Below are 119,946 nucleotides of genomic sequence, written 5' to 3' on the forward strand. Positions count from 1 at the left end.
GACTCTTTCTTTTTGTAATAGTATGTTCCAGATTAAAATCTGTCCTTACCAGTTTAACAAGTGTCTTTGTTCATCTTAACGGTTCCCTAACACTTTATTTGTGAAACTTGAATTTCATGAAATTTTCACATCATAAAATAGTATTCTCCCTTTGACTTTTTAAAAACCCTTTAAAATTATTTAAAAGAAATTCCTCAGCTTGTGAACCATACAACAACAGGAGAGGCAGGTTTGGCACACGGGCTGTAGTTTGCACACACGCTGCCCCCCACCCTAGAAGAATGAGCTATACGCGGGATGACTGGTGCACGTTCCAGGCGAGGAGCTTGTGGGTGCTGTCGGCCAGCGACGTCTGACTTGCCATCCCTAAGGGCTGGGTGAGTCTGGTGGGGCTTCGGAAGGTAGAAGAGCATAAGCTATGGCCCTCCATGTCTAACTGCTAAGCCCTGCTTCCTGAGGTTCTCTGCAATGCAAATCCAGCATCAGAAACTAGACACCGTGGCTGGGCTGCTTGAATGCTGTGTTAGCACTTGGATACCTGGCCTGCTGGCGCTCTGGAAATAACCCCTCCTATTTTTAACACCCTTGCCTAGTCAGATGGTCTCCGGTTTCTCCCAAAGAAAATCCCGCAGCCCAGAGAAACAAGCTGGAATTTAGAACCTCTAAGTCTCGAGGGTAAAGAGGACCCCTTTCCCCTCCTTGTCCACACACAAGTCCTCAGCATACCCAGGGACATGCTTTCCTCTCTCCTCAGGGTTGTTGAGGCCTCTGAGCTGTAGTCGGGAATCCTAGCCATTGCTATGCACCGCACAAGGAAAAAAGGACATTTTCAAAGAGCTTTTATTTCAAACCGTGGTCAGAAAATACCCAGTTAAAAATGCTTCTCAGGCCTCCTAGAAGCCAAAGACAGGATCTCACCCGAAAGGGTGCATCTTTTCACTGAGAACGGAAGTGGCGGGGCTGGCTTTTTACCCAGGAGCACGCCCAGAGCTGGTGACGAGCACAGGGCGCCCCTACAAGGCTAACAGAGGACAACGGGGGCCAGTTTATTATCAGAGACAGCTGGCACAGGGGGACCGCTTTGAGCTCTGGTGGAAGGTCAGGCTTCTGCAACACCTGTGCACCTGCTGGCCCTGCCTCTCCTTCCCACAGCGGGCAGGTCTGGATCAGGTCCACCTGCTCAGTTCACAGAGGAGCTTGGCACAGCCCAGGGAAGAGCTCGGAGAGGGGACGCAGCTGCAGCTGCGGAGGGGCAGGTGGGGACACGGGAAATGTGAAGCGCCCACCTCCTTTCTAGAATGTTCTGGGCTCTGGGCTCGGATTCCTGATGGGAAGGTCCTGAGAGTCGCTGGAGCGCCCCCCGGAGGGCTAGTGCTCCGGCTCCGCGTCCATGCATGACTCCCAGGGGTTCTGGGGCATCCGAGGCAGGGAGAAGAGCAGGAGGGCCAGGCCGCCCAGGAAGAGGAGCACGAAGGCGGCGCAGGCACAGGCGAAGGACCAGGAGTAATAGTACTCGATCCAGACGGTGTCCTCGCTATCGATCATGCGCTTCACCGACTGTCGCATGACCTCCACCGAGACGAAGATGCAGAGACCTAGGGCGGGGCCCGGACGCTCAGGCCCTCCCCTTGAGCCGTGTGCTCCGGGGAAACTGGCTCGAGAGTGAGGGCGGCGATGGGAACCTGCCCAAGTGACCCCTCTGCCTGCCCACCGCGCAGCTCGCTCTGCTCCAGGTAGACTGAGTTTCTTTCTTTCTTTTGTTCATACGTTTGGATGAATTTAAAATCTGTTAGTAACTGGCATTGCTCTCAATAACTTGCGGATGAAATCTTGGTGAGAAATGGACGAACTGCCAACCCCCCACCCCACCCCCTTCAAGACCCACCGCGAGTTGAGGAGACCCTGGACCTAGTTTGCTCCTGGGTGAGCCTGGGAATCTGTCTCTGGACTCACATCACAGGTCGGAGTGAGGATGGGGCTGCAGCCTCCCTCCCTCCGGGACATGGGCCCCCCCCCGGCCGGGTGCACGGGCAGGAGCTCTCATCTACCTGCGAAGGCGTAGAACATGGACGCTGGCCTCAGCAGGTAATCCCGCTTCTTCCCGAAGGACAGGAACACGCAGATGGTTCCCATGATGACGAAGCCCAGGCTGAAGATGGCGATGGCAGCGGCGGAGATGCTGTACTCTGCAACACACACAGGGGCGGAGGTGGCGCCGGCCCCTCGGCAGCCGCCTCATCTGGTCCCTGGACCTCAGCTCATGGCTTGTTGTGCCGCCAACCAGGTGAGTTTGTGTAATAATATCACATATAATTTTCATTGCACATGTGGGAAGACTGAGGGTCCGAGTGGGGTCATCACTCAGTCAAAGGCGCACAAGGGTAATGATCTAATTTCAACTCCCGGGTTGTACTACACTGCAAGTCTCCCTCCACCCCCACCCCGCTGCGGGCAGAGGCCTCGGAAGGGGCAGGGGGCCTGTGGCTTGACAGCTTGCCAGAGCAGAAAACTTCCTCTGAGTGACAGGGCAGAAATCAGCAGGCACTTGGGCTGAGGGCAGTGGGTCCTGGGGCTGACAAACAGCCTCTGGATGTGTAGATTGTTCCAGAGCATGGCATGTGTGATTAAGTGTGCACGTGTCTACAGGTGTAAGATTTGCCAGAGTGTGTGTGTTAGTGTTGTCCTGGCATATAAGGATCTGTCAGAGTGAATGTGTGTGATGTATGTGTGCATGTGCATGCCACGTACAGCTGTCGGCACAGGTGCAAATGTGAGTCTGCACTTTGGACCCTGATGTGTCTCCCCATGCCTCCGGCTCTCCGGATTCTTGGGAAGTGATTGATTTTGAAGGAAGGGATCAGACAGCTCCCCACAGACCAACCCACCAGCCCTGAAAAGCACCACAGGGACTGAGTACTTGTTCCATTTCCCTAGCTCTGCTGGAAGAGGCATTCATTCCTTCTGCAATTCAGGAGCCCATCAGGAACTGGCTCTTTTACCGCCTCTGGCCAGTCCTGATGAATGGAGGCTCAGGACGGTGGAGAAGGAGCACTTCTCTCTCCTGAGTGCAGAGGTGGCAGGGCTCTTTTCATAGAGGTGGCAGGGGAGGTCGGGCTTTTGTGCCAAATGACTTTCTGGCTCAGCGGCGCATGCCAGCTGTCACTTCTCCCTGCTCTCCCTGCTTCCCGCCACAGGCTCACCTTTCTGAGTGGTGAATTCGAAGATCTCCGAGCTCTCGCCTGGGTTAAAATGCCTGAAGTAGGAACAGTTTTTCTCTGCAAAGGAGGGAAACAGCCTATTAGTCAAGAGAAAAGGGCCTGCAGCCAAGGCCGAGGCTCAGCCAAGAGAGGGTGGGTAGGATCCCACTGGGGTGGGCATGAAGGGACCTGGTGGCAAGTCGTCTTCTCTCCAAACCCTCACGCTGGGCTGAGAGAAACATCTTCCTCTGACCCTTAGATGGAAATTTCAGTAGATTAAGGGAGTTGCATAGGGGCTGGGAGATCATCAGGGAGCCAAGACCGACTGAGTCAAAGGTGTAGACAGCACTGTGGGTACTGAGCCCATTAGGCAGATGAGGGAACCAAGGCCCAGGGCTCAAGTCCTTCCTCATGGGCTAGAGGATAAATACATGGTCAAAACAAAGGGCTAACAACAAAGGGGTCTGGTTCTGTCCTCCAGGGGATGTTGGACAATGTCTGGAGACATTCTGGTGTCACAACTAGGCAAGGTTGCTATGGGTGTCTAGTGGGTAAAGGCCAGGATGCTGCTAAACATCCCTTTATACACAGGACAGCCCTCTACAACATAGAACTATCCAGCCCCAAAGTGTCAGTAGGGCTGAGGTTGAGAAATCCTAGATTACGCCACACTGACTCACTGGGTGTGAGTCAAGCAAGTAGTGTTTTCTAAAAGCTTCCAGGAGAGTCTGATGCTCAGCCCGGTTGGAAAGCCCTGCTCCAGGCCCCTTAAAATGCCCCACAAGGTGCTTTTCTGAGTGAGCCACCTGGATGAATTTGGGTGAAGCTAGAAAATCCATTCAAGGGCCAAATGTCAACACCTGTGGCTCTAGAGGCAGCTCAGACAAGACCTCCCCCCGGTGAGTTTCTTGATCCACCTGATAAGGATGAGAACAGCCATAGAAGATCTGTGGACATTAAGACCAAAAGTCTGGATTTGATGGGGGATAGGGAAGAGGTTGAGGAAGGTCTCAGAACAAAGAAATTCATGCTGATTTTAAATATAATTTCAGGCATAACTTCTCTTCCATTCCCTCCCCCCTTCCTCTCCCTTATACCTATGCACACTATAAAATCAAAGGATAGTCTTAGTGCATATTTAATATATAGTAGTTTAATAGTCTTTACTCCTGATTTAGGAAGTAGATGAATGAGTTGTGTGTCTTGAAGAAAACTAAATGAGGTTATTATTTAATCATGTGAGGCCCTTGATGGTGTACTTTTCCCTGTGGATCCAGCACTGTCCACAGAAAACACCTCTCTGTGATTGGGCCCTGGGTTATGCATTCATGTTTTTTTACCTTCGGGCTCCATCTCCATGTTCGCAAGGCGGTTGCTGCCTCCTGTCTTTTCGAGACCCCCCCCCCCTCCCGAGGTGCCGCCTTCATTTGGAGGCGGGCTCCCTTCTGTGGGGCTCACCCTGTCTTACAGCCCTGACGCCTGTGGCCTCCCACTCTTCCCACCTCCCGTCAGGGTTATGGCCGCTCCGCTCCCTCCCTCGGGGGCGGAAGGAAATGACCCCCAAGGCCAAGCCTGGCTTAGCAGCAGCCAGTGTTCCAAGAGCAAACCGCCTTCTCTTTGAGCTTCTATATTTAAATCACTTTCACTTTCCTTTTGAGCCAGTTACCCGGGGTGTCTGACAGAGGTAGGTGGTGATGTCGGAACCGAAGCCACTCATTTCTTTCTCACTGCTTCCGGGGCTATTTTAAAAAGCATAATGCAAAAACCCTCTTGTCGTTGTTAGATTATGAGTAATAGATTCTCCAGAATCACGGCTTCAAAATGGCTTGTGTTGTGCCTTAAGTCAACACGTGTCTCCCTCTGGACAAAGGAACATTTCTGTTTCATTCTTCAAGGGGCCCATTCCAGTTGTCATTGAAAAAACCACCTGAAAAGAATGATCTGAATTCCAGTGTATTTCACAGTCAGCGGCCTCTGACTGCTCACAGCGCTTGAGGTGAAGCCTTCGATGTGGAAGGCTGTCAGCTGAGGCCCACAGAAAGCCTGGCCAAGGCCCAGCCGTCTGGCCGCTTTGGGTTGCTGAGACCCCTCTTGCACAGGTCATATTTGGGTCATCAGCCCCACCAAATAAACCCCAGGCTCCTTTCTGGACCAACCGTGGCTACCCCTGGGTGCCTGCACAAAAGCTTTCTTAGCTCGCATCACAGAGAGAAGCTATGTGCCTGGGAAGTCAGCCTGTGGATTTAGGGGGCAGTTTCCCCTCAGTGGCCCAGGAACAGTGTTTCTGTCCCTCCCCTTCCCTATGAAAGGCTCTCACACAGGGGGGATGGGGCACTCTTGGGGCTGGGTTCCCATTGAGGACATCTGGAAGTCTCAGCTTCCCACTGAAGTGGCTGAACTTAGGGTGTGAAGATAGACAGACCAACCCTGTCCCCTCTCTTGGACTTAGCACATGAAGGAAGGCCAGTGCCTTTTGCCCTGAACCTGGGAGAGACATCCGCTCAGGGTCTCACAGCTGCCCATTGGAGACCTCAGGCTCCTTCATGGTCTCTGATGGCCCCAGCAAGGGTGGCGGCATGTCAGACCCAGAGCTCAGCCCAGACACTTTCAGCATCAACAAGATGCTCATTTAAGCCTGACTTGTGGTGACACAGTGGATAAAGCATCAACTTGGAACGCTGAGGTTGCTGATTCGAAATCCTGGGCTTGCCTGGTCAAGGCACATATGGGAGTTGATGCTTTCTACTCCCCCTCCCTCTTTCTCTCCCTCCTTTCTGAAAAAAAAAGAAAAAAAAAAGAGATGCTCATTTAGGACCAATGAAGCCAGGTATCTGGCATTGTCACTCAGGAATTGCCCAGGGTTCTGTTGTGATGGGCAGGCCTGTCCCTGCCTCACTGGGTGTTAGCTGAGTAAACTGAGCATCAAAGGAACTTGAAAAGGAGGGACATATGAGATAAGCCATGTGTGGGCCACTTAGTCACAGGTAGGCGATCTGGAGGAGAGTGGCAGTGACATTCTGTGCAGACTCTGCAGACTCTGAGCCTCCTTGACTCTGCCTCTCTGGTGCCTTCCACACCCCTGCCTGGCCTCCATCACCCTTTCACAGAGCTCGGGGCTCTCAGCTTTGCCTTGATGGGCTCCAGCCCCTCCTGGGCAGAAGAAGCAAGTGCTTTGGATTAAGTGAGCAGAGATGCCAATGCAAGGCTGATGATCTGGGACCATAATTAGTAACTCAGGTTCCCCCAGGTCCCTTTGTCTCTGCAAATGGCTCCTGGTAATTTTTACATTAGTATTTCTATTTTTCTGTATTTCAGAAATATTTACCATGAACAATCAGAGGGCTCAGTGATCTAAAACTTTCAGTGGGTTATTTCTTAAAAAATATGGTGAACTCAGCAGTTGGGCTTGACAGGGGTTGGAGTATTCTGGCTAACCAAATATTCTCGTTAAGGGAGTGACTATCTACAAAGATCCACATCAACTGTGCCAATTTCAAAAAGCGAGAACAGAAGGCACATTGAACTCCAAACCGACCTTGGATTCATACAGCTTTCTCTGATAGTGGGAACAACTTGTGCAATTAGGGGGTATTTCTGGGTTACCACTGAGAATGTTTCAGTGTGCCTAGTGCTGGTGGGTGCAGACTTTAATATATTAAAAAGTACCTTGTTGATATGCACAAAATCAAGGGAACTAGTGCTTTAGGAGAGTTGGAAGAAATATTTCACCCACTTCTTAACTTGCACCATTATCAGGGTTGTCTTCACTCTTTTTTTTTTTTTTTTTTAAGATTTTATTTATTCATTTTAGAGAGGAGAGAAAGAGAGAGAAGGGAGGAGGAGCAGGAAGCATCAACTCCCATATGTTCCTTGACCAGGGAAACCAGGGCCCTGAACCAGCAACCTCAGAGTTCCAGGTCGATGCTTTATCCACTGTGCAACCACAGGTCAGGCACCCTCACTCTTTTTGTAAAAGTTTTGATGCTTTCAACAATGGCTTCTCTGTGCTCCCTCTCCCTTCACCCCTCCGAGGGAAGATTTTTATAAAATGGGTTGGAGGCCCTGGCCAGTTAGCTCAGTGGCAGAGCGTAGGCCTGGCGTGCAGGAGTCCCGGGTTCGATTCCCGGCCAGGGCACACAGGAGAGGCGCCCATCTGCTTCTCCACCCCTCCCCCTCTCCTTCCCCTCTGTCTCTCTCTTCCCCTCCCACAGCCAAGGCTCCATTGGAGCAAAAGTTTGCCCGGGCGCTGAGGATGGCTCTGTGGCCTCTGCCTCAGGTGCTAGAATGGCTTTGATTGAGACAGAGCGATGCCCGGGGTGGGCAGAGCATCACCCCCTGGTGGGCATGCTGGGTGGATCCTGGTCGGGCGCATGCAGGAGTCTGTCTGACTGCCTCTCCGTTTCCAACTTCAGAAAAATGCAAAAAAAAGAAAAAAAAATGGGTTGGAGAAATCCCCAAGAGCCTACCTGCAAGCTTCAGAGCATTGCCATCCTATGGAAGAGAAGTGTAGTTATGGCCTGGGTCTCCGTGGTACATGTGGATGGGAAAGGGGACCCCTGTAATTCTTGGGGTCAGTAGCATCAGGTGTTTTCATATGGCCCCGGTCCCTGTACCAAGTACCAAAAGAGACACTGTGCCACCCAGCCCAAGGAAAGGGCTTACTCCTCTGGGGATTCACTTGAGCTTTCAGACAGCTTCTGACAACAGGGGAAGCCCTCCTCACCCCTCGAGGCATTGGAATTGACCTCAGATGTTGATCTTGTGCACAACAGCCCTTTTAAAACTCTGAGGTCAATGGCAAACCAAATTAGGCAGTTTGTGTCTTCAGAGCCTCCAGCATTCTGTGACTGAATGGGACCTCGGAAAGTCTCCTCTTTGCACCAGCTCCTGGTCCACATTATGTCCGAGGTTGGCCGCGTACGTATTTTCTTGGGTCAGCAGCTTTTAGGAGCTGTATCTATCTGTATCGTGAAGGATCGAGGGGACTCTGGGTCTGAGACTTGGGTATTGAACCTCTACCTGTTCATGACTTAGCCTTGAGAAAGCTGCTCTGAACCTCAGTTTCCTCACACATAGAATGAGAATCGCAGGTGAAATGAAAGCCTCTTCACCGGGCTGTTGTAAAGTAGTATAACGGAGCCACCGAGAAGGTGACTTTTAGGGGTACAAGCCTGACTATTCTGCATTGGTAATTGTGTGAGTTCGGTCAAATTAATCACCTTCTCTGTGCCTCGTTTTCCTTATCTAAGATGGGATGATGATAATAGTATGGATCTCATAGAGGATTTTGTGAGGATTAGATAAGTTAGTATTGATATATATATGTATATATCATCCCACTGCCTCTGGCCTCCATGGTTTTTGGAAAAAATTAGCTCTTTTTCGTACTAAGAATTCCTTGTATGTGACTAGTCACTACTTGCTCTCACAAGAGACACATACTCTGTCTTTATCTTTTTACTTACCTATCTTTTGATTGTGATGTGTCTAGATTTTGATTTATCCTACTTGGAGCTTATTAAACATTGTGGGTTTCTAGATTAATGTTTTCCATCAAATTTGGAAAATTTTTGGTCATTGTTTTTCATATACAGTATTCTTCCTGCTCCTCTCTCTCTTCTTCTGGCAGTACCATTATGTATATATTGGTCCTTTACATTCTGTCCCACAGGTATCCCAGGCTCTGTTCATGGTCCTTCATTTTTTTCTCTGTTTCTCAAGCTAGCTAATCTCAAATGACCTATCTTTAAGTTCATGGATTTGTTCTTCTGCCTGCTCAGGTGTGCTGTTGAGCCCCTTTGGTGAAGTTTTTCTTTCCAGTTATTGTACTTCTCAACTCAAAAATTTCTAATAGGTCCCTTTAAAACAATTTCCCCCTCTTTTTTGATGTTCTCCATTTTATGAGCCATCATTCTTATCTTTAATTCTTTAGACATGGTTTCTTTTAGTTCTTTGAATATAGCTAAAATAGGTAATTTAAAGTCTTGATCTAGTAAGTCCAATATATGGGCTTCCTCAAGGATCTATTATTGATTGCTTTCCCTTTCCTTATATATGGGTCATGCATTTTTAGTTCTTTGCATGTTTTGTAATTTTTTTTTTGAAGTGAGAAGCAGGGAGGCGGAGAGACAGACTCCCTTAATAACCTGACTGGCATCCACCTGGCGTGCCCACTAGGGGGTGATGCTCGGCTCCTCTGGGGTGTTGCTCCACAGCAACGGGAGCCATTCTAGTACCTGAGGCAGAGGCCATGGAGCCATCCTCAGAGCCTGGGCCAACTTTGCTCCAATGGAGCCTTGGCTGCAGGAGGGGAAGAGAGAGACAGAGAAGAAGGAGAGGAGGGAGGTTGGAGAAGCAGATGGGTGGTTCTCCTGTGTACCCTGGCTGGGAATCGAACCCGAGACTTCCACATGCCAAGTCGACACTCTACCACTGAGCCAGCCGGCCAGGGCCATGTTTTATAATTTTTAAAATTTAAATTTAAAACTGGAAAATGCAAAGAGCATAATGTAGCACCTCTGGAAATCAGATTCCCACCCTTACCCAGGGTTTGTTCCTGTTGCTGTTTGTTACTATTGTTTGTTTAGTGACTTTCTAAATTGATTTTGTAAAGTCTCTATTCTTTGTAACGTGTGGCTACTGAAATTTCTGCTCAGTTAGTTTGGTGGTCAGCTCACAGAGATTTCCTAAAATTCTAGGAACTACGACATCTCCCCATGTTTACTGAGGGGTTTTGTGCTAAGCAGAGAGGGAAGTGCTCAGCTGAGCATTGTATACGTCTGTCTTAGCCTTCACTTTCTGCTTGCACACAGCCTCAAGATACATCAGCAGCAAGAGCTTCGGGCCTTCTCAGGTCTTTACATAACATGGTGCATGTGCATGGTCTTCTAAACTCCAAGGAATGTATCAGAACTTTCAAAGCAACCTATGGACATCTCATTCTCTAGCTTTTTGGTTAGCCTATTGTTTGCCCAAGCTGTTTTCTGTTGCCTGAGGCAGCTATAATATTAAATAATTGTTTCTAATTGTTTTTAACAACACCCCCTGGGAAACATAGTATTCCCACTGGATGAACTCAGAGTCAGGTCAAATAAAGACAGCCTTGCAAGTGGGTGCTTCCAGGGAACCAGCAGACAGATCAAATAATGACAGTTCCATTTGAAGGAGATCCAACCCAATCTTGTCTCCTTTGGTGGCTACCAGACTGCTGGTTTTCACTGTGACTGCAGGCTGTGGGTTTTCAAGGCTATGACAATTGGGGGGAACAAGAATAGGGGAAGTTAAAGCACCACAAAGCTCACTGTGCGTACTGAGCTTCATCCATTTTTCCTGAGTGAGCAGTTGCTGGATTGGGCAAGACTGGTTAATTTCCAGAGTTCTGAAAAGTTTATTTTGATCACTTTGGGCAGGGTTCACATTGTTTTTATGAAGAGGAGTTTGGAGGCTCTCAATCTGTCTTTTTTTTTTTTTTTTTTTCTGGTGGCACCCAAAGTTAATGTGTATCAATCACTTAGAACTATGTTTGGGAGATAGTGTTCTATTTGTGTTTGCTGTTCTTCTTACTATTGTTATTCATAATGAATAAGATTACAGGTGTGAACTCTATTCCTCCCTCCAGAAAAGAGTCATCCTATAGAGCTCAGGAAAGGTGGTGGGAAGGAGATGTTCACATGCAGAGAAAGGAGAAGGGAGAATGCAGGAATACACGTCGGAAGCTTCTTGCGGGCAAGACTGTGCTCACAGTATGACTCACTCTGGATCAGAGTGAGAAGGCATTGAGACACACTGGCCAGGTTCAAGGCCAAGCCCTGTCTGCTGGTCCCCAGCGGCTGGTTCAGCCACCTGCCGCCAGTCTGTCTCTTCCTTGTATAGACTAAGCTCACCTCCCTGCTCATCTCCTCTGTAAACTCGTCAGACTTTAAAAGGCAGATGTCTCCAAGGACAGGTGGACAGGACCATAACAGTGCATTCCCGGGAAATCTGCCCTGCCCTGCCCTGCCTCGCCCTGCCCTGCCCTGCCCAGGGGAGTTGGTTGGGTGGTGCATCTGTTTACCAGTGTGCTCAGCAGTGGCTGAGGGATACAGGCATCTGGGCTATGTAATACCCTTCAAGCACATGTTCATGCCATTTAAAGCTCAGCCTTGGGACTCGGTGTTTCCAAGACAGCTGGGTATTTACGAGTCTTCCGCGTATCCAGCGGGGATGAGCGAGGTGGAAGCCCGTGGGAGGGGAACGAAGAGGAAGCAGGGAGTTAGGAGGAACAGGGTTTGGGCAGCTTTGTCCCCTCCACACACTGCAAGATTTTGGGGGATCTTGTCACTGACATCCTTGAAGGTGAGGTTTCAATGAACACCCCTTCTGATAACAGTGGGAATAATTCTAAAAACCAGGTTGGACGCCTCACTCACCCTGGTCCACTGCCACCTTGGTGTGACATTTGTAAGCACTGGAAGGGACTCTGTGTTGCTGAGTCCAGCACCACAGGAGGAAGCAGAGGCTATACTGGGCTTTGTCATCCCCACCACAGGGTCATTAGGAGGGTCATGGGTGATGCATGATGAGAGCCCTGACCTCTGCTTCTCCAAACGGGTTTCTTTCCTGAGCACATGCCCTGCTTGTTATCAATGCCGAAGGCTGTTCGTCTGCAGAGGAGACGCATCACCCTAGCACCAGCTGTCCTTTACAAGGAGCTCACCTTCGATGTGTGGTTTGGCCACAAGGTAGGAAGTCAGGGAATGCCTTTAAGTTGCAGTGGAAGGAAATGACAGAGTGCTTGCCCACTCCGAGGGGTCTGAGCTCAGGGAGGGTGTGCCGGAGGGCTGACGATTCTCACTCAAAGGCGAGCGGCTCATCGACAACCACCTCCTGCTGCCCAGACAGGCGCGCAGCCCTGTGCAGTCCCTCCTGGCCCTGCGCCCGGGATGGAGGCACATTTGGTTTCATGCTCTACTGTTACCACCTTGAAATTCTTAGATGATGACAAGGAGCCCTGCACTTTCCTTTAGCATGGGGTCCTGTAAATTCTGTAGCTGATCCTGTCCACTCCCTGGCGGCCGGGAAAAGAACATGCTAACCCCACAGGTCCCCCTGGCCTGAGGACATAGGCCACCAGCCTGTCCTTGCAGGGAGAGGCTGAGCTGGGCAAGCCCAGATGAGTGACCACTGGTGGGGCCAGAAGACCCTCATCTGGCAGGCCCATGGTTTCTATCCTGAGTTTCTAACCCCCATGTGTCCAACCCTCTGCTCTGGGTGAACAGCCCCAAGCAAGACAGAAATGATGAGACAAATGCCCTCATTTTACAACTGCCCATGGCTGCCAGCGCCACCTCTAGCAATTCAGACCCTTTCCTATGGACACAGACGGCTGTTCTGAGCCACTTCTCCAGAGGGGACAAGGAAGGGCAGGAAGCGGGGACGGAGGACAGAGAGAGGGTACGTTACCCCCAGGCAGGGTGATGGGTCCGCAGCTCTTGTCCTTGCTGTCGCTCATGACAAGACTCTTGGTGCAGATCCGCCAGAGGCCGAAGTGGGCTGCCTCGCAGATGGCACTGTGGCGCTCCACCTGGGGGCTCAGCACCGCCCAGTGGTCGGTCACCACGGCGACTGTGGCCAGCACGATGCCCACCAGGATGCAGAAGAGGGTCAGGCGGACCTTCAGCGTGCTGGTCTGGGACATGGTGGTCGTGGAGGAGTGGCGCTCTGAGCAGTGTCTGGCGGCACTGTCTCCCCGGGCAGGTGGCAGCCGGGCGGGGGCGGCGGCAGCAGTTTGGCATGGTGCGGGCGGTGGAAGCTAAGTTTAGTGTGCTCGGCCGAGCCAGAGTGGGCTGGCCTTGGGGCTGAGGGACGCTGGATGGGGCTGCGCAGCTGCCCACACGTGACAGGGGCCTGAGGGAGGCTTCTATTAATGCACATGGACAGGCACTGTCCCTGAGGATGACTTCTTCTCAGGTTTCAGGGCGTCTCTTATCCCCACTTGGAGCCAGAAATGCCTCAGGGAGGGGCAAGGAGAGAAGGCCCTGGATGGCGCTGGGACCTGGACCGAGCAGCTGCCCATGATCCCTGCGTTGGGCGTGGGTGAGGGATGCTCTGGGTGTGGGCTGAAGGTCACTGCTGAGCAGGGCAGGAGACCCCGGGGGGCTCACGTGGCTCAGCCTGCGGTTCGCACCCTGGGCAGGTTGGTTTCCAGAATGGGGTCAGTGGGTCCTGTCGTAGAAGTCTGGAGGGCCCAAGATCAGGCCGAGGGACACCTTGGGGATCCCCCATCCAGGACCCACTGCCGCCCAGTGTGAGAATGTTATTTACGATTCAATTCTCCTGTTCCTCCATTTGGGTCCAGAAGAAAAACCCCATTTGGGGTAAGATTTACCACCTTTCTGACCCTTGTAAAGCAGAGAAGCTTCTGGAGAGGACGGAGCGTCCTGCTGGGCCTGACTGGGGTTCTGTTTCCGTTTCACCTCTTTCATGGCAGGAAGACAGATTTTTATTTTTTAGTTACGTTTTTAGTTACCCAATAAACGTATTTAAGTAAAGAAGAACAAAGGTCAGTTGATTTTCGGGTGACTATTAGGAGGCTAATGGGTGAGTGGTCCTAGCAGAGGACAGGTGCAAATTTGGGACCACCTGCCTGCCACGTGCTCACCAGGCTTGTCTCCACGCCTGACACTCCTCCTGGGTCCTGTGTGTCCCCTTCCTCAGTTCACCAGGTGTCTCCCTGTGGGTGTACCTGAGGCTGAGGCATGGCCAGGAATAGACCCCTGAGCTGGGCAGAGCTTTGAAATGCTGGCATGGGGTTGGCCCTGCTGCTGGAAGGAGTCCCAGCCCGGTGTCACAGACCACTGAGAGCAGGGACAGTCCTAGCCAGTGCTCGTCTTCAGCGAGTGCTCACTCTATGCCAGGCGCTCTGCTAAGCCTCCCACGTCACTGTGGTTCATCTTCGCCCCAGTCCAGGGGTGAGTGTGGCGGTCCCTCCCACTTTACAGAGAAGGACACAGAGGCTCAGAGGCATGAAGTATTTCCCCATGTATAAGACTCACCCTGTATCGAAAAATTGGGGGTCTAAAAACTGGGTGCGTCTTATACAGTGGTTGTAGATTTTTTTACTTGCATTTCCCGCTTTTTCACGCTTGTTTTTGTGCTCATTGTTGAAGACAGTGATTCGTCATCAGACACAGAGGAAGACAAGCTAATGGATGGGAGTTTTGACAATGATGAGGAGTTGTATGAATTTTATGATGAATAAAACTTGAGTTCAATAACTTTATGTAATACATTTTTTTTTCAAATTTTGGGCCCCAAAATTAAGATGCGTCTTATACATGAGAGTGTCTCTTATACATGGGGAAATACGGTAACATGTCCAAGGTCACATAGCAGGTAAACAAAACAATGAAGCTAGGCATCCGAACCTGGGCCCAAACTCTTAACCAATATTTGGAGATGGGAGGAAACTGTTGTGATTTCAGAGAGAAAATGTAGCTTTTTCTTGTACCGGTCTAAGTTCTCAGCTCGGGCTGAAACAGATTAACAAGAGAAAAGCATAAATATTTATTTCGTATACATTTTATTTGACGGGGGAAACTTGACACAAGCAATGACCCAAAGAAACGGTTCAATAGGAACATTTAAATGCCAGGCGCGAGAAGAGTGGAAAGTCGTAGAAAAATATGATGAGAAAGAGGGCCTGAGCGAAGTGCAGTGGCGGATGGGGGCACAGCGAGGTCTATCGTTGAGACTCCTCTTGGCGTCCTGGAGACAGGGCTGCTCCTCCCTCCGGGTGCAGGGAAGGCACGTCTCACGTGAGCGTCTTAGGACCCGCTTCGGGGGAAGGTTGGAAAGGTTTCCCCACACCTGCTGTCTCTCAGATTCCTTCAGTGTAAAAGATTCAGTGCGCCAAGTTGCTGCATTCTGGTGCAGCATGTTGTGAACCCTGACGTGACTGATAAAAGGAACCTGCAGCCTAGTGACAAACTAGGGCCACCTGGTGAACAGCAGAAGGAGGACCGGACAAGGCAGAACCATCCAGGAAACCAGCCCCAGAGTGGAGCTGACACTCTGCATCTCCAACCACAGGTGGGGTGGGGGGCGGTTACAGCCGAACTCGCAGGTTACAAACCTGTTTTCCCCAACCAGAGATTCTCTCTCAACTTCCTCGTCTCTGCTCCCTGTTCTCCCCACACCTGCCCGCCGTGTTCCCAGTCGGGCCAACCCATCGCGGCTCGCTGTTGCCTGCCACAACTGTAGCTCAGAGAGTGACTATCTTGTGTCAGGTGGTCGCTCTTCTCCATGGAGAACTCCTAGAAGCTGAGGACTCCTGCCAGCCCCAGCCCCTCCGCACCGCCCTGTGGGCCCAGATTCAGGAGCCAAGAAACTTGGCGTCTCAGGGGACGCTGTGTAGCCTGAGGCAGACCCACTGTGTGCCAGGCACGCCAGCCAGCCGCAGTTGGGAGTGAGAAGAAGGTCCGGTACTTTAAGAGACTATCCAGAAAGAGGCTATTTTAACTTTAGTTATGGTGTCATTTGAAGAAATGAAAATGTATGTTGAATTTGCTGATGTGGTGGAGGTGGGCATTGTAAGCTCCCCAGCACAGGGGGCCTCTGCAGGTGTCAGAAAGTGCCCTAAGGGGGCACCTAGCGTGGGCTGCAGCCATGCGGCAGGCCCCTCAGAGAGCCAGGCTGCGCCTCCCTCAGTGGGGGCGGGTTTGTGCCGCATGCAGGGGTCCTGAGTCCTCCAGTCCAGCCAGCAAGAGCATTAAAGATTGATGGCCTCTGCCCTTTGAAGTCGTCTGTGTGTAAACCTACCACGAGACTGGCAGCACCGGGGACTGCTGGCAAGTCTTCTCTCTCTTCCCTGTTTACTAAAAGCCCCTTGAAATAGAACTTTTTTTGCTCAGGGAGGCCACTGTCAAACAGCCTGCTTGGCCCCCCGGTGCTCGGCCAGGAAGGGGGCCCTGTGGATGCTGGTGTTTCCTGGGAGCTGGGGCTGGGCGCTGCCAGCACCCTCCCACAGGGCTACCCTTCCCCGGGCCTTAGGAAAGACAGCTTCGTAGGGAGTGGGAGCCAGCCTGCCAGGGACAGCCAGCAGCCAGGCCAGACCCCTGCCCTGCTGAGCTCCAGCTGTTTGGCTCCCAGTGGGCATTAGTCTCTCTGGGCTGCCTTTCCTGCTCTATAAAGCGGGGGCGGTGGCGCTGACTGGGAGCTGCTGTAGAATGAGGGAGAATGCGTTTAGCAGTTTAGCCCACGGTAGGTGCCATGGGCCAAATTATGCCCCTCCTCCCAAATTCCTATGTTGAAGACCAAACCCCAATGTAATGGTATTTGGAGATGGGGCCTTTGATGGGTAATTAAGTTTAGATGAGGTCATGAGGGTGAGGCCCTTGTGCTGGGATTCGTATCCTTAAAAGAAGAAACACCAGAGAGCTTGCTGTCTCTTTTTCTCTGCCATTTGAGGACTCCACAGAAGGTGAGAGCCAGAAAGAGGACTCTTACCAGAACCCAACTGTGCTGGCACCCTAATCTGGACTTCCAGCCTCCAGAGCTGTGAGGAAATACATTTCGGGTGTTAAGGTCACCCAGACACTGGTAGTTTGTTGTGGTAGCCCAGCTGACTAACGTAGGAAGCAACCGATCCAGGATGGCTATTGTTGTTGTTGTTATTATTATTTATAGACTAGATGGATCAGCTTTCTGTAATGGGCCATAAGCTTCCGGAGGGTAGACATGGTTAGACTACATTATATACTCATTCTGAATCCCCTCAAAGAAACCCCTGGATTTGAGCACAGGGTAGGATCTTCATAAATGTTTGTTGAATGACTGATGAATGGATGGATAGATGGACAGGTAGACTGAAAGAAGAAGGAGCTCACATAATTCACTCCACTCGGTGATCTAAAGGATAGTTCTCTGTGGCTCAGGGCACAGGGACAGAAGACACAGCAGCTAGAGCAGCCCTGGGACAGCTTGGACTAATAGCTTATTTGCCTCCAGGTGCTGAGGGACACCCCAGGAGGGCACCATTGCCACCTCTGTGATCAAGTTCAAAAAGAAGCAGCCTCCTGGTATAGGACATTTTCTACAGTCTTCAGTAGATATGCCACACTCAGCTCATCAGGAGGTGTCTGTATTTTTCTCATTCAAATGAACCCATTTTCATGTGTCTCAAATGCTGCTCTTTTCCCAAGAAGGACCAGACATAATGAGGGGAGGGAAAACATCTCCCAGGATGGGCCTCATTCAGAATTGGGACCAGAGCACACCGGGATCGGGACCAAATAAACATTTTTTGGCATTGTGCTGATCTATAGTAGTTTTGAAATCAGGCTTAATTAGTCTAAGAAATGTCCTTGGGTGTTTGATCTTAAGATATTATAAAGAAACCAGGTGTTACCCATTGGTCCAACCTCTTTACGCCACTTTGCCTGCCTCCTGCACTGTTCAGCTGTTACCCTCGGTTGCATTGGTCTCTCCTCCAGCTCCACCCTGTGCCTCTGCGCAGGGGACCCGAAAATCTTCCATCTTTAAAGCCGGTGAGCACATCACTCTGACCTCTGCTCTCAGCATCGCATCTTCATCTGGACTCCTGCCTCCCTTTCTTGTTATGTCAACCCTTTTGGTTACATTGATAATCCAGGAAAATCTCCCCATCTTAACACCCTGAATTTAATCATATCCCCAGGGCCCCTTTTGCCATGTACGGTGACACATTCATAGGTTCTAGGGATTAGGACCTGGACATTTTGGGGCCATTATTCTGCCTTCCCCAGGCATTGATTTATAACTTGCTTGATTTTCTCCAGCATCACCTGTAGCTCAGGTGATGTTGAAAGAGGGCTGGGGCTCTTACAGGAGGGAAAGGCTAGAAGGAGAAGGGGCCATGAGATTGAGGGCATCGGCAAAGGTGAGTTTAACTGATGACTTGCCACGTCTGGGCTGGTTAGGATGGCCCTGCAACTAGGAAGGGAAATCTATTGGGAGAAAATGGAGAGGTCAAGGCCCTGAAGGGCTTGATGAGGCTGGAGAACAGGTGTAGTGGTGGTAAGGGGGTGGAGGAATTGGGAACATTGGAAGCTGTGGTCAGAGAGGAGCTCGATAGCTCTGAAGATTATGGGGGGCAGGGACAGTCAGGTGGTGATGACAAGATCTAAGTTGGAGATGAAGGTCAATGAAGTTGAGAAGACCAGATGTCCAGTGAAGGGGAGCTCAGATAGTCAAGGGAGGTAAGAAGGTCAGATGGCCCGTGGAGGTGAGAAGGCAGGAGAGGCGTGAGGCCTGGGAGTTGGAGCAGTTGGCCCCACAGATGTTAGTATGGTTCAGTGACGGTGGCAGGACTTGGAGCACAAAGGCAGGTTTTGAGCCAGACGTGAAGTCTCTGATGAACATGAAGGAGTGGCCAGGAAAGAGCTGGGGAGACGACAGTGATGGAGAGAGTTCTGGACGGTCTACCCAGGCCCTTGGAGAAGGCTTTCCCCGGGAGGGTGGAGGAATAGTGCTTTGGAGGTATCAGCGCCCCCACCATTCCCCTCTCTGCAATGTTAAGTCCAAGGACATGAGTTCATTACCTTCTCTGATCACGGACTTCTGTCCCTGAGGTTGCACCAGCAGTTTTCTTGGAAGCTGCAAGTTTAAAAATTTCTGTTTTAGGTGCATCTGCTCCATCTCCTCGGATTCTCGGGTCCCTGAGCAGCTCTTCCTTCCCCCGGGCCCTCTCCTGCCCCTCATCTCCAGGGCTGGCCAGCCAGGGGTGGTATATTAGGACTGAGTGTAAGAAGCTGAAGTCACAGGACCAGTTCTGAGCTCCCTGTGGGGAGACTCCTGTCAGCCTCCCATCTCCCCTCCCCCAGGTCTCTCCTCTGCCAGCTCCACACTAGGGACCCAGAACAGACAACTGCCCTCTGCAGCCCTGCCCCCAGGGTACCTGAGAGTGGTCAGGGCTGGCTTTCTGCAGCCTGTGCCACCTGTGTGGAATGGGGAACACCCCCATGGGATGCTGGGGTTGCAGGGCCTGCGAAGAAAAGCAGCAGCCATGCGGCCTTCTTGACCAGCACTCCATCTAGGGGCCCTGAGGGCAGAGATGAGTGGGCTCAGCCAGGGAAACACCGGGAGGACCTCTCTAGAGAAGGGGGGCACTGTGCAGTACCTGGATCAGCGGGGTGACAGGTTTCTCCAGACCAAAGTGCTGGGGCACGGCACCCTGGGGGCCAGGCTCTCAGAGCACCCCTGCAGGGGCTGTTCAGGAACAACCCATTTTGGCAAACTCCTTGAGAGCTGTGAGTCAACAAACACCCCTGAAAGCTCGCTCCGATGCCATTCTCCTGTCTGGGATATTTCTGAATGTTTCCTTGTTGAAGTTGAAGTTAAATTCATCTCCCTACAACCCTGGGAGGTAAGTGTTACCTTCCTCATTTGACTGAGGGCTCCCAGAGAGGTTGGGCACCTTGCCCAGTGCTGCCTGCAGGTGACTGGAGGATTCGAACCCAGTCTTTCCTGCCCACTCACTGCAGCCACTGGGATGTGCGCGGGGGAGGAGGCCACAGAGCGGTGAGTCCCGGTGTCAAGCCGGGCCGGGCTTCTGGACTTGTTCTCCTGCTGCCCGTTTGGAATTCCATCCACATTATGCTCCCAAACCCAGAGACAAAGGCAATGCTGACCCCAACCCAGTACAGGTGGCCATTTTTCTATTTCCTTCTTCAACCCCCAACTTCTGTTTCCAAAACTGTTGGCTCAAAAGAGGCAGGACTTGGAAGTTGTTGCAGGGAAAGGAAACCCTAGGAATAAATAAATAGGGGTTTCTTGGTATGTCCACAGCCTAAGATGCAAATACCAAAAAGCCTCCGTGTGGTCTTGCCCATGTGACCTCACCTTTGGCGCCTCAGTTTCCCTCGGTATAAAGTCAGTCTAGCGCATGGTTTCTCAGCCTGACATTTTAGACCAGATCACTCTTGGGGGTGGGGATGGGACTGTCCCCCCGTTGCAGGATGTTTAGCAGCATTCTTGTCCTCCACCTAGTAGATGCCAGGAGCAGCTGCCTTTCAGGTTGTGGTAACCAAAAATGTCTCCAGATATTGGCAAATGGCCCCTGGGGAGCAGAATGGCCCCCAATTGAGACCCACTGGGATAGTGGTATCTCCCTTTCATGGCTATTATAAAAATCCCCCCAACATATTTCCTTCCCCCTTTTATTCTTTCTCCCATCTCCCCTCACCTCCCACATGGCCACTTTCTCCTTGGGATGCTTGCTCTTCTGTGATGAGAACAATGAATGAGATGATTCCTAAGGCACCTGCCATTCTTGCTGGTCGTGTTGTCCAGTGATTCTGTGGTTCTTGTTTGGGTCACAACACTAGCTCAAGCCTGCTCCCCCAACTTAGGAAGAAAGCAGCATGGACCCCTTTTACAGATGGTCCCTATGGGGCGGGGACAAGGCCAGACATCACATTGGAGCTGGGGCGGGGCTCGCGCTGCACAGGGGTAGATGCAGTCCCAGACAGAGGTGTCAGTTACAAGGGGGCACTCCCAAATGATTTGGGGGAGGGGCAGCAGAGGGAGATCTGGAAAGATACAGACTGGCCAGCTGTTCCCCAAACTGTTTTCCTTGCCTTCTGGGCTAAACTGCATTTCCCAGCTTCCCTGGCTCTTATCGGCAAATGGCCAATAATGTTACTGAGTTCTGGCCAATGGTACATGGGCAGAAGAGAGAGTCACAATGTCCTGCTCCATTAAAACCTCCTACAAGACTCTCTACTCACAAGACCATCTACCCTCTCTCTTCTCCACCTGCCTACTGGGTGTCAGTGCCAGGGACAGCTTTAGAAGCCCATGTGGACGATGGCAGAGCCTCCAGAGTGTGGGCCTCTGAATCTCTGAATGACTGTGCAGAGCAGAGCACCCCTACCCGCCCAGTCAATTGAACTTTATGAGTGAGACATAGACTTCTATTGTGTTAAGGTTGTTGGTTATGTCGTTAGCTTATTCTATGTAATACAAGCAAAGGCAGAATGGGGGTGCTGGGCTGGTAGGGGACCCTGAGCGGCATCTTGGTTGGGGAGCCAGAACACCCACTTCCGTGTCAGTTCTATGGGTCTAATTCTGCAAATGATGGAGACAGAGTTTCCAGGTAAATGAAACGTGTGACCACATGAGTCCCACATTGGTGACCGTATGTTACCAACACCTGCAGACTGCCGTGGGAGTCCAGGACGGCTGCAAGGTGTGTGCTAAGCCAGTTTCTTCTGGGCTAAGGATAAACGGGCACAAAAGTTCTGGCACAGGGTGCCAATGCTGGGTGGCACTGGCTCTAGGCTGGTGGACCATCAGTCCAGAGCTTGGCAGAGGGTCAGTTGGGTAGGGCCTAAGATTCCCTGGCCCTGGGACCTGGTGGCTCAGCACGTCTGAGATGTCAGTTCCCCCAGGTGCCAATCTCAGGCAGAAAGTGAGAGGGTTGAAAAGCCAGAGCTAAAAGTTCAGAGAATTTGGGAGTGGTTCTTGCAGCCAGTAGGCCAGGGACATGGGGACACAGGGCCCTCTGCCTCCCTTTTCTGGATCCACGGTTGGAAAGCCTTCTGTGAAGCTCAAGAGTGTGGTGCCTCTCCGATCCAGGACGGCTCTTAGGAAGAAGACTCAGGGTGTGAGTCCTAAGAGAAATGAGGTATAATTGGATGGGAAGGTGCCCTAGGCTGTAGCTTGGGTAGCAATAGGGACACTGATCATCCTTCTCATGCCTCCAAAAGAATAGGATTGATACCCAGCCAGTGCCCACCTACAAGGCTGACTCTGGTGGGAACATTGTGACTGATGGGGACTGATCAGAGGGGTGTCTCTGGTCCCTCTCGCTGTCCCTTACCTCACTCCTCCTGGTGGCCTGGGACTGGGTACTCTGTCCCACTCGGCCTCTGGTCAGGGCCACAGTCTCCCATCCAGCTTTAGCAGTAATAAAGCTCAATTTGGAATTCAGGCTCTTCTATTTCTTAATGATCTCAGAACTTGGATGGGACAGGAGGCTGGTGAGTGGTCTTAGGAACCCCCCACGGCAGCTTGGGGCCTCCCTCTCAGGCTCTGCGGCCTGCCTTGTCACTGCCCAGACTACATATTCTGGCCCATCTGTGCAAAGGTGCCAGGCCGGCACCAACCAGAAGTCTAAAACCAGCTGGTGGTTCTGGGAGGCGGTCAGTGACCCGGATGAAAGCCAGAAAAGACACAGAATCCATCCTCCCTCCCTCTTTTCGGGAGAGCACAGCACCCCCCAGACTCAGGGACACCGTGACCCTAAGTACCCACAGAGGCTTAAGGGAAGCTCTACCTCTCCCCCCACATCTGGAAGAGAACATTTTAAAAATCTTTTTATTTAATTAAAAAAAGACAGAACTAACAACCCAAAACCAGTAGTAGGTACAGGATTCACAGGTGCTTAACTGGTGAAACACGGGCTGGCTGGAGGGGGCGGCGTGGAGGTGGCACAGACCTCGGGCACAAGGTCGCAGACGGACAGGGCAGAGGCCAGCTCCATCCGCTCCCCTCCCCAGCCAGCCTCGGCCAGGTCCACGAGGAGGAGGTCGTGAACCCCAGCGACGGTCCTTCCCGGAGCCTGGGTGGGGGTGGAGAAAGGCTGTGAAGACCGGGGCTCGGAGCTGTTCTGCTCCCTGCTCTTTGTTGCTTCTTTCTACTCTCTCGGTCCCTAGAGTGGGCTCTGTGTTCTCTGCCTGGGATGGGGCAAGAGGTAGGATTCGTTGGAACACAACTTTCTCCATGAAATGACAGAAACTTCCAGGGGAGCGTGGAGGGGTGGGGGCCACTGATGTGGAAAAAACAGCCAAGCTGCCTTTTTTGTGGAAGCAGCAGAAGAACCTTGGGGCCTCGCTGGGTGACGCATACCCAGATTTCACCCCCTTCCTTCTGGCCTGGGAAGATGGTGTCATGGCATGGAGCGTGTGAGGATGGCCAGGGCTAGGCGTGGGGTAGCTGGGGTTGGCCCACAGCAGGGGCAGCCACGAGCCCTGTCACTCCAGCCTTCACTGCTGCCCATGATCGGACAAGCCACACACAAAGCCAACCTCTTTGCTTACTCTTTAAAAAAAAAAAAAAATAAAAGCCAACCTCAGTGGGAAGGGAGGGTTCCAAGCCAGCCACTGCGCTTCTGCTCCTGGTCCATCGGAGGTGGGAGGCGGACACGTGGAGACTTCCTCTCTGGGGACAAAAGGAGATGGCAGTGACCTTGGCCGAGTCCACCCAGGGGGTCTGCGAGCAGGTGGCTGAGGTAAGAATCTGCTGGTCACTTCTAAGTACAGCAGCTACCGAGCGCACAGGTGACGGCTCCAGGTCGGAGTGAGTCCCAAGTCTCCAAAAGTAAGAAAGGATATGTCTTTAGAAAGCGTGTGTTTTATATAAAAACAGGTAAGCTCCATGTTCCACAAAGCTTTTCTTCAGAACCCGGACATGCTTCCATGTTCTCTGCTGGCTTTGGGAGTGGAAGGGGAGGGGGATGATGGCTGGGAAAACCTTAAACAGGGAGCCCGCCTCCTTGGTCCCCGGGTGAGATGCCCTCTTGTGAGGAGACCACAGCCTGGCCGTCACCGGTTCCTGCTGAGCCCTTTCAGGTGGTGGGTGGATTATAACAGGAGTTGGGGAAGGCGTTCTGCTATTTTTTTTTAAGATGAGGAAATGCATGTCACTTGCTCTCCTGGCATTTATTTGCAATAAATCATGATTGATAAACACCTAGGAAATGGACATTTGTTCTTCGATTTTTTTTTTTTTTGTCACTGTTCACCCTTAAATCTCCTTTTCTGGCCTAGAAGTTCAGGTTTCTGTTCCCAAAAACCAGAGTGGGTGGCATATCTGCGGGGAACTCTCCCCTGGGGAGGGACAGAGCAGCTCCTGGGGGGTGGGGTGGGGACACAGCAAGAGGTCACAGGGCCACCTTTCCTCTAACCTGTGGAACCTTCCAGATTCTCAAGTACGGTCAGTGTGTCCAGCCCTTTCTGAGTGGGGCAGAAACTTCTAGAAGCACACGGGAAAGCCAGCAACGGACTCTGGCCTTTACCTCACACCCAGGTAAGCAAAGGCCTCCGGCTTTGGCTTCTGCCACAGGCCCCGGTCTCCTCGGGTGGAGGGAGTTGGCCCCAGGACAGCACAAAGGCCAAAGCACCAGTCGGTCACAGGGCTTTCTCCTCAGGATCATGGTTATTTCAACAACAGGCCACTGTCAGACAGAAAGACAGACAGACAGACGGATAGACAGGAAGGAAGGGGCAAGCATTGGCTTCCATGTTTCCAGCTCTCGGCCCGGGAACTTCGGGCTAAAACGCAGCTGACCGGTGTCCTAAGGCCCCCGTGTGCCTGGCTGGTGGCCTCTCCATGGCCCCACACCCAGAGCCTGAAGGTCCATTCTTCCAGAAGTATTTGTTTCTGAGAGGAGAAAATGGCTCGATTTTGCTTTCTCGGGTTGGTGAAGGCTGGGCAGCCTCAGGAGAGTGTTTGGGCCTCCTGGGAGATTTCGGAACCCAGGGCATTCAAAAACCCTTTTTGGAGGTCAAGTCAGCCTTCTGCCTCTGATTCCAGTCTCCTGGCACTTTGCTCCAAGCCAGCCCGCGACACATCTGGACACCAGGGAAGGTTGGATTTGGCTTCAGTCCATGGCGGGTCCATCTTAAGGGTTCAATGCCCTCATGTGGGATCCAAACAGCCGTTCTGGGGAGAGGCTGGTGCTAGAAGGGGGTGCTCACACGGGGGTTGTCCGCCGGTTCAGCATGCTGATGTGCAAGCCTTCCTTCAGGTCCTGCTGGAAGAAGTCGTGCACCTGCAGGAAGCTGGCCTCCTGGCCCGGGCTGTAGCTGGCCGCGGTGGTCACCTTGAGCGGCTCCCGGGACAGTGTGTACATGGACAGCTCGCCCATGGGGATGGCTCCGGCAATCTTCAAGCCTACCGGGGATGCATCCCTGGAGGGCGAGGCCTCGGTGGACCTGGAGCTGGACCGAGAACGCCGTCGCCGGTACCTGTAGCTGGGCATCCTGGCATAGGGGGACGAGGAGGGAGCCTTCAGGAACTCCCGTTTGGTCTTAAATCTCAGCTCTTTATTTTTCTCAATGTAAATGTTCACGGCCAGGACGCCCACAGTCTCAGCCACAATGAATGACAGGGCTCCAAAGTAAAAAGACCAGCCGTAGTTGTAATGGTTTTTTTTGTCTTCGTCACGCTTGTCGCTGGGGTCGCCTGTGTTGCTGGAAATGTAGACGATGATGCCAATGATGTTACTGAGGCCTGAAAAGGAAGGGGGAGAGGGGACATGTGGGAAGAGGCAGAGGTTAGTCCCACAGGGACAGATGGGCAGAGGAGCAGGTGGTGGGCACTCCCTACTTTGATAGGCATTGCTTTATTATGGTTGCTAAGTTGTCTTTTAACTATTTTTTTTTAAATGAGTAACAAAGTACAAAGTTCAGATGAGGTATACAACAGAACACAGGTGCTTAGCTACCCAGGTCCTCCTGAAAGGTTATTACAGCCTTTCTTATATTGTTCTTATATCCAGTCTCTCTCTCTCTCTCTCTCTCTCTCTCTCTCTCTCTCTCTCTCTCTCTCACACACACACACACACACACACACCCCATGCTACTGATACATAGACATCTCCCTCACACGTATATTTATTGCCCTGGAAGGAAACAAAAGCTGGAGTTGTGTATTGTAGAAGAAGGCTCACAGGACCTGGAGCAGGAGCCCTGCTTCTACCATGACATTTTGAGTTGGTTGCTTACCTGCTTTCTCTCAGTTCCAGGATGTATACAAACACTGTCTTCCCTCTCCAAGAGAAACCGTGAGGAGAAGATGAGTTGGGGATGAGGATGGCCTAGGGCCGTGATGGCGAACCTTTTTATAGAAACCGCCCACTTTTGCAGTGCTGGTCAACCTGGTCCCTCCCGCCCACTAGTGGGCGTTCCAGCTGCTGTCTCTTAGCCAGGAAAGTGGGACAGTCAGGATGGGCAGGGGGGTCTGCCCTGCTCTCTGAGCGCCTTGCTCACCTGCCCCAGGCATCCTGGGCTTCTCCGCTGCTTCTGCACCTGGCCAGCCCCAGGCCCCCTCACCTGTACCAGCCAACTCCTTCAGGTCTTGGAGTCCGTGAGTCCCTCTGGCTACCTCTCTGACCCCCCAGCTTAGCCAGGCACCCCTGGTACAGGCTTGTGAGGGAACAGTAGTGCCCTTTGTGGCACTCTGCACACCTGGACTTATTATTTTTATTGAAGTTAAATTCATGTGACATAAAATTAACCCTTTAATTATACAATCCAATGGCATTTAGTCCATTCACAATGTTGTGTCACTACCACCTCTACCTAGCTCCAGAACATTCTGTCACCCCAAAAGGTGACCCATACCCATTAAGCCATTTGCGCCCCGCTCCCTACCCAAGCCGCCACACACCTGGACTTTTGGAGTTAATCCCAGGCAGAGACTGAATGGTCCACCCCTCCCCCACCAGGATGTTTGCTCCTTGGAGCGGGGACCAGAGTGGGCAGCTCACCTGCAGCCACAAAGAGGATGCCGGCGCTGAGGACGATGTTGTTCTTGCGACTGTAGAACCTCCCGGCGCCGATGCAGAGCCCGCCGAGCAGGAGCAGGATGGTGCTGAGGATGGGGAAGACGCTGGAGGCACGCACGATACCTGGCCAGGCGGGAGACAGAGCAGGGAGGGTGGGGAGGCCGGCCACCAGCTCTTAGGCACGGCCAGGGCGCCAGACAGGGGCCCTGGAGACCAAGGCGTGGCCCCTGACTCTGAATATTCCCATCAGGCCCTGGAGGCCACTGTGCTTTGGGAGCTGGGGCACGGAGGGGGCAGCTGGGCTAGATGTGAGTGACAGCCTGCCTGCCTTGCTGGTTATACCTGGTGGGCTGACGCCACATCCGCCCACCTCTCTCAGGCTCTCCTTGGGGTGAGCCTGTGTCTTCTGTCTCACACCAGAGTGGTGGGGTGAAGCCGTGTGGGGGAGGTGGTGTGAGTCACACTCTGACAGCCAGAAGGGAGGAGAGCCCCTCAGTGGCACCAGGGAGGCCACACCGACAGCCATAAAACACTGTTCTGCCTCCGATATTTGGATGACACCTCATGGGCACGATCTCCATGAAGTCCCCAGAAGGCTGGGAAGCCACGTCCTTATAAAGCATCTCTAATGGGTGGCTTTGGGACTAGGTAGATTGGGGTGCAGTCCTGCTCTGTGACATGCTGGCTGGTGACTGTGTGGCCTTGTTCAAGTCACTTTGCCTCTCTAAAACTGAGTTTCCCCATTTGTGGGACACAGTTCATAACAGTACCCACATCTTATGGTTGGTTTTATATGAATAAAGGGCTTTGCACAGGGTCTGGCCAGAGCACAGAGCATGACCTTCCTAAGTGACAGCTTTTATCTCTATTGTCATCATCATCACTGTCATCGCCCCCACTGACAGCTCAGGACATCCTGAAGTCACAGGGAAGGAGGCAGATGGACAGAGGGGCACATGCGGACCGTGGTGTCTAACAGATAGATTTGCAACCCCTGACTCTGCCACTGTCCCCTCTTTCATAACCTGGGAGAGCAGTAATTCCTACCTGTAAGGGCTTGAATCGTGGCCCCCAAAAGACAGGTCCAGAGTCCTAACCACTACTACCTGTGAATGGGAGCTTATCTGGTAAAAAGGCCTTTGCAGATAGGGTTGTATTAAGGATATTGAGATGACACTGTCCTAGATTAGGTGGGCCCTAAATCCCATGACACATGCCCTTACAGGAAGAGGAGAAGGCATAAGCAGAAGAGACACACAGGGGAGAAGCTGTGGGAAGACGGAGGCAGAAGAAGGATGCCCCTCCTGTGAAGGTTGTCATGGGAATTTGAGGGAATGGGGTTTATAAAACACTTAGTAGGGGCTCAGGGCTGTGGATCCCCCCTGACTTAGCATCTAGCTGGGAGGAAGGGCAGGAGGAAGGGATGGGGGACATGAAGGAACCCCGGGCTCAGCCTTCTCGACATGCCTGCATGTCTTCCAGCCCAGCAGAAATCTCGCTACTGGACTCTTAGTGGCCCCGGCAGGGGACAGTGAGTCAGGGAGCACTGGCAGGCGCCAACCTCCTGAGCCAGCTGAGCCAGTTCGTGAGGTTTCAGCCTCTGAAGACAGCGTTTGTCTCTTCTTCTGTAAGCCCATCAGTGTGTCCCCTGCTCCACAGAGAGGGGTTTGTTTGGGAACTAAATGAAGCCCTTCTCTCCGCCACCTCTTCTTCCTCCTTCTGCTTTCTTGCAGCCGCAGGCTCTGGGAGGAGGTTTCCGGTGGGTTCTGAAATGTGCCTCTGAGCTGTGCCGGGCAGAAAAGCCCAGGTCAGGGATCCCTGGGTGCCCGCATCCTGCTTGGAGGGTGAAGCCCTGGGCCTCTAAGGTCACTGAAGTCAGATCTGCCTCAGAGCCATGCATCCCACCCAGGTAAGTCATGCGAGCACCTGTCCTTTGCCACATGACCTCCCTCCGGAGCCCTGGATATGCAGATGCCAGGCGGGGCCGCTGTGGATGGTGGTGCAGGCTGGGTTTGCAGAGCTGAGGGACGAGTGGGGCTGATGTCCAGCCCATGGCCCGTGGTTAGATCAAGCCCTGGTGTACTTCCTCCTAATTCATCCTAAGGTACACCCAGCAGTCCTGACACCAGCACTCAAGGCTTAACTCAGAAGTCATCTACCTAACTGGAAATGTGGAACTAGAAAAGGGGTGCCAGGCTCTGGGCAAGAGGCTCAGGAGCCCCTGGCGCATCACCAGAGCCCAGAGGCCATCAGGAAGCCCTGCGACAGCGACCTAAGTCAATGCAAGCTCCATTTCTCTGGTAGGCTTCAGCATGTGCAGCTGGGGGTGGACTTTGATCTTGAGCTGTCAAAGACAGGGTGTGAGGGGCATACCCTTGGACCTGCTGATGCTGTACCCGGTCCCAACAGCTTCTCCCGTGGGCAGTCCACTGTGGGGGCTTCCGTGACTTTCTCTAACAGGTTTCTGCTAGCATTTCAGCATCAGGAAGGTGGAGTTTTGTTCACTGCTCATCCCACAGGACTAAGTAGCCTGGCACATAGTAGGCTCACAGTAACTTTCTGTTAAATATGTGAATAAATGAATTTCCATGAACTCATGTCTCCCACACACATCGGCCCCCACAGCTCTCCCTCTCTTGGGCTTTTACATACTTTTAGGATCAAACAGTCTGGACAAAGACCAGAGGACTGAACACTGGGGACCAGGGTGTCCTAGGAAATGCAGGCTGGATGCCTGCAGTGACCGTGACCCTGGCCTGTCCCGGAACCTTGCCTTCTCCCTCTGGCTCTCAGCTCAGAGGGACCTGCACTCTGCTGCTCAGTGTCAGGGTCTCTTCTCCCCGTCTCTGCAGCCTGAGTGGAAACAGCCTCCTTGTTGGAGAATCGACTCTGCCTTCTACCCCAAGTCGACCCGAAGCCAGAGATCACAGGCCCCCAAACAGTCACCCATTCTCTTCCTGGAGAGTTTCTGGGCTTGTTAATAACCCCGGCTGGTCTCCCTACACACTATACTTGAGGAGAACATTCCCTTCCCAAAGGCTTTCATTGCTGTTGCGCTGTCACCACCCTTTTATTTGGGAAAATCGCTGCTGGACCCTCGCAGGGCACTGTTGGTGAGGTCTAAGGACAGCAGGAGCCAGAGGATGGGTGGTGAGTGTGCAGCACACTCACTTCTGCCCCTTGGACCTCCATGCCGTCTCTCTTCATCCTGCTCTGGGTCCTGGCGCTGACGCCATGGAGGAGGCATCGGGCTACCTTGACTCTGGCTTTGGGAGGAGAGTGCCGGCGAGACAGCTCTTTCCCGGCTTCCCTCCTGTGGCTGCACATGAGGTGGCCGCACTCCTGCACAAAGGCCACACGGCTCCTGCCCTACCCTCCTGGCTCCCCTCCTCCGGGCTCCCATACCTGCCTCCCTCACCTGTCCGGGCCCAGGCATGGACGGGCTCCCTGGTGTGCTCACCAGCCCTTGCAAGTTTTCCTTAACCTCACCCACATCTTTGTCAACAATCCTGCATGGACACCCTTCATTCATCCTGCCTGAGCATGCCCTCTGCTTCCTGCTGGGACCTCAGAAGGCCACAGAATCTGACCTCTGGGCTGATGTGTCATGAGGCCAATCTAGAAAAAGATGCTATAGCTCTGGGGACCCAGAGGGGGACAGGTGCATGGGGGTAAAGTGGAAGAACCAGCTCGTAACCCATAACCTCAGCAAGTTCAAGTGGAAAGTGGGAAGGGCATGGTTTGTTTCTCCAAAGCCTCCCCGTCCAGGTTCAGTGTGGGACGGGGGGCGACTGCATGCAGAGCCTTAGGAACCACCGGACTGCCCCGGGTGGGGCAGGGAAGGGCAGCGTCTGAATCGGTGATTTTCAGCTGAGCCATGTCCGCTGGGCTAAGCACCAGGGGCCACCCTACAAGGCACCAGGCCACACACTGGACACTCTGAAGGGTGACTTTTATAGCAGTCTAAGCAACTACTGTGCAGCTAACAAGTGTATGCGGCAGCCCTATGGAATAGCATTTGCTTGGTTCAGTGTCGGCCCCCCCAGAAACAGAGAGAGAGGACATATGGGAGGAAGAGGAGAGGGTGAGGGAGGAGGGATGGGAGGGAGATCTGGCCAAATGGTTTCAGGTCCCGGGCCTGGCCAGAGCGGCCTGACACTGACAGGGGCGCCCCGGGAACCACATGCTGTTCTGTTTCACCAGATGATTCAGAGAACCAAAATCCCCTTGGGGGTCGGGGCGGGGGAAACCAAGCCCCAAGCAGGTGCGGAGTAAATTGTGTTCCCTCTGAGGATCTGGTGTGATTCTCCATGGATGAACCAGCCCCAGCCCCTGGGGGAGCTGCTGTGAGCAGCTCTGCGGTGTCCAGGCTGATGCGCAAGGGACAGGGACTTGGGGTGGTGCTGCTTTTCCCATTTCCGGGCTCCTTCCTGGGCTGTGGCTCCCCCTTTCCTCCCGAGGAGGCCCAGGGGTGAGATCTGGATTCAGGGTGTGGAGCTGGTTAGTCCTTGGGGTTCAGGATGTGCTGTGACTAGCTTCTTTCTGGGGCCAGCCCAGCCATAGGACCCAAGCAGGGCAGGGCAGGGGCTCCAGGGGCAGCTCGGGGCAGACACGGTGGCTCTACGAGTTGGAGATGGAAGCACTTAAGGCCCACATACCAGAGGCTGCTCTTGCCACCTTCCTCACCTTCTCTCACAAGCTGGCTGCCTGGCACCCCAGCAGGCTGTCTGAGGGTGTAACTTAGTTTGATTTTCTTTGAGAGTAGAATGCTGGGTGTGTGTGGGGAGGAGTGGAGAAGGCAGTGTGCTTGGGGTGCTGTGGTCCTCCAGGGGTGCTTGGCTGGGCAACCCTATGTCTTCAACGTCCTGGACCCAGGCCCAGCTGCGGCAACCAGCTCCTCTGAAGCCAGCCACACGCGGCAGCCCGGGGGAGGGGGGCTGCCCACACGCTCATCATTGTCCCCAGGCCTCGTCTGCCCCCCCCCCACCGGGCATGGGCCTATCAGCCAAGTCATTCTGCTGGGATACTCAGCATGTCATGGCAATGTTGAACAAAATGCCACTCTCTGAATCAGAAAGGGAGTGACGAGAGCATCCAGAGAAAGGCACCCGCTCCGCCCTCACGGAGCCCTCCGGTCCCCCGCCCGCCACCTGCCACTGGTTTCCCCTCTGCACACAAAGGAAGCAAGGGACTCTGGACACTCACGAAGGAGATACTCCGAGCTGTCGTGGTCATAGTCATTGTCCTCTGGGAAGTGATTGATCCGGAAGCAGTGCCCTTTATAGATCCCTGGAGGGAACAAGAGGAAAAGACGCTGTACTGATCCAGGGGTTCACTCGCCCATTCATTCCGGACCCAGTGACTGCGTGTGCACCAGGCTCCTGGCACGGAGAGAGAAGGCAGGCTCAGGCAGCCCCAGCCTGGTGGGGGGATGGGCACAACAACGGGAAAGTGCCCGAGGTGACCATGTCATTTATGATCCCTGTCTGATTTTTCACTCGTGAGAATGAAAGGACATGCCATCAGTTACTATCCGGGGAGAAGAGACCTCAAGCAGAGCTGTCCTGGGCAAGCAGGACACGCAGTCCCCCAACTTAAGGGGACTAAGGGGACTGCAGCGCCGTGTCTTAAAAAAAATGACAAAGAGTTGGCCGCTGGGAACTGGGTGAAGGGGGCCTGTAGGCAGAGAAGGAAGCCGTGCAGGACAGGGTGAGGGGCAGAGCTCGTCGAATTTGGGGAGAGGTGGGAAGTTCAGGGAGGCTGGAGCTTGAAGACCTGTGCAGGGGAAGGGGCACACAGTTATGCCGAGTCCCTTCTAAGGTACTCCCCGAATCTGCACACAGCTGGTCACAAGATTCCAATCTCATCCACTGTGTGGAGCAAGAGAAACTTCCAGAAAGGTCGAGGCATCTCTGGCCTGGTTTCCCCTCCCCACTGTGACAAGTACCTTCACTGGGTGGGGGGCAGGACACCCTGGGCAGTTTAATATCTGCAGGAGGACAAGCCAGTCCTCTCTTCCAGACTCTTCCACCCGGCTCTCCCAGCCCCTGCTCCCTGCAGTCTGGGAACGCCCAGGACAGAACTGGACACGGGTGGAGAGAGGTGCGCACCAGGCATCGGGCCCTGCCCTGCCAGCCAACCCCTCACACCTGGGTCAGCTTCCCTGCTCCTGCAAGGTGCTCATCTTGAAGCCTGGCCCAGCCAGGCTGGGACTGTTCCCAGCTGGGCCCGATTCTTGACCTGCAGCTGCTGCAAGCACCCCGCTGGCCCGCGGCGACCCAGCCTGAGCCCACGCCCTGTGGTAGGCAGAGCCTGCACCAGACCAGCATCCGTCTCCTGGTACTTCCAGTCGAGTGGCCGTGAGGACCTCGGGGCTCACTGCTCTGCCATCCTTCACCAATTAGTAGGATTCCCAGCGGCTTCCTGGTGCTTTCCCCGTGGCCTGCTGCCTCCAGAGAGCTCGGGTGCTGGGTATGGACTCCTGCTTCCCGAAGGCCCACGGGTCTCAGGCCTCTGGGGCCGTTCGTGGGCGGACTGGCCTTGGTTAGGGACAGTGAGGGACAGATGAGGGTCTCAAAGGTGATGTCTTGAGCACTACACGCTTTGACCGTGTTCTCTGCACCAACAACTTAGTTATACCTCAGTCTCCTCATCTGAAGAATGGAGATAACCACAGACTCTGTCTCCTAAGGATTTCACAGGAGATAATACAGGAAAGGCACTTAGATGACTCTCGGCCTGTGGCCTTGGCTCCAGGCAGGTTCAGCGCTACCTGACGCAGAAATCACCCATCCTCCTCTTTTGTGAGGGGTTGAGTTGGCAGAGAACCACAAATGTCTGTGATCCAGAGGAGAGAGCACCAGGACAGGTGGGGGTCAGGATGGCTAGGGGTAGGGACATACGGAGGCCAGAGTGGGCCAGCCACGCCCTCCCCTCCTTCCTGTCTCCCATATCCCAGATTCAGATAAGCACTTTCTAGGCGTGGTGGGCTTGGAGGAGCTCTCTGCCACTTGTCACCCCCCCCTTTGGGGCTACTTTATAACACAATCAATCACCAAGTCACACATGCAGTTGGCACAAATCAAACTGTAAGAGGTTGAACAAGAAAAAAGCGAATACTCTCTCTCTTCAGACTCGGTTTTCAGTGCTCAACAGTCGGCATGCATCTTCCTTTGTGTGCACCCTACACACATACGTGTGTGAGGTCACCCCCTATTTAAAAAGAATATTAAACTTGATACTTGGAGATAATTGTAGATCTACCCACAGTTGTAAGAAACAATACAGACCCCTTTGTATCCTGTACCCAGTCTCCCTCAATGGTAACCTCTTGCAAAACTACAGTCTCTCAACCAAGTACTGATGGCTATAGTCAGGATAAAGACATTTCCACGCACACCCGGGTCCCCATGTTGCCCTTTCACACTTACACACCTCCTCCTGTCCCCAGGGCAACCACTAAGGTAGTCTTCCTTGGAATAGTTCTGTCGTTTCAAGAATGTTCTAGAAATGGGATCACACAGCATGGAGCCTTTGGGGATTGGCTCTTTTTCCTTAGCACACTTCCCTTGTGATTCATCCAAGGTGTTTCTGTATCAATAGTTTGTTCCTTTTAACTGCAGCATACTGTTCCATGGGGTGAGGAGACCACCGTCCACGACAGCTGCACTGCTTCCAGCGATTACACCTGTGGTTCCCAGCCACTCCTAATAATGCCACTGCAAACATTCATGTGCAGGTCTTGGGAGGAACCTCATTTCTCTGGGATAAATGCCCAGGACTGCAAATGCCGGCTCACATGAGAGTTGCTTGTTTAGTTTTATAAGGGACTGACAAAACAGTTTCGAGAATGGCTGTACACTTATTTTAAAAATTATACTCTGTAGGCCCTGGCCAGTTGGCTCAGTGGTAGAGCGTCGGCCTGGCGTGCAGAGGTCCCGGGTTCGATTCCCGGCCAGGGCACATAGGAGAGGCGCCCATCTGCTTCTCCACCCCTCCCCCTCTCCTTCCTTTCTGTCTCTCTCTTCCCCTCCCGCAGCTAAGGCTCCATTGGAGCAAAGATGGCCCGGGCGCTGGGGATGGCTCTGTGGCCTCTGCCTCAGGCGCTAGAGTGGCTCTGGTCGCAACATAGCGATGCCCAGGATGGGCAGAGCATCGCCCCCTGGTGGGCAGAGCGTCGCCCCTGGTGGGCATGCTGGGTGGATCCCGGTTGGGCGCATGCGGGAGTCTGTCTGACTGTCTCTCCCCGTTTCCAGCTTCAGAAAAATACACACACAAAAAAAATTATACTCTGTAACCTGCTTTTTTCATTTAACAATATATCCAAACATCTCTCCAGGTCAGTACCTACAGACTTCGAAGAAAACCTATTTATTTTAAATAAAGAACATTAAGTTGATACTAATCCAAAAGCTGTTGTAAATCCTAAAAGGAAATGACTAGGGGCCAGGGGAATAAATCTTGCTCCAACACAGATAATGCTCAAAGAAAAATAAGCTTTGACAGAAATGAGGAAACCATATATGTATATATGTTCAACGGGAAAATAAGACTAGGTTTTGAAACGTTAGCTTGCGTATAAACACGTTTGTTCCAAATGCTCCTCCAATATATTTTGCTAACCTCCAGTCTACATTGAGGGTGCTACTTTACATTTGACAGAACCTGTACACAGAAACCGCTGTCTTAACATATTAACTCATTTTTAGCGTTGTTTTAGTGGCTGCATGACCATCCATACTTATGGCTTATCAATTCAACTCTACTATAACAATGACCATTCCCATTCTTGGGGCTGTGTGTACACACCCATGGATCCTCCCACATGGAATTATGCGCCAAGGTACCTGAATGCATGCACTCTGCTGCTGACTGACTCCTTTGCTTTCCTTTCTTCTTTCTCTCCTACCTCCTGCACTGAACTCCTCTGCATAGACTGAAAGAATGGGCGTTGTTGTGGGTTGAATTGTGTCCTCCCCAACCCCAAAGATGTGTTGAAGCCCTAACCCCTGGCACTTGTGAATGTGATCTTACTTGGAAATAGGATCTTGATGATATAATCGAGTTAAGATGCAGTCACACTGGGGAGGGCTCTAAATCCGATGACTGGTGTCCTTATGAGAAGGAAATGTGGACACAGACACACCGGGGAGAAGGCATGTGAAGACAGAGACAGAGACTTCAGTTATGTCTCTCCAAGCTGAGGGATGCACAGGAGTGCCAGCAAGTACCAAAAGCCAGGGGGAGGAAAAGGAAGCCTCTACCCAGAGTCTCAGAGCGAACCTGGCCCTGTTGACACCTTAATTTTGGACTTCTGCCTTCTCGTACTGGGAGACAATTAAGTTCTGTTGCTTTAAACCACCCGGTTTGTGATAATTTGGGATGGCCTCCTTGGGAAACTGTGTGAGAGGAGATGCAACCTGCCTCGTTCACTCAGTGTCTGAGCCCCGCCTTGCAGGAAGGTGGCCGTGCCCTGCTCACAGCCAGGTTATGCTTTCCTGCCCCTTTATCTGCCGCAGGAGCTCCCGGCCCATGTCCAAGAAGCCATGTTTACTGGGCATCTGTAAAAGCATCTTCTTGTTCAGTGCGCTGCGAGGAGACTCCAGCTATCCCAGGGTTCGGCTTCCAAAACAACTTTGCCAGTCATCCGGTGTGAGTCCCCACCGGGGGCTCAAATGTCCTTCCTGGGGCCCTCCTTCTTGGGGACTGCCAGGGACGGGGACCTTACCACCTCCAAAAGCATCCCATTTTCAAACAGCTTTAAGTTCCTGGAAGGTCAGCTGCCACCATAACATTTCACCCACAGGTGTGATGTATGGTCCCTGGGACTAGAAGATTCCACCAGCATGTGCTGACTCTTCAAATCATGGAAGAGAGGCATTGTGTCTAATGGGATTGCAGTATGGCTACTTTTCTGGCTGTCTAGGATTTGCAGGTGAGGCTCAAAGCGGAAGACAAGAGGTGGCCTACAAGCTGCCAACAGCTGGGACTGCACGCCTATCCTGGCTAGATTTTATTAGCAGTCTGGAAGCCTGGCCTCAGCCCCGCCAACCTTAACCCACCCCATCTAAAGAAGTGGAGGCTGTGCAGGAGGAGACGGGCACCAGATGTCTTTGGCACATGGAGAGAAAAAAGAGTTTGCTCCCTGCCCCTCAAGTCAAGAATTTGGTTCTTCCTCCTAAATGAAATGTCAAACACTTCAGCTCCTCCAGCCATCTCTTTGTTGATAAACCCCAGCCACCACTCTAGCCCTAGCTCCCTCCTCTCAGTGTCCAGAAACACAGTACCTACGAGCAAACCCAGTGTTCCAGGCGGGCCTGGTTCCAGCCCAGAGCACGGAGGCCCTGCCCCCTTTTCTCTTCTGGACCCCTTGCTTCTGTTCACAGGACCCGGAATTCCTGTCGCCTCAAGACTCCCGGGACATTTTCACAAGAGCTGCCTCACCTCCCACAACCTGTTTTCTATGAGTGGAGTGTTTAGTCCTAAGGACTTCACATTTATCGCTGTCAAATTGAATTTTGTTAGTGCTGGCCTAAGGCATTGAATAGGGAGAAAATTAATGGCTGGTGTGAGAAATAAGAGAGAGAAAGCCCTTTCCAATTCACTTCGCACTCAATGAACGGGGCCATTTGCCACGTTCTGTATTAAGGGATGTTTAGGGTGGTTACTTCTGAGAGCCAGGACTGGCCACACTGCAGGAATACTGAGGCACTCCTGGGGGCCGCTGGCCTGTGTTCCCAGAGACACGCAGCCCTCTCCTTTCCGAGGGCCAGGAAGTCACTGGTGTGAAGAGGCTTCATCAGTTACGTGGCCCCAGGAAAATTATTTCTTCATCTGTGGACCTCAGGGATTAGGCCAGAGGGAGCCCCTCCTGCCCTACGATGCTAAGACTCTTTCCTAGAGAAAAAGTATAAGACTGTGCGTACAACACAAACCACCTTGTTAAGGTATTGCTATACGCACAGGACATATCTGGAAAGAAATATGTGTGCCGTGTTTTATCTCTGGGTGATAGGGCTAGGAGTGAATAAAAATGCTCTTCTTTGCATTTCTTTTCTGTATTTTCTGAGTTTCCTACGATGTATGAAAATGAGCCAATGAGGCTCATTAAAAGAAATGGAATCTTGGATGCTCCGTGAGAATGTGGAGGTGTGTCTGAAGTGAACACAGACCCACCTGGACCTGGAGGCAGCTGAATGGAAGGTATGTGGGCAGCATTTTGGCCTCTGCTGGGTGAGTGGCCCCTGCTGTTCTTCCTCTGGGCAGGGATGGTTTTGTCCTGAAGTCATGTCCTGATCTATAGCTAGGATGACCAACTCCTAGGACTCAGGGAATGAGGACACAGGACTTCCAGCGCTAACACCAGGAAAATTCCAGGCAAACCAGGATGAACTCGTCAGTCACCCTGTGAGTCACTGCAGGGCGCCTCCATAATGGGCCACCTCAGCGGTCTTGCGTGAAGAAGGGGATCCTGGAGAAAAGAATGTTAGAGGGAGACTCGGTAATAATGGTGATTCTTTGTGTCATCCTTTGTGCTTTTCACAAGCACTGGCCCATTTGATTCACACAAATAGCAGCAGTGGACGCCTACTAAGAGCGTAGGGACACCCTCTTCCTGCCTCATACTTCTCTGCCCCCCTTTACTCCCGCCATCCACTGATGCAGCAGCTGGCTTCGTGCACGTGCCACCTGCCACCTGCCGATGCCTCGATTCAGCTGCACTGGCTACTTTTTGCTTTTTTGCCCACGGCACTGGGTGGATGCCCAGGGGAGCTGCCCTGCACCTGTGCATGTAGAGGCGGGAAGCTCGAGGGATTAGGGCCCCCTCCCCCGGGATAACCTTTGAGCAAAAGGATGGGCGCTGGTGGAGAAATGTTCCCATCCTCCATGCTGAGGTCCGCTCTACCTGCTTTGGGGGCCAGGTTCCAGCAGGACCGAGCCGAGGGATGACCCACTCAGCGTCCCCCCGGCACTGGCTCTCCCTGTCTCAGCTGCACTCCCCCCAGCCCTCCTCACAGCTGCTCCCCAGGAAGCCCACCCAGCATACACCACCTGCGTGCAAGCCCTGGCTCAGGCTAAGATGGACGCTCAGGTGCTCAGCATGTTCGAGCACCAGCCCATTTCATCTTGGTCATAGACTCCTCCGAAGATGGGATAAAGGGGCTTAGGGATGTTAAGGAGCCTGCTTTCACAAGCCCACGGCAGAGGCCCAGCTCAGAACGATTAGGCATTCTCCCTTCCACTGTAACGCGAAGTCTTCTTTGTCCCATTTTAAAGAAAAGGCTCAGGAGACGCCTGGTGTGCATGTGGCAGAGTGGTGACCCCTGGAATCCAGCTCCTCGAGTCTCACCAGATGTTCTTCCAGCCCCCACCCCACCCCCTGACGTGGCCTTCCGAGAATCCTCTCTGAATGCAGGCAGGTGTTGTCATGCCCTATGGGCTGCTGGTCCTCTTCCCAGAGATGGACCAGGAAGTGAAACCACAGAGCCACCGGGAGTGCTGGGTTCAAGGAGATGGCTTTCCAGGACTCGGTAAAGGCAGCTCCGGATTGGCAGGGCTGCTGGAACCAGGGAGAAGGAGGCCCAACGTGGCAAGTTCCCTTCCAGCTCAAGGACAGGATGACTGAATACACAGTAAAGACGGCCAATGGGAGAAGGCGCCAAGTGGGACTTGTTCATCCTTTCCTCAACAGTATGGGTACTGAGCACACGCTACAGTGCCCAGCGCCTGGAGCTACAGGTCTGAGTTAGGCGTCGCCCTACTCCCATTCCGGGGGGACTGATAAGACAGGAAGACAAAATGAGTGCCTATCAGTCTCATTTTAGGTGGTGATGTGGGCAGGCTGGCAGGCAGGGGAAGGGGCCTGAGGCGCTGTAGGTCGTTGGCTCCTGTCCTGAACTTGTGGCTGAGCTCAAAGCTGAGGTTAGGGGCTCAGGTGTGGGGCTCACCTCTGGGAACAGGTGCCCTGTGGGGGCTGCTCAGACACGTGATTTCAGAATATCCCCATCAGTCCCACCTTCCTGGTTAACAGGAGTGGAAGAGCCCTGAAGAGGCCCCACTGCTGATGGAGGCGCCTGGCTCCAAGGACGCAGGGAGGGTGAGGACTTCGCACGGGCCAAAGACTTCACTGCTTCATTCGAATCCTCTTCTGTGTTGGAAAACACTCAAACATTTATTTATCATTATTGTTTTTTTACTGGCTACCAATTTGAACTTTATAATAATTTGAAGTAGCTGTCTTTTACTGTAAATTGGGTCATCATGTGCCGATCACAGCCCTGGTCCAGGGGCCAAACAGAGCGGAGCCTTATCTCAGAGTACGGTGTGTGGCAGCAGCTCTATCCTGATACCATCACCTGCTGGAACGGCTTCTCCTCCAGCGCTTTCCCAGAGCTGCTGTCTGTGAGCCTGGCCCCTGCCCTGACCCTCACCTCCCGTAAGAACAGCCTTGCAGGACTGGAGGGTGAATGGAATGTTTCCAGAAAGTGTCTAGAAATTCACGAAGGAGGTGGAGAACTGGGGGGTGGCAGGATTTTTTTGGCCAGGCTGATGGGTGAGGACTTGGGCGAAAGCGTTTTATCCTCACAATAACAGCAAAGATGCACACCTGGTGTATGCCAGGCACTATTTTAAGCACCTGACATTTATTAACTCCCTTCATCTTCAGACTAACCCTGCAAGGTAGAGACAATTACTAACACCCTTTGCTATTACGTGCCCTAGGCAGGATTCAAACCCAGGCTGCCGAATTCAGAGTGTGTGCCCTTACCTCCCATGCTCTGGGGGCAGGACACAGTGTGCTGTCAGAGCTACAGGAGTTTTATGTTTTGGGTTTTTTTTGTATTTTTCCAAAGTGAGAAGTGGGGAGGCAGAGAGACAGACTCCAGCAGGTACCTGACCAGATCCACCCAGCATGCCCACTAGGGGGCGATGCTCTGCCCATCTGGGGCATTGCTCCATTGCAACCGGAACCATTCTTAGTGCCTGAGGCAGAGGCCATGGAGCCGGGGCCAACTTTGCTCCAATGGAGCCTTGGCTGCAGGAGGGAAGGAGAGAAACAGAGAGAAAGGAGAGGGGGAAGGGTGGAGAAGCAGATGGGCACTTCTCCTGTGTGCCCTGGCTGGGAATTGAACCCCAGACTTGCACATGCCGGGCCGATGCTCTACTGCTATAGGAGTTTTGATTGGCCGAGCATGAGGGAAGTATGGGTGCCTGACACACTTTATCAGTGGGTTAACTCTTGGGTTAAAGGCACTGGCTGGTGTTAGAGGCTGAATTCACCTCTCACTGGAAGATGAAGGTGCTCAAGCAGAGGGGTGTCAATCTTGGGCCCCATGCCTGCTGGGACAGAGAGCAGTCAGGGGATGGTGGGGTGAGCGCGAGGGCAGAGCGTGACTGTGGCAGAAGCTCAGGGATTTTGAGAGGTGCTGATGTTTGTGGAGGGGGCACTGAGTTGGTCCGTGTGAGCAAAGGACACATGGGGGGTGAGGTGTGCAGGTAGCTCAGCCTTGTGTCCTGGCCTCAGACGGCCTGGTGTGGTCCAGGAGCAGCAACGAGGTGCAGCCGCTGGGTTGGGGAGTGGGTCTCGCATGGTAGGCTCGGATGGGACCTCCCGGTACAGTCTCCCTGGAGGTTACTTGAGGTTGGAAGACCCTGGCTGGGCAGCAGACACTCTTGAAGGGAAAGCAAGGTGTGAGAAGAAAGGTAGCACAGGGTCGCAGCAGGCTGTGTGCTTGGCTTGGGGGGACCTCAGTTCTTGTCCTTCGATGTCCTAAGGATGAGGGACCAGAGGCCAGGACAGAAGTGACCTGGCCAAATCATTCCAGCACAAAGAGGTGGGATGTATTCGCTTCCAGAGCTACCTAAGCAAGTACCACAGATCAGGCTGCTTAACCAACAGAAATATTGTACATTGTTTCACTTTCTGGAGGTGAGAAGTCCAAGATCAAAGTGCGGGCAGAGTTGATTCCTTCCAAGGGCCCAGAGGAAGAACAGGTTCCAGGCCTCTTCTCAGCTGGGGCGGGGGTGGGGTGGGGTGGGCGTAGCTGGCAATTATGACATTTTTTAGCTTGTGGAAGGGTCACCTTGGTTTCGGCCCTCATCTCCACATGACTTTCTCCATGTGTGTCTGTCCATGTCCAAAACTTCCTTTTTTCCATAGGGACACCAGTCATTCTGGATGAGGGTCTACCCTCACGACCTCATTTTAGCTTGGTTATCTCGTTACAGACCCATATTCCAAATAAGGTCACACTGTAAGGCACAAGGGTTAGGTCTGCAATGTAAGGTTCTGAAGAGACATGATTCAGCTCACAACACAGGGGTAGGAGCTGATGCTCGGCCAGGGGTCCAGGCCGCCTTCTACCAACCCAGGCTCCACGCTTCTCCCCACCCTCGAGCTCTTCGCTTTGCTCCCCCTAATTCCTTGACTGCCACGCATATCTCCAAAGAACTCTCCTGATAGCTGTGATTTCTCAACTGGCACCGTCTGGTGCTGCTATCGGGCTGGCCTCTGTCCAGTCGCACCAGGCTTGGAGAGAAGCAGTGTGGGCTGAGCTGGACTTTCTTGGGGGAGCCCTCACATCGTGGCTTGTTAGTGACTCTCTGAGACCCTAGGAAGCAACTATGGCCTTCAGCTCCTTCCCCCAACTTACACGTATTGAGCACCTGTTATGTGTCCCATGCTGGGGACTCAGATGCAGCTGAGTCTGCTCACTAACACCTCCCGTCCCATCTTCCTGGATGTGGGGCTGCACTGTGTTTCTTAGCTTCCTTCCTGTGCAGCTTGATGTGGCTAGGTGACTTCGTTGGCACATGGAGTGGGAGCAGAAGTGACGTGTGTCCTTTCTGGACAAGGCTCTGGGGAAGTCGGTGTGCCCCACCAACTACCGGTCCCTACCTTCCCACCAGCCACAGGGAATGGTAAAACCATAATAGGGAAAGGACCTGGGTCCCTGAACCCCACTGTGGAGGAAACCTGTCATGGAGCGGACCACCTACGTTGAACTGTTTGTCTCATAAGCCATGAGTCCACTTCTATTATGTTTAAGACATGATACATGTTAGCCTGTTTTTGTTAAGGGCCATAATCAATAATACGAGAAAAGAACAAGACATGCAGTCTCTGACATTCTGGAACTTTCTGCTTACAGAGTCATCTGTGACTGAGGAGGGGTCCAGAGCTGTGGAGAGCGCATCATTGAGGAAGCAGAAACACGGGGAAATATTTTTTCCATCTGGCAGAGTTGAGGGGAGGCCCAAGGAGACCCATGTTGGGCAAAGCATTTTGAGAAGGATAAATCCAGTGGTGGGATTCAGCCAATTAGCACTGGTTTGGCAGAACCAATACCTAATTTTTTGTTGAGTTTGGTGAACCGGTTGTTAAAATGGTACTTATAATCAGGGTTCTCTCTGAGGTGGGCACCTGGGCAGCCACCCAATATGGAAATTACAAATTTACATTCCTTACTCTTTTTTTTAACACTTTTTTTTTTAAATTAAGTGAGAGACAGGGAAACGGAGAGACAGAATCCTGCACACGCCCTACCGGATCCAGCCGGCAAACCCCGTCTGGGCTGATGTTCTGCCCATCAGGGGCCACCGCTCTGTTGCTCTGCAACTGAGCTATTTTAGTGCCTGAGGTGAGGCCATGGAGCCATTCTCAGCATCCCAGGGCCAACTTGCTTGAAGCATTCACACCATGGCTATGGGAAGGAAAGAGAGAAAGAGAAGGGGAGGGGGATAGGTGGAGAAGCAGATGGTTGCTTTTCCTGTGTGCCCTGACCGGAAATTGAACCCGGGACTTCTACACACAGGGCCAACCCTCTACTGCTGAGCCAACCGGCCAGGGCTCCTTATTCTTTTTTAATGCTCATCTGTGCAACAGTGCATTCTAAGCACCCATAGTATTGTTCATTCCGTCCATAGGTGAAAAATTTACAAGTGAGGATGCCAATCAAGAAGCAATATGGAAATACCTTAAATAACAGTTTTATTTTTTTTATCGGGTATTACTTAATATTTTTTCATTAATATTTTAAAATTCTTATAACATAGTCTAGTTTTGTGTACCTCTTATTGTTATTTAAGTATTAAATGCATGAAATAATAAACTACCTTTTGGTATATCAATTTTTTATACTTAAAATGGTCAATAGGGCAGAGAAACCGGTTGTTAAATTATTTGAATCCCACCACTGGATAAATCCTGGTGATGTGAGAGTGAGAATATCACTTTTCAGTCTCTTTTCTTGGAGATGCCTTCAAGCAGACTGAACTGTTTTCAACTGGAGTTTGGGGAGAAGCCCTCTGTGTCCTCCACAAGGCCATATGCTTGGGATTCCGAGCTGGGGCAGTCTCTCTGGGCAAGACCGCACTGACCACCAGGCCTGGGACAAGTGTCACACATGCTCTTTTCTTGCTTAGTCACTGGGGTGCATCATTGTCCTTATAGGATCTATTTGGGATTTGATAGAAACATGGTGGATCCACTCAGTCCCTTGCCAATTCTTTCTTTTATTTCAGCATTCATTTATTGATGCCAGGCTGTGGGATTCCCAAGACACAGGTCCCACTAGCAAGACCTTACAGCCTCGGTGGGGAGGTGAGTGCACACATCACACTGGAACAAGACAGCCGGTAGCCCCTCCTACGAGGGGGGTGGCTGGTTCACAGAGTTTCAAAGGATCAGGGTTAAGTGCTGGATGGACCCCTGGGAAGGGGCTGGACTCCCACAGAACCGAGGAGCCACTAGTATTTGCTGTGTGGCACTTCAGGCAGAGGGAAGCCCAGCAGAATTTGGGAGTTACCTCCTGGAAGAGAGCAGATTGGGGGTGGGGGTGAGGCTGAGAAATATATGGGGCTGCAGGCAGGGAGGTGGCCTTGACTGCCCCACAGAGGAACTGGATTTAATGCCACTGGCTCCGAGGTGCTACCATGAGCTTTCCTTCCACTGGAAAAGTCTCCTCATGGCTAATGCCGGGAACTCGAGTCCCTCTTGGCTTTGTATATCTGTGATTTTATGCCCAGCCTGGCTGGTGTCACTAGACCTGTTAGGTTTAAGGGCCCCACCCCAGGGCCCCCTGGGCATCTTATTTTAGTCCCAGAGGAGCCCAGCTGTCTGAGAGAGAGCAGGCTGTCCTCCTCCAGGATTAACAAGCCCTCTCTTCATCTGCCTCCCTCACATTGGAGCTCCTTGTGAGGAGGGACAGATTGAAACTCTGGCTCCAGCGGCAGCTTCCTGCAGCTGTCCAACGGGCCATGGCAGCCTCAGTGCCCGCCGCTGCCAGGAGTGTGGGGCGGGGAGGCCGGCAGGACCTCAGACGCAGCCTGCTGACCCCCCCCTCGCTCCTGTCCCTCACAAGGAGAGGGCCATCTTGAGGAGCACTGGGCCTCAACTTGCCATGTTTCAGACCTGCCAGAGAAGAATGAATTCTACAGCGACTTAGACCCTGAGTCTCCCCCACCTCAATCTGGTCTGTGACCAGGCGGCAGGCAGAGGGCTCCATCTCCAAGCCACCTCCTGTTTGTAGAGGTGAAGGTGACAACTAGGCCCAGCAGGGTGTTGCCTCCAAATGGGCGAACTCAGAGGGAGGCCAGTGGAAGATCTGGGGCAAAAGCCACCCTTCTCATCAGCAGAGAAGTTGGCACCTTTTTCAGTGGCGCTGGGCTCTGGCTCAGTGTCCACTAGGGGGCTGGGGGCTGTCAGGAACCAGTCCTGGTTCAAGGCTCTTCCCCAGGTAGTGAGATTCCCCGAGACAACTCTCTCTCTGCCCCAAACTGTCTCGACAAACCAGAAACCTGGAGATCAGTTTGTCTTGCAAACAGAGGCATCCCTTGAAGGCCTGGGCTCTAAGGATTTTGTGCTTGGACAGCTTGGCAGTGAGTCAGGGGCAGAAATGGGGAGAGAAAGGGCAGGCCAGCTGCCTGGTACCTGGTGCCACGCCCATCCTGAGGCCCTGAGATGCCTTTGCGGTGTACCGGTGGGAGTGGGTACGGGTCCCTCACACAGAGCATGGCCCTGCCCCAGACAGGAACCCTAGCACACATCTAGTCTGAGCTCGACCAATCAGATGCTCTCCCAGGAGTTTGGATTTTGGATCAGAAGCAGAGGAGACCCAGGGACTAAAGGATGTTGGGGAGTTTGCCAATGGGGTATTCTCAGTGGTTCGTGATGCCAGCTACAAAGCTCCTCTCCTCCCCTTCCGCAGTCTTGGCTTTTAAACTCCTTCGATCCTTTGGGACCTTCCACATCCAAAAAAGCCCTCTTTGAGGATCAAGCCAGAAGAAGTTGGTTTCTGTGCCCACAACCAGAAGAATCCTAACCTCCAACCAGCCACACCTTCCTCAGGGGAAAGATATCCCAGCCCGGTTCTTATGGGCTCCGAAGCTTCTTCCGGGCAGGTCTGCAACACATTCACAAGGTAGGAAAATGGGCACAGGCTCCCGAGAGACTACAGGACCAATGGGGAGAAAGACGGGAGTGTTGGGCACCAGTCCCCTTGCACCATGTGGGAGCTGTGTAACCTGTGAATTTCAGCCTCTGGAGGGCCCAGTCATCTGGGAAAATAATCCCTGGGCTGGTCATTTAATCATACAGCATCTCTGTTTCCTGAGGGACCAAGTGGGGATGAATGGCTCTCACACAGTTCCCAGGAGGAATAAGGAAACCAGACCCTTTGTAACCTGCATGGATGGAGATGGTTCCATAAGTGGTGACTTCTCCATTCCTATAAGAAAGTCTTCCTACCTGCTGGTGGCCAATGAACCAAACCCTGGAAACAAGTCTCCTCCCACATAACTGCTGCTGTCTCAAGAAATGCCTGCCTTGAAAACCTCAGATATGGCTCTGGGGTCCCAGAGGAGGCCCCTGTCCTCACCACCCAGCTCCTGTCCACTCACCCTGGCCCCCCACAGGTGGGAGCCTGGCCTTGCTCTCACCACCCACCATCCCTCATCTCGCTCAGCCAGTCCTTCAAGGACCCACAGGGCCAGCCTCCTCCAACCCTTCGCTGCAGAGCCTCCGGGATTTTCCAGGCTTCCTGCCGAGATTCATAATTGAACAGAGCTGGGGGGCGGGGGGGAGATTTCCCCAACAGATAGCTTGTTTTCTCTCCTAACACAGGGAAATGGGTGTTTAGTTACTGTCTCTGGATTTTTCTACTTGTACCTGCTGGATAACTGAGGCTTGGATGAAGTCTCAGTACCAAGATTTGGGTGGGTTTTTTTTCCTTTCTCTCCTATAATGCGGAGCAAATAGGAAGCCCCCAGGGTGAGACAATTTGCTGCAGATTCCAGGCTTTCCTGTTGGTTTGCCCCTGCACATCTCTGGAAAGTTATGCTCCAATAACCTGACAGTTTTAATGGAAGGGCCTGGGTGAGGGAAGGAGAACCGTAGTGCGCAATTGTAGACATCTGGACACCCTGGGCCATTACCCCATCCCCTGGTCCTACTATCAGAAGGGCACAGGCCAGGCTTGTCCGCTATCGGGATTGCCACGGACTCTTCCTTTTCCTCATCTACCCATGACATGGCAGCTTTCAAAATGAGCAAAGCCTCCAAGACCTGCAGAAGGCCCAGCAAAGTGACCCTGCTTTCCCTGAGCCCCATGACCCACGGACAAACACAGGCTGGCTTCCATCAACCGCGACTCCCTGAAAAGCCCTGTGCTAAGCTCTTCTCATTTTCTCATTGCAACCTCAAAATAACCTATGACGTAGGGGCTTCCAGGAACCCACTTTGCTGATGAGAGAGCCAAGGCTCTGAGAGGGCAGGTGAGTTGCCTGAGATGTAGTGCCCTGAACAGCCAAGCCAGGATTCTCACCCGCTCCTGTCTGACTCCAGAACCAGAGCCCTCACCACTGTGCCGCCCTGCCTCCCTCTTCTATTTGAGAACAGGTGACGAGGGAGAGGAGAGATGAGTGGCAGAGAGAGCCAGCGTCTCAAACAGCAAACAGCTGCCAGGTCGCCAGCATCTGACAGGTGGGTGGGCAGAGCTGAGGCACAGGCTATGGGGCGAGCACATCTGTTCTCCAGTCCCCCCCAGTTTTCAAGACCCTTCTCACCACCCCTGGTCCAGAGTGCCAGGCTAAAATTCTTCACCTGCTGAAGAATAAAATAGAGTTCTTCACCTGCTGGAATCTCAGTGCTTCTAGGATGCCTGGAAAGGGGGCTTAGATGGGTGGCCCGCCCCTTTGTCCCCACTCCCCAGAGCATGTGACATCCTGCCTGTGTCCGGCCCACTGCCTGGTGGCTTTCCAGGAAAGGACTTTACTATTTTTGGACTATGCACCTTCTAATCTCTTTGCAGCCAGAAAGAGCACATCAATCGCATCTGTCCCATGAGGGCCTCTTGAGAGCTGGCAGTCCCCCTCAGTTCAAGTCTACCCACGTCCTCGGGGCCTGCCACATCAGGCTGCACATGGGCTCAGCCAGAATCTCTTGGCTTTGAGTTGGCAGCAAGTGGGGCTGGGGGGGGGGTTGTAGCTGGGTCAGGGAAGCCACCCCCAGAAATGACACCAGGCCTGAGCCCTGAAGGATGCACAAGGTCAAGAAAGGTGCCTTCCAGGTGGAGTGAACAGCACTGTTGAGGCCCAGATGGAGGAGGCTGGGAGGTCAGCGCATGTCTGAAAATGTAAAAGGTGGCCCATGCGTCCAGCTGGAGGCAGAGGGCAGGGGGAAGAGATGAGGGGTGGCAGGTCCTCAAAGCAGTGGGTGGACCATGGAAGACAGTTAAACAAGTCATCAGATCAGATCAGATGGGCTTTTTAAGAAAGATCTGCCTCTTTGCAGGGTGGGAGACAGAGTGGAGGCAGGCAGGCAAGTCAGGATCCAGGTTCTGGGGCAAAAGCCTCACTCAAGATCAACAGCTGATTTGGGACAGAAGGAGGGCTCCTCAAAGCTGACCTGTGCCCCTCCTCCCGTCCCTCTTCAGACTAACCGTCCACCCCCTGGGGAGCGGCCCTGGCTTGGGGACTGCAGCCTTCTCAAGGTGGCCTTCCCAGGGCTGCTTACGTCATGTATGTCCTCCTGGCTATGTCCGACGCAGGGCCTGGAGGACACGACCCCTAGTCCTCATTTGTCCTCCCATGCCCTTCCCAGTCTGTTTCAGAGGCCCCGCCCATGCCCCCCGTCTCTGTTGATGGCTCGGGGTTCCAGGGCAGGTGCCCCGGTCCTTCCGTCTCCACGCCCTTCCATTCGCAGGCCCAGCCCTCAGCTTCAGCTCCCCTGAATAATTTTCTGGGGCTAAGACCTGGGGCTTTTGCTTATGTGAAAAAGAGAAAAGTAAATAAAACGTAAAAGCCAGCTTCCCGCGCACCACGGGCACAGCAGGGCCCACAAGAGGGGCATCGGTGGGCAGGGACACTGAGTTGACAGGCTGGCTGTGAGCCGGAGGAGCCCTTGGGAACAGAGCAGAACGACTGTCATTGTGAGTCAAGCAGGCCGTTTATGGGGAGGATAAAAGTTAATGGGAAGCCATACTTAAGCTCCTCACCGTTAAGTAAGAGAAATGCTGGTAAAAAAAAAAGGTGCGCGCGCATTCGCGCGCACACACACGTGCACGCAGGCAAAGAGGACTGGAGCGCAGCAGGGCTATGCTTGCTGGGAGCCTGTGGAAGACCGGATAACAGCCGGCTGGGAACAGGTGGTGGGGGCCGCAGTCATCGCCTGATTAGGAAGCAATCAGGGTTCAGACATCACTAATGTAATCTCCTGTTCGGGGTCTTCTCCATTAATGAGCCAGCACTCCTTCCTGGGCAGCTGAGGAGGAGGAGTGGGCCCCTCTCTTTAATTCGTCTAAATAAAGCCACATGCTCTCAGGAGGTGGCCCAGTCGAACAGCCCCCATGCGGGGCCTCCTCTGCTCTAATGTACTGCTCACAAAAATTAGGGGATATTTTATCACTTCATATTCATTTTGAAAATATCCCCTAGTTTTTGTGAGCGGTATAGTTTGCAGTTGTCCTGGTTTCTTGCCGGTCTCCAGAGGTATGCAAGGGACACAAGACCAAAGTTTGTGAAGGGGAGCCCCTCTGGGGTCCAGCAGCTGCTCCCATGCTAACCGACACCATTATATAATAACAACCATTACTATCACCAGCAGCTAAACCTGTCGAGGACCTCACTGATCTACATGCTTTAAGTATTAACTCATCATGATAACTCTCTCATGTGGGTGTTGCTGTGATCATCAACTCCATTTTACAGATGAGCTGGTTCGAATCCCAGCCCTGAGAGGTTACGTGACTTGCCCAGAGCTGCCCAGATCCTCAGTGCAGAACTGGGATTAGAACCAGCTGAAGCCACATGGCTCTACCACCATCGCACACCGTGTGTGACACATACCGGCGCAGCTGGCCATGTAGGGGCTGGGGATGCCCAGTCCATGTGATAGAATTTAGATGAGTGCCCTATCTCAGGAGTGCCTGCCTCTCACCAGCTCCCGTGCTACAGCAGGCACCCAAGTGGACCAAGGTGATGAGTGAGTCTCCCTGGAAATGTGTGTTCAGGTGGGAAGGCAGAGCTGACCAGGGTGAGGGAGGTGTGTCAATCACCCGCAAATGAAATGGACCTGGACAGAGGACCCGTGGTGGGGGTGGGATTGCATGGGCCAGCCCAGGAGTGCCGAGGCCCCAGGCCTGGCCCTGGGTGAGCTTAACCATGCATTGCTGCTGCAAAGGAGCTTCCTGCCTCCCTGGGGGGAGGGTTTGGGGGGGACACTCAGGGAAGTGGATTCATGAGTCCTGAAAGCAGGGACTCCAGGCCAGTGCTCCTGACCAGAAGTTTTCGATCCTAGGCTTAGGAATGCACATGTTAGATAAAGCCTGCCCTGGCTGGGTGGCTCCATGAATAGAGCGTTGTCCCACCATGCTGAGGTCATGGGTTCGATCCCCGGTCAGGGCACGAACGTGAAGCAACCAATGAATGCACAACTAAATGGTACTAATTAGAAGAACAAGCTGATGCTTCTCTGTCTCTCTCAAATCAATGGAAAAAATAAAAACAAACAAAAAAACTCCTGGAGACCTCACTATGGGGCTCAGAGGCCCTCAAATTCTTGCCATAGATGATGTTTCCCCCAGTGATAATCGAGAACTGCCCTGGAGTGTCCTGCACCCTGACATTTCAAGGGAAACAGCTCAACATCCTGGACCTTTGCAATGCTCAAAGTTTCCTTTCCTGGTTTCTGCGGTCTTTCTCTCGGGTACGCTCCGAATTCCTCTCTGACTGTCCTCAATCTGTCCTCAGGGTGCTCAGAGTTTCCTTTCGCCCTCACTGCCGGTCTTCACACCACCTGTGACCTCCGCACTCTGTGGTTTCCACGGTGCCGCAGGCTCTGATCCCCAGTCCACAGCTTCTGCCACTTCAGACCTAGCATCCAACTGCCCCGTGGACACCACCTGGACACAGCAGGGACCCGACTTCGCAGGGCTCACACTAAATCACATCCTGCCTTGGTGACCGTCCACCTCCTCCTCTTGTCTTATTACCCTCATCCTTTGAGGTGGGGATCCTGGTAGACATCTTGTCCCCTCCTCCTCCTGCACCCTCCCTAGATTTCCTCCATCAGCCGATATCGCAATTTCATCTCCTAACCACGCATTGTCACTGCCTCCCTCAAAATCACCTGCCAGGGTGACCTGGCGACATGGGACTCTGACCACAGCACCATCAAGACAGTTTGGGTGTGTCGGCCCTCACGGCCTGGCTCCTGTTGGCCCGTGTCTCGTGCTGGCTCCGTCTCCCGACAGCACTGAGCAGTGCAGGGCTCCCTGTCCATGCCATGCGCTGGCCGCTCCCCTTGTCTGAAGGTTTCCTCCTCCTGCTCACCTTGCAAACTCCCAACAGTGATAGGGGGGCACCAGTCCTGGACTTGCCACCCCCTTCCTTTGAGTGCACTTGATTCTCTGTGCACACTCCGTCACTGCAACTTTCTGCATAACAATTAAATTTGTTTCCTCCTGAGCCAGAGGGCCAGATCTGAAACTTATTTCTCTTTGTCTCAAGCTCCTATTCTAGCTGGTTGCATCACACTGAACAACTTTCTCCAAACTGGGCCGCTGGGGACACGGGGGCACTGCTTTCTCCCGGCTCTGTTTTCATGTCCATGGTGGGAAGAACGTCCACCCTGCACGTCCACCCCACCTGCAGGTGAAATAGCCCAGAAACACTACCAGGATGCCCTAGTAACAGCTCTGAAAGGCTCTGGTGGAACTTGCAATGCCTCTGTTCACAAGATGCCAAGGACACACACTGCTTGTCATCAACTCTCTTAAGTCAACAAATCACTCCTGGAAGTTTAAGCCAGTTGCAATATGATAAATAGAACTGTTCTAGGGCTGATTCCACGGGATGCACTCGGAGACTGATAGCTGGGGAGAACCATGTGACCACGGTCCGACAAGCTCCATTTCAACCTCGCTAAAACCCAGGGAAACATCGCCACCGTGTATATAAGCTGAAATGATAGTAACAACAACAACCCCAGAGGTCTGTCTAGATCCCATTTCCAATTCCGTACACACTGTCATACATTCCTACAGTTCTGATGTTTCAGAGGGACGGCTGGTCCACACGGAGAAGGCGCTGTGGACCGAGGCGTGGGTCCTGGAGGCCTGAGCCCTCCGTCATGGCCCCTTTCTTTGCCGGTGCCAACAAGCCTGCACATCCTCAGGCCCGGTGAGAAGCCCCCACCCAGTCATGGCAAAGCTTTCATCCTCCAGCAAACCATTTCTCCTCTGGTTTGAGATCCTGGTCCAGGCACAGAGCGGCGCTCCCTTTAGTTTCCGGACAGCACCTCTCCCTATCTAGGGACAGAAGCCCGGAACACCTGTGTTCAGCCGTTCCTGTAACAGCCGGCAAAGGAAGCCTGCCCAGGTGCAGCGACCCAGGTCGGCAGCACACACCGTGCCGGAGCCAGCACCACGTGTGGAGGCCTGAATATTTTACATCGCATGCCTCTGAGTTATGGGCTTTATCCCTTTAGACACCAGAATTAACTTGATTTGAAATGGGCCCCAGGGGAAATTTGTTAAAGAGAGAGATATTAGCTCGAGTCTAGCGTACTTTGCAAGGTGGCTCTCTCCACCTGTGTCCACGAGGCCATCAGAGGGCAAGCTGCTCCAGCCCTCCTTGTATCAATGCCACAGCACCACGATTCCACACACCCCCATCCTGGGACTAGTGCTCACGTACTCACCCTTTGCCCAGCACCAGCCTCTGGGAGCAAAGTAAGGGGAACCGGGGGCTGACCTGGTATGGGCCCCGCACCGCGCCACCATTGTTTACTGCCAGATCCTTCTGAAAACCCAAGAGGCCAGTACTGATGTCCCCACTTTACGGAGGAGGAAACTGAGGATCCAGGAAGTGATATAAAGAGCCAGTGAAGACAGCAGGGTTTGAACTCAGTTATCTGGTCCCAAAGCGCATGCTTTTTACTTACACAACACCCGGCCCAGTGGTCACCAGGACTGGGCCACTCGGGCGCCGGGCTGGCAGTCAGCTGGACCTGTGATGGCCTGTGAACTTGACAAGTTGCTTACCCACCCTGTGCCTTATTGTCCTGCTCCAAATTCCAGGATAATCGCAGGACCGCCTCCAAAGGTAAGGATTAGGGAAAGCAGGAGGACTCCTTGGCCCAGGGCCTGATGTGCCTTCTCCCTGTGTCTCTGCCCTTAGAGGAGAGGCACTTTGCAACTTTAGCTCCAATCCTGAAATGGTTTTGTTCCTGAATGACAGGGTGTATATGTGGACGGGCGTGTTGGTGAGAAAGTGCCTGGTGGCTCCAGCTGGGACAGTTGAAGAACAGGACAGACAGAAGAAAAGGTGGGTGTAACATGGTGTATACTGGTCACAGGGGCTGGCCCAGCCCCAGCAGGGGTGAGAAGTTGCCTTTTTCCCTCAATGCATGCGTTTGGCTTTGAGCAGACAAGCATCGTGGGGGATAACCTGCGGCCTGAAGAAGCACTGAGCATCTTGCAGCCGTGGGTGACAAGCCTCTGGAAGCCAGCGGCCTCGCCTGCCCAGCCTCTGAGAGCCCACAGCTCCAGCTGAGCCCTAATTCATGGGGCTGCTGCCAGAGCTCATTAATAAATGATGGAAAACCTCTCAGCAAACGTCAAGCCCCCACCATGGGCCTCAGGCCCACACAGACGAGGTGGGCGGTCTCGGGTTTTGAGGTCAGGCAGGCAGCCTGCAGTGTGCCACATGTGCGGGCATGAGATTGCTGACAGCCAGTCCACACCTGGGCGGGTGAACCTGGCGGGCTGCTGACATGGGACTGCTGGAGGCAGGGGTGGGCGTTCCTTTGGAATTTCCCTCGGGAAACTCAGGCATCCAGGTTGGAGGGCTCTGTATTTGCTGACCGGCTTGGTGCTGCCGGCTGGAGAAGGACAGGTCAGTCTGACCAGCCTGCTTTCTGGGTAGGGAGCTGGAGAAGAGAGAGAGGACAGGAAATACAGTCACAGCCCTTCCTGGAGGACCCCTATCTGGCCTGGGCACAGGGAGGTTACAGGGCCAGCAAGGTGGCCTTAGCCAGGAGCGGTCCCCAATTCCCTCCCCAGAGACAGCGGTTTCAGTGCCAGAGCCCACTGTCCCTGTCCCCATACAGCTTGATTTACTGAGACCAGTTGGAGGAAAGTGGGCTGCCCCCAGAAGTCTGCACAGACATTCTGAGCCCCATCCCTTCTTTCACAGAAGGCCTCGTGGTGCCCTCACAGACAGGAACCCCGGGTGGTGCTTATGTCTATGACCCTACCAGGGGCAGATCCAGATTTCGTTGGGCCCTGAAATTTGTGCCATGATACAGGCCCTATTAAATTAAAAGAACACATGGTTATAAATACACAGTTAGATTCCGGGCCTAGGAAGAGCCTGTGCAAAGAAGGGGCCTGAAGCCCCGGCTTCTTAAGCGTCATGATAAATCCACCAGGCCAGGCTTCTGGGCTCCAGCACCGATCTTAGCCTGAGAGCGCAATGCAAATGCTAGGGCCCCCTGCCACTTAGTTACCTTCTCAGGAAGCCCCCACAAGACTAGGGGTCTCAACATCAGGCTTGGGGAGCTTTAGGATGCCTCCTACAGGTGGTTCTGTTTGACCCCCTCCCCAGGCACACATGGGAGAGCTGGGTCCCTTTTATGCAGTTGGGAGGACTTTCTTATTAGATGTATACCCCCTGTGCCTGTGACGATTAGTGCTCGGTGGAATGAATGAATGAATGAATGTGCTCAAGCCTCTGAGGTGAGTCTTAAAGGATGAACAGAGCTGGGTGGGCAGGTACCCCCCCCCCAAAGGGTCCCATGGCATTCCAGAAGGCTTGGTGGTAGGTGAGACTGAAATGAAGAGTAGATGGTAGAATTTCAACTTGGAACTCTTTTTGAAGTGGCCGAGAAAGCTCAGCCTGCAGACCTGTGCCTCATCCCTCTGGTTTCTGTATGCTTCAACATCCAGGCTGGAGAACGCTCTAAACATACACACCAGACCCTCATTGGGCAAGACACTCTCCGAGTTGTTCACTTGCCCAAGAATCATCATGGTTGGGAGCTGTCAGATCACATCCAGGGCTCATATTTGGGGGCTATACGTAGGGCAGTCCATACCCTGTCTGGTTGGGAAAATCCTCATCTGTACGAGACTCTCCTGAGGGTCATGACAGAGAACACGCTGAAGGTGCCGAACGGACCAGTGGATGATCACAGAAGAAAGACATCTGCTACCTCCACTGCTGGCTCAGCACCGGGAGGGTGGGTGTCCCTCCTTCTGTGCAGTCTGGCCCCCGGGAAGAGGAGAACCATGCCTCACACTGTACTGTGTAGAAGGGAAGGCCTTTTCAGTCTTTTCTGTTTTTTGTTTAGCGATCTCCTGTCAGAAGGGGGAGGAGCAGGTAGGCCCTGCTCGGTGTCAGAGGGAGCCCAGCGAGGTCTGGCTCCAGGGCCGGGCGCCTTCCGCATGCGCCACCCATCCCATGTTTTCCTTTATGAAAGCGATAGGCTGGCAACGGGAAGGGAGGGAGCTGCCATTGACTGAGCTCCTAGCAACTGGCAGTGCTTGACGCTTTAACTGACCTAATCTTCCTTATAGCCCTTGAGCCTCGAATCATTGTCTCTCTTGTATAAATCAGGAGACTCAGGCTTAAAGGGTGCAGAGGAACATTCTCCAAGGCCACACCCCATGAGCCAGGACTCCAAGTCAAGTTCATCTGAACTTCGTAGGCAGAGTCATAACGGAGTTCCCCAGTCCCCTCCCCCTGGTGTGCTCCCCTTGAGTGTGGGCGACACCTGTGAATATGATGATTAGGTTAGTTATGTAAGACTCCATTGGCAAGCTGGAGCGGGAGAAGTCAGGGAGATGTTTTGAACTGCCGACGGGGCCACGTGGAAAGGACCTGTGGGCGCCCTAGGAGCTGAGAAGCCCCTGGCCGATGGCTAGCAAGAGAACAGGGCCTCAGTCATACAGTCACAAGGAAACAAATTCTGCCACCAACCAGTGAGCTTGGAAGAGAACACCCAGCTCCAGAAAGGAACACCTTGCTCCCTCCTGACACCTTGGCCTCGACCTTGGGAGACCTGGGCAGGGGATCCAGCTAAACTGGCCCAGACCCCTAATCCATAGAAACTGAGATAATCAGTCTGTGTGGTTTTAAGCCACTAAATTTGTGGGGATTTGTTAAGAAGCATAGAAAACAAATACATTTCTCACCCAACAAGTCCAGTTTGCCTTTAGCAGCCCTGTACAAGCTTGAAAAAGCGGTTCAGAAAGAAAGAAAAACACTCATGCTACATGGGGGAAAGGTGTTCACCTCTCTGAGACTCAGCTGCCCTCAAATGTAAATGCAGATCATACCGGTACCTACATTCTCGGGTGGGTGGGAGCGCTAAGTGAGAGAACACGTATTTGTTCTTAGCCCACAAAGTAAGTTATCAGCACACAGGTTGCGACTAAATCGCATTTCTTTAATTGAAGGTTACTCACTCTTGGAAAGTCACGTTGGAACAATCTCGGAAGGCTGGTTAATTTGGTAGTTGTCGCAAGTTTGAAAGAATTTCCCTGTCTTAGTGTCCTAGGGTTGCTGCAACAAAGCACCGCAAACCAGCATGGCTTCACACAACAGAAAATCATTCTCTCGTGGTTCTGGAGGGTCCAAGTCCAGAATCAAATAACAGCAAAGCCTTGCTCTCTCTGGAAGATCTCTGGGAGAGCCTGTCCCTTGCCTTTCTCTTAGCTCCTGGTGTCCACGGCCACCCTAGTGTCCCTTGGCTGCCTCGCCCTGATCTCTGCCTTTGTCACCACAGGGTCTTCTCCCTGTGTATGTGGTGTGTGTGTGTGTATGTGGTGTGTGTGTGTGTGTATGTGGTGTGTGTGTGTGTGTATGTGGTGTGTGTGTATGTGGTGTGTGTGTGTGTATGTGGTGTGTGTGTGTGTGTATGTGGTGTGTGTGTGTATGTGGTGTGTGTGTGTATGTGGTGTGTGTGTGTGGTGTGTGTGTGTGTGTATGTGGTGTGTGTGTGTGTATGTGGTGTGGGTGTGTGTGTATGTGGTGTGTGTGTATGTGGTGTGTGTGTGTGTGGTGTGTGTGTGTGGTGTGTGTGTGTGTGTGTATGTGGTGTGTGTGTGTATGTGGTGTGTGTGTGTATGTGGTGTGTGTGGTGTGTGTGTGTATGTGGTGTGTGTGTGTGTGTATGTGGTGTGTGTGTGTGTGTGGTGTGTGTGTGTGTATGTGGTGTGTGTGTGTGTGTGTGTGTGTCTTTTCTTCTTCGAAGCACCCAGTCTACTGGATTATGGCCCATCCTGATGGCATGCGAACTCATCTAAACTTGATTACATCTGGAAAGACCCTATTTCCAAATAAGATCTCGTTCATAGGTATCGAAGTTAGGACTTCAACATAACTTTTTGGGGACACACTTCAGCAACTAATATCAAATCCCAAGGTGACAGATGGGAGTAAGAAGCTTTTAGCATCTAACTCTCCTCTAACTTTCCTGCTTGTTCAATGACTGACATGGGAGAGAACCGGAAACAGGAAGCCTCCACTAAGGACTTGGTGGAACATTCAGGGCTGAGAAAGGTGACGAGTAACCCCTCCTCCCCCTGTCCTGTGTCCCTAGAGACTCTCTGAAGAACAGTGGAGACCAGGGGCTGCTCACTGCTGTCTGGGTGATTAGAGATGCAGGGGCCACGAGAACTACAGAGGCAACGGGAGGCAGGCCCTGTGGGAGGCCAGGCTGACCGCGAAGTCAACAGGCAGATGCCGTGAAATCCCTAATTATGGAACCAAATTTCTAAGAAAAACAGAAAAGCTGCTTTCCCCCTCCAAAGAATAGCTGGTGCTGCAGATCCCAGAGGCCTTCTCCTTTCTCCTCAGCTCCTCTGTCCTGTTTCTTACTGGGGGCAGTTTGCAGAAGGAGGAGGCACCCATCCAATGGCTCAAATGACCGGGCTGGCTGAGTCACAGGGCACCACGGAGAGAGCTCTGAGCCTGGACACTTGTACCCAGCCTGATCCTTCCTCCATGGCAACAGTGTAAGATGGGCTGCAGGCAGATGCAGCTCCAGATGCCGTGTGATGGCCTCACACGATCCCAGGTGTTAGCACATGGGGGCTCATACGGCCAGGCTGTGTCTTTTCAAGCTGGTGGCTCTGTGGTCCTATTGTATGCAGCTGCACACGTGTGCTACAACTCTGCTTCCCCCTCTGCTGCAGACCTGTGACATGCATATCCCGGGGCATGTCCAATCTCAGCACACCAGGTATCATACATGAACCAGCACACACAGACCAATAATAGACCCTGCACACCAGCCACACAGGCAGCCGAGAGTACCCCTATGTCCCACCGAACTACATTTCCCAGGTTCTCTTGCTCTTGACTTCTAGGTAGGTTTGGCTAATAATAGGAGGTCCTGATGGAACACGAGAGGACAGGAGGAAGGGAGAAGTCAGGGTATCTCTCCGCCTCTTCCTTGGACACTGTCTGTGGCAACTGCTGCATCTCTTCTGGGAGTCTTAGATCCTCTGGACAGTCCCTCCCTCTGTGCTCCCAGCTTCCTCCACGATCCCAGCACCTGTCGGATGGCCTGGACTCTGGTAAAACCACCCCCTCTTGTTTCTTCTCCACTGTAGGTGCCTCACGGTTTTCCCATACAGCATGTCACCTCTTCCATCACCTGTGTCATCAACTCCCCCCTATGACCTTTCCTCTGTCTGAAAGACACAGAGTGGCTTCTGCTCTCCTGGATGGACCCTGACAGACATTTATTAAGCACTTGGAACGTGCTGGCGACTCCTATGTACGTTATCTCCTTGAGTCATCTTCCATTTCATAGATGAGAAAAATGTAGGAAAAGCCTCAAAGAATTTATATAACTTGTCCAAGGAGAAACCTCCATTTGAACTCAGTTGTAATAGAAAGAACACAAGCTTGTGGACAAGTCTCACCTTAACCACTGAGCCGTCTGACCTCAGGCGAGTCACCTAATATTTCTAAGCTGTTTCCTAGTTCTAGAACATATTCCTCACCCCAATGGAAACCCTGTACCCATTCCGAGTTGCCCCCATCCCCCTCCCCCCCAGCCCCTAGCGGTCACTAATCTGCTTTCCGTTTCTTCAACCATGTTGAACATTTCGAATAAGTGGAATAACACAATAAGTGGCTGTTGAGGGTTGAATGGTGCCCCTTTCCCCCTAAATTCACATGTTGAAGCCCTAACTCTCAGAACTTCAGAACGTGGCCTTATTTGGACACAGGGTCATTGCAGATATAGTTAAGGAGGCCATTAGGGTAGGCCTAATCCAATGTGACTCATGTGTTTATAAAAAGGAGGTATCTGGACCAAAGAGCGCACTGAGGGAAGATGTCACGTGGAGATGAAGGCAGAGATCTACGAGGCCAGGAACACGGAAGATTGCCAGCACCCTGCCAGGAGCAAGGGGGGAGAAGCACAGAACGGATTCCCTCTCACCAACTCTGTGGGTGCCTTGCTCTTGGACTCTGATCTCCAGAACCAGGAGACAACACATTCCTGTTGTCCAAGCCGGCCAGAGCGTGGCGCTCTGCTACGGCACACGTTCGTGTCTGGCTCTGTTCACTTAGCACAGTGTTTCCTAGGCTCACTCATGTTTGCATGTCTCATCACTGCGTCCTGGGTCCTCCAGGGCTTGGTTCTCAAGTGCTGATGGCTAGGCACCTCTCAACATTAAGTGGCAGCCATGTGGCTCTTCTAGACAGCACTGCGGGATGGAGACATAACCAGGTGCAGGCACAGCCCTTCCAGAAGACACAGCTGAGGACGCCTCAGTGAGACTCTCGGTTTCTTCCCTCATGGTCACACCTGCGGGGTCCCAAGGTGCAGAGCTATCCTAGGTTCTGCTGAGAAACACGCATGGCTCCTCTCACTGCCCTTGAGAAGTCCACAGCTCTTCCCTGCATCCAGGGGGTGCAGGCCTCCTTAGTGTTGCCTCACAGTGTGGAGGCTAGGAGCATGGCATCGTGAGCCAAACTGCCTGGGTTCAAATCCCAATGTCAGCTCTGCCATGTGGGAGAGTTACTATAATTTGCTGTGCCTCGGTTTGCTCATCTGTGAAATGGGGATAGTTCAATAGTAAAGAAATTAATGAAGGCACAAGAACCTTTGTACAGTCTAGTTCAACCAGAGCAGTGGCTCTAAAGGGCCCTGCTGTTCCCTGCACACACTCTGGGCTTTCATCCTGCAGCTGGACTCCTCAGTCTGATTCCCAAAGTCCTCTGGTCCTCCCAAGGGTCCTGTCCTGCTTGGTGACACACCACCCACCCTGGCACCCCATGACGGGTTCTCCCCCCTCCTCCTCACGTCCAGTCTATCTCCAAGATGGATCTCACAATCACCCTCCCTTCTCCACTCCATGATCCTAATTCAGGGCTCACTGACCCTGGTCTGGACTCTTCCAGTGTTTTCCTTTTCTGTTATCCCTGACTCTAGCCTTGTTCCCTCCACTCCACCCTTCGAATTTCTTTGGCATTCCAGAACAGCCCCAGCGGCCCACTCGGGACCTGGGACACACAGTAGGCACTCAATGACTATGGAACCCTGGGTGCACGCACGCGGGCTTTGCACCGTTGCCCGTGCTGGGAATTCTGTCCAGAACCCCCCTCTCTTTCTTGTTTCCTTACTGAGCTCATGTTCACTTTTCAAAACTGGCCCAGATGACCTGTCATCTAGAAAGGCTCCCATGACCATAATGAAGCCCACCCTGGCCGCTTTATCAGCACAACCTTCACCTTGACACTCCAAGTGTCTCCTCTTATTACCTGTATTCCCTGTGACGGTATAATTGTGACATACACTGTTGTCTGTTTCATTCACTGCTGGAAAGAAAACTTTCCGTACTCCTTAGAATACTGCTTGGTAAGTAGCAGCCGCTTTATACATGTTTGCTGACGAATTAATACATGAAGCTTTGGGTGCCCAGGGCTAAGTCTAGGATCTGGTTTTCAAATTCTCAGTGAGTATTTGCTGGATATGAACAGAGACGAGAAAACATCCTGGCGGGGCATGGGGGGCAGATGGGTCAGGGCAGCAGTCCCCCAGGGCAGGGTACCAAGCAGTCTCAAAATCACAGTCACAGGGCCGGGAGAATATGGGGGTTCGGTGAGAGGCAACAGATCACAAGGCATGAACAAGTGAGAGGTCTTGTCATTTGAAACGGCTCTGAATCATAGAACTCACTGATACAGAAATATCTTTTTTCTCTGGCAGGTCAAGCAGCATTCCCAAGAGGCTGGGCACCAAGATAATTGCTGAAGGAATGAATGAGAGAATCGCTGAGTCCGTGGGACCTAGCACAAGTTAGGTGCACACATTCCCAATGAGAATTTGCTGGTTGACAAGAACTGAAGAGCACGCAGGCAGCAGGTGGGGATCAGTGAGGCAGGTGAGGGTGGGTGGCAGGCCACCTGAGGGGTCTTGGTTATGCTAGATGTGTATCTGTCTGTTTTAAGTTTTTATTGGGGATAATATACAGAGAGTAAGCCTAAGAATGCAGCGTGGTGGAGGCATGTCTACATCCATGTACCTACCACCCGGATCAGGGTGTGGGACTGTTCACAGCCCTGCAGGCTCCCTCTGGTCTCCTCCCAGGCCATTCCCCATGCAGGAAGCCATGCTGCTGATTTCCATCACCCTAGATAAGTGCTGCCTGTGTTTGAACTTGATATGAATGGAGGCATGCTAGATGATCAGACTGTTGTTCTCTCTGCTTTTTGTGAACTGGGAGTCACCACGTGAATGCCAACAATTGGAATTTGGGTGTGAAAGCGTGCTGGCAGGCAGTATCCGCTGCAGAACGTGGGTTCTGGGGCTTGAAGTGCAGTTAATGTCTCCTTAAAGGAGCTGTCTTGAGTAGAATGCTTTTCACTTTCTTCGCTGAGAGCACCCCATCTTAAGAGCCACCCTCAATCTGACAGCAAGTCTTTCCTCTCCATGCTGCATGAATCAGATATGGGGCCCTGCATTGTGCACTCCTTTGGTCACGACGCTGTGCCCACCTCCTCCAACAAGCCTGCCATGCCAGCTCGTCCGCCTCCAGTGTCTGGTGACCACTGGGCTGCACCGGTGGGTCTTGCTCTCTCTTCACATCTGACCTCCCCACCTCGACCAGCATCAGTGGCCTGCTCTGTGTCACCTGATGTATTTACAGGGCACTGAGCCACCCCACAGCCTCTCTGCAGGGAAACTGAGGCTGCTTCTCTTCCCTGATGTGCAGTGGGCGGAGGACTGCGTTTAGCATGGGGCTGGAGCAAGAGCTGGGAGTGGGTTTTGGAGCAGAGACTTGGGTGCAAATGCTGGCTGTGTCCCAGGCCGGTAAGCCTGCCTCGGTCTCCCCACCTCCCACAGGGTACCTGTGCTGTGTGGCAGAAATGAAACAAGCTGCGGGAAGTGCCTATACTTAAGAGGCTTCCCAAAGTCGTGGCTGCTGCTGCTCCTGCTCAGCAGTGGAGCCCGATGCTGAAGAGGATAGGAGCCGCAGCTAGACTGCCTGGGTTTGAATCCTGACTGCACCACTTGTTAGCTCTGGAGCCTTGGACAAGTTCCTTAACCTTTCTGCACCTCATCTAGCCAATGGAAGTAATGATAGTACCTACCTCCCAGGATCGCTGGAAATGAACTAAATCAATATGTAATAAAGGGCTTGGGACAGTTCCTGGCACAGAGTAGAAGCCAGGTAAGTGTAAGTGCTTTCTCTCTATAATGTGACCCACCTCTGGTGCGTGGGAGGGTCTCCTTCGGGTCTCTGAACCCCAGCACCTCTCAGAGTGCAGGGTCCCAGCAGACACACCACCAACACTTGATCAAAACCTACAAAGCAACCAGGTTTCAAAACAAAACAAAAATAACCCAGGTAAATTTCCTCCCTGATCCCCCAGAGATGGGGCGACTGGAAGAGGACACGGACACCACTTCCGAGAAAATGAGAAGCTTTCACGGCCGAAGATGAGTGCTTTGTTTTCAGCTTCAGGAACGACCGAACAAGAAGAGTTGGATGTTGCCATTAGACGCACAGCAATTTTGATGAGGACCAAGGGACAGCTTTCTAGTCCAAGTATGGAACGTCTCAGCCGCAGGGCTGCTGGATCCGGACCTCACTGTCTGCCTCTCTACACGTTCATTCGCTCTTCTCTCTCTTTAAATCGTAGTTGACATCTACTATTACATCCGTTTCAGGTGTACAACATAGAGATTACACATTTATAGAACCTTACAGAGTGGCCCTGGCCAGTTGGCTCAGTGGTAGAGCATCGGCCTGGCGTGCAGGAGTCCCGGGTTCGATTCCCAGCCAGGGCACATAGGAGAAGCGCCCATCTGTTTCTCCACCCCTCCCCCTCTCCTTCCTCTCTGTCTCTCTCTTCCCCTCCCGCAGCCAAGGCTCCATTGGAGCAAAGTTGGCCCAGGCGCTGAGGATGGCTCTGTGGCCTCTGCCTTAGGCGCTAGAATGGCTCTGATTGCGGCAGAGTGACACCCCAAGATGGGCAGCGCATCGCCCCCTGGTGGGCATGCCGGGTGGATCCCGGTCGGGCGCATGCGGGAGTCTGACTGCCTCCCCGTTCCAACTTCAGAAAAATACAAAACAACAAAACAAAACAAAACAAAAGAACCTTACAGAGTGATCAAAAGATACCTGCATATGATATGTGTATCTGATAAGGGCTCAGTATCTAATATGTGACTTGTACTTTACTCTTAACTAAGACGGCTGCTAATGGCTAAAAGAAGCATTAGCGAGCACCTGGCAACAAGGAGCCACAGAAGCTAAGACCTTGGCATCCGCTGGCATCTGAAGGGTCCACTGATTAGTTGACACAAAGAGTAAGGGATCCTCACGGTGATGGTACCAGTCACAGTGGAAACTGCCTTTCCTGTAGGGTTACCAAGCAAAGATGTTTTTTTCTAAAGAACTTACACAGAACCTGAGTGGTGGTGGCACAGTGGATAGAACGTCGACCTAGAGCACCCACGTTGCAGGTCTGAAACCCGAGGTTGCTGTTCGATCCCTGGTCAAAGGCATGTATGAGACACAATCAATGGACGCCCAACGAAAAGGGGAGGAACAAGTTCATGCTTCTCTTTCTCCCTTCCTCTCTCTCAAAAAAAATCTACACAGATGGAATTGGTAATGCAAGAATTTTTTGACAGAAGAACCCTTCATTTTAAAGTGCTTGGGGATTTTTTTGGGTGCAACGAAGCATGCTTAAACAAGCCACAGGGAGGTTTTTCAGGACAAATTAAAAGCAAGCGCTTCTGTGCAAATTTCATCGGGTCCATATTTTAAGAAACCTTGGCCAGTCTGGCTCCGGCAGAAAAATTCTCTCAAAGGAACATTTCATGATACAGCTTTTATGTTAAATGCTTAGTTGTACATATGTGACAAAAGTTGGTAAGACCAATGATCTGGGCTTTACTTTCTTTTCACTGACTTCTATACAGGGTCAGTTTGGGTGCTTGGATTGTAGGAGGTGGATTTCTAGGAACGGAAACCATGCTTTTGGGAAATAAAGATTCAACTGCGGACGGCTGGCAAAGGCTTTTATCCAGACATCAATTTGGTTATAAATCAGGGTGGCTGGTAATAAAACACTGATCAAAGGTGGCTGGGCGTGATGCCGGTAACCGTGTTTTGGGACACATTTAAGAATATAGAGAAACAGCACCTTTAATGCCAAACAAACATACACATCCATCCATCTGTCTGAGGACAGGAGACGCCTTGGGGCTTTTTACATTTAAACATCAGGTGTATATATATTTTTCCAACATAATAGAAAATTTGAAAAAAAATAGAGGGAGATAAAATAAATTACCCAGAGTTCCCATGACCACATTGTAACATTTCGGTGCATTTCTTCGTAGTATTTCTTTCCAGCGTCACGGAACAGCCACAGCCATATTCCCATCTATTTTGTATTAGATGACCTTTTCAAGGTTCCACACCTGTGCGTTTTTTGACTCAGTCAATTTGCTATTTAATAGAATTTTCCCTGTGTTTAATAACCTTCTTAATAATCACCGAGTTAAAATAATACATTTTTATCTAGGATATGCTTCAAGAGCTTTCAAAAGACTGCTTTGAACAGGAAGGAGAGGCTCATGTGACTTAGCTATGGCAGACAAGAAAGGAAAAGGGAGAAATCATTAGAAAAACAAGAAAGAAAGAGGGAAGAGGGGGAGGGAAGCAGGGCTCGGGACACGGAAGAACAAGGGACCTAGGTTTCAGAGGGTGCTCATTGAAGGGGACCCACTGGTTGGCCAGGTGGGTGCGGTAATCGTAGGGACAGTCGGAGTGGCAGCAACCTGAACAAGGGCCCTTGGGACACATCAAAACAGCCTCCAAGTGTAAGAGTATCTGACCAGGGTGAAGGTAGGGGACAAGGCAAGGGGCCAGCGAGCAACTCCCTGAGAGAGTAAACCTCAAGGCCTCAAGGCCATGGCCACTCTTTCTGAGGTCCCCATCCACAAGAGGCCACCATGGTGGAAGAAGGGTTGCCTCCAAATGTTTAGGCAAATGGGGGACTCTCCACCCACCAGGCATCTGGCTTTGCCTCACATGCAGGAATCCGTGGGCAGAAAGACAACAAAAGCTATTTTTCATGCAAGAGGAGTTGGACATCAGGAAAAATCAGAGCCCCTTTGTATGACATGCCAAACTGCTGAAGCGAGAAAATGTCTCGGGCGAGGGCTCAGATGCGAGCCGGGAACAGCACGCCTGCCCTGGGGAACCCAGGCAGTCAATGTGCGCTTGTTATCAGGCTTTTCAGAGCGAGAGCAGGAAGCGAGTGCGGGGCATCCTCCCCCCCACTCCCATCACACAGCAAAGATGAGCTGGTGACATGGCCTTGGCCAGACTGTCCAGCCCCTGGAAGGGAGCCTGGATGTCCTGAGATGTCCTTGGGGAGTCTTCAGGGATCCATCATCTTTTCTTTGCTTGTGGTTTGAACTGGGGGCTGGGGGCTTGCCAAAGACTCCCTTCCTCTGAGATCCATCCTCACTATGGGACCCCTTCCCGTTGCCCCATGTGCAGGGTATTCTTTGGGTTAGAGAATGAGGCACTGATTCCAGCTCCAAGCTAAGCACTGACATATCTCATCTTGGCTCCTGCCTGCAAATCAGCACAAGGGTTGCAAATATCCCCATTCTGCAGAGAAAGCAACTGAGGCTCAAAGGAGATGGAATGACTGGCCGAAGGGCCACAGCCAGTGAGAAGCAGAGCCTGGATTCAAACCCCGAGTCACTGGGGGTTCTGGACCCTCCACTACCTCGTCCTCTCTGAGACGTCAGTCACAACAGCCACTGTGTATTTCAAGTCCATGGCGAGGCAGACGTACGCGGAGCCCTGCGTGTATTTTCCATTTGATCCTCCTAAAGACCTGGAGATAGGTGCTGTTAGAGCCCCGGGGGGAGACCTGACATCCGGGTGTGTGCCGATGCTCTTCACACCCTGTGCTCTGTTATGCTGCCCGCCTTTCTCCTGCGGGTTCCCCGGAACCAGCGTGTAAGTTCCTTGAGGGCTCTTTGCACCCACAGTGCCCGGCAGGAAGCCAGGCCCATAAGTGCTCAGCAAGGACAGAGTTTTAGGTAACACTGCTCTCTAGGCAGCTGCTGGTTCTGGGCAGTGTGTGGGGTGGGCCTTGGGAAACATAAGAGAGAGGTGAGGTCTGGTTCCGGCATTCCGGCACCGCCTCTGTGCGCCATCGCAGCCACCAATTTCTGTGCCACCTCAGCGCCCTCCAGGCTGCCTGCCTCCAGCCTCAGCGCCCCTATCCCACTCTCCTAATCCAACTCTTTTTCTCAGGGTACACCAGGACACTCAGGAGCAGCCACATAACTGGTGGGGTGCAGCACAAAACGAAAAGGCGGGTCCGCTTGTTCCAATGTGATAAAGAATTTCAAGGTGTGACAGGGGATCATTAAATGATGCATATGGGCCACCTGCACAAGTCTCAGGCCCATGACTATGACCTTGGTGACAACCGTCATTTTACATCCTTTGAACATGACCTAATACTAGGGTCTGGAGTTTTCTAGGGTAGTCTTTTATTAATTTTTTAAAAACTTTTTTTTTTTATAATTTTATTTTTTTAATGGGGTGATATCAATAAATCAGGATACATATATTCAAAGATAACATGTCCAGGTTATCTTGTCGTTCAATTATGTTGCATACCCATTACCCAAAGTCAGATTGTCCTCTGTCACCTTCTATCTAGTTTTCTTTGTGCCCCTCCCCCTCCCCCTTTCCCTTTCCCTCTTTCCCCTCCCCCCTTAACCACCACACTCTTTTTTTTTTTTTTTCTGAAGCTGGAAACGGGGAGAGACAGTCAGACTCCCGCATGCACCCGACCGGGATCCACCCAGCACACCCACCAGGGGCGATGCTCTGCCCCTCCCCTCCGGGCATTGCTCTGCCGCGACCGGAGCCACTCTAGCACCTGGGGCAGAGGCCAAGGAGCCATCCCCAGCACCCGGGCCATCTTTGCTCCAACGGAGCCTTGGCTGCAGGAGGGGAAGAGAGAGACAGAGAGGAAGGAGGGGGTGGGGGGTGGAGAAGCAAATGGGCGCTTCTCCTATGTGCCCTGGCCGGGAATCGAACCTAGGTCCCCCGCATGCCAGGCCGATGCTCTACCGCTGAGCCAACCGGCCAGGGCCAACCACCACACTCTTATCAATGTCTCTTAGTCTCACTTTTATGTCCCACCTACGTATGGAATAATGCAGAAAAACTTTTTTTAAAGAATTTATTTTAGAGAAGAAAGAGAGACAGACAAGTGGGGAAGGAGCATCAACTCCCATATGTGCCTTGACCAGGAAAGCCTGGGGTTTTGAACCGGCGACCTCAGCATTCCAGGTCAATGCTTTATCCACTGTGCCACCACAGACCAGGCTTCTTTTTTTTTAATGTTTAAAAAAAATTTTACTATTAATTTTTAAAATTTATTGTGTTAGCATGGATTCAAGTGTCCCACTCAATATAACACCCTTACCCTTCACCCACGTGTCCCGTTACACCTCCTTCGTCCCCCTCCCTCTAACTCCCTTTCCCCCTTCCCTCTGGGACTTGCTGTCCTGTTATCTGTATCTATGTGTTATGTATATCTAATTTCACTAATCCCTTCACCTTCTCTGATCCTCTAGGGTGGTCTTGATTTTAGACTTTCTCGATATGCCTACCTCTAACTCCTACCTCTCCAAAAATCTACGCATACCAACATTCCAGGATCTCAATAATATTTCTTATAACGTCTCTTATACTGACAACAGAAAATCTCTTGCTTGCTCTTTTTATCTAGAGTTTGGTTGAGAAAGTACAAATGTCACAATGCCATTTGTCTCACGGGGGAACCCAAGACACTGAGGTTCAACATTCACAGCCTGACATCTATCTCATTGCAAGGGGAGATGCTTCCATCCATCTAGCCAGCAGGTGCCTCCCACCCCCGTGTCTCCAGGCCAGCCCTGCCTCAGCCCTGCAGTGACAGGTGGTCCCCTGCCCTGTGCCTCAGCCCTGCAGTGACAGGTGGTCCCCTGCCCTGCCTCAGCCCTGCAGTGACAGGTGGTCCCCTGCCCTGTGCCTCAGCCCTGCAGTGACAGGTGGTCCCCTGCCCTGTGCCTCAGCCCTGCAGTGACAGGTGGTCCCCTGCCCAGTGCCTCAGCCCTGCAGTGACAGGTGGTCCCCTGCCCTGTGCCTCAGCCCTGCAGTGACAGGTGGTCCCCTGCCCTGTGCCTCAGCCCTGCAGTGACAGGTGGTCCCCTGCCCTGTGTCTTCAGCCCATCCCAAGCCGAGTCTTCTGGTTCCCCATCCTCAGATCACTCCTCCTGGGTTCAGTCTCTTGGGGAACGGCTCCACTGCCTTGAGGTGTCGATTATATCCATTTATATCCATTTTATAGACGAGAAAACTGAGGCTCAGAGAAGCTAAAAAGTTTGCCAAGGTCACAGAGCTAATACAGCGTAGAGCAGGATTCAAATGCAGATCTCTCTGACTACCCCATCCCCCAGCACCTGTCTTATTAACCATCAAATGGACTTGGTTCAGATATCCCCTTCCTGGAGCCTCCTCTGGACGGAGAAGCTCCCAGTGGGAGGTGTCAGGGAGATGGGAGGGGCGAGGTCTGCCGGGCTTTTGTAGATCAGGGAATACACCTGGCTTTGTCACAAGTGGGATGTGGTCCCACTGAAGGGTGCTGAGCTGGGGAATGACGTGATCTGATTTATAGTTTTATAAGATCCTTCTAGCTATGATTGAAGGGCTAGCATGGGGGTTGGGGGGCAGGAGAGTGAGCAGGGATGGCTGAGGCTACCGCCAGGATGCGGGGTCCCTGCTTGGTGTCAGGGTGAAAAGAGGCCAAGCCAACAGTGCTTCCTTCCAAGAAAGTGAGCCTCAAGTCCTGTCCCCTCAGCGGTGCCTCTGAGGGAGCACAGTCACCATGCTCCTCACAGCACTTTCCCAAAGAGCACTTCATGGAACTTTCGCAAAGCGAGGGTGCGGGGGGAGGGGGAAAGGACACAGGATGAGAGGAGGACAGAGGGAGATGGAGGAAGGAGGGGACATGAAAGAAAGATGGGAAGAAGGACAGGTATCATTTGCCAGTTTGACAGCCAAGCAAACTGAGGCTCTAGGAGGTAAAGGGATAAGCAGGAGACTGTCCAGGTAGCTGGTGGCAGAATTAGGACCAGGCCACAGGTGTCCTGCCCCCTGACCTCCTTTAACCTGGCCTGTATCCCTCCACACCAAAGTTCACAGCTGTAGCCGGAGTGCCCGCCAGGGAGTGCCTGGGTGGCAGCCATCACCTCTCCAGGCGCTGCCTCGGTGCTAGACCCTATTTCAACTAATTGACTGCCTTCAGGTTCAGATTTTATGGTTCCCAGAAGGCATTCGCAGTGGCGCAGCCTCTAAAAGGTGAGGAGACAGCATCACGTTCTCACTGGTCTGGACAGCCGGGGAGGCTCAGCTTCTCTGTTCCCAGACCCTGAGATCAATGAGCTGACCTGGGGCCTCCCTCAGTTTGGCTGCAAAGGGTGGGCCACTTAATTCTTCTGGGAAAACCTCCAAGTTTCAGGAAACATGGAAATGGGGAGAAGGCAACCACATGACTCTCTACAAGGTGCCAGGCACCATGAGGGTTTTTTGCATCTGTTTTTCTCCTATAAACTTTACAACAATCCCAGGTGTCAATTCCACGATACTTCTGTTTTACAGTGGGGGTAACTGGGGTTCAGAGAGGTTAAGTAATTTGTCTGAAGACACACAGCTGATAAGGGGCAGAGTCTGGACTCAAACCCAGGTCTGTGTGACTTCAGTGCTGGCTGTCTGAGGCTGCCATGAGGACTAATGGGGGTGGGAAAGAGTGACCAGGGACAAAACCTAGCCCCTCCTGTTTCCTCAGGGAGAGGAAGTGACAGAGAGGCTGATGGCAGGTTAGACAGGGAATCTAACCTTTTTTTTTAGTTATTTAGTTTTCTCCTAGGCTCTGGTGATGGACTTGAGTCAAGAAACTCCCTTAGGCCTTTCCACATCTTTCAGAGAGGGGCAATGGTGGGGAGGACAGCATCTGCTGAGCATCTCGGCCGGCTGGCAGTGGTGGCCTTGGCAAGGTAGGAGGCATGGAAGGGTCAGGACAACAACGGGCACCTTGACTCAGATGGGGGAGGGGAGAAAAAGTGAGGGAGGGGCATGAGAAGCCCTTGTTAAAACCCAAAGCCCTATAAGGCCATGCTCAGTGAAGCCCCCTGTGGCTAGTGGGCATAAATTCTCCAGGAGCCCGAGGAAGGAGCTGTGGTGCTTTGCAGAGGCGGCAGGTTAAAGGATGGATAGAAGTTTAGGGGGATGGGTACACATGGGGGTGATGGAGAGGTCCTGATGTTTGGGGGAGCAAAAACAACCAGAGGACTCCTCAAACCCAACCACGTCTCTAGCTCCAGGACCCCAACAGGGTGGCTTTCTTGCCCCTTCCTGGCTCTGGGGCAGTGGGAGGGAAGGAGAAGAAGGCCCAATGCCAAGGCAAGGCATGGCTAAGTGTGAAGTCACACCCTGCTGTCCTCGACCCAGCAGAGACATCCAGGAAGAAGCCTTGGAAATACAAAGGGGCAAGAATGTCTAGCCCCTGCCTAGACGCTGCCCAGTGATGGATGACCTTCGGGCCTCCCTCGCAGCCCCTGCGTGTGGACACTGGCAGCTAAGCTCCTCTCCTGGCTCCTGGCCACACCCAGGAGCCTGGTGGAAGACAGAGGCCAGAGCAGTCCCAATTCCCCACAGCTCTCCAGACAGACACTCCATTTGGGGAACACCTACTCTGTAGGCGTGTGCTGGGGACTTTCGCAGTTACTGCCTCACTGTCCCATTTTTCAGACATGTGAGCAACAACTCAGAGAAGTTAAGTAATCTACTCAAAGCCACACAGCCATGTGGCAATACTGGAATCTGAACTCGAGTCCCCTATCCTTTACCCCTTGCTCCCTTTTCAACAAGGTCCATTTTAATGGGAGAGACTATCGCATCTATAAGGAGACACAAGTACATCTCTTCCAGGCCTCTGTAGCAGAAAGAGCGAGGCATCTCCTGAGCATCAGTGTCCTTTGGTCACGTGCACACTGTAACTCTGCCGTGGCCAGGTTCTGCTCTCCGTCCTAGCCCCCGACAAGCTCAGGGACAAGTCTGTGCTCCACCTCTGGCAACGCAGCCCGCCTTCTGTGCACGCACCAGACTCCACCATCGTCTTATTAGCCTAATTTTATTTTAACTTCCATCCTCGGCCCTCATCCATTTCGAGACTTATTTTGTCCCTTCTTTCCTTCTTCCCTGTTTCGGCCGGAGAAAAAAGAACAAACAGAGTGAAATCATGTGATATAATATTTGCAGCTTCAAAAGGGTTTTTCATATGGAGAAACTGATGTTTAAAAATATGTCCATGGTCTGGTACCAGGTCCTGACTTGAAATTTAGGAAAGATGGGTCTCTTAGGGCAGTGATCCCCAACCCCCGGGCCGCAGACCAGTACCGGTCTGTGGGCCATTTGGTACCAGTCCGCAGAGAAAGAATAAATAACTTACATTATTTCCGTTTTATTTATATTTAAGTCTGAACGATGTTTTATTTTTAAAAAATGACCAGATTCCCTCTGTTACATCCGTCTAAGACTCACTCTTGACGCTTGTCTCGGTCACGTGATACATTTATCCATCCCACCCTAAAGGCCGGTCTGTGAAAATATTTTCTGACATTAAACCAGTCCGTGGCCCAAAAAAGGTTGGGGACCACTGTCTTAGGGCACTTCCCAGGGCGCCACGATGGGGGGCTGGGGTGGATCTAGGCAGGTCCTGCCTGGTCCATCCCTGGGGGGTAGAACCAGTCTGTTCTCTTTTTGGAGCTGTTCCCAGGAGGGCTGGCAGTGAACACACTCACAGGAGAATGTCCTTGTTGGAGGACAGGGCGGCTCCTCTCAGTGTGTTCGCAGGTTAACTGCGGTGGAGGTGAGGAGCTGCAGCAGGGAAAGGCCCACAGGGGGAGTTCCCTCACCTTCGTTTCTTGCTGCTTTCTCTGTTATGGTGGCTGCTCCTTGCCCAACCTTCCCCCAGATGCTGGCCCCAGGGGAGGCTGTGCAGACAGAGCCCTAATGAGACAGCCCCCACACTCACTTCGGCTACCGGTTGTGTGACCAACAAGCTGTGTGACCTTGGGTAAGTCGCTCTGCCTCTCTGGTCTTCAGTCCCCTTTGCTTGCAGAGCGTGAGGATGGGGCCACATCAGCAGTGGACACAAGCTGGGCCTGTCACGGGCAGAGTGCGCTCGGTCACCTGCAACTCATTACTCTTTCCTTTAAGCTTTGAAAAATTTTAAGTGTTCAATTACAGTTGATATTCATTCTTATTTTACATTACTTTCAGGTGTACAGAACAGTGGTTAGACAATCGTATACTCTACAAAGGGACCTTCCTGATATTTTAAGTACCCACCTGGCACCATCCAGTTAATACAATATTATTAACTATATTTCCTGTGCTGGACTTGACATCCCTGTGCCTATTCTGTAACTACCCGCTTGTACTTCTTAATCCCTTTGCCTGTCTCATCCAGCCTCCCAGCCCCCTCCCCTCAGTGATCACCAGTACAATTCATTACTCTTAAGAAAGGGACCCAGCGGGGCACCATCCATGTGCCCAGTCACCTAAAGCAGGTGCCGGGTCATCCCATTAGTAAAGCTGCTCCCCCCACTTGCATCTCATGTGTTTTCTAGAAGGAAAGAGAAACCAGTGGCCTTCCTACCAGCTACCAGGAACTAGGTCTTCCCCTGCCCCCACCCCAGTGATGCTTTCCTTGGAGCAGTGGTTCTCCATGGGGGATCGTTCTGCTCCCCTCAACCCCAGGGGATGTCTGGAGATAGTGTGGGTTGTCACAACTAGGGTGGGTGGGAGGGAGGATGCTACTGACTTCTAGTGGAGAGATGTCAGAGATGCTGCTTGCATCTTTGTGTGGCTCCACACAAAGAGTGATCTGGCCCCAAATGCCACTAATACTGAGGTCGAGACACCTTGCCCTGTCGTGAGGGACAGTTAATGTTGAACCTACACACTGGGGTCTATTGTACGTTACGGCGATTCTCCTGAGTTATGTATGCTGTCTGGTACTTTCTTGTGCTCCTCGGTTATAGGGGTGTCAGAATCTGGGGACCCTCGTGGGTACACTTCTGATTTCCTTTCCCAATCCTGTTCCTTCATCTTCCCAATTTGGACATGACCCCACTAAAACGTTCACAGCCATAGCCCCACATCCAGGCAGTCATCCTGGATTCATTCCCCTCTCCTCCGGCCGTTTCCTCCTCTTGCCCTTCCCTATCCTCTCCATCTCCAGTGCCAGGTCCCCAGTCTGGTCACCTGCAGCGACCTGGACTGGTTTTCTGGTGGCCTCCACTGCTTCCCAGAACTTCCTCCAAATGCAGCCATATACTATGTATTCTAAAAACATTAATCAGATCCCTTTACTCTCCTGTCCAGAACCCCCCAGAAGGTTTTTACATGACCCCACATAAATAAGCAGGCTCCTGACCTTGCCTGCAAGGCCCCTGCCAGACTCCCGCATGGGGCAGAACCTTGCCCTACCCCTCCTGCTTGCTGCCTCTCTTCCGTCCTCACCAGCTAGTTTCCTGGGGCCTTGGCTTTCCTTTTCCTCTTCCTGGAAGGCCTTCCTCTCATCCTTCTCTGACAGCTCTTTCCTGTCCCCTCGACTGACGGCCTCCCTCCCCGGCCTCCGTCAGCACAGCCCCGTGGTTTTCATCATAACACTCATCAGTACCTGGAAGTGTCAGCTACCCCATTGGAATGTCAGCTCCAGGGGAGCAGAGATCATATCTGTCCTGTCCATCACTGTGACTCACAGCTTCCCATGTCTGATGCAGAACAGGTGTTCTGTGAGCATGGCCTGAATGAATGAATGCATGCATGAATGAATGAAGTGAAGCGTGCTTGGCGGGCAAGTGGCTCAAATCCCTTATGTGTGTCTTGGCAGAAAAAAGGTTGAGAGCCGCTGAACTAATCTCAAAGGTTCTTCCAGCCAGGGAAACCACCCCTTCCTTCTATGAGCCCATGACAAGGCCACATGGACCTGGTTCAACCAGGAAGCTGTGGGTGGGGCTCAACGGGGCTCTGTGTCGGGAAGTAGGACGTGGGAATGCTCCAGACCTTTCAGACCCCACTTTCAGATGAGGAAACAGTGGCCCCAGGCTCTCTTCCACAGCTCCAGTTGGGGCTATACTGTTCTTCACCTCCTTTCCCTCTGAGCTCTGAATCTGATGACCTGAGACCCCTACTACTATCCACTTCCAAGATTGTGTCCTAAAAATCTCCAAAATCTTGGCCTGAGGAGACACACACAGGAGGTTTCTTTTCAAGACCTGCTGGTTTCCTAGGGATCCTTTCTGAAGCCCCAGACATGGGGCTCCTCCAAAGCCAGCTCTGTGATGGGGCTGTTACGTCAGATTCCGGGCTGGGGCCCACCAAGATCCCCAGCTTCTCCTCACTAAGTCATGGGGATCCAGTTAAAAGGAGCTAGTTTTTCTCATGAGAAGAGAGAAAGGAATAAAGAACAGAGGAGGGTGAAGAGACAGAGGAGGACATTAAGGGAAAATAGACACAGGATGGGACTGCCAGGGTCCCTTCCTGAATGACAGGATAGTGAGCACCAGTTAAAAGACAAGAGCAGAAAGGGAGAACAATAACAACTGTCTATTGTTAAAGACTGCATGTTTCTGTCCCTTCCTGCCAAATCCATATGTTGAAGCTCTAACCACAGTAGTACTTGGAGGTGGGGCTTTTGGGAGGTGGCTAAGTGTAAATGAGGTCATGAGGGTGGGGTCCTCAGGATGGGATTAGTGCCCTTATAAAAAGAGACCAGTGAGCTAGCTCTCTGCCACGAAAGCACAGCGAGAAGGAGGCAGTCTGCAAGCCAGCAAGCAAGCTCTCACCAGGAACCAAACTGACTGGTACCTTGATCTTGGACTTCTGTCCTCCAGAACTGTGAGAAATGAATGTCTATTGTTTAAGCCACTGAGTCTATTGTGTCTTGTTACGGCAGCCCGAGCTGACTAATACAACACCCTTCCCAAATCTTGGTAGTTCAATATAAAAAGGACATCCCCCAGCTGGCAGAAGCCTGCTTGTCTGTTCACACTCAGCTGAGATCTGGACAGCGGAAGGAGTCCTCGTCCTCAGGAGCCATCCTAAGCCTCACTTTTTATGCCTATAAAAGGCAGATAATTAATATTTACCTTGAAGTGTTGTTGACAATTCCATGAACTAATAATGTAAGTCCTGCCTGAAGATCTTCAATGCGTGATGGCTGTTATTATTAACACTAGAGGGCAAGGGAGGACCTGCGGGGGAGGTGACTCGCTGGCGGGAAGGAGGCCTGAGCTGGCTGCTGTCACCAACCAGGTCCTGATTGGACAGGCTATCCGTGGGTTATTGCAAGAGAAAATGAAAGCAAACACAGACAGGAAGGGTTCCCAGCCCAGTGCCTGGGGCAGGTGGAGAAAGGATGTTATTTGGCTCGAAACCTCCGGGTTAAGGCAGAGCTTCTGAGTGGACCTGCTGTGAAAAGCTTCCAGGTGCCAGAGGAGTGAGCCCTCTTCCGCCTCAGCAAGGGCCCGGGAAGGGGGCTGGAGCCCCAGGCAGTCCCTGAGGACTGTCCTCTCCCTCCCTGGCCCCAGGGTGCAGGACTAATACTTTCTTTCTTTTCCTCTGTGTGCCGTAGTGTAAATAAAGTCTGGGTACACTGGTGAGAGAGGTGCCGCCCAGGTGAGGAAGGTGAGCACAGTTGGGGCAAAGGACCCTCTCACTCCCAGGGTCCAGAATCTTTCCCCACCTTCCCCGGCTGGAGCCAGATCACAGCTGGCACGAAGCAGCCATAGGGACCATCCCTGGCAGCAAGGCTGCCATTTTAAAGCTCTGAGAGGGCTGTGAATGTGCTGGGGACAGTTTCCTCTATGGGCGACATGAAGCACATGCAAGGGGCTGAGGCTGAACTTTACCAGACCTCTCCTAATGGCAGCACAGGGACTGGGTCCCTCGTGAAGCCTGGTCACCAGCAGTCCTGGTGAAGGATCCGGAGCTCCCAGGGGGCGTGGGGAGCTTTGACATGCTGATATGAGCTGCTGTCATCTGGGCCCGAGCCTCCTTACCTCCTTGTCCTCACAAGTCTCTTGTCCCTAGCATACAACAATCGCTCCGGGTGCTAGTTTACATTCTGTAGCTTGCCTAATTTAAAAATGCACTGGAGATTGAACAAATGCTGGTTGGTGATTTCTCTGATTGAAACGTCTGCAAAGATTTATTACTCCTTTTCTCTGTCCCCAGCCTTGGGCTGAGTGTCACAAAAGATACAAAGAAAAAATAACTGGGGGTCTTGGGGAAGGAGGGAACTGATGGTTAATTATGGTTAGGATAGGCTAGTGCAGAACCTGGTGGAAGGAGAGATAGAGAGACAGAGAGAGAGATTGAGACAGAGAGAGAAACATAAACAGAGACAAAGACAGAAGTAGACAGAGAGAGGAGAAATGAAGAGAGCATGTGTTATGCAATATTTGTATACTACTCGTACCTTCTCACTTCTAAATGCCTTCATGCTTGGGTAGTGAAGTATTTAATTCTACTTTAATGGCACCCCAGAAGTTGTGCGGGAAAGGGCAGGATGATGTGGAGGGAAGAGCTCTGTAGTGAGACAAAGGTTCAAAGCTGGCCCTGCAGCCTCCTACATGGGTGCCTTTGGGCAAGTGCTTCACCCTCTCTGAGCTTGTTTCCTGTCTGCAGACGGGGCAAAGACAGGGCCCTCTCAGGGGCGTTGTGATCATGCCATACAGAAACATGCACAAAGCTCTGGGAACTGGAGTATTTTGGCACTTGTCCAATAGAAGGGCACAAGGGTTTTGGGGGGAGGTTGCAGAAAGAGGCTGGGGTGATGTCAGTACTGGTGGGGCTCAGGGCAGCACTCAGCTGGCCTTCTGCATGCAGCCCTGCCAAACTGCGTGTCTGCTTCACAAACACAGAGTTGGGCTCTTCTGGCCCAGCAACATCATTTATGGGAAACAACCAGGAAACTGAATCCGCTGTGTGTGAGTGGCCAGCGAGCCCGTCAGAGTCCCCCCATCACCACCAGGGCTTTGTTAGCTGCCTGCTGCAGTATTTCTTCAGTTTCCACTCAGAGGTTTGATCTTCTCTTCTCCCCCACCCTCCATGTAATGCTCTGGGGCACTTTGTTAGAGAACGGGTAGAAATAATGCATTTGACACACAAAAGCCAATATTGAGGTGACCAGGCCTCTCCATGCCCCCAGGGAGTGACCTGGGGTTAATGTGTTGTCTGTGTCTCAGCCCAGACACTTGCTGGCAGGTGGTGGCATCACAGATGTCAGATAACTGTAGGACTCCTCCACATGTGCTTTTATGAGATAAGCTGGCTGTTTCCACACAGGTTGAGGGATTGTCATGATGATTCCAGCCACAGTGAATCCTGAACCAGCTTCCTCTGACCTGGGTTGGTCCAAAGATGTTCTAGCCCTGGGAGGCGGTCTGGCTTGGCCCTCAAACCCTGCCTCTGGGGGACAACAGGCATTGGTGAAGTTTCCCCAGATGGCGACTCCCCACCCTCCCTCTGCCAGTGAAGCCAGCTGTCCAGAACTTGGGGCTTTCTTGATGAACACATCAATCCTAATTAGGATGAGGAATTAATAAAGGAGACATTCGAGCCACTCTGCAGAGGCCAGGCTTGCCAGTGTGGAGGGGCCCCAGTTTCCACCGTGAAACCTGAAGGCCTGGGGTCCGCGTGTATGTGTTTGGGTGGTGACAGCACCATGACTGTCCATGTGCCACGTGGGCAGCACCCAGTGGAGCCTGTGAGGCGGGCACTGCATCCCCTGCTCACAGGCTCCACTGCTCTGTGTCTAACTCAGGTGCCATGGCAGGTAGTGAAGTGGGTACATGATCCAAATGAGAGGAGTAGGTGTTCGTGATCTGAGCAATTACACACCAAAAAATGATGTTTTTCAAAAGAAAAGAGGAGGGTGTGATCGTGGGCCCATCGAGCCTTTGTGCAGCTGTGTTTCCCAAACTATTGATTGCACATTCCTGCTCCACTTACCCCTGGCATTAAGCTACAAATTGTAAAGGGTAAATTAGCCTACTTTGGAAGAGGATGTGTGTGGGGGGACAGAGGTGGGCAGAATTGCAGATGAGAACAGACATGGTTCAGGAGGAGAGAAAAGGGACAGGTTGGACCTCACCAATCCTACCCAGCTTTACAAAGCTTTTTTTTTTTTTTTTTTTTTAAAGGTAACTCCAAATGCAGCCAGAAAAGGGCCATCTTTTCAAGAGCTCCCTGCCAACCTCCACCAAGATCCAACCAAGCCAAACGATTTGCAGGTGCTGTGACTGCGGTTTTAGGGAGGCTAGGTGTGTGGGAGAACCTCCTGAAAAACTGAGGGGCGGAGCTAACACGTTAAAACGTTTCAAAAAAACAAAGACGAAACTCTAGCCAAGGATATTTGAAAGGAACGCTCTGCCATCTTCCCCCATCCCCTCTCCAATTTGAAAGCCAGGACCAAGCGGCAGTCCTGTCCTCAGCCTGACTGGGACCAGATGGCCCCTCCACAGCCACCTGTTAGTACGAGTTCCGAAGCTGGGCGGGCGGGCAGGCACCCGGGAGGCGCCGAAGTCGGGCGCATTTCGCCATAGGAAGCGCCCGGGCCCCTCCCCCAGAGGGAGCGGTCCCCACAGTCCCGGTGCACCCCATTTCGGCCCCTAGAGGAATTCCAACCTTACAACACCAACTACTCGGCCTCTTAGTGCAACAGAGGTCGAGGCACCGCCTCTCCTACCCTGACGGGGCAACCACGCCCCTCCCAGGCCGCTCCTGGTCCGCGGGTGGCCTTCGCTCACCCCAGTTCTCCACGGGGGTCTCCCGTGGCCTCCTAGCCCAGGGACCACCACGGAGTACTCGCAGCCCCAGTCAGAGGAGACTGGGGGTCGCTCCCCTTCTGCCATCGAGCAGGTAGGAGCGGATGAGTAGCGCCAGGGAAGAGTACGGGATGGAGTAGGGTCTTGGCGGCGTCAGACTCTGCCGACCCGACTTCCCCAGACCCGCTGAGAGCTCAACCCCTGCTCCCACCCCTCGGCCTGGGCCTAATGCTAGAGCTGAGAGGTCCCGGCACTCCCCGCCCCCGGCCGGCTCCGCCCCAGGATGGCCAGTTCCCATAGCAATCGCAAAGACACCGGTTGCCAAGCAACCCCTCCTCCTCCTCCCTCCCCTCCTCTACGATCCTCTCCCCCCAACCCCAGCCTCCGCCGGCCCCCTAGCTAACCTCCACCTCCCCCGGGGGCGTCGGCGCGGTCCCTAGGGGTCGCTCTGGTGTCCGGCTGAGTGCGCGCGCGCGCGAGTTTCGGTGTTTCATTGTGTCTGTGTGCGAGGGGGTGTGCGTGTGTTAGCGGAGAGTTTGTGGGATCGGTGAGTTGGGGGTTCCCTAGCTGGGAGCGACCCCGAGCTGGTACGCAGCTGGCCACGAGGGGACCCACCCGCTCCCTCCGGCTCCTTTGTGTCTCGCGCGAAGCCAGTGCCGCGCCCACCCCTTTCCCAGCCGGCGCCCCGGACAGGGGTGTGTGTACGCGCGTATGTGTTGGAGATCGGGGTGCCGGGCTGGTCGTACCTTCGATGCAGCACACCCGCCACAGCCCCGAGTGGGTGAGGTCGCCGCGGGCGCGGCGGGGCGGGGGCCCGTCGTCCATGGTCAGGTTGCTGCCGTTGCAGATGTGCGCGCTGGAGTAGAGCCAGTAGTCGGTACCGATGGCGATGGCCATGAGCGAGAAGGCGGCGAACGCTCCGGCCGTGGTCAGCAGCAACTGCAGCCCGCGGTCGCATCGCACCATGGTGGGCGCCTCATAGTCCGCCGCCCGCCGGCCCGGCCCGCCGCGCCCGCCCGCCCTCCTTCCTCCGCGCACCGCTCCGGGGGCGCCCGGGCTGGGGGGCCGAGGGCCGGGGGGCGGCGCCGCGCTGCGCGCTCCGACCCCTCGCCCCGGGCGTGCCTGCGTTCTGGCAGCGCCGGGGCTCAAACTCCGAGGCGTGGCGATGAGAGAGGGCTGTGCTGGCCGCCGGACCGGCTGGCTGCGGCGGCCGGGGGCTCCTCCCTCCAGGCCCGCCCTCCCCGCTCGGCCCGCGCCCTCCGCGCCGCCGCGCTCCGGCCCGCACCCCGCACCCCGCCCCTCTTGGCCCCGCCCCTCGCGCCTCGGCCCCCGCCCCAGTTGGCGCTCCACTCTCTTCCCCTCTCCGCGACCCACCCCCGGCCCGGATTTTCTCTCCCTCCCCGCCTCTTCCTTCCCCACTCTTGCTCGCGCGCTCGCTCCGTCTCCCAGGGTTCATTCACATTATTAGAGCGCAGGAAGCCGCGACACCGGTTTCTTAGGAGCAGCGAAGGGAAACCGCGTTCCCAGCTACCTCGCTTACCCAACGCAGGACACCCAGCCTCCCCTTAGACGGCCCTGGGACTCTTTATTATGGGCTGTGTGTGTGTGGTGTCCCTCTTTCCCCCGTGTACAAATCTATGCCCTTTCCTGAATGTATAGGATGTATAGGTGATGAATGTATAGGAGTGTGGGAGTGTTCAGGTCTGATTTCCAGAAACCCCAGATGCGAGTCTTAGCTAGGAGATACTGCAGGCCAACCCGGCCCCTGCCACTCTCCTCCCGCACCCGGTGGCTTCTGCCTCCCGCAGCTGCCCCGGATCTGGTGGCAGGGCCAGAGAGTCCCCGGACTCTGGGGTTGAGGCAGAAGGGAGGTGTCAGCCAGAGGTCTTTTGGGGAAGAATATAGGATCCCTGTTTTATAGGGGGGGGGGTGCGGCTGAGATGGAAGCCAGGGCGCTCCCCCATTATTACATTTCTGATGGTACATTACTGCGAAACCAGGAACAGCCCGGTTGTACTAGATTCAAACATCCCAGCCCCTGAGCTGTTTTCCCTCGTTTCCCCAGCTCACTCTTCAATACCTTTATTTGTTTTTGCCTTTCGCTCTACTCAAGCTTAACTGGCTTTCCCTCACCTCCTCCCCTTGATTGCCAGCCTCTGCCTCAAGCCCTGCTGGCTTCACTTAATTGCCTTTGCTGCTGGCATGATCTCAACCTGGACACACTCTCTCTTCCCCTCCAAGCCAATTCAGGCTCCTCCTCCCTTCAAAAGGCAGCTCCAAACTCTTCCAGGAGGCCCTGAGAGCAAGCACCTGGATGTCTATCCAGCATGCCTTTGCTTCCTACCTCCCCCAAGTTCATGTTGGCATCCCTGATGGGTTTCCTGTGGGGTGCAGCACTGCTTTTGGCCCCAGACAAATGAAAGAGGAATATGGAGAGTTACTATTCTTGCAAGATGCAGCTTAAATTTTACCTCCTTTGTGGGACCTTCCCTGACTTCCACTACCCAGAAAAAATCAATGACCCCCATGCTGGAATTACTAGTCTCTCACCCAGAAGATTGTGAACCTTTCTCATATATGACATATATGGGGAAGAATATTGCTGAGTGAAATGTATTCCTTTTCTACCCCCTGGAAAATTATAGTCTGGTTCAGGGAAATAGAGCATATAAATAAAAGAGGGAAATCCAAGATGATATAGCCCAAGGACCAGACTGGCCACATTAATTAACATTTGTTGGCACCCTTCTTCTGCTTTTGGGGCTTCTGTTTTGCTTCCTCAAAGTCTCAAAGGACAAGAGTCATCACCATATATGTTACTTCCAGCCACCTGGTTCCAGTTCTGGGGGAGGGGCCCAGAGTGTGCTGGAAGGAAGGCGTGTGGCTGGTGTGAGAGGGCTTGCTGTGGCTCCCAGCAGGGCTGCACCTCTATCCCTAATATCCACTGTGGTGAATTCTGGGTTCTGTTCTCAGAAGCTCCCAGAAAGGTGGATTTCAAGCTTTACTTTCTTTTTCTATTCTCTTTCCTTTTCTTTTCCTTTCTCCTCCTCTACCTCCTCCACCTCTCCCTCTCCTTCCTTTCCTCCTCCTTCTCTTTCTTCAAGGAACAAATCTTTGTTTCTTTTTAAATAACTTAAACAGAAGCCCAACATAAACTAGGTCTCCCACCAGAGCTGGCCTTGCTGTGGTTGAATGGGAGACCCGAGTACCTGTACTCACCTACCCACACACACCCCCACAGCCCCCAGAGCACCTCTGTGGATCTCAGGTTCAATGAAACATGGTGTGAAAACCCCAACATCTTGAGACAGCTCCCGGATCACTTGCGGATGACATCTGGGTAGTAGAGTCCTCCTTCAAGCAACGGATCCTCACATTAGTCCCACAGAGACAGAACAGAAATATTCTTTCATCAGAGTCCTGTTGTACCAGCTCCCACTCCTCCACTCTCAAAGGAGTGTGAGCAAGATTTGAGAGAGCACTGGACTAGGAGCCAAGATGATCGCCATGTCTTGCTGGCTCCACAACTAACTAGCAGGGCGATCTTGGACAAGCCAAAACCATGTGAGAGAAAGACACTTCTCCCATCCCCCCTTCAGAGTTGTTTTGAAGGTCAAACAGAGTAGCCTTGCACGTTGCACGCACTTAATGGCCATTATGAATGAGTAGTAAATGCTCCCTTTTCTACCTTCCCTTAGAGGCAGTGTGCCTAACACCGTTTAGGGCAGTGGTAGTCAACCTGTCCCTACTACCCACTAGTGGGCGTTCCAGCTTTCATGGTGGGCGGTAGCGGAGCAACCAAAGTATAAATAAAAAGATAGATTTAACCATAGTAAGTTGTTTTATAAAGATTTATTCTGCCAAACTTAGGGAAAATCTGACATAAAGTACTTGGTAAGTAATTATTATTATATGCTTTAACTTGCTGTAACTCTGCTTTATAAATTTTATAAAGTAAAGTTACTTCTCTACTTTATAAATCACCATTACTGTGGAACTGGTGGGCAGTTAGAAAATTTTACTACTAACAGAGATACAAAAGTGGGCAGTAGGTATAGAAAGGTTGACTACCCCTGGTCTAGGGGATAGATGTTATATTTTGTGTTTATTCTCACCATTATCCCCCTTACAACACCTGGATAATCCAAGGCACAGAGAAGCTGAATAACTTGCTCAAGGCCTCACACCTGCAAGATCCTAGCTCAGGTCCTGATGACTTCAGGGCCAGAGTTTCTCAAGGACACTGACAGCCTCTGGGTCGTTGTCCAGTACCCCTTGATCTTAATGTTATTACCCCTTAATTTGGGGGATGGGAAATCCAACGGGGGTTGGCAGTTTGCCTTTTTTCCCTGTGGACAGCCCACTGAGAGCCAAGCTGCGTCCTGAGACTGTGAGGGTGTGGATGGTGGAGTCAAATAAGGACCTGACCCGTGGCGGAAGGAGCTGGAGCCAACTCAAGACTGTCTGAGACCATTCATCATGCCTGGGTGAGCACAATTTAAATCTGGAAATTTCTGCTCAGCTGGATTAGAAAACCCTAAATGGCAGTATTTAACTACTGCCTGAGGTCCCTGGAGTTTCTCCCATGTGACATTTCCAGATCTGAGCAAGGCATGTGCCCTTTGCTTGCTCCGGGGGGACTCTGGATTGGCCTTGTTCTGAAGAGGCTGGATGCTTGACCTCTCCCCACAGAGAGCTGCTCAGTATAAATTGTCCTATTGGGAGAGGGGACCGCATCATACATATTACCTCTCTAGACTGCTGAGGAGCTGGAGATATGTGGTTCTGTCTTCCAAAGCTGTCTTATTCAACATAAAGTGGTTTCTTTCCCCCTCATGGGATCATTTGGGTAATTACCACAATTCTTCACTTGACTTTGGCTGCAAAGACAAAGCTTTAATGAGCTCAGAACCCTCCAACCATCCCAACTCCAGGGTGGAGTGGCCAGGCAGCTGCGGTGGGAGAGGAATATAGTATTAGGCTGCTCATGCTGCATAACGTGTATGTCATAGCAGTGGGCGGGGGGGGGGGCACATTTGCATTCACAGGGAGAAGGAAGGGAGAGACCCTCAGCCAGCTAAGCAAACACGGTCTCTTTCTGCCCTGGCTTTGAAAGTCTTTATCAAAAGCTTTGTTTCCCCTCTTTGTCCTCCAGAAATAATGACCTTCCTGTGGCAAATTTTGTAATATCTCACTTTCATGCCCAAAGCAGATGTTTCTGCTGATTTCAGAAGGCTTAGTAGGGGGGATTTTTGGGAGCTTGGGAGAGATTGGTTGTGAATAGACATAAAGAGTGATTTTGAGTTTTGATAGCTCAGGGTTGGGGATGAGTCTTAGAAGGTTCCATGTGGAGCCTTATCTGCAACCCATCTAAGCTGCTCAGAGTCTGAGAAGAATGCCTCTGGACCTGGTGCTGACAGTCTTCCTTCCATCAGATTATGCAGACAGATTATGCAAGAATGGCTTTTTTTCTTCTTCAGTATTTCAGGAGGGAGCGTGCAGATCAGAAAATGCTACTTGGCTTTATCTATTCAAGTTTATTCCATTTCATTTGCTTATCACTTATATCCCATTTGAGGTGAGGGAAGCTGGATATGCAGCTCTGCCACAAAAAAAGCAGTGGCACGCTCCTCGCCCCCACAACATGCCAGCCTCTAGAAGGACAGAGGGAAATGAAGCAGTATTTATTGAGTGCCTTCTGAGTGTCAGTCACTCTGTGTGCATGCCACTAACTCATGGCAACACTATGCAAGATGGATGCCTTGACTTCCATTCTGTAGAAGATAAACCTGCAGCTAAGCAGAGTTAGTGACCGAGCTGGGATTTGAACCCAGCTCTGCCTGGGGCAGAGCCAGGCTCTGTTAGCTACTACATGGCACCTTATTCCCTGGAGGGTGCAGAGGCTCAGGGTCTTCTAAGTCTCTGCCCACATCTGCTTCCTCCTCCACTCCTCCTTCCTGTATTTATCCAGATGAAGTCAGTTTCAAATGACTATCAAAGTCACATGGGGGTGGAGAGGTTAGGAAAAGGCTGTACCTGCCACCCAGGTAGGGTGGTACAGGCTCCTGTTTCCTGGGAAGGCCTGGTGAACCAGGCTGATGGCTTCCATCAGCTTTAGAAGCTCTTCCTCCTCTCTCTCCTGGCTGGCCAGAGTGAGGATAGGGCCAGCCCATGATCCAGGCCAGTGGCTTCTTTGAGACAGCTCTGGCCTCTAGCTGCCTCCCTCTCCTGGCCTTTTTCTGTAGCAGGAGGAGAATGCAGCCCCCTAAACAGTAAACCAAATATTGTCCTGGGAGTGGAATTTGTGTGGGCTTATTTAAGATCTGTGTGTTTCCAAAATTGATCCCATTGGGGGCTACGCTTCTGCCATGCTGGGCCATCTACCCAGAATCTGCTCTGGAGCCGGCCCCGATGATGAGCATATTGATATTAACGACCTGGCTTGGCCAAAGCTTCTAGCCCAGCATGCTGGATAGTTAGCTGGTTATTCTGAGAACATTCTTTTCCAAACACTCAACAGGACAAATAAGCCCAGAGGTTCCTTTGTCCACAGTCAGCCTCTAAAACTGAGCCGACTCTCAGAGGGTTGAGAAAGACACGCCAAGGAAGAAATCGGCAGGAACGCTTGAAAATGAGGGTGGGGAATGTGGTCAATGACAGTGCATTCTGCAACTAGCGTGTATCATCGGTGCTTTTTACCAAAGTGGAGCTTTTAATTCCTAAAATATAACAGCTTTGTGCAGGAGCTGGAAGAAAAGGCAGCTTTTCATGCAGAACTTTGCTGCAAAGTGTCTGGAGCTGAATGAAAGGTTTGGTTCAGGGTAGGTCTGGCTACTTCCCACTTCTGAAATACACTTTCTAATTCATCTGCCTCCCTGGCTCTCTGCGGCCTGCTGGGGGGTACTCCTGGCCCTCTTGGAGCTGTGCTTGCCACTGGGTGGGAGGGCTGGCTTTATAATGCAGATGCCTTTTTGAACCATGGATATTAATTGAATATTTGCCTCTGCCTCCTCTGTTAGCTTGCTCACTTTGTTATTGAAGAGCTGTTGGGTCTTTGCTGCTTTTCTCTCCAAACCCTTTTCTTATGAACAGGAAAGGGAAGGCCATTGAATTCAGGTGGACCCAGGTTTCCAGCTCTGCTTTGCCATTTGCAGCTGTGTGACCTTGGACAAGTAGCTGCACCTCTCTGGGCCCTGGTGTAATGAAGAACCAAGCACCTACCTCATGGGGGTGTTGTGCCCCAGATTGAAGAAACCCAGGGCATGGACACAACAAGGCTAATAGCTGATGTTTACTCAACACTTCATAAACACTAGATTACATTATAAATGCTTTAACCATATAGTAACTCACTTGATTTTTCTTCCAAATACGTTGAAACAGGTACCATTATTGGTCTCATTTTACTAAAGAGATATGAAGGCAGGGAGAGGGTAAGTCACTTGCCAAGGGTTGTGCTAGGGCACTCAGTTTTGAACCTCAACAGTCAGGCTCTAGAACCCATGTTTATAATTCTGATTGAAGTATGCTCTGAATAAATGGTAGCTTTTGTTATCTTGCTCATTAATACTCCCTAGCAATTAACTTTAAGTTATGCAGTTTCCTCATCTACCAACAATCATTAGCTTCACCAAATTTAAGCTTTCTTTTAATGTAGACCATCTCCCATCAACTTATCCAAACCAGAAATACTGGATTTTCTTTATTGGTTAATTTTGTCCCCTAGAAACCTATGAATGTGGATCTTCTGAGTGACAAAGGCTTAATTAAAATCATTGCTTTCCATCGCCAAAACTCTTTTTGAAATCTTTTCGTGGCCAGAGAGCTGGTGTAGGAGACAGAGCTGAGGCCAGTCACTCAGTTCTCCTCAGCTGTCACATGGCCTTGTAAAGTTCATCCTCAGAACTGTTGTAAAATTTCAAAACGATATGTGAAGTGTGTGGCCCCAGCTGACCCAGGTAAGGTAGTTTGACATCAGCAGATATTACTGTGAGATGCACATAGTATGAGATAAATAATATTGTATGGGTGACTGATGTACCCCGAATTTCAGGGTCCTCTTCAACTAATATTCAGACTCCCTGGGGTCTTCTCAAGCACGTGTGCCCAGGAATACCTGCGCCCTGGCATGGGCACTGTGCACCTCAGGGCCTTCTTCATCCCCCAACCCACCCTTTCCTGACCCAAGGTAGCACCAGGCAGAGCCAATTCTTGGATGCTCACATCTGGCTCTGTGCTCAGCTGGATTTGATAACAGACCATTTCCAGATAAACAGGATGGAGAATGAAATGACTTTCTAGAGGAAATATTTTAAATGCTTTAAATCTTCTTTTTAAAATAAGAAACCCACAGTAAAAATTTTTTATTTATTGATTGATTTTAGAGAGGAAGGGACAGAGACAAAAAATTGATCAGTTCTTGTATGTGCCCTGACCAGGGATTGAACCAGCAACCTATGTGTATTGTGATGATGCTCCAACCAACCAAGCTCTATGGGCATGGCAATGCTTTATTTTTTTATTTATTTATTTTAATTTCTGTATTTTTCCAAAGTTAGAAGTGGGGAAGCAGTCAGACAGACTCCCACATGCACCTAGCTGGGGTCCACCCGGCATGCCCACCAGGGGGTGATGCTCTGCCTATCTGGGGCGGTGCTCCATTGCGGCCAGAGCCATTCTAGCACCGGAAGTGGAGGCCATAGAGCCATCCTCAGCGCCTAGGCCAACTTTGCTCCAGTGGAGCCTTGGCTGTGGGAGGGGAAGAGAGAGATAGAGAGAAAGGAGGGGGGAAGGGTGGAGAAGCCGATAGGTGCTTCTCCTCTGTGTCCTGACTGGGAATCAAACCCAGGACTTCTACACACTGAGCCAATGCTCTACCGCTGAGCCAACCAGCCAGGGCCCATGGCAATCAGTGGTTTTCAGCTGCTGGTTGACAGACAGGTGCTGGTCCACCAGAAATTTCAGGCCAGTCTGCAAGAGTTAACCACTTTGATGTTACTGCTTTAGATCTTTTAAAATTCCAGGAAAAATATGCTTTGACTGATGCTGAATCTGAAAAGAGTGTTGTCACCTAGAGGACAGCCCCTGCTGGGTGACTGAATCGCTGCTGCTGCAGAGTCTGTATCCAGAGGGGAGGCCCTGAGGCATCTGGCTCTGCAGGTCGCAGTTCTGTGCCCTGGAACCAGGGGCTGCTGTCGCCCTGCTGCCCACCCCGCTGCCTGTCGGGCTCCTCTCTGTGCCCAGCTCCACAGCTCTTGTCCCAGAAGATGGGTTCACGACGCAGCATGACTAACAGCAGCTCTAGTTCATTATACAGTTCCATGTGCCTGGCACTTCACAGCAACAAAGATGTTATGATTCCCATTTTATAGATAATGAAACAGGCTCTGAGAGGACAACTTTTTTCAAGGTCACAGCTAATAAATGGAAGAGCTAAGATTCTAGGACTGTCTCCCGAGAACATAGTCTTCCCATGGCTCCCTAGTTTCCAATCCTGCGTGCCCTTGACAACGGCCTGGGGAGATTTAGGAAATAGAGGCTCCTTCCCAGAGATTCTGACCACTCTGAAGCAGGGCCTGGGCATTGCTGTTTCTTAAAGCTCCCAAATGATTTCTCATTTGTAGTCTGGGAAAGAACCAGGGCACAAGGCCATGATGCCTTTGGATTCCAGTTCTCCTGGAGAGTGGTTTGCAACTCAGTTCATCGACAGCACGTGAAGCCTGGCTCCGTCTCTGTGGTAACTAACAGGGATGGTGGGTTGGGGACCCCTGGAATCAGCTGGGCTGGCTTGTGTCCCCCCCTCCTGGGGGGGGGGAGCAAGGAAGGCAAGTGCTAAGCCTGTGTGATCTGGGAGATTCCAGGAGGCTCTCATTGCCACCTGGAACTCTGCAATGTGCCACTGCCACTGCTCCCAGCAGGGGTCAGCTGTCTTGCCATTTGCCCACCCTCCCACCCAGCAGTAAGGGCCCGGCAGGCCTCCTGGGATGGGAGAACTTGGGGATGCAAGGACTGAGCTGGCATTGCTCCTCCAGCGCCTGCCTCCACTGGTCATTGGAATCTGTCTGGGGTGGTTTGCCTGGGACAGTCAGGGAGCTCTGACATCAGACCTGAAGGCCAAGATGCAGGCGGGGAACACTCGGGTTGGTCCTCTGCCCCGGTTCTCAGGGGGACCTGGGGCTGTGGAATGTCAAGTGCTGGACACACCCTGGCCCAGCTCCACTCGCTGAGACCTCCTGGGCTGGGGGCCAAGCTGCTGTCCGCCCTCCGCTTCTCCGCCCTCTGCCTTCACCAGTTCCCCACAAGCCGCCGGCCGCACTTGCCAACCAAGCCAGATGCTGCTTTGGGGAAAATACCTTCTGGAGTTTGTTGTCTGAGTCCTCCCAGCTGACACCCACAATGAAGAAGATGTGTCAGGATAAATGGAAAAATCTTTTCATACATATTTGGAAAAAGACAAAAGGGAGAAGAAAAAAAAAGAACTAGCCCCAAACTCCCAGTGTTTAGGAGTATTTTAGTGATTACTGCTAACCAATGGGGGATGAGTGTCTTTCACATTCATCACAACAGCGGGATCCCAGCCTAGCAGCCAGGGGTCCGTGCCTCCTCTTGGGGCTGCCTGCTTAGAGAGGACCCTTCCTTCGCCCTCCGGCTGGGGGAGAGGACAGACCTGCCCCAGTTGCCAAAGGAACCCAGGGCGCATGTGCAGGTGCCAGGCTGCCCTTTATCCATAATGCATAATTGTGCCTTTAAACTCAGCTGCCTTGGGACTTTATTATAAGTGGAGCACAGGCTAAAGTGGCTTTTAGGGGAGCCCCTGGGAGAAGTGTAAAGAGGCCCCAGGGACCAAGGAGCTAACAGAATAGTGCTTGTGTCCCCACAACCAGAAGAGAGTGACACACCTAGGGCTGGAAGGCCCAGGGGATAGAGCATCTCCCTCCCAGGGGCTCAGCTACGGGGAGACAGGGCCTCTTAACGCGGGGCAATGTAGTCAGCTGTCTTGGGTACCCTCCATGAAAGGGGCCCTTATCAAAGGAGCTCACCACCCATGGACAGTGCCTTCGTCTCCCTGATGACAGTGCCCGTTCTGGCCATACTATCTCTGTGCAGCCTGGACACAGAGCTGCTGCTCCCTGCTCCATGAATGCCTGGCCTTCTCGCCTGCTGTCCTGTGAGGTCACCTGCCTGACTCTGGGGCCTGGTTCCTGCCTGTCTTGGATCATAGTCACAACAGATGAACTCGGTCCTGGAGGGGATGATGGTCAACGGGGGCAGGAACTGTGCCCCATGTACTTTTCAGAAGGTGCTCTTTGCTCTGGGGCCTCTGTCCCAGGAGAGAGGCACACAGATGCCCTTCCTACTCCTTGGCAGCTGACACCCTTTAGTTTCCACAGTTGGTACTATCACATAGAAGGAGGCCTTCGGAGAAGGTTGGTGTGTGGAGCGTAGGCTGCACATGAATGATGGTGTGTGTGATGAGATATCTGTCTCCAAGCATGGGATGGAGGCCACAGGGACCTTGACCAAGACATTGGAGCAGCATTTGTTGTTGGCCTGTGTATCAGTCAGCGATCTCCTGAGAAACATAACCAATGGAGCTATAAGAGATTTATTATGGACATTGGCTCACAAAATTATGGAGGCTGAGGAGTCCCACAATCTGCCATCTGCAGGCTGGAGACCCTAGAAAGCTGGTGGTGTGATTCAGTCTGAGTTTGAAGGCCTGAGAACCAGGAGCTCTGATGTCTGAGGGCAGGAGAAGATGGACGGCCCAGAGAAAGAGTTCACCCTTCCTCCACGTGTTTGTCCTCGTTGGGCCTTCAGTGGATTGAATGATGCCCTCCAACATTGGTGAGGACCATCTTCTTTACTCAGTCCCCTGACTCAAATGGTGATCGCTTCCAGAAATGCCCTCAAAGACACCCCCAGAAATCATCTATTACCAGCATCTGGGCATTGCTTAGCTCAGTCAAATTTGCACATAGAATTAACCATCACAACCTGCCTTTTCCTCAGATATTGGAAATATTAACTGCTTCTGGAAGGAGGTAGGGACCCGGACGGCTGGAGGCTGGGCTGTGCAGACCCTGCTTGGAGAAGGCACTCCCTCTCTGTCTCCACCCCATCAGGAACGGGGCTGGAATGATGTTCGAACACCTCTGGAATGTGAAATTCGCCTTAAATTGTGACTCGGGTCCTCTTGGGAATGTCAATTTTGATTCAGTTCTACCTAAAATGTTGTGTTCTGGACACATTTCTAAAGAACTAATTTAGAAAAATGGGTGTCCAATATAAACACCCCGAAAGGAAGGCTGGTTGAAAAGCAAAGATTTAGCTTCCTGACACATGTGTGAGTTACACTTGGCTTTGCAGGCGACTGACAGAATTCACCAGGTTCTTCCTCCCATCTCGTCCCGGGCTGCTCGAATTCTCTTTGAGGAGCAGTTCTGAAGAGTAAATACGATCCACTCATTCATTACCTCAGTTGACGGATGTAGTGGGTTGAATGGTGGTCCCCAAAAGATATGTCCGTGTCCTAAATCTTAGAACCTGTGAATGTGACCTTACTTGGAAAAAGGGCTTTTGCAGATGTAATGAGGATATGATCTTGAGGTGAGCCCTAGGTCCAATGACAAAGGTCTTTACAAGAGACTGGGGAGAGGAGACCCACAGAGGGGCAGGTCATGTGAAGACAGGCAGAGAATGGAGGGACGCACCACCACTCCAGGAATGCCGAGGGTTTCTAGCAGCCACCGGAAGCCGGGGGAGAGGCACGGAATAAACTGTCTCCTCTGAGCCTCCAGAAGGAACCAGCCCAGCAGACATCCTCATTTCAGACTTCTAGTCTCCATAGTGTGAAAAAAAATAAACGTGTGATATTTTAGGCATCCCCAGTTTGTGGGAATTGGTTGCAGCAGCCCTAGGAATTGAATACCATGGACTCAAGGGGGCCCAGGTGCAAAGCACTGGCTTCACCACTCAGATGAACACAACAGGGGAACAGTGTGGGGGTGACCAGCTTCCAGGGAGCTTTCTCTCTAGAGAAAGAGACAGATTCCAACAGAGAATTGTGTGAGGAGGTTTCTGAGGAGAAGCAGGTCCCAAAGGACGAACTTTCTCCTTCCAAACCTGAGCCTCATCTTAATATGGCCTCACCATGAGCCCCTTGCTCGGCCCACAGGCCTGCCAGCACCGTTCATCCCCACCCCACAGCCAGCCCACCTCCAACTCAGCCCCGGTTCTCTCCTCCGAGGCACACTGGAACCCGTCCACTGCCCCTTGTCTTGGGGCTTCCTTCTGGCCGAGCCACCGCCTCTGCTCCGGATGGCTGAAAACCCTCCTGTAACAAATGAATGTCCCTTGTTGGTTCTGGTCACCTACATCTGCTCCAATGCATTCTCCCTCTCTCTCTGATCTGTGCCAATGTCAACACTTCACTCCCCTAGCTGCTCAGGCACTGAGGATCAAATCTCAATGCCCAGACGTGGCCAGCCTGTGGGATCTGGCCCCTGCCTGCCTCTCTGTACCCTGGGAAGCTGGCCACGTGGGTCACTTTCCTCTCCCAGACTCACCAAGACCATCACACACATGGCTTGCTCTCTATCTAGAAAGTTCTTCCTTTGACTCATGGGTCTGAATTCTACAATAGGTCTCAATCTCAATCTCTTTGTTTCAAAGCAAATGTCACCCACCTTCTTAGGCTTTTCCAGATGCCCACTTGGGAGGGCACACCTCTATCTTATATACCTTCCTCCTTAGCTCTTACCTCCACAGTTCCACAGTGACTGGAGGGGTGAGAACGTTTGATGTCTGTCTTTTACACACACAGCAAACCCCAGCCAGGCAGCGGCCATCTCTGATTTATTAAATTCTAATTCTCCACCACCTAATTAATGTAGGGCCTAGGATACAGAAATGCTCAATAAATATCTGTTGAATGAAAGAAAAATGAAGAGGTTCCTTGAGCCATATGGGGGAGGGGAGGAGTAAAAATCCTCTGGGCTCTGGTGTGGCAAACTTCTCCTGAGATCCTACAAGTTTATCATCTTTTGAGGCAGCGTTGGTTTTTTTTTTCTCTCTCTCTCTCTCTCTCCTCCAAAAGCCTCATTTTTAAAGGTTGCTTTTTTTCTCCTATGGAGTAAATATGTGCAATTAACCCTTAGGGTAGCAGAAGAAGAAGGTTGGGTTTAGTTGAATAGTGAGCTTGCAAAGGTCAGACCCTCCCACCCGAAGGAAAAACTCCCTGTTAACAAAACATCTGATAAAAGGTAAAAGGCATTTGCAGAAGTAAATTGGTTGCTATAGCAACCCACCATGGTTCTCCCCCAGAAGAAAAACATAGAAAGAGGAGAAGGGGATGGTGGTGGCTGGGAAGTCAGCTAACAATGGTTAGAAGTTGCTGTTCAAATAGAATTATGGGACAAGATTGTGAAAGGTCTCATGTTCCCAGCATAAAGTGACGTTTTGCAGGCTTGTCTTGGTTTGGGCATGGGGCCCCCATGCCCACCCTGATTCTTATTTGCATCACCTTCTGGGCTGGCTTCTGTGGGCGATGGAATGATCAACGCCTGTCAGATGGTGCCTCCTGCCCTTCTCAGTGTTGTTCACCAGCTCCCGTATTAAATGCTTCTGGAAACCGGCTCTTTAAAGAGACCCCGGGCTGGGCCCTTTGGTAATGAGTCATCATTTCTCAAACCCTCTCATCAGAAACTCAGATTTTTAAAATCCATATGTGGATTTTGAAAGTGGAATCCACTCATCTGTGCCAAGGGAGTTCACTGAAGTTATCAGAGTGGGGAGGGAACGAGGGAACTTTCAGAGGTGATTCTCGGCGGTGCCTTTGGGGTTCGTGGGGGTAGACAACCCACTTACGGGGTAGAAGGTCAGCAGTGGGGTGCCAGCTGCAGGGCTGTGGGAGGGTGGGCTCAGGCGCCATCACCTGGCCCGGGTCGGAGGAAGCGTGGTGGCCCCAGCAGCCCAGCCTCAGCTGATTTTCTCTGAGCAGATTATCTGTTGAACATGTGAGTCTAAGACTGCATTTTTAAGGGGTTCAATGGTGGCCAAAAGGTACAAAAATGTTCCTGTTGAAGTCTCTTGGTGGGTGGTACACTTCCCATGAAGTTTGGGGGTTCATTTTATTTATTCATCTTTGTTCAACGTGCATTCATTGAATCCCGTCTGTGGGAGGCAGAGTACCAGCTCTCCAGAGATGCTCACCTTCCTAATCCCTGGCACTTGTGAATATATGAATCATGTTACACGATCAAGGGGGATGCGGTTGCAGGTGGAATTAAGAGCGTTGATTAGCTGACCTCAGGATAGGGAGAGTATCTATACTGCATTACCTGGGGCCCAGTGTAAACGTGGATGAGGGGCGCTCACGGGGAGGTCGGAGGGACAAGGTGGAGAACAGGTGGGCCTCCGGTGCTGGCTGTGAAGGCGGAAGGGGGCTGCAGCTGGGGAAGGTGGGTAGCCTCTAGATGCCAGAAAAAACAAAGAAGCAGACTCTCCGCTGGAGCCTCCTGCCAGTGCCTTGATCTTAGCTCTGTGAGAGCCATTGAAGACTTCTGACCTTCAGAACTTTCAGAACTGCTGGATGATACATTTGTGCTGGGTTTTTTTTTAAAGCATTTTAATTTTATTTATTTATTTTGTGACAGAGACAGAGAGAGGAACAGACAGAAAGGGAGAGAGATGAGAAGCATCAATTCTTCGTTGCAGCTCCTTAGTTGTTCATTGATTGCTTTCTCTTATGTGCCCTGGAGGGGGGGGGGCTACAGTGGACCGAGTGACCCCTTGCTCAAGCCAGCGACCTTGGGTTCAAGCTGATGAGCTATGCTCAAACTAGATGAGCCCACACGCAAGCTGGCAACCTCGGAGTTTCAAACCTGGGTCCTCTGTGTCCCAGTCTGACTCTATCCTCTGCGCCACTGTCCAGTCAGGCAAATTTGTGCTGTTTTAAGCCACTAAGTCTGTGGTCATTTAAAAAAATATATTGATTTTAGAGAAAGAGGAAGAGGAAGAGAGAGAGAGAGAGAGAGAAAGAGAGGGGAGCACCAGTTTGTTGTTGCACTTACTCATTGTGTTTGTTAGTAAATTCTTGTATGCGCCCAGAACAGGGATCAAATCAGCAGCTTTGGAGCTTCAGGATGACACTCCAACGGACTGAGCTGCCCAGCCAGGGCAGTTTGTGGTTGTATGTTACAGCAGCCTCAGGACACCAGTATGCCCTCTAAGCGCCAAGCCTTGCACTGGATTCTGGGGTGGAGAGCGTCGTGTGAGGCATGCTGCTTACCCTGGCCTGGGTAACAGTCCTGAGATGGGGGTGAACGGGAACATCATCAGCTGAGGCCCAGGGGTGTAGATGGTGGGGTGCTCTAGGTGCTGTGGGGGTGCTGGAGGGCCGTGCTCAGAGCAGGCTTCTCGGAGCCAGCTTTTGAGGAATGGACTTGAAGGAGATGTTAGGGAAAAGGGGCTGGGGAAGGACACCCAAGACAGAGGGAGGGGTGAACCAGCTGGGGTGGCAGAGAACGCGCCCCTGGGAGAAGTGGCCCGGAGCGCCGCAGGGGTGCCCACGGAGGGCTGGGAGCCAGGGGCGGACAGGCTGGCGTCAACCCGAGCAGAGAAATCGACAGAGCCTGTCCAGTGGGTCAAAGTGGAAGGGTACCAGGCACAGGGCCTGGCAGGGTCCCCTCCTGGAAAGGAGCCGAGGCCTCTCTCCACCCTCCACTCCCCTGCCCCCGCATCAGTTCCCAGCCCAGCCAGGTCAGGAGCCCTTGATACTGCTTGACCTGCTTCAAAGAAGTGGTCGGAATTCTGCAGACCGGCCCTGCCCCTGTTGCCTGTGAACAGTCTCCCCTTCTCCACTGGCCAGGGCGCCAGGAAAACGGCCAATGGAAGTGAAGCCGCGGTCACAGGAGGAGCACTGCGCCTGCCATCCCTTCAGAAATTAAATGTAAACTGTAAAAATCAGTTCTTGAAGGTGTAATTGCCCCTGTTGCCTGTGAACAGTCTCCCCTTCTCCACTGGCCAGGGCGCCAGGAAAACGGCCAATGGAAGTGAAGCTGCGGTCACAGGAGGAGCACTGCGCCTGCCATCCCTTCAGAAATTAAATGTAAACTGTAAAAATCAGTTCTTGAAGGTGTAATTGCCATTACTTTCTAATAAAAAAAGAGGGATGAATGCTGTGATGGATTGTGAGCCAGAATGAGGAGAGCCATTGGAAGAATTCTGCAAGCCTGCTGAGAAAGCACTCCCCGCGGAGCCGGGGGGCTGCCCGGCGGCTCGGCTAGCCGGGATACAGCTGACCAGCAGGCCGCCTCCAGCCTGGGGGCTGCTCTGGAGTCCTTCCTCGGCGGCCAGGCCTGGGCGGCACGAGATGGGGAGGAGGCGCCTAGCCAATCCGAGGCTCATAGGGTTAAGCAGTTTTTCCACTAACACTGAGTTAGTGGCAGAGTCAGGATTCACACCTTCATTTCTGGTCTGTCCGCCAATCTCCCCTCCACGCCACTGGGCACTGCCCCAACCTCTACTGCACACTCCTCAAGGATCCTCGTCAGACTGGTCCTGGGGTGGGGTTGCTCTCATGTGGGCAAGGTTTGGGTATTCGGTGTGGTCACTCGCAGAAGCAGTGTTTCCCCGTTGCCTTCAGAGCTGGGTGTTCTCTCTACCAGGCCCTCTTCCTACATCAGCGCGTGGCTGCTAAATGGAACAAGAAAATGCAGAAGAAAGGACTGGCATTGATCCTGGTCCTGGAACCTCTCCCCGTCCCTGGGTTTTCTCTCCCATCTCCTTCTGGCTTATCCACCTACCTGTTACCTGCACCCTCCAGCACCAGGCCTTGGAGACACAGTTCTCCTTCTCCAGAGCCCTGTTCTTTCGTTTGTGCCACAAACAGTGATTAAGCATTTGCCACTTACTGGGCGCTAAGCTAAAAATACGAGTCCAAGACCTGAGTCTGCCTTCAGGAAGCTTTCAGCTGAGGAGGGGAGACAGACAAGCAAACAGGTGACAAGTGACAAGTGCTGGGATGGCAGCAAGGCGGGCGGAGGGCTTCCAGGGAAAGGGCTCTTTCCTGAGTCCAACAGAACTGGGGACAGTTCCTGGGGGAGTGGACATTTATACAAACTCTCAAAATCATGGGAAGAGCAAACTGGAGCCTTCTGGGGCAGGTGCTCAGCTCGTGCACAGGTCTGCCTAGGGCGGGGAAGGAGGAACACTTGGGGCCCTGCCAAGGGCAGCAGGGGCCCAAGCTGGCAGGAGGGGAGGGTGCTGAGGCTGGAATAGGCACAGAGATTTACATCTTGTCTTGAAAGCCATGGGATGTCAGTGAAGGAATTTAGAAGCAAGAGACTAAGCGACAAGACAGACCTTTCAAGGAGGTCGAAGCCAGTGTCTGCATGGAGGAAGGGGCTCCAGTGGGAGACCCTGAGCAAGGGATTGTGGGTGTCTGGGCGAGAGAAGGTGCTAGCTTGGGCTCGGTAAGGGCAGTGGGGACACAGCGATGGAGAGCCGTTTGGGCTTATTATAGAGGTGGTGCTGGGAGTTCTCAGACAGAGATTTGCCTGAAATGAAACTCAGAAAGAAACAAAAGAGGTAAAGCAACCATTTAAATGCCAGACTCCTTCCTGATTCCTCCTGGTCCCCACGGTACGCTGCCATGTCTATTTTCATGCCCTGTCTTGAGTTTTCAGAACATGTCACTGGGATTCGAGTGAGCAACGCCATCCTGACACTTGTGTGATTCACGGTACCTGGGACCAGTGCTCGGGAAGCTAGTGTGGCCTCCACGGCTGCAGGCGTCTAATTGATTAACACATCAGCTGAGGAACCGCTGTTTCCTGAATGAAACCTAAAATTACATTTGACTGCAGCGCAGCTGAAGGGGCCTTTCATCCAAATGCATAAGCGGGAAGGGTGTGTGTGCGTGTGTGTCATGACTTCGGGGACAGTCGCCGGAGCTAGTAACTGCACCGTAGATCTGTTGCCCCCGTGTCTCCCCAGGTGGAGGCACGGACACGGGAAAAAGCAATGAGCCTCATGGGAGGCTCTTTAGAGAGTGACAACGGCCACTTGTCAGAAAACAGATTCCCCTGTACATGCTCACCCCTCGCAGCGGGGCTAAGATAATGAATGTTCTATGAGCCGCTTGCATCTGAAGGGAACTAATTGATTCCAATTTTCAGTTTACTGGATCCCGTAATTCTTTATTATGCTTGCTTTTATGACTTGGGAGGCTTTGGCGCTGAGTTGCTGTGTAACAGAAGGGCTGTGTAATCCACACGATAATCATTTATTCACCAGCAGGACAAATGGTGCTTTGTGTCGGTAAGAGGACGCCCAGCTCTCACCCTGTCACTCCTCCCATTCCAGACAGGTGTGTCAACCTCAGAGCTCTGTAAGCCGTCTCCCCCCTCAAAGGAGAAAGAAGGGAATGGGAAACCTCAAAGAAATTTCACAGATGAATCTGAAATTGCAGCTGTCTTTCCCCCTGGCATTCTAAGACGAATGGTAACATTTTGGGGAAAGTCATGCTTCAAGATTATTCCCTGGTGGCAGGTGGCTTGAGACAAAATTTATTCAAGGAGAAAGGATCGAGCTATGTCTGTACATGGGCAGGGGCAGGGTATTTTCCTCCCCAAAGCTGGCTGGGCACAGCTCCAGGAAGCCAGGTTAGGAGGCAGGTTTTTCAAAGACTGTTCTCTCCTCCTGCAAAAAATACAGAAAGTCAGCTCCTCCTGCAGCTGACTTCACAGGTTCCTGAATGCACGGCCTCATTCATTCACTCACTCATTCACTCTCTTACTCCACACACATTTATCAAGTCCCTGCAGTGTGTCAGGCACTGGGGATATAGAGATGAATAATACACGTGGCCCTGTTGTCAGGAACTGACTTTCTGGCCAGGGAGGAAGGAAAAATAAAGCAAGGCAATAAAAGAGCAATAGAACAGGGTTCAAGCAAGGGAGGGAGCAGGGACAGAGCAGGACGTGATGAAGTCTCCCAAATCTGAGCGGGCTCTGAGCTGGGGCAGGGGAACAGTTTGCAAAGGCTTGTGGGGTAAAGGCAGAGGGCAACCTTAGGGAGCTATGAGCAGAGGATCAAGAAGAGAAACGGCTGAGGTTTGTTGAGCCAAATCACGAGGGCTATGCCTGCCTGGCTAAGCAGTTTAGGTTTTATTCTGAAGGCAATGGGGATCCAGGATAAATTTTTAAGCCAAAAAGAGACACTACCCAATGTGCAATGTATGCATTTTAGAAAGAGCCCTCCGGCGGTAATGGAGAGAGGTTTTGGAGCGGGAGATGGGGTCCCTGGAGCCCTGACCTCAGATGTGGGCAGTGAGCATGGCGATGGCGAGGGGAGGGGGAGGAGGGGAGACACCCAGGAGATAAAATCTCCAGGGCTTGGTGATTTAGGAGACATGAAAGGTGAGGGAGCGGATTTTACTCCTGGAGCCTAGCTTGGGGAGCTACATAGGAATGCTCTTGGCAGCCAGGGATGGAAACCTGACAGGGACTTAATCAGTAAAGGCATTTAATTATCTCACATATTGAGGAGTCTGGAGGTGAGCCATCTAGGGCTGGCTCAACATCTCAATAGTGTCATTAGTGACCTAGGATTTTCTTTCTTTCTGCTCCCTGTTTTCAACGTATTGACTTTTAAACCTCATGGCTGCAAAAGAGCTGCTGCACCTCCAGACATTTTCATGGCATTCAAGCAGGAAGAAAGGGAAAGAGGTGGCCATAGCCATCCCTGTCTGTTCCCTTTAATCAAGAAAACAAACAAACAAAAAACTTTCCCAGAAGCTTCTGCTTCTAAGTCAATGGTCACCCCTAGCTACAAGGAGGATGGAAAGGTAAGTTTTTAACTTTTCCAGCACCAACAGTGGAGGCAAATAAGGAAGAAAGGAACTGGGTCAGCAGTGTCACCCCCAGGATGGGAAAGTTAAGGGGAAAAGCAGTGAAGTCCCATGCCCTGAGGTCAGAGGGATGTGGGAGACAAAGCAGCCTCTATCCCAGAGGGTTGTGGGGAGGTAGGACCCGGCTGGCGGACGCCTGGTGCACAGGTACGAGGTTGGTTGTCTCACACCCACTCCTCGCCCTTCCCCTGCTCTGTGTGGCTGTGTTTCCCTGGCCCCCAGCTCATTCCACTGCTGGGAGGTTCTGGAGGAGATTGGAGGGCAGGACGAAGAAGTCAGGTGCTACCTCCCCCCATTTCTGTCTCTAGGGGCTGCATCCCCTTGCAGGCCTGCCTCCTTCCTGCCTGCTGTGGCTCCTCTGGTTGACCCCAGGACTTCCCTTCTTTGTCCCTCCTGCCTCCCGGGGAAGGTGGCTTCCTGCTGGTGCTAAGCTCTGCATCTCCTGACTATATATTGCAAGTTCGGCTTCCTGTGTAACCAGTTCCCTGGATCACATTCTCTCTATTTGAAGCGTTCAGAATGGTTTATGCTTTCCTTGTTGGACCCTAACTGAGCCACCTATGTTTGAAGAGGGTTGGGGGTCTGGGAGGGTTTGTTTCCAGATAATGGTCACAGGAGTCCCCAGTAAAGACAGTGGAAGAGGGAGCAGCAGAGGCTGACAGGGGTGAGAGGCTAGATCGGAGGATCCTTGGTGGGGAGCATCAGTAGGCTGAGGGTGGGGCATACCGGATGCAGGCGCAGCTGCCTCCAGGCTGTGCTGGGCCTGCCATGATTTGCTGTCCTGGAGCTGGTGGTGATGGGGCTATCGTTACTGCTGACACACAGAGTGAACTGGAAACGTGGCAACTGTCCAGTGTGAGTGATCTGCTTGATCAACAGAGTGAGGAAAAAGGAAGGGTTTCTCCATTTGCATTCTCTGCTTGGTGACCATATTCCTGCTTCCTGAGAATCTGCTAAGACAAGGCTACTGAGAGGAGACTGTGGGAAGCTCTGATAAGGCTCAAATTGGGGAAATCAGTTTTACCCATCAGGACATGCTCTGTTATGCTGCAATCACAGGCAACCCCCAAATCTCAGAGGTCTAATGTCACGAAAGTCTATTTCTCACTCATGCCATGTGCCCACTTGAAATGCCCTCATGGAATGCACTTGAAAAGTCCATGTGGTGGCTCTGCTCCTCTGTCATCCCGTGACCTATGTGGTCACACGTATCCATGAGGAATCATAGCAAGCTGTGCACCAGCTCTTAAAGTTTCCACTCAGGACAATTGTCACTTCTGCCCATGTTACATTGGCCAAAGCAAGTCACATGTGCCCAGGAAGAGAAGAAGTGGAATCTTTGTGAACAAACTTAATTAATGCATCCCAACAGGAGTGGCCAAGAGTTGCCAGCCAACTATGCTGCTGTTGCTGCTGCTTTGTAGAGGTGTATAAGGCCAGGGGCCGCCATCGTGGCCATTCACATGTAGGTTCCCATTTGATTCGGACAGACAGTAATGAAACAACAGAGCCAATCACTGGCGGGCCATCCTTTATTTCTGCTCGCAACTGGCGGGCGAGAAAATACACACGGGGCAAACACTTCCCTTTCCATTCAGGGCTCCCAGAGCCACTGACTTTCTCCGTTTTTTCCTAGAATCAAAGGCCTCACCAGCCTCACTCAGTCCCCTCTGCCTGCCTCCATTTTGGCTGCCTCCTCCCCTCCAACCACGTGGCTTCTCTCTCCTCCACACAACGTGGTCTCTCCTCTTCAAAATGGCCTCCTAGCTCCTCCTTTTAAAACCTTTCGGTGGGACAGTCCCTGCCCCAGCACACATTAGCATAACCAAGCCCCTTCCCAAGCAGGAAGGTAATTAATATTATCACCTAGGCGACGGCCATTCACATGGGCAATGCCATCTTTAACAATCAAAGTGAGCAAAACCAAATTACACAAATTTTACAACTTATTTGCCCAACAAGGTGAAAGTCACTCACACTTTAGTAGAATTAGAGCACCCACATTGAGGAAGTAGGCCTGTATGTGTTCACTGGAATGTAAACTCTAGGAGGTTTGGCAGCTCTGTTTATTATGATCACTGATGTATCTCAAGCAACTAAAACAGAGACCAGCACACATGAGGGGCTCAACAAATTTTTTGTGGCGTTAATTATTAATTCCTCAAAACTCACAACTGCCCCCATAAAGCGGGTGTTGTAATTATCTCCATTTTACAGGTGGAGAAGCAGAGGGTCAGACAAGTTAGTAAATCGCCAGAGCTGAACACGTGGACTCCCAGGTCGGCACGGGAGAGCTGGGAGCTCATCTCCTGTCCCTTGGGTATGTTTCTCCCTTTGTGGCAAGATGCTGCTGGAACTTCCATCTGCAGCAGGGATTCCTTGACCATCGCCATGCAGTTGGCTTCTGATAAGGACCGACCCTACAAGACACTGTGTTGGTGCCGGCCGTGGCCCTTGAGGAACTCCCAAATGGGACCCCGCAAGACAAACTTTCAGCGATGAGGGAAAAGGCACCCCACGGAGAGTGACGAAAGGGAAAGACAGCATCATCACAAAGTGCTCACAGCACAGCAGTCAGTGCCCCCAGGCCTCTGTCAATCACCCGGGTGGGGGGTGTCAGCTGGTTTGCCCCTGGGCCATTGGTTCCTCTTTCCGTGGGCCACAGCACCCCATGCCCAGTGAGGACCCAGTCTCCCGTGGCGGGCCTGCTGATCTAGGCGCCCTGTTCTCTGCTGATCAAGGAGTGGGGGTCTCCAGAGGCTGATGTGAGGACATGGACCCCGCCTGGTGTTGGCTCCCTGGAGCAGGTGTTCGTGCGTGTGGGCTTCCCTGCTCCTGGACCCCTCCTCAGTCCTGTGAACACCGCCCTACCCCCACCCTATAAATCCCTTTCTGCAGAGCCTGGCCCGAGCTGCAAGCCATCTGAGTACAACCCAAACCACCTAACTGACGAATGTGGTCACTAATCTCAGAGCTGGAGGGCAGCTCAGGGACCATTTGATCCATCCCTTTCATCCTGCAGCCGAACAAATTGAGGCACCAGAGTAAACTGAAGTCTAGAGAGTGGACATGAGGGCAGGCAGGCTGAGGGCTGTCTGTGAGTCAGCTGAATTTCTAAGCATCCCCTCTGACTCAACACCCCAGGATGAGGGTTATAGCATCCGCATTTTAGGGAGAGGAAAGCCAAAGCACCCAAGTGCTGAGCAACGTCCCCCAAGTCACACAGACAGCTTCAAAGTGGCAGGCCCGTGTCCGAACCCAAGCAGTTTGGTTTCAGAGCTCGAGCTGACCCCGTCCCCAACCTCCATGTATTCTTCCTGCTGTGCCTTCCCCGCCGGGGCAGATATCAGCGCTGGAACCTGGGGCCCCTGGGGTCTGCACAGGTCCGGCCACAGGTCCTGATTTAATCTGTGGCTGGCAGGCTGATGTCAGACTCCTCTGTGATTCTTCCTTCCCACCCTCCTTTCCCTCCTTTTCCCTCCGGGTCTGCTGAGGTTCCCACCTTTCTGTTTTAAAAGCTGTTTCTTGAGAGCCCATTGTGCAATCAGGGGATGCAGGTGTCTACCGAGGGTCACACGGGTGTCCCCGGCTGTCACGGTCAGGAGATCTTGCCCATTCCCAGAGGGCCCAGGCCTGAGAGCCTCACGGAGCCCCCACCAGACGCCTAGGGAGCAGCCCTGCCCTGCCCTGTGGGCGCCGTGTAGGCTGTGCCATCGGGTAGGCACCACAGAGCAGTTCCCTGTCATGGTCAGGAGATCTTGCCCATTCCCAGAGGGCCTGAGAGCCTCACGGAGCCCCCACAAGATGCCTAGGGAGCAGCTCTGCCCCTGCCCTGTGGGCGCCGTGTAGGCTGTGCCATCGGGTAGGCACCACAGAGCAGTTCCCTGTCATGGTCAGGAGATCTTGCCCATTCCCAGAGGGCCTGAGAGCCTCACGGAGCCCCCACAAGATGCCTAGGGAGCAGCTCTGCCCCTGCCCTGTGGGCGCCGTGTAGGCTGTGCCATCGGGTAGGCACCACAGAGCAGTTCCCTGTCATGGTCAGGAGATCTTGCCCATTCCCAGAGGGCCTGAGAGCCTCACGGAGCCCCCACAAGATGCCTAGGGAGCAGCTCTGCCCCTGCCCTGTGGGCGCCGTGTAGGCTGTGCCATCGGGTAGGCACTACAGAGCAGTTCCACGGGGCGGGGGCCCCTGCAGAGGCTTCCTGGCCAGTGGCATCAACCCCGTCCTAGGCACGAGGAGGGAACCACCTGCCTGTGGAGGCCTTTGCAAGGCTCCTGCTCCCTGTCTCCTCACTACCTCATTCTCCCCAGGTAGCCCCCACTTCCAAGCCCTCAGCCTGGCCTCTCACAGCCTCCCGACCAGCAGGGACAAGTCCCGGTCCTTCTGTCCCCTGTAAGCTCCAGCTTCAGGGTCCTCACCACATGCTTGGAGAAGCTCTCGTCCCCTCATCCACATTTCCCGAAGGGAAGGGGTGAGCCCCGGCCTGTGTGAGTCCCCGCAGTCCAGCCAGGGGAGATGGGCCTCTTGCCCTCTTCCCCAGGAATCGTGTTCCCTTCCCTCCAGCTGTAACCTCTCTGGGGGAAGCCCATACAGATGTCCCTCAGTTGGCAGGCCTTCGACTGTGCCCCTCGTGAAGAAGGAAGCCCCAGATTCTGCACCAGGGGACACTGTTTGTTTCCTAAGTGTCGGTGTGCATCGGCACACGGCTTGTCCAGCACTCTCCAGACCGGAGAGCAGAGGCAAGGGCTCATGCTCTATTCTCCAGAGGATGGGGGCACTGTCTAGTTACCCACCCCCGTCACCTGTACCATAGGTATTTAGGGAGCAATGACAGGGTGTGTGATAATGCACAAGTCAGGTCTCACCTCTGTTAGCACTGAGCGGGGCAGTCACGCATTAAACATGCAATGACAGGCAGAGGCCATGAGGGTACATGGGACCTCTCTGTACTATTTTTGCAAGTTCTTGTTAGTCTATAATTATTTCAAAGTAAAAAACCTAAGAAAAAGGGGAAACAATTACAGAAGGGTGAGGGTGGAACCTCCGTCCATCCCCCCATCCTCCCCACTGGCTCAGTCACCCCTAGCCACCACTTCAGATTCTTACAGAGCCTTCCAGAATTTATTTTTGCATATACAAGCAAATGCAAATAGAAATAATGGTTCCTCCCTAAATTTTATATAAAAATAGTATAACACACTTTTCTGCTCCTTGGCTTATTCACTTAATAAACCCTAGAAATCCTTCCATTTCAACACACAGAGGGCTTCCTGGCTATTTTTACATGTGCACATGAGTCTACGGTACGGTCTACTATGTAATGTTCAACCAGTCTCCTTCAGATGAACATCTAAATCACTTTGCTGTTTCAAATAGCGCTGCAATGAACAGCCTTATGCAGATACCATGTTTACCTCCCCGGAAGTGCAATCACTGGGTCTTTTGCTTGCTTATCTCATGATCGAGGGGTAACACTTGGGAAGAAGGCTGCCTCTGGCTGCAAGAGTGTCAGCTTTGCAGCCAGACCATCCTGGATTGGAATCCCGGCTCTGCTACTGATGAACTGTGTGGCTCTGGGTAAGTTCCTTCACCTCTCTGGGCCTGGGTTTCCTCATCTTAATGTGGGAGTTGACTCAAGACCTGTTTCCAAACGTTGCATGCTTAGCGTGGTGCTGGTATGTGTTTATGGCTGTCAGAATGTTAGACCCTTCCTGCCATGGCTTCCACAGGGACCGAAGTGAAAAATGTGCATATGCTGATTGTCAAGGAAAGCTCTAAGAACTTGCTCCATCTGGCACCCTCCCATCCAGCCAGATAATACCACCCTAGGAGGGGAAAGAAGAGAGACAGCCCTCTGATAGGTGGTTCACTGGGTGCCCACTGGCCCTGCTCTCCCTGCTGAGGTCACCCTATACCAAGGGTTTCCTGGGGCCTCCTGACGTTCAGGTCCCAGTCTTGGTTGGAAAATAGGGTTTTTGCATTCAAGGCTCTGTCAGGGCAGGATGCCCAGGCCTGCTCTGGACGGCGGGGGTGGGGGGTGGGGGTGGCTTTTTCGCTGATGTATGCTGTCATGGGACCTGAGACCCAGAGCTGTTTTAGAGGACATCCTGGTCTCTGCCAAGCAGGAGGATGGCTCAGTGTGAGATCGTGAAAGCTGGGCTAAGCAGACCTGGAGACAGTGTGACCGGACAGGTCGCTTTACCTCTGTGAGCTTCGGGGTCCTTCACTGGACGGGTCAGCTCACACTACTTGTCCCCAGAAGCTCTCCATGCATCATCTCGCTGAATCCTCACAACGACCCTGAGAGACCGGCCTCTTCAGCAACCCCCTTTAGCAGATAAGAAAACTGAGGCTGAGAAAGTCCCGTGGTGAGTAAACAGCAGATGGAGAAATCCAACCGGGATCTGTGCAACTCCAAAACCTGGGCTCTGTCTCCTCACAGGCCTTTCTACCAACACAAGGATTCATTCATCACCAACAGAGTCCACTAGGTCAGCGGGTGGCTGGTCAGCCAGAGGGTGGAGAGAAGTCCCTGCTGCACCGGGCTCAGAGCTGCTGGCCACCTCTGGAGGCTCCAGCTGCAAACAGCCTGAGAGCCTCCCCAGTGCGAGGCTGGCCAGGAAAGAACTGGGGAGAGATACACTTGGCAAAACACATTTGCATCTTCCTCACTGCTAATTAGTTTTGCGGAAAATTATTTATTTATCTATTTATTTTCACCAGAGAGCAATTGGGGCTGCGGAAACCTGGTGACATGTTTTACACGAAAAGGAATGAGAAGAAAATGCCACTCACTGCGGGGTTAATCATCTCCCATGTAGATAATGAGCAGGAATCTGGGGCCTGCAGGTGGGAGTGATTGGAGGACAGCAATACTCTTGGGCGTGACTCAGATGGGTCTCTTGCCCTCCAGAGGCCTGGAGAAACAGGCTCACAGCCCTGGCAGGAGTGGCCTATGAGTCACGTGACTGCTGTGGAGTTTGGGGCTGCCCCCCTCCCCACGCTCTTTTTTTTTTTTTTTTTTCTCTGAAGTTGGAAACAGGGAGGCAGTCAGACAGACTCCCGCATGCGCCGACCAGGATCCACCCGGCACGCCCACCAGGGGACGATGCTTTGCCCACCTGGGGAGTTGCTCTGTCACAACCAGAGCCATTCTAGCGCCTGAGGCAGAGGCCATAGAGCCATCCTCAGCGCCCAGGCCAACTTTGCTCCAATGGAGCCTTGGCTGCGGGAGGGGAAGAGAGAAACAGAGAGGAAGGAGAGGGGGAGGGGTGGAGAAGCAGATGGGCGCTTCTCCTGTGTGCCCTGGCCGGGAATCGAACCCGGGACTCCTGCACGCCAGGCCGACGCTCTACCACTGAGCCAACCGGCCAGGGCCTCCCCACGCTCTTGTTGGTGCTGTTCCCACTGCCTGGAGCTCCTCACTTTGTCTGCCTAGAAAATGCCTCTCCATCGCTCAAGTGCATCTCCTCTGTGAAAAGTTTTCAGACCCTCAGGGGTAGAATGCAGCCCTCCCTTCAGTGCCCTTTCTAGTCCCTTTTAGGGCCACCATAGCACCTGTAAAGGTGGTTTCCAGGTTCATCTCTTGACTGAGCATGGGGGGCACTCTGTAAGTTCTAGTTGAAGAAGGCATGGTCATATGAGGTGATGGCCACAGGCTGAGCTAGTGAGGGGAGGCTCCCCATAAGCGGGGCTCTGAGCCGGTACAGATAGTCAAGTGGCAGAGAGGGTGCCCTTAGCACATGGCTCACTTTCCTGGGGGTGTTCCCTTTCAGAATTAATCTCCCTGAAGGCAAAAATGACACTTTTGACATTGTGTCCCAGTCTTAGCACTGGTGTTCCTTGGGTAGCTGTGTTTTTGAGAGCCCTCTTTAGCACAGGTGTTCGCTATATACTTGCTGTAAGAATGAATGAAGACATTGTGCTATACCAGAAGCCAGTCAATGGGAAGATTCCAGGCACAATCTTTCATTCTCTATGCAATACTGGGTCAATTGCTTCCCCTTTCTGGGCCTCAGTTTTCTCATCTGTTAGTTCAGGCTAAGTGTGGTCTCTGGGTTCCTCTGTTTGTCGTGTTGAAGACTGCCCCTTCCTATGTTTGGAGAGCTTTCCGTGCCACGAGTTCCTTCCCCAACCCTCAGGGAGAAACCAGAACTCACTTCCCCAGCCTCCCTTGCAGCTTTGGTGCTGTCATGTGACCTGGACTCCACCAATCAGGCCTCACAGGCTTCCATTGGCAGAGACTTTGTAGGCTGCAGAGAAGCACTACTGAATATTATCATTCACTGGAGATAGAGCTTTCAGGAGAAATGGTGGTGCTGGTCCTGGTGGTGATGCCCACGTGGGGCACTGTGTGAGCCGAGGTGCTTATGTTCTACTGTGAGCCAGGGACGGAAGGCGCTACCCCCTCTAAGCCTGAGGGTTTGTACTGCCTTTTCTCCCCAGAGGCATATGCAGTCATATGTAGTCATGAGCTCTGTCCTTGTCTACAGAGCAACGCTTGTAACCATCACATGCTTCCCCACCTCTTCTGACTCTGCTCTTATCTCAATCCACTTGGAACTTGGCTGACTTTCAATGGAGAAAGATTAAAAACTCCAGATAGAAGAGTGATGTGCTGGGTGTTGTTCTAAGTGCTTTGACTGTATCATCTCATTTAACAACACTCTTAACGTTACTAATCCTATTTTACAGATGTGGGAACAGAGAGATCAAATATCTTGCACAAGGTTCTAGACACCTGGAGAAACCAGGATCCAACCTCAGCAAGGCAGCTCCAGGGCTGGCTCTCTTTTCCAAGTTTATAGGATTCACCTTACCCAGAGCCAGCTGAATATTTTTGTCCTTCATCCTTGGAAGAGAGCATGACTATTCTAGCAATGGCAAATCAGGTTCCCCTTGTATAAAAACCCTGATAGCTTAGTTGTGGTTGCCTGGATCACAGGCGTGAAAATGACCGGGCTCAGCAGCTGGCGGTTGATTAATAATGTCTGCCATCCAGAACAAGAAAGTGGCAGGTGGTTTACCTCAGATTTACTGTCTCTAGATTAGCCCGTTGAAATGTTGAGATCCCGGATTATCTGATCAGCTGCACCTTCCCCGGCGGTCTGTTCTTCCTCTCCCCTAGCATTAACTCTTAGCCCCCTTGTTCTTTTCTCCAGCATCCATACTCCTTCCCTTTGCTTCTTAGTGTTTCCTAAAATGCAGTCTCACTTCTCGTAGCCCACTGCCCTGCTCCTACCTCCCAGGTGGAATTGCCTGCAGTCACCCATACTTCACGGATCTTAATTTTATTGGAATCTTCCTGTGTTGAAATGTGTGATCCAACATTTAAGCATGCAGACCACCACGAGTCAGACCCCGTAAGGTGGGAGCAGGGGGGCTGGGGGCAGATCCATTGGTGGTCTCTGTCTCCTAGAGTCTAGCACAGAGCCCTGTGCAAAGTGCACACTCAACAATGATTAGGAAATAAGCAAATGAAAGAATAAAAGGATGGTGTTTTTTAAACATTTGTACATTTTATCAACTCTTTGTGAGCAGAGATGGTGTCATCTAATTCTCTTAGGTTCTTTTCAGCATGACTGTGGTGGACAATAATATTTCTAAAAATCTGTGGGGACAGAAACTGAGCTAATAAAACCTCTTTCACAGGTTGTTATTGAGCAATTTGAATGAAATAGAGAATAATAAATGCTTATAGCAAAAATTCAATAAATATTTGACTGTTACAAATAGTCACAATAACAATCATAATGCCACTTATTGATTTAGCCGCCTAAACTGTGCAGAAGTTATTTATTTTATGCACTACTCAATGCATCTCTTTTAATGTCAATATGAATATGTAATTTATATCAGTTAGCTTTGGCTGTGTAACAAACAATCCTAAAACCTAGTGGCTTAAAACAATAATGATTTACATACCTCAAATGGGTAAACTCTATAGTATGCAATTTATATCTCCATAAAGGTATTTGTTTAAAAAAAAAAAAACCAGTAACAAAAGGATTTTGCTTTTTGCTTAACACACCAGCAAACTGTTTTTCTTTAAAGATAATGTTTCACAGATCTCTAGGGCTCCCTGAGGATTTTTCAGGGAACCTGGGAGATCAAAACTATTTTCATAATAATAATAAGATGATTTTACTCACCTTTTTCAGACCTGTTCTCTCATTAGTATACAACAAAGTTTTCCAGAGGTCCCCTGGTCTGCAATATTGCAACATATTGATGCGGAAGCAGATACGAGAACCTCAGAATCTCTTATTAAGTCAGTTATTACTGAGATTTGCAAAAATGTAAAACAGTGTCAATTTCCTCAGTCAATTTTTTTGCTTTGTAAAATAGTTATTTTTGATTAAATATATTATTTATGTTAATGTGTAATAAATTTATTTTTATGACATTAAGTGAACTAATGTTTTAAAAATCTCTATCCTTTAATTTCTAAAATGGTTAGTCTTGATAAAAATAATGCCACATAAACAAAAGCTCTTTGGGACCCTTAATCATTCTTAAGAGTATAAAAGGGCCCAGAGACCAGAAAGTTTGAGAAATGCTTTTGTAAAGCAATATGCCAGTATGCTCCAAGCCTTGAGCATGGTGCTTTTCTTTAATCCAGCATTTCCATTTTAAAATAATTTGTCCCAAGGAAATATCAGTGATCTATCTCAAGATATTTCTGTAAGTTAATTCATCTTAATATTAAAACAGCAAAATGTAAAAACAATACAAATGGGCCCTGGCTGGTTGGCTCAGCGGTGGAGCGTCGGCCTGGCGTGCGGGGGACCCAGGTTCGATTCCCGGCCAGGGCACATAGGAGAAGCGCCCATTTGCTTCTCCACCCCCCACCCCCTCCTCCTCCCTCTCTGTCTCTCTCTTCCCCTCCCGCAGCCAAGGCTCCATTGGAGCAGGGATGGCCCGGGCGCTGGGGATGGCTCCTTGGCCTCTGCCCCAGGCGCTAGAGTGGCTCTGGTCGCGGCAGAGCGACACCCCCGGAGGGGCAGAGCATCGCCCCCTGGTGGGCAGAGCATCGCCCCTAGTGGGCGTGCCTGGTGGATCCCGGTCAGGCGCGTGCGGGAGTCTGTCTGACTGTCTCACCCCGTTTCCAGCTTCAGAAAAATACAATATATATATTAAAAAAAACAAACAAACAATACAAATGCCCATCCATAGGGAATTGTTTCAATAAATTGCTACAATGTAATAGAGTATATACAGTTAATAAAAATAATAGTAAAAAATAGTATTTTATTTTGACAAAAAATGTTTACAATTCAGTAAGTTAAAAACTAGGATACAGCCCTGGCCGGTTAGCTCAGCAGTAGAGGGTTGGCCCTGTGCGTGGAAGTCGCGGGTTCAATTCCCGGTCAGGGCACACAGGAGAAGCGACCATCTGCTTTCTCCCCATCCCTCTCCCCCTTCTCTTCCTCTTCCCTTCTCGCAGCCAGTGGCTCAATTGTTTTGAGTGTCAGCCCTGGGTACTGAGGATTGCTTGGTTAGTTTAAGTGTATCTTCCTCAGGTGCTAAAAATAACTCAGTCTTTGAGCATCAGCCCCAGACAGGGGTTGCTGGTGATTCTCGGTTGGGGCACATGTAGGAGTCTGTTTCTCTATCTCCCCTTCTCTCACTTAAAAAAAAGTCGTTTATCTACATATGCATAAACAAAATATAGAATGTTAACAGCCTTATTATATATTTTCTTTTTATAAAAATTTTATTCACCCCAATAAATTCAATAATTTTTTAAAAAAATAAAAAAATTATGTATCGATTTGAGAGAGAGAGGAAGGGATAGAGAGATATATCAATTTGTTGTTCCTCTTATTTGTGCATTCATTGGTTGATTCTTGTATATGTCCTGCTCGGGGATTAAATCCTAAATCTTGGAGTATTGGTAAAGCTCTCACCAACTGAGCTACCCGGGCCCAGGGTAGTATTATGTCTTTTCAAAATATTCTATAAAAACATGCATTGTTTTCTTAATTGAATATCTGGGAAGGAGCTCCAGTGGCACAGTTAGCGTGCAGTACTTATACAGAATATCTGGGGAAAATGTCATTAAAGATTAAAAAACAACAATGATTTCTTTTTCTTTTTTCTTCTTTTTCCAAGTGAGAGGAGGAGAAATAGACTTCCGCACATGTCCTGACCAAGATCCACCCAGCTACCCCTGTCTGGGGCCGATGCTCTGCCCATCTGGGGCCATGCTTGCAACCAAGCTATTTTTAGCACCTGAGGTGGAGGCGCCACGGAGCCATTCTCAGCAATTGCAGAGAAGCACTCAAACCAATTGAGCCATGGCTGCCGGAGGGGTAGGGGGAGAGAGAAAGAGAGAGAGAGAGAGAGAGAGAAAGGAGAGAGAAGCGAAGAGAGAGAGAGAGAGAGAGAGAGAGAGAAGCAGGGCAGTGAGGGGTGGAGAAGCTGATGGTCACTTCTCCTGTGCGCTCTGACTGGGAATCAAACCCAGGACATCCACATGCTGGGTTGACGCTTTACCACTGAGCCAAGTGGGCAGGGCCACAATAATGATTTCTTTAGGCCATAATTCTGTGAGTTGGCATTTTGGACTAGGCTTATGTAAACAGTTCTCAGATAAAGTGGTCAGACTCAGTCAATCTCTGCTGGGTCTGGGGCAGGTCTCGCCTGGCCTTACCTATGTGTCTGCATGCAGCTAGCTGCCAGTTAGCTCGGTGGTGCTGCTTATGGGAGCCAGCTGGCTGTTGGCTGGGTGATGGGGATAACATGTGTCTCTTATCCACACAATGGCTGGTCTGGACTCCTTCACATGATGGCTCAGGCTTCCAAGAGCAGCGACAGTAAAAGGAGTAGAAGGAGCCAGGCCTCTTGAAGTTTAAGCTTGGAACTGTATGTCACTTTCATTATATCCCATTGGTCCAACAAGACAAGGCTAGCCGAGATTCAAGGGGTGGTGAAATGGACCCTCCTTCTTATTAATGAAATTGCAAGGTATTGTGATGCTTTATGCATTTACTACAAATACTGAGGACCCCTTTATTTGTCAAATATTTAGAACCCTGTGCGAGGTGCACCGTCTTTGCTGTCAGTGGGGGAGAGACATACATCTCATCTGAATACCAAGCACATGGTGGGTGCTCAGGGGATACTTGTGGAAGAAGAGACAGAGCTGGTACAGCCTCTCTGCTCCTCCTACTGACCACATTAATAAGCTCTATTATTATTCTCCTGGTGTGATATGCCACATGGCATCAGCACATCAGGCCGATGCAGTTCACATGAAAGCAGAAACGGGTTTCTTCTAAGATGAACAAACAGTATGCTGATTGTCACGGAGTATAGCCTGATCTAGGTCAAGCACACTGCTGGCTGCTCCACTTTACAGCGGAGAGAAACAAGCAAAGAACCATTCATTTAGGACAAAATCATTACGCCACGTTTAGACACAAGCAGACAAGCATATGAAACGAATACATTTCTTTGATGTTGCCACTGATACGGAGTCTAGACACTCCAGAAGGCAGCGTTGGTAAGCTGAGCTCTACAAATAAGCTTCAAAGTGGGAGGGAGGGAGGGAGGCCAGTGTAGAAGGCTGGGGAGAAGTGCGTGCGTGTGTGTGTGTGTGTGTGTGTGTGTGTGTGTGTGTGTGTGTGATGGAGGGGGGGGAGGAGCTTCAGCTCTTCTCACCTCTAAGAACAGGACACGGAATGCCTCAGAAGATGTTGCTTTAATTCGAGTTTTGTATTTATTAAAAAAAGAAATAGATGACTTCTTCTCCAGGGAGAAGGTGTAGGGAGCAGCTCTGCTGACTATTGTCAGCATCCACCTGCCTGCCCCGCATCTTCGGAGGCAGCTATCGTGGAGGCAGGACCACAAAAGCGTGGTCACAGTCTGTGCCACCCAGAAACCAGACTCTCCCTCGCTCTGAACAGCTCACAGCATCTCCCAGAATACAGAGAGAGACACCCAGGGTTGACCCGTTCTGTCCTGTCCTCTTGTGGCCAATAAAGGCAGAACACACTGGGTTTCTTGCAAGGCAAAGTGGCCAAGGTTGGTCACGAGGAACAGAGGGGAGGCAGGCCCTACAGGTGCTTCAGGTAGGACCAGGTGTGGTTCTTCAAGAGTGTGAACTTTGGGTCTGATCTGTGGTGGCGCAGTGGATAAAGTGTTGACCTGTAATGCTGAGGTCACCGGTTCAAAACCCCAGGCTTGCCTGGTCAAGGCATATGTGGGAGTTGATGCTTCCTGCTCCTCCCCCCTTCTCTCTCTCATTCTCTCTCTCTCTCTCACTCTCAAAATGAATAAATAAAATAAATAAATAAAAATTTTGAGAGAAAAAAAAAGAGTGTGAACTTCAGATCCCAACAGCCCTGATACTTATTAACTGGGCAAACTTTGGGCAGGTTACTAAATCTTGCCAGCCTCTATGTTCTCATCTGTAAAACAGGGATAATACTTGTGCCTACTGAGCATATAATAGTTGTTTAGCATACAATTGCTCAATAAACGGCAGTGTTATGGATTGTATGCTTATGTCCTCCGCGAATCAGATGTTGAGACTTTAAGCCCCCAACGTGATGGTGTGTGGAGGCAGGGCCTCTGGGAAGTGATTATTAGATTCGGATGAGCTCATGGGGGTGGCATCGCTAGGATGGGATTGGTGTCTTTATACAAAGATGAAGAGACCAGAGTTTGCTCTCCTTCCCTCCCTCTCCCCACCATGGGAAGAAACCAGGAAGAAAATTCTTGCCAGATCACAACCATGGTGGCATTCTGACTTCCCAGCCTCCAGTACTATAAGAAATAAATGTCTGTTGTTGAAGTCACCCAGTCTATGATACTCCTGCTACAGCAGCCCGAGCTAAGACAAGTAGCTCCAAGTGCCATATGATGCTGGCAGGGGGTAAGGTGTAGAGAGGGACCTCAACATTCAGGTCTCGGAGACCCACCTGAGCTTTGGGTTCTCTACCCTAGTCACCCACACTCCCCAGCTCCAAGGGTAGAATGAGATGGGGAACGTTGGTACATTTATGTTACTGTTTAGCAATGCAGAGCTCTCCAGAGCAGAGAGTTACTCCCTTGGGTGGCAGTGAGTGTCCTGTTCCTGGGGACAGTCAAGCATAGGCTGAGTGACCAGTGAGCAAAGATGTGTAGGGCGATGCAAAATGGTGGCTGGACAGATGCTGCCCTTGTATCTTTGGGATTCTCTGGATCCATAATGAGGTAAGTAATGCTCGGCGGTTAGGTAACCGTTACATATTTGACTTGTGTTTCTCTGTCCTCATCTGAGTTCCCCTCCCAGGATTTCTCCCCTCTCTGAGTTCCCTGCATCTGTTTCTCCCACATGACCCAGGAGTGAGGGACTAGAGATGTCCACATTCACGATGGGCTTGGACAGACCCTTCATTCACTGCCCCTCGCAGGGGCCACCCTATGACATGGGCTCTCCTGTATAGCAGGAGAAAGGCACATCCTGGCACCATGAGGAAGACCATTTGAAGTTGACTTTGCTATTTTAAACAGTCCCTTGGTCATTTCCGCTGACTGGGGGACACATCATCCTGTCACCTCCAGGTGTGTGATTCTCCACGCCCCTCTCCTCTCTACACACCTACCACCGGGTTTCTGCTCACCTTTACCTTCTGTTATTTCCCCCTACCCTTCCCCTGGGGCTTCCCCTTCCACCCCAATACGGTGGACTCTCTGGATTCAGAGGTAGGTCCTCCTTCCCGAAGAGCAGCTCTGGGTCAGGCTGGTAAGAAAAGTTGCTTCTCTCTCTACACCACCGTCTTTGCTTGGAAAGATTGTCATCTAGTCACCAGACATTTATTGGTTCCACTGAAGCTTCTGGGACAGTATATAAAATTGAATCTCTGCCCAGACAGATTGGTCAAGTACCCCTTGGGAACAGAGCTTTCACTCTGGGCCAGCAGTCACCGAGGAACCGAAGGATGCCCCATGGTGTGTGGTGCCCTCTCACCAGGCAAGCCGAAGACCAACAGGCTGAGCGAGGGACTGGAACAGACAGTCCGTTCCCTTGTGGTGGTGGCTGCAGTTCCCCAACCAGTCATTTCAGATGCACAAATGTCCAGTGAAGATGTGAGAGTGAAGGGTGTGGGGACTGACACTGACGGGGTCCTCTGATTTCCTTTCTTAGTAACCTAACAAGTATTAGTTTCATCCCCATTCAAGCACCAAAAGACTTATTTTTTTTTTTAGAGCAGTTTTTGGTTTACAGCAGAGTTGAGAGGAAGGTGCCTTGATGGGAGATAACACAAAGAAATCATTCTGGTGAACAAAATGGAAGGAAACCTGTTGGAAGGATATCAGAAACGGGGCATTTTGGGGTGGGCTGGAGAACTAGGTTCCAGCAGACTCATTCCATTCAGCATGCCACCTTAAACATCCTTCACCCGCTGCCTGGGTGTCTTAGCATCCTACCTGTCTGACCACATGGCCGCCCCTTCTCTGAGGTCCAGCCCAAGCACCCCCTCTGCTGTGACCCATCCAATGAGCTCAGATGACCACTTCTGAGCCGCCATGGTCCCCGGTTACTGTGTTACAGCACTGAACACCCAGAGCTACCCCTCCCCCATCGGATGGTGAGCTCATTGAGAGCAGGGCTGGCAGCTTCCTCCTTCTGCTGACCCAGCGTCCAGTACTGTGCCTGGCACAACGTGGGCTGATTCTTCGGCACCAGCAGAAATATATGTATGGATCCTGGAGTGCCACCTCCTGAACTGCTTCTGGAGTGTGTCCTGAAGAGAGTCTTCAGTACCAGTGTTGGACCTCGGGATGGGGGTGGCATGATGCTAACCGCCTTAGGTAGGGAGACAGAGGAGGGCAGAAGAGGACAGAGAGGTTAGCGGGGGACAGAGAGAAACAGGGGTAACAGAGGGGGACAGAGGGAGACAGAGGGGGACAGAGGGGTTAGCGGGGGACAGAGGGGGATAGCAGGGGACAGAGAGACACAGGGGGAACAGAGGGGGACAGAGGGAGACGGAGGGGGACAGAGAGAGAGAAGGGGCAGAGGGAGACAGAGGGGACAGAGGGAGACAGAGAGGAACAGAGGGAGACAGAGGGGACAGAGGGGACAGAGGGAGACAGAGAGGGACAGAAGGGGACAGAGGGAGACAGAGGGGGACAGAGAGAGAGAAAAGGGGACAGAGGGAGACAGAGGGGACAGAGAGAGAGAGAAGGGGACAGAGGGAGACAGAGGGGACAGAGGGGACAGAGGGAGACAGAGAGGGACAGAAGGGGACAGAGAGAAAGAGAGAGAATGCCCGTGAGATTCAGAGCCGGTGAGATCCCGAGATGTGCTGTGACTCAGGGACCGTATGGTGTCCACATGACCTTCCTTAAAGTGAAAATAGTTGGGCTTTGTGGGTGGTGTGTGGATGGTGGATGATGCGTCTTCTTATTTTGGAGGTACATTCATGACTGTATCCCTTGTCAGACTGTTTGTCCTGCCATTTCCTGGCTGGTGAGACGATCCTGGACAGCTGGCAGGTTGGGGTACTGGGGACAGAGAGCAGGAAGGAGGGGCTGGGAGCTCAGCCAGCATTCTGGGTCATTCTGACGCCTGCTGAGGGTTATAAAGTACTGTTCTAGACAGCCTAATGGGAGCACAGCGGGGTCAAGTAACTCGCCCATGGTTTCATTCATTCATTCATTCAAAATTTACTGAGTGCCTAATATCCACACTGGTCTAGGCATTGGGGATATGTCGGTGAGCAAACAGACAACTCCCCACCTTTGTGAGCTTATATTCTGTTGGGAGGGTCACAAGAAGACACACAATATAGAAAGTTAGGAAGCAAAGTGTGTGGGGTGCTAGAAGGTGGAGGGGGCTCGACCAGGGAGAGGAGGTTAGGGCTGGAGATGCATTCACAATGGGCTAGTACGAGAAGGCAGCCCAGGCAGGGAAGGAAGACTTCAGGAGGAAAAGGAGATGGGTAAGCCAGGCAGATATTGGTGGGAAGGAAGAGAGTCCCAGAGAGAGGAAGCAGCTGGAGCAAAGGCCCTGGGGCAGGGACGTGGAGGGCCAGTATCATCATCTCCTGCATGAAACCAGACCAGTGGAGCAGGAGGCCCCGGCAGGAAGCCAGGCAGGTGGTGATGGGTTCAGACCTGGGCTACCTCAGTTTCCTTGGTGCAGGACCGCGCACGGCCCTCTGTGCAGAGTGAGGACAGAGAGCGTGTTAGGGGTTTAAGGCCAGCAGAGACAAGTCTATGATAGCCATCCAGGTGTGTGTGTATGAGGGGGTGCTGAACAGACTCGGGAAAACTCTGTCTGATTGCGGGCAGCGCTGAGGGTCACTGGTGGCTGCTGGTTACGAGTGTGAGGTGAGAGTTAACCAGGGTTAGCATTCTGCCAGACGAGGGTGGTGAAGTGAGAAACCACAGGGCACCAGAGTGTGGGCCCAAAGGAGGGTATCCGGACCTGGACCGTGGAATCTGAACTGTGCCAAAATGGGGAAGGCCCGGTGTTCGTGGCAGAGCTGAGATGAAGAACCGGGCCCCTGACTTCTTGCAGGAGGCCAGATTAGGCTGATTCACTGGCGTTTGGTCCAGTCAAGCTCATCCTGCACCCAGTGGCATCCGTGGAGGGCCATGAAGTCTCTCCTAAGCCCTCTGGCTTGTGCCAGGCCTGGTACAGCATCTGGATTGCTGAGGCCTTGGCACTTAGCAAGGGGGTGCTGTGGACCATCCCAGCTCCAACATGGAGCCTGGCACATGGCAACTGTGCAGCAACGACATCAGTGTTTGTTGAATGAATAATGAACAAATTGATTTCTGGCCTTGAAGTTTCACAGCTTACATACCTAGTGGTTTTCAACCTTTGGAATCTGTAGCAGTTTAGAGTACAAAATTTTAAGTAGATTCCCTACTTGAATGGATTAAAACTTTGTCTAAATCACACTAAATAAGCGAGCAACACCTACCACATACTCCCCAGTGCCATGTGGCTGTGTCCCACAGTGTCACTCAAAGTTCTCACAATTATTGCATCATTCATTTTTGTCCCCCCTCCGTGCTATGACAGAAGTCACCACCCTTCTCTCTCATACTGCAAAATTAAACCTTTCTTAGGAGTCAGGTTTTTAAAGTTATCACCAAAGGAGAAGACACAGTTTAATAAAAAGAAATTACCCTAAAAAATAATTGAACGTCCCCAATAAGTGCAAACTTCCTGGGCTGTGCCCACAACAGCACCTGAAGCAAAGCTCCTGGGTGAAGGGTTAATTGGTATGTGCAATCTTAGGGCTGCAAAACCAAAGGGAAAGAGGCTAGTGAAGAAGGAAAGGAAATAGAAGATAGAGTGTTTCTGAGCGGTTCCCCGCGTACACAGAAAACTCGATTGGTAGT

General features: G+C 52.0%; 2 protein-coding genes and 1 long non-coding RNA gene across 3 annotated transcripts; 1 reads left to right on the forward strand and 2 right to left on the reverse strand.

The window, feature by feature from the left end:
• Positions 1-826: 826 nt before the first annotated feature.
• CACNG1 (calcium voltage-gated channel auxiliary subunit gamma 1) lies at positions 827-12,965 on the reverse strand. The gene is made up of 4 exons (XM_066386515.1): positions 12,639-12,965; positions 3,201-3,275; positions 2,049-2,186; positions 827-1,595 (listed from the first exon to the last, which is right to left on the reverse strand). Exons 1-4 carry the CDS (start codon positions 12,871-12,873, stop codon positions 1,369-1,371), a joined length of 675 nt encoding a protein of 224 aa, XP_066242612.1. The 5' UTR covers positions 12,874-12,965; the 3' UTR covers positions 827-1,368.
• On the forward strand, positions 2,146-14,450 carry LOC136406438 (uncharacterized). Its single transcript, XR_010751675.1, has 3 exons — positions 2,146-2,284; positions 13,146-13,271; positions 14,349-14,450. It is a non-coding gene; the product is annotated as an uncharacterized lncRNA (long non-coding RNA).
• Positions 14,451-23,920: 9,470 nt separating this feature from the next.
• Positions 23,921-80,879, reverse strand: CACNG4 (calcium voltage-gated channel auxiliary subunit gamma 4). Its single transcript, XM_066386514.1, has 4 exons — positions 80,431-80,879; positions 31,930-32,013; positions 26,707-26,847; positions 23,921-25,448 (listed from the first exon to the last, which is right to left on the reverse strand). The coding sequence occupies exons 1-4, from the start codon at positions 80,648-80,650 to the stop codon at positions 24,910-24,912; spliced, it is 984 nt and encodes a 327-aa protein (XP_066242611.1). The 5' UTR covers positions 80,651-80,879; the 3' UTR covers positions 23,921-24,909.
• Positions 80,880-119,946: the final 39,067 nt, after the last annotated feature.

Source organism: Saccopteryx leptura, chromosome 5, assembly GCF_036850995.1.
Source record: "Saccopteryx leptura isolate mSacLep1 chromosome 5, mSacLep1_pri_phased_curated, whole genome shotgun sequence".
NCBI lineage: Eukaryota > Metazoa > Chordata > Mammalia > Chiroptera > Emballonuridae > Saccopteryx > Saccopteryx leptura.

Bases quoted from the DNA above. Each gene is read 5' to 3' on its own strand.
- CACNG4 (XM_066386514.1), bottom strand. From the start codon at position 80,650: ATGGTGCGATGCGACCGCGGGCTGCAGTTGCTGCTGACCACGGCCGGA. The intron at 32,014-80,430 runs GTACGACCAGCC...TGTTCCCTCCAG, and splicing joins GCGGGTGTGCTGCATCGAAG to GGATCTATAAAGGGCACTGC. The intron at 26,848-31,929 runs GTGAGTGTCCAG...CCGCCTGGCCAG, and splicing joins CAGCTCGGAGTATCTCCTTC to GTATCGTGCGTGCCTCCAGC.
- CACNG1 (XM_066386515.1), bottom strand. From the start codon at position 12,873: ATGTCCCAGACCAGCACGCTGAAGGTCCGCCTGACCCTCTTCTGCATC. The intron at 3,276-12,638 runs GTAACGTACCCT...CCTCCTTTGCAG, and splicing joins ACCCATCACCCTGCCTGGGG to AGAAAAACTGTTCCTACTTC. The intron at 2,187-3,200 runs GTGAGCCTGTGG...TGTGTGTTGCAG, and splicing joins CGAATTCACCACTCAGAAAG to AGTACAGCATCTCCGCCGCT.